The sequence below is a fragment of the Corvus kubaryi genome, unplaced genomic scaffold, assembly GCF_017639235.1.
Source record: "Corvus kubaryi isolate FWS band 111438036 unplaced genomic scaffold, C.kubaryi_AGA036_p1.0 37292, whole genome shotgun sequence".
Taxonomy (NCBI): domain Eukaryota; kingdom Metazoa; phylum Chordata; class Aves; order Passeriformes; family Corvidae; genus Corvus; species Corvus kubaryi.
The window spans coordinates 1,685,940-1,826,311 of record NW_024581091.1 but is presented as its reverse complement, the minus strand read 5'-3'; the positions used below and the strand labels follow the sequence as shown (position 1 = coordinate 1,826,311).

At 45.1% G+C, this 140,372-nt stretch overlaps 8 protein-coding genes across 16 annotated transcripts in view; 7 read left to right on the top strand and 1 right to left on the bottom strand.

The window, feature by feature from the left end:
* The window catches only part of RASSF6 (Ras association domain family member 6), a 17,381-nt gene extending 12,855 nt beyond the window's left edge, over positions 1-4,526 (bottom strand). Inside the window, exons 1-2 of one of the 4 annotated variants that reach the window (XM_042026977.1) lie at positions 4,317-4,526; positions 906-977 (exon numbers count right to left, since the gene is read on the bottom strand). The gene's annotated coding sequence lies outside the window, so the exon portion shown is untranslated. Of the gene's footprint in view, positions 1-905; positions 978-4,277 lie in introns of all 4 variants that reach the window. The other 3 variants (XM_042026978.1, XM_042026979.1, XM_042026976.1) reach the window with 3 other exon arrangements.
* Positions 4,527-28,052: 23,526 nt separating this feature from the next.
* Positions 28,053-30,706, top strand: LOC121664012 (interleukin-8-like). Its single transcript, XM_042026973.1, has 4 exons — positions 28,053-28,268; positions 28,444-28,579; positions 29,361-29,444; positions 30,042-30,706. The coding sequence occupies exons 1-4, from the start codon at positions 28,061-28,063 to the stop codon at positions 30,070-30,072; spliced, it is 459 nt and encodes a 152-aa protein (XP_041882907.1). The 5' UTR covers positions 28,053-28,060; the 3' UTR covers positions 30,073-30,706.
* Positions 30,707-33,054: 2,348 nt separating this feature from the next.
* Positions 33,055-36,029, top strand: LOC121664013 (interleukin-8-like). Its single transcript, XM_042026974.1, has 4 exons — positions 33,055-33,221; positions 33,869-34,007; positions 34,960-35,043; positions 35,644-36,029. Exons 1-4 carry the CDS (start codon positions 33,158-33,160, stop codon positions 35,717-35,719), a joined length of 363 nt encoding a protein of 120 aa, XP_041882908.1. The 5' UTR covers positions 33,055-33,157; the 3' UTR covers positions 35,720-36,029.
* A 5,634-nt stretch (positions 36,030-41,663) lies between these two features.
* LOC121664011 (interleukin-8) lies at positions 41,664-45,012 on the top strand. The gene is made up of 4 exons (XM_042026972.1): positions 41,664-41,864; positions 42,651-42,786; positions 43,546-43,629; positions 44,192-45,012. Exons 1-4 carry the CDS (start codon positions 41,804-41,806, stop codon positions 44,220-44,222), a joined length of 312 nt encoding a protein of 103 aa, XP_041882906.1. The 5' UTR covers positions 41,664-41,803; the 3' UTR covers positions 44,223-45,012.
* Positions 45,013-55,178: 10,166 nt separating this feature from the next.
* Positions 55,179-57,227, top strand: LOC121663932 (growth-regulated alpha protein-like). The gene is made up of 4 exons (XM_042026773.1): positions 55,179-55,426; positions 55,567-55,693; positions 55,771-55,854; positions 56,215-57,227. The coding sequence occupies exons 1-4, from the start codon at positions 55,372-55,374 to the stop codon at positions 56,231-56,233; spliced, it is 285 nt and encodes a 94-aa protein (XP_041882707.1). The 5' UTR covers positions 55,179-55,371; the 3' UTR covers positions 56,234-57,227.
* A 5,621-nt stretch (positions 57,228-62,848) lies between these two features.
* On the top strand, positions 62,849-111,360 carry LOC121664008 (probable bifunctional methylenetetrahydrofolate dehydrogenase/cyclohydrolase 2). 5 transcript variants are annotated; one of them, XM_042026968.1, is made up of 11 exons: positions 62,853-63,067; positions 65,035-65,219; positions 65,556-65,678; positions 70,282-70,434; positions 71,145-71,252; positions 75,010-75,102; positions 79,096-79,221; positions 90,906-90,995; positions 96,086-96,206; positions 96,913-97,065; positions 97,359-111,360. In XM_042026968.1, exons 1-11 carry the CDS (start codon positions 62,931-62,933, stop codon positions 97,411-97,413), a joined length of 1,344 nt encoding a protein of 447 aa, XP_041882902.1. In that variant the 5' UTR covers positions 62,853-62,930; the 3' UTR covers positions 97,414-111,360. The 5 variants fall into 5 exon arrangements, with proteins under 5 accessions (XP_041882900.1, XP_041882899.1, XP_041882901.1 ...); XM_042026964.1 differs by lacking the exons at positions 79,096-79,221; positions 90,906-90,995 and having other exon boundaries at positions 62,855-63,067; XM_042026966.1 differs by lacking the exons at positions 90,906-90,995; positions 96,086-96,206; positions 96,913-97,065; positions 97,359-111,360 and adding an exon at positions 79,812-84,977 and having other exon boundaries at positions 62,849-63,067.
* EREG (epiregulin) lies at positions 97,418-124,812 on the top strand. 2 transcript variants are annotated; one of them, XM_042026971.1, is made up of 5 exons: positions 97,418-97,495; positions 122,474-122,557; positions 122,704-122,827; positions 123,393-123,539; positions 124,401-124,812. In XM_042026971.1, the coding sequence occupies exons 1-5, from the start codon at positions 97,459-97,461 to the stop codon at positions 124,459-124,461; spliced, it is 453 nt and encodes a 150-aa protein (XP_041882905.1). In that variant the 5' UTR covers positions 97,418-97,458; the 3' UTR covers positions 124,462-124,812. The 2 variants fall into 2 exon arrangements, with proteins under 2 accessions (XP_041882905.1, XP_041882904.1); XM_042026970.1 differs by lacking the exon at positions 97,418-97,495 and adding an exon at positions 116,951-117,085.
* Positions 124,813-139,017: 14,205 nt separating this feature from the next.
* AREG (amphiregulin) overlaps positions 139,018-140,372 on the top strand; it is a 5,713-nt gene continuing 4,358 nt past the window's right edge. Inside the window, exons 1-2 of the mRNA XM_042026963.1 lie at positions 139,018-139,168; positions 139,565-139,741. Of these exons, the coding sequence (XP_041882897.1) occupies positions 139,126-139,168; positions 139,565-139,741 (220 nt within the window). The 5' untranslated portion in view covers positions 139,018-139,125. The remainder of the gene's footprint in view (positions 139,169-139,564; positions 139,742-140,372) is intronic.

The window sequence follows — 140,372 nt, the reverse complement described above, 5'->3', positions numbered from 1 at the left end:
ACTTGGCCTTAATACCCAAATATTTCCCACTCCTAATAAAAAAAGCTGTAAGCCACTCCCATCCAGTATATAACAGTACCTTAAATCCCAAGTACTACATCTACCAGGACTTTCTCAAGCAGTTTTAGGACTACTTCAACTCCAGGATTATGCTTGAGTTGTTAGCAGTCTGAGACAGCAGCCCATGTACTGGTCAGGATCCCTTTGTCCACTATGGATAGAGCATTACCCCGGGTCACTGGAACACACCGTGACTCAGCGAACCACCCTCATCTAGATTCCTAAAACCAGGCAAGGGAAGGAGTGTTGATGATTAGCAGTGTCCTGCAGCACCCCAAGAAAGCAGGTGGAATAGCTAAGAGAGAACAAGACTGTAATTTCAGGGACGTAGCAATACAATTCACAGATTTCCACACTGGGATTTGAGCCTATTATGCAGGCAATGAGCCAGACCCACAAGACTCCAACAGCGCACTCCTCAGCAAGCTTAATTATGTAGTCTAGGCTCTTTCCTTCACCCTCAGGTACTAGAATAAAAGGCAGACTGAGGAGAGTTAACTGAACAAGTGGCATCACACACGGCGGCGAAAAAACCCTCAAAGAATCCCATGACAAGCAGTAACATCTCCAAAGACTGCCCGGGAAGCTGATCATTCCACTTCCATTTCTTTTATTTGGGCATGAAGGCAAAGGAATTTGGCTGACAGCACTCAATGTCCATTGTCCCTTATGCCAGAGGATTGACTTGAATCTGATTTCAGACTGCATTGGACAGGGCCTGGTCAAAGATATCTGCAAAGCAGTCAGTTGTCTATAGTCCCAATGACTAGCAGCCTTCCAAAAACCAATTTAGGAAACATTCAACCTTGAACAGATCATGGCTGGGCAAAGAGTAAACATCTCACCTCTTGTGTATTGCACTACTGAGCTGCTTTTTTAGATGTCACCAATTTTCCATAATCATAGATAAACAGCTTCTAAAAAACAACATATGTGGACAAATGAGAAGTTTTGCATATAAAAACCATGATCTTCACCCGACAAAATACACAACAAGTTATTTCACAACCCCTAAACCCAGAGTGCACTACCAAAATGAGCTTTACCTGAGCAGCTGCGGTTTCTAGCAGGGCTCTCTCAGGAGCTCGCTGAAAGAAGCAGCACTCCCTTTGTCCTTTGGGCGACATCCATCAAGACAAAAACATACCTGAAAGCCAAACAAGCCCAGGGACTTCTGTACAGACATGAGTTTGTGTGTGAGGAGTACACTGCTGTACACCACTGCTGGGTTTTTGCCTCTGAAATGACTTCAGTAACCACTGGCCACACCTTGAAATCTGATTTTATGTGATTTACTTAAGACCTCTAAGTGAAGCAGCTGCCTGCGTCAGTGTAATTTCAAGCCAATTTTACAAGATGCAGAGGAGTTTATGCACTTTGGCACCTGAAAAACTGAATATACACTTCAGCTTCCTCCCACCTGTCAGGAAACAACATGTTAAGAGCAGTGGATAGCCAAGGCACCTCTATTAACTGTAGAGTGGCAACACTGGAAAGCTCCAGCACCACTTCACTGCTTGTGGCTGCACTCTTTTCTATAGAATTTGGCCTTAAATTGATTAATCTGAAAGAAAAAGCTGATCTCTGCATATGGAGAGAAGTGACCTTTACACACACAAAAAAGAGATGAACACTGTGTTTTGCTACACAGTGGATGGCTCCTAGTAAATTATTTGCCTTAAACACCTTGAACAGATTTTATATCAGCCAGGTGCCATTAAAATGCTGAAAATAAAGCTAACTGGAAGAGTAGGTGGTGATGGGGATAATTCTTCACCAACCCCTTTCTCTTTCTCTCCCTCACTGCCCCAATATCCAGGACAAAGCCTTCTCTCCTGTGGCTGGCGCAGAAGCACAGCTCTCACTACGCCTTCCTCAGTTATGTGACCTGCTCTGCTTATCAGCCTTGTACCAAACACTTCCACACCACCAGCTCACTCCAGAGATGAACCTCTTCTCCCTGGACTCTTCCCACAGGCACATCCTGGCTGCACACCTCTCACAGCCCCTATTTTTAGCCAAGCCCTAAACCTGTGGGTTGCCACCATCCAGTGACTTCCCCAGCACTATTACCTGACACAACAGATGTCAGGATATTTGCACGGCCGCTCCTTAAATCTACAAAGCTGTTAGATTTTCCATCACCTCCTGCTATCTTGCTGCTTTCCATGTCACTTCCCTGTAGTCCTTTTGAGGAAGCAAACAGAAGTGAAATGCATTTCCATTGCTCCCTTTGGTTTGAACTAACCAAACCATGCTAATTTTCCAGCTACTCCAACCATACATATGCCTGTGTCATTTATTCGAAGCCATCTCCTGACTTACTTGGTATCACACAGGTGTCTTCACCATTAAGTTAAACTGGACTAGAAGTGCAGAATTTTTTCAGATAGGTTACACCCAGAAAGTGGGATCTTGGCTGGACTAAACTGCTGGCCTGAGACTTAATCAAGTAGAAACCTAATGCCTGGAGGAAGACTGAAGCCTGAAATACGTAGTGAAAGACAGAAAGGAAAGCAAAGGGAAAGTCAGGGAGAAATGAAAACTGGGGCAGCTGCAAACTGAGCATCTCTAGATGTGCACTGCAACTACTGGAGGAGTCTAGGAAAAGCAAAGGGAAAACAGACCACTGCACATTTCAAAGCTGCAAGAGCATCAACACATCAGTGCACAGTACAAATCTCACAAAGGTAATGAGCTGTACTTGTCTGTAAGATTCATATCTTACCTGAAATGTGGGGTTTTTTTCCCAAAAAAAAAGTCCAAGTCTCAGTGCAGAGGCAGATAAGAGGACTTGCTACCTTTTACTCAGTGCAGTGATATTTAAGTCATTTGCTTAAGGGGACCGACCAGGGACAGTGGAGTGCAGGAATGACAAAGCAAAAGTTAAGAGCAAATGGCTACACGGATTTTTACACAAGGATAAAAAAAGGCAGCTGCAGAAAAGGACTGGAAGGAGAGGGGCACCCGAGATCCAGAAATGAGCCAAGCAGGAGCAGCAAGGCAGCACCTCAATTTGCGTAACAGCCTGGATGTGCTTTTGGTGCATCCGTATATTAAGACAGGGCCCGCAGAGCACAGTATGCTACAGGGAGCCCCTACCAGTGCTAGAGAAACTAAAACCAGAAACCTCCACAAAGATCTCTAAGTATTTTGACCCAGTGCTTCCCAAAGCCCTTCCAAAACCACAGGAAGTCAGGATAGGGCGAACCCCTTCCATTTCTTTTCTAGAAACCACAAGGCTGAGCTGTTAACTCAGCTATCAACTACACACACATGGAATATTTTGTACAGCACAAAGCTCTGCACCATAGGCACAACACCATATCCAGCTGAGCCATCTTCTAAACTCACAAGTGTCTGGTATTTAGCAAATATTTGGATCGTGATTGGTTTCTATAAAGATGAATTTAAGATTTGTTCAGATAGATAAACTCAGTATCAGCAGAATAATTTTACTACTCACATACTCTAGTTATGGGACTTCATGTTCCTTTCTTTGGTTTCTTTTTTAAGGTAGATGTCCCTACCACCATAGAAAAAGGTGGTAATTAAAATAAAGTATTTACTTTGAACAATTGTGTTTTCCCCGCTAAAAACAAGGGCTTTGGTTTTTTTCTTGGGCTTTCAGATTTCTTCACACTTTATTTTAAAAATTAGCTGTTCAGTACAGAGCATTAGGAGCACTACTTGAGTACAAATCACAGCATAAGCCCTCTGCTCAGGCAGGCTCGGAACGGGATTTGACAAAAACAGCAGTAAGTTGGTTTACGTGAATATGGCCCCTTAACTTTCCCAGTCACAAGGCAGATGCACACGCTCCCTCCCCTCAGGCATTGCTAGAGCGGCGCTCGCACACATTACTTTCAAACACTCTGTTACCCCATTTCAAGAGGAGTTACTTTCCGTTCGCAGCCGAGCGGCACAGGCCGTTTTTAGCCGCCGAAAAGAGCGCACAAGGTCACCGATGTCACTTCTAAATCACACCCGTACCGAATGAAGGGCACTGCGGGGTCGTGGCCGCGGGCACGAGCAGCACTACCTGTTACCCGCCCGTTTAATCACAACTGACTCACGCAAACCCTTCAGGAACTTCTAACAAGCATTTCTGAGCAAGCATTTCTCCTTCCCTCCAGCACCCAAATGACTCCAGAGGAGTGTGACTGGAGTTCCGGGTCGCTGCGAAGGACCTTGCTTCCCCCGACATCGCAGCTTACACAGCGAGCAGAACAGCTCCAGCCTTCCTTTGCACTTACCCGGGCGTGCGATCCGGGCAGGAGAAGCACAGGACGAGTTTCACATACCTTTCCCTGAGCCCTGGAAGAGGCATGGCAGCATGGCCCTGGCGGACAGCTACCTCTTCTGCTGCATGGGACCCACAGAGCTCTTAATTACTATTTTGCCTAACAAACTGGGAATGCTGGAAGCCCAGGACACTCCCCGCACCTCGGTGCACGTCGGGAATATTTACCTACCACTTTCCTTTCTCCAAGCGCTGACAGGAGCCCGCCCTTAGTCACGGTTCCACCTCCAGGAGGCTCCGGTTAACACTTTAATCACTAACTTTACAAGGGGAGGCAACCTGCCGACTCCCTGGCATCATCTGGTGACACACCGTGAAATATCCTGTGCCCAAAGCACTGTTAGGCTTTAACCTCTTTTGTTTTCTAATCCATTGGATAAAGTATGCTTTCCCTCAGATACATGCCCATCTTCAGTGTTTGGGGGAATAACTGGTACAATCCATCAGATCATGCCTCAGTGTAGATACATGGATTTAGAACATTATGACAAATTGTGACAGCACTGCTTGATCACTTAACCCCACACAGTTATTTTTGCTGAACTGTATAATACGCTTATGAATATTACTGGGCAAAAGTTGTGTCTGTAAGAGGGAAAGCATTGCCTCTTACTTTAATTGCTCAGCAGTAGCAGTAAATTGCATAAGCAGATGCTTAAGCTAGAAAAAAGAATTGAACCAAGACACACCTTCCCAGTTCCTACTGTTTGCCCATCTGTTTCCAGCTAATAATTAATTCACCAGATCAACCCCAAAGCATGAACTTATTGGGCCAGAGAGAAGAGCATGAAAAATGCCAAACCTGAATTTGCCTTCATACCCATCTTATTGCACTGATTTATATCAAATTACTTTTGCTTTATATAATTTGATGTTAGGGAGAGGCAGAACAGACCCAAATACTCAAATATTTGATTCCTGATCACATCCTATCCTCTGGTATAGGAGAATATACCAGAGGATATACTTCTCTCCAGAGATGGACACACTGCCAAACATGCCACAGTAAGCCTGGTATTTGGGATTAGAGTTTGTGTTGCATTTCCTGCCTTTGCACCTTGAAAATATTGACACAAGGATTTAATTGGCATTTACAACATTGAGAATCGCTCAAAACAGGGGGGGAGCAACATGCAAGGTTTTTTTACTCAGTTCACAATAGCATAGAAGCTCCGTGCTGGGGCTTGGAGCTTCATGCCAAGCTCAGTCTCTGGAGTTGCTCCATCTCAAGTGTGACAGTTTAGCACAAATCCACACAGCTTCCCACTTGCTGTAAAACCAGAGGTTTGGTTTTTCCTGTCCCAGCTTCAGATATTTGAGCACGCTGCCTGATGCTCTGGGATCAGAGAGCTGGAGCAGAGAGCAATAGCAGCCTGACCCCTTCAAGTCTCTAACCGAAGATAATGTCAAATACCTCTTTTTGACAAGTCTGCCACCCTGCTGGACACTCACACAGTGAGGTTGTTGGGCACCATGACGTACCCAAGTATTTTTATGACTGAAGACCACACTATTGGCTTACAATGGGGAAATGTGACATTGGCCCCTCCCTATCCCCCCAAGGATAAATCAGGCTTCATCCTGACCCCAAACTTTTCAACTTAAAAAGCAAACAAAACCAAAACCTCAAGTTTCTAGGGATGGCTTTTTTTTTTTTTAAGTTTACAACCAAGTTTTGAGAACCCAATGCTTAAAGCACTTAGATTCATGCAAAGATATCTCAGTAAGAAATTAATACAATAAAGCAGTGAAACCTCTCATTGTAATAAAAAACCATAATTCCCATTTCCAGTAAAACCAGGTGTGTTGGTCCTTACCTTGGCCTGGTCAACGTGGCTCTGGTTTGTTTCTAGTTTTCTCTCTCACCTTTGAACTGTTCCTACCAATGGACAAGTTTTGATCTCATCTGAGTCACACACAATTAACTGGTGAGTACTTGGAAAGGACTGGTCAGTACAGGCTGGGAACAGGTATGGGGAGGGGAAATAGGTCTTCAGGGCCACTGAGCAGGAACTACTTTACTGTCAACTCCAAGAAACAGAAGGCTTTGATGCCTTTCATAGAACTTAAATAATCAATGCACTGAGACAATTATTTTTTCATCTTTCATAATCAACATAGTTTGCATGCCCTGGAAATCTATGGACAAGTCACAGCTTGGTAATACTATTTCACCTCTTGAGTGAAAAGGCAATGATAATTCCTTTAGAACAGGCAGGGAATGTGATGATCCTGGAGTCTTTACAGACTGTATTACACTTCTGCTCCTTGCATGATTAATAACTAAGTAATTTTAGGTTAATAAGTAATTGGAAGTTGGAGTCGAGCTAGCCTCAAATCATTAACAAACATACTGTTAAAGATAGGAGAGAACCTCTAACGGGAAAAACAGAGATTCCTGTTCTATTTTTGTAGTAGACAATCGCAATAAGCAGGCTGCCATGGCAGCATCACACACACATGCTGCACTTCAGTGGAAGGACTTTGATAAACACAAAATATTCCATTGTTTTATAGCAAGAAGGAAAATCCCTAATCCTGTTTGCAAACACCTGTTTCTAGACAGCTCATTAACATCAAACACAGAAAATTCCTCTGTGATTTTCTGAGCCAGCTACTCTAATGCGAAAGGAGAGCCTCATCTGACAAGACCTGGATTTAACTTAAAACACAAGTGATCAATTCTTTCCTTCTGATTACAAATGCTACCAGAGGGGTGGCATGATCATAGCAACAAATGAAGAAATTAAAACCTGCATTTAGCCTGCAAAGGGCCTCCCACTCCTTAGCAAGATTATTTTCTGTCATCACACCCAGGTGCCAACAGCAATACTTGTGTGCCAGGACATGTTCTGGAGCCACAACTGATAAGCACAGAAACCCAGAAACTGGGTAAGAGATGACTAGCTCAGATAACGAAATTCGCAGTGCACACAAAGGCTCATGCACTGTCATGGGCCATAATCCCTCACACACACCATTTGGTCGGTTTGACGGCCACGAGTTTCTAAGGAACAGAAAAGAAGCGGAGCTGAAGTTGGCAGGAACACAGTTACTGAAGGCTATGGTTTTAAATATCACATCAAGAACTGGAACTTACCAAGTACCGACCTTTTGCCTCCATGGAAAGCAGCTTGCAGGTCTCACTGTTGCTGTCCTCATGGGCCAGTGCTGGATGGGCAGGCCTGACCTAAGCATCTGAAACACCTTTAGTCATGCCTCGTGGCTGTCATTGCTTATCCACACCCATGAAGTCACCCATTTAATATTACAGGACTTCATAGAGGCACACAAGGACTTTTACTGCCTGCAGCTACAAAATATCGTAGAGGGCAGGACCAGAGGGAACTGCCCTGTCCCAAAGAGCTACAGTAATACAGCTTGTCACTCCCATTAGAGCTCAGCCAGGAGTAAAATCACCACCTCATCACACCCAGCCACCTTGCACAGCACTTAGAAACTGTGACTCAGCCACACTCAAGGTTTTCAGATGTAGACTTTTCTTAAGTCCATAAAACATCATTTCCCCAAATTTTTTTCTATAAGTCATGCTATATATCTGGATTATTCTGTCTTCAAGATACAAAATCCTTGGTCTCCCATTTGACAGCCACTATCAAGACCCTCCCAATCCCCACACAACAAACAGATGCCAATGCACCAATGCCTTACAGGATCCTTTTATGCTCAGTTACTCCTCTGAAATGACCAGTTGAGGCCATGTGACTGTAGCCCCTGACTCCCTTTTCCCATTTACAATGACTTTTCTTTAATTCTTTCTTAAGGCAGTTGAGTCATCATGTGAACTGTCTCCTATTTTCTATTTCTTTAAAAAGTGTCTGTCCAGAACTCCCCTCAATTGAACAGTCACTTCCTAGAGTTCTGGGGAAGATTCAAATCTTAATCCTGAACTGAAATTGTTGCCATCATTCCTGGGAAGGCAGACTCACCTGCTACAGTTGGGACAGCCTTGCAAAATAACCTGTCATTTTTTCTGATACTTCCATTTAGGTTATGTGAGGTTTCAATTTGAAAAGTGTTACGCATCAAATCTTCTTCTCTACAGACAAGAGGACAGTTTGTCCCTGCAGCAAAACACACTGAAATAAGTTTCAGTGGTCCTTACATTTGTAACAATTAGTGCAATAAAAGAGTGATAAACAGCTCTCTCTTGTTTTAGCTCTGACCGTGGAGCAGGGAGTCAGAGGCTGGTGGGCACTGGGGAATGCTGGCAGTGGCAGTGTGCCTGAGCAGCCCACGCTCCTGCATCACAACCCCGGCCCAGTGCAGGCATTCTTCACATTGTGTGCCCTGGCTCTGCAGGGCACACAGCTCTGCATTGTGTGCTGCTGAGCACAAATCCCTCCACTGATCCATCAGACTGCCGGGAAGCTGTGAAACCAGCCACATCTGAGACCTAAAAATGTTTCTGTAGTGAATATTGGCAAGTAACAGCCCTGAAGCGTTGGAAAAATCGTTCACAGAGAGAACTATGTAATATCTGTGCATTAGAGATCTATAAAGACAGTAGAGCAATCATCTAGAAGTATCCATGGCACTTATTTATTAATTTGCTCTTGAAAGCATGAGCCCAGAGGGCACTGGGAAGGAGAAAGTGCAAAGCAGAACAGATCAGGCTGACTCACTGAGGTTCTGCCCTGAGCTGGGTGTGTTGAGAGGACCATTGTGACTCCTCTCTAAGAAAGTTCACCCTCTGACACAGACATTCCTCAACTCAGCTCAGTATTCTCACTGGAAATCATCCCACAGACACTGCAGCTGCCTGCTCTGTGTTGCCCCGGACTGCTGCTTTTCCCTTACATTATCAAATAACCCCTTGGAGCATTGTGCTGTTGAGCACATTTTACCGAGAATAGATTCATTTATACACTTACTACATCACATTCATATCCTTGTCCCAAGTGTCTGATTGCATGGATCACATTTTTCTTCTCATTCAGGTATCCAACGCCCAAACTCTTAGGGTCCTAGAGCTCAGGGTGGCATTTATATGTCTCCTCAATGGCAGAGGCAGCAGCATTTCAGTAGTGCTGGAGGAAACAATCGAGTCTCTAACTTTGAAGGGGCAAACCCTCTTTCATGCTCGGCTCACATATTTACCAAACTATGCTAGGTTTATGGGAATTAAGGGGGCTAAACTTTGATTTGATTGTTGAGGACATCTGAATGTCTTTCTGGCATAGAAGTGCTTTGGAAAAACAAGCCCAGATGAGAAGAGAGGTCTATGGAACATGGTGGGATATCAAACCACTGTCTTATTTGGACTATGAGCTCTGCCTGTGCTTGTGTAGGCAATATAAACGAGTCAATAGCTGTTTAGGAGATGCTGAAATTCTGGAAGGATTCTTCTCGGTGCAGTTGTTTGGAGGGTGTGTCTTCCAATTTGGAATTTGATCTGTCTGGAACTGTCATTCTCAGCCCCATGGGCAATTCTTTGATTCTAGCCAGTACACATGTCCTTACAAGAGAAGAATCTGAATGCATTGGTAATGCAGATTCAGCCTCTGGGACGGTGTTGTCCTAGCTTTTACAACGCACACACGAAACCACAGGCTGCTGAGTGACAGAGCCAGTCTCCAACAAGAGGATGGTCGATCAGCTAAAAAGCTGCAGAGTGTCTTTAGGATTGTTACCTGGAAGTTGTGCTCGCCCTGGTCTGTACAGAGAGCACAGGTTCTAACAGGTGCAGGAATGGAAGCAGTTTCAGGTATGAAATATTATGCCTAAGTTATTGCAGAAACATGAACTGCATTAAGCAGGCCATATCAGAAGTAGGTTCCAGGTGAGAGCAAAACCTTCTCGTAGGTAAGTACTTACATAGGTCGGGTGGAATGGACTCGGTGTGCATGACCAGGGCTAGACAGGCAGATTTTGGCTCTGGTGTTGGACTGTCTACCACAGCTGGGCGCGAGCCTCGGGCGCTGCGCCTGGGCTGCGATACCAGACGCGGACACGAGGGGGTGCTGCTCACCCGCCTGAGGCGCTGCGGCCCCCGCCGCGCCCGCGGGATGAGCCTCGGTGTTCCCGGGAGAAGGGTGTTCGCAGCGTAGATAGCGCGGACACGAGGGGGTGCTGCTCACCCGCCTGAGGCGCTGCGGCTCCCGAGCGCTCCCGCCGCGCCCGCGGGATGAGCCTCGGTGTTCCCGGGAAAAGGGTGTTCCCAGCATAAATACTGCTGCCTTACTTGTCCGTCGTACACACCTCCTCGCTCAAACATACACGGGGGAGAGCTTTGCTTCCCAGTTAGGCCACCCTAAGAAACACTGCTGTTACCTTTTACTGTGCTGCGCTTTGTGCGCACACCCGGGGCAGAACAGAGAAGGATGGACAGAGGTGCAGCTGCCCTCCACATGCTGCATGGCACATGGTGAACACCCACACCAGTGTTTCCCTGCCAAAGAGCTGCCCCTGCAGGGTCTGAGGCTGCAGGAGTGAATGTGAAACAGAAAAGGAATCCATCCTCAGGGATATTGGTACATCTTCCTCCACAAGAAATAAGAGCAGGAAAAGGGCATAAATGATTCTGTTTTGGTTACAAACTCTACAATGGTTCGATGACAGGAAAGATAACTGGTCCTGGACAATACGATGCTACAGGCTCCTGCTTGCTTGAAGTTGCAAGAAGCGCTTGCAGAGAAATCCCAATATTCCTAGAAAAGCAAAATACTATTAAAGGAAAATATCTGTCCCAAAAATGCTGGGTCCTGGAGAAAACAAGAAATGGCCGGTGTAGCCTGTTCTGTCCTAAGGGCAAGATGCTGCTTCTGCCCTTGTTGTGAACAGGAAAATATCCTTTATTTTAGCTTGCAGATTTATGAGTTCCTAGACTGCAAGGAAACAGTGTCCTCTCCCATGAAACACTGCAATCACATGAATAGGACTGGATCCTATCGACTGGATCTAAAATGTTTGAGATACTGGTATTGGGAGGCATTCCAGCATTGGATCACTGCAGGAAGTGTAGATGCTGGTTTTTATCCCGGCTGCTGTTCTCCCTCTCTGTTGGACACTGTTGGCACTGGCTGCTGAATGGCACCTGTCATTAACAACCGTAATCTTATGACCAGTTATGACCCATCAGGATAACCAGACAGTTTCTGGGTTCAGGCTGATGTGTCTGAAAGTGACGTAGCAAAGTGTTACAAGCACAAACTTCAGAACAGACTAACGATGCAGCACTTCTCTGCAAGAGAAAAGGCCCAGTTAGCCAGTCACCAGCTTGCTATTTCCTGGGTGGTTTGTGCGTGCATGCAGGGACTTGCTGCTGCAGGTTACTGCCAGTGTAGCTTCAGAAATTAATCTGTTTCTCATAAAATAAAACGCAAGTACCTCTTTGTCATCATTTCCGAAAGTCACATGGGCATCAGTTTGTTCTATTTCTGTAAAAAACAATCATCAAGAACACAATTCAAGTCCATGTTTGGACACTGTTGGGCTGGAACCCTAAAATAAATGGGAAAGCTTTAAATGTGTAGTTCAAAGCCTCTACAAGATGCAAGCATTTTATTTTAGGTGTTTTTATACATTTCTCATGCATTTCACTGACAACACTTCTGGTTGTTATCAGTGTGCCCTGCTAGTGTATTGTACCTTGTTCAAAAATAAATACCAGACCAAAATGTGTGGGAAAACAACCTCGTCATGTGTGATGTCAGGAGGAACATTTTCATTCTTTTTTTGCTATAGCAGTAAAAGCAATTTCCCAGGGAAAAAATGTGCAGTAGCTATTAATAGTAAAGAGCTGTGTTGGGGTTTTAGTTTAGTCTGTTTTTTTTTTTTTCCTGTTAAAGGAATTTTCTCCCATATGCATGTTGCTAGGGGACAAATAGCTGTACTTAAGAAAGACAAAAGGGGAGTGGGGCGGACCTGGCTACTCTTTTGTCTACACCTGGGTGTGGGGTCAGTTCGCTCTGAGCGTCCAGAGAGAGAAGCTGCAGAGAAAGGAGCTGCTGCTTCTTTCTTTTTGGCCGTTCTTTCTTCCTGCTGGAAACAACGCCGGGACCCCAAAAGCCGCTTTCCCTGCCCTGCTGGAGACCGGGCTGTGGCTGCCCTGCCCCGCTGCTGCTTTGAGCTTCCGCTACGCTGTAGCCCTGCTCGCCCTGCCTGCCTGGGCCTCCGTGGGCTTTTCCCATCTGGATACATCTCGTCTGCCACCCGGGATTTGCGTCCGTCCCTGCCGCTTCAGCCGCTGTTCCTGAGAGTCCGGGATCGGCTGCCCAGGGGTTTGTGAAGCCTTTGTTCCATCCCTTCCCGGGATCCCAGGGCACCAGAGCCGCGGGTTTCCCGAGCTCGCTCCGGAGCGCCCCCTGCAGCCGCGGGGGAACCATCGCACCTGCCCTGCTCACCGGGAGCCGCCAGCGCCCCTGCCGGCTGCGAGCGGAACTGCACCCGAGGGGAAACAGCCTGACAGCCGAGAAGGCTGGCACTGGGTTTGTGATTGCTGTTACTGCCGTAGTTGTTGTTGTTTTGTTTGACTGGTTATATACATATATATATAGAGAGTAAAGAACTGTTATTCCTATTTCCCACATCTTTGCCTAAAGGCCCTTGATTTCAGAATATAATAACTTGGAGGGAAAAGGGGTTATATCTGCCACTTCAAGGGGGGCCTCTGCCTTCCTTAGCAGACACCTGTCTTTCAAAACCGAGACAAGCTGCCTCTGTGTAACACCTCTCACTTGGGAACATGAATAAATTTAGTCTAAAACTTCCCCATTAGTGACTGAAGTATTAATATTAAAAACCTAAAGAATAGTGAAATCCACGGACAAGGATTTTTCCAAATGTTTACATGATTTTGAGTACCTGAGATTCAAATATACCTGGCTTACAAAGAGAAGATTCCCTCCAAAAATCACACCACGTCCAAGCTTGCAGGAAAACCAGGAGCATTTGCAGCCAACAACTGGACCAGGATGCACACTAGGAAATTTCTGCCACCACTGCCAAGGGACAGAAGATCAAGCCTGGAGCAAGCACATGTGGTTTAAAATTGTTCAGTGTCCCACACTGAGCAAGGAACTTCACACAGGAAAGTAGTAAAGGCCTGTTTAGACTGAGGGGTGTATTAGAGACAATTTTAAAAAATCAAGGATATGTCTCTAAAGCTCAGCTGTCATTTAAAGATGGAAGGCCAAGAGATTCAGAAAGGGGTTTTCTGTGCTGTAACTTGAAGGAAAACGTCTGTGTTTTGCTGTTCAGAAATGATTTAGATTTGAGTTTTATTTCTGTTTGGAAGATTTAGGAAAAATTCAGACATGCAGAAAAGTCACAGAAGGTATCACAAACTGAAACTTGTTTGCAGTCTGCAGCTGAAGGAAGCTGAAGGAGGAAAGTCCATTGAGTCTTTTCCTCCTTCAGTATTTCCAGCTAAATCCTTTCATGACCCCTTCAGACTCCTCTAGCAATTTACTTTCGTAGTCCTGCGGCTTCTCCAAGCATGCCTTCTTGCCCGTGGGCCCGGAAGCCCATTTAAGTTTGGGCTTTGGAATTTTTCCTGGTTTTGAACTTCGTTGGAGGAAGTGTTGGGCTCAGCCTGTGTTGGGTTCAGCCTCAGCTTCGAGTTGGCCTGGCCATGGGTGGCACTGATCAGGGGGCCTGACCTGTCACTTGGTTTTCTGGCGTGACCTTGAACTTGCCTCATTGCCCTGAACTTTCCTTGTGGTATAGGCTCTTGGTTGAACCTGGCTGTGTTCTCTGGGCCTGCCAAGATCTCCTTGCACAGGTTCTGTGGGAAGGAGCCTGGGCAGTGAGGTGCCTGCCCAGCCTGCTGCGTCAGGGTGCTTGGCTCCCAGTCCCTTAAGGAGCAGCTGGTCCTTTCTGGGCCCCAACATCCACCTGACGGTACTTGCCCACTTACTACAAACTTGAGCACTGACTCCTGGTAGTATTTCCTGGGTGCTCTCTCACTGAAGATGTAAAAAATTACGTTGCTATCAATTGAAAATAAATGTGGAAACATTTAAATATTGTGATTCATGTAAGAGCAGGGGAGGCACACGAAGATGCTTTCAAGTGGATGCTGTGAATTCAATTCTGCTGTAAGTAGCAATATTCTCAGTTGGTACCCTGCAGGAGCATCCCCTTCTTACTGGTGTCTGGTCATCTAATGCTTCATCCTGGACCTTTTGAGGTAAAATATTCCCATGGACTCTCATGATCATTAAATGATCAGATGCTTATTATATTCATCTGTTTCACATCTTCTGAAACAGAACAATTAAACCTCTGAAGCCAAAAGAATGGTGAACAATGCCCACAAGAAAGGAATGCATCACATGCCAACAGGATGTCTTGATAGTGTTTTTTACTTCAGGGATTTTGTTAATACATGTGAGGTGGGAGGAAAATTATCAGATTACAGAAGAGGAAAGTGGGGCAGGGAAATCACCTTGGTGACTTCAGTGGGGTGAATAAGACCCTTGCAATCCCCAACGATGTGTTAAGTCAAATAATGCAGAAGAGAAGAGAAATAAATCATGCAAATCCTTCATTAGAGGATTGATACCTGTGTCAGCTTCAAGCAGGAAGTTCAGCTTTCAGGTGGTATCTATAACAGGCACTACCATGAAAACAAAATGGGCTGCGTTGAAACCAGTGTGTCACTTGTGGCTGAATTTCCTGTCTCTAAGGTGTGGAGCAAAACGATAATCCACCTTAAATCCTTTTTTCTGTGATAGTTTATTTGTTTATGAAATGTGATGAGGGTGAAATATATTGCCTGAATCCTTTCCAAAGGATTATAAGGCAAATCTGTCCCAGAAATGAAGAAAGCAAGACACTATTTTTCTGAGTCACAGATTTACCCAATTTCTTTTTAAAGGTTTAAAGTGCCTGAAACATTAAAGATAAGCTTGTACCCATAATTTGAATTGTTTCACACAAAACGTACAGAATAAAGTTGATGTTTCTTTCAAATGTCTTCTAAATCCATACTTCCTAGTATGCTTGGAAACTGCCAAACCCTGATTTTGAAAGAAGGAAAACCCAGTATCACTTATATTGACTGAGGTTTGTACTACTTGTGTTTGAGAATTGTGCCAATTCCTTATTTAATCATGTAATCCATGGCAATCCTCTGCTCCTATTTTTTTTTAATGCATATATGTCTATAAATATAAATATTAAAATATTAATCATGCAGTTCTCAAGGCTTCTAACTTTTCTCCATACTGTATATTTTGGTGTTTATTTTTCTGAATCTCTAGAAATGATTCTGAAAGCCTCAGTAACTCAAGCTCATCTCCTGGGAGATAGAAAGCTTCAATCTGTGCAGCCATGTAATTGTGTAGAGGAGAAGTCAGGCACAAGGAAATAAAACTTCAATCTTCAGCAGTAATTAAGTTGCTCTGGCAGGAGCAGGAGAAGTCAGGCACAAAGAAATAAAACTTCAATCTTCAGCAGTAATTAAGTTGCTCTGGCAGGAGCTTTGAGGATGACAGTCTCATCTTTGATGAGGACTTGGCAAATCCTGGCTTAATCAGCTATCCCAGAGTCACAAACCCCTGCTCCAAAGCCAAGAGCTGCACTGAAATCTCCAGGGTTCCAGGTTAACACTTTAGGGACGTGGTTGTCTTTTTTCTGAATCTGTCCATCTTCCAAATCACGCACAGGGAATAAATGTAATTTACTTGCTGAATTTGTCTTGGGTTGTCCTTGTAATTTTCTTTTGCAAGGGACTCGCCTAAAGAAGAAAATACCTAATGGGTCCATGCTTTCACAGGTGCACTTGGAAAGCAAAATGCTGGAATTCTCTTGATTATTGCTCTCCCAGATACTCAGCAACTTCAGCTGGAATTACAAATGTGAAAATCAGGCCATTTATTCAATGGTACAACTTTAAATGTGAAAAACCAGACTGTTAACTTGCCTGTGGAAAGCTAGTATCACATTCCATACCAGGTAACACTAGCTAGACAATAGGCACATCACAAAGAGATTTCATATCCTTGGGCTGAGCCTCAGAGAAAATTCCTATATTCAAACATCCCCACGGGAATGGGAGCTTCAGATCCACATCATGATCTCAGCTTTGTGATTCAGACCTCTTCTTCACCGTACAAAAGCCAGTAGCTGGTGGTCGTGCAAGAGCCCTGGAGGGTGTGCAAAGGCTCTGGAGAGCTGTGGCTCAGCAGCAGCACAGTGTGCACAGCACTTCAGGGCTGAGTGTCCACTACCATTATTCATTTTTGCTGAGGTAGTGTGCAAAACCTTGACTGCAGGTAAAGAGCCCATTATTCCAAATACTCTTCAAAAACAAGAGAATGGGATGCCTGCTGGTGCTGGAGTCTTAGAGCCCCCTGCAAGCGCTGCACCAAGGGCTCTAAGATACTACCTGGTAAGATTTTGTAAGCGCTGCCTGGACACCTTACGTGTACACTCTTTGCCATTCCTGACTTTTCTAAGTGTGTTGCCTGCTGGGCTTATGCTGAAAAAGAGTATTTATTGCATCCACTAACTGATCCTCTTACAGTGAAAGATGCTTACTCTTGAGCCCCTAATGAGCTACACCGGGAACTTGGACTGAGCAGTGGTGAAACACTGCCTGCTCCAAGCACAGGCACTCTTCCTGAGCGCAAACACCGAAGTGCTGATTCCTGCTCCCGGGCAGGATGATGCCCTGCTCTCCTGAGAGAGGGACCACCTCAGCTCTTTCAAAATGACACTGTCCTTGCGTGCCTGCCTTCAGTGCAGAGGTGACGCCGCACACAGGACTCCCGGGATGACACCGCAATACCGGGACATTGCAACATGAGGAGGGGAGGATTTTATTGTCTTGCTGGAACTCATTACCAAGTTCCTGCCTCCAAGTACAGGAATGACATGAAAATGGCCTTTGGATGTCCCAGCAATGAATCACTTTGAAATGAGTGATGGCTGGTTCACAGGTTTGAGGATGAGGTCCTGAAAAAGAGCAAAGGTGTAATGTACTGGCCTTTTGCAATTCACCCTGGGGAACAACTGCTCCTGTGCCTCCAGCCTGCTTGTCCTCCCTCTGTACCAACACAGTCGCATGCAGCACCATGCTCTAGCTGTAATGGTCCAGCTGGGATAGAAAATGTGCCCTGGAAATCATCCCAGTATGGTCTGGCTGCTTCCTGAGCAGCACTGAGTGCTTCATACCCCTCACTGGCTGCTGCTGAGGTTCATGGATCCAGCATGTTATCAGAGGCATCCAACACTTCCTTAATTTACACCCATTGCTGTTAGCAGGAAGAGCAAACGTGACTGAACTTGTCACGAAATGAAGTGACCGATATGTTAGTAAGGCTAGTTCTGTGATAAAAATGCCATTATGCCTTGAAATTCCATTGTGTTGTATAACTTAAATTCAGGGTGCCTTCGTGCATAAAAGCTCTAGAGCAATTGTCACTAATCCTTCAGATATTTTCTGCCAGCTAATACAGTGTGTCTGATGCTTCACGCAGTGGATCACAGTAAATAATTTTCCAGGCAGTGCTGTTATGCTAATTGAGACACACAGTTTTGGGGAAGCCACTAAGATGTTTTTTATTTCTTCTCCAGTCCTGGCCTCCTCTTCCCACCTTTGCGGTGCAGCTTTTGCACCATCTCCCAGTTATTCACCACCAGTGTCATAGAGTCAGATTATAAAATGGACCCCCTCAAAACAAGAAGAATCACCCTAAAAGCAAAATGACCAGCATTGCAATGAAAGAAACCTGTCTGCAATGACAAGCACCTCAGAAATCTCAGCCCATCCTATTCCCAGGTCTCAAAATCAGTCCCAAAAGTGTTCCACCGAAAATCCGATTTGACTACATATTACGGAGAACCACTATTCCTTTCTGGGTTAATCTGTTCAAAACATAGTAAAACAGCACAACAGCTGTAAATTGGGAACTATCTTTGATTCAGAGAAGAAATAAAGACAAGCAAATAAAGGAGGACTCTGAGGAACTCACAATGGTGCAACATAACTTGCCCTAATGTTCCGCCTAAAGAATAAAATGTGATTTTTAGTGTCTTCAGAAGGCAGGCAACTATTTGTCTGAACTTCTGCCACTTGGTTTATGATTCTTACTGTCAAAAAATCACATAAGTACCCAGAAAATGTGTTTAAAAACCAAATTGCTTTGCTCTTATGCCTTCTGCTCCAGACACATGCTTTTCATCTGTAATTTCTTTTGGTAAATGATTACTATGATGTTTGGCATTTCCTTTTGGACTGGGCTGTGAAAAGGATAGGACATGCAGTGGCTTATACAGAATTACAAGCATTACTTACAGAGCACTCTGGGATGAGTTCAGGCCCTGACACACAACTTTGTAAACAGGGATCACAAAACACCCAATCCAGAAACTACATGATGAAAAATTCTACTGTGACAGAAAGCTTTGGACAGGATCTGACTGTCCATCATGGCAAGATTGTTTACACCAGAACAACAAAGAATACAGAAGCTTTTTCCATTCTGAGTATATCTTTCAGGGTTTTGAAGGTCAATAAATGGAGCATAGCTTGACAGTGGACATAAAAGACAAAAAATTTCAATGAGGTTGCACAAACACATTCCAGAACTCATTTTCTGCTTCCTGTCCAATTCTATGCCTTAAAACTGAAGCTTTATAACTTAAAGTTTATAATAAGAGAGGCTGCAAGTTCAAGTGTGATCTGTAGCTATTCCCTTTCCCACACCTCTACAATGTACTTCAGGAACTTGTGTGAAAGGTGAACAGTGACGTTCAAGTCAACAAGTGAACATCCTGCTCATCTTACAACATTAGCTGGAAGGAAATTGTTTTCAAACTGTAGTTTAGTAACCATTCTTTGGCCAAAACCACTGTCACATGACCCTCACCAAAGTGCAAACTGAATCCTTATGTACTAATAATTGTGCACCACCACTGGTATAGACCTGGTAATTATTGTTTAAGACACTGTTGCCTGAAAACTGTTTGGGTCCCAGCTGTAGGAGCTTCCTAGGCCTGCTATGCTCACCCAGACTTTTGTCACTCGGGACACTCCATGTGCAATCAAAGGTGCACTCAACACAAGAGTAAAAATAAAGCTCCTGTGCAGTAGAAGAGTTGGAGCCACTGTGTCAATGTGCTTTGAGAGTCTTACTGGATTTGGTGGAACAGAACTTGGCCAAATGCCTTAAGTAGAACAGTAAAACTAGAATACATGGGGAAAACCTTCTCAGGAGAGAATTTTTATAACCTCATCTAAGCCAAAAAGTAGATGAAGCATGAAGTCTAACCAAGAAGAAATGCTTCTAGGTGTCTTGCATTTCACATTTACTCTCTGGCAGTCTATGAGAAACTCTTCTGGAGCACATCTTACTAGCCAAGGAGTTTCTGTCCTCCAAAGCTGCCAAAATCATGGGAATTTTGCAGCAAAAATAGAAATGTCCTCTGAAGAATATGTGTGATTGACAGGATGCACCTTATGAAAGGCTGCAAGCTGGCGTGCAGTCACACATGCCGCTCCAGAAATGAAAATGATAAACCAGTGGCTGGAATCAAAGCTCATAATGACTCTCACCAGTTCCCAAGCTCTCTGGTGGTTATTACACTTTAGAGGAATGGGGAAGGGATATGGTTTTCTGTGGGTGATTAAACATTTGGCTCCATGCCCGGCTCTCATAATGGATGGTTTCCTGTTTAACTGTACTGGAATTGGATACCTCACCTGGTTGGACCCAACAAACAGGTATTGTCAGACCTTTGGGAAAAAGGTGCTGGGGAAAATCAAGCTCCCTGCTGTAGGTTTATATCCATGATCTACATTAAATATTCAGATGTTTGAGTTTGGTATCGATCACTAATGTTCTGTGTCACACAGCCGTGCAGCTATTCATGCTAAATAAAAGTGGGTCAGTTCCTGGGTTCTAATCACATTACTTCTTATAAGAGGAAGTTAGCTCTGTGCTGAAAGTAGGAGAAACAGTGACATACAAGAGTAATTTCCACATTTCATTGAATCCAAATGACAAATATTTTTTCCCAAATGAAGAAAAGGTGCCTTTAATGCAAAGAGAATCCAAGCCCAGAAAAAAGAAACGCTGAAGCCTAATACTGAAGAGAGGGTAGGGTGGGAACGGCAGAGGGAGATTAGAGCTTTTTGAAGTTCATAACACACCTTAGGAATTGCTACAGGTACAAACCCACTTGCAGTTCTAGCTGTGACTGTCCAAGCCAGCTCAGATCTTGGTTGATGGTGGTTTGGTAAACATCAGGGCCACAGACATAAATCAGTCATACAAAGAAAGGATCTATCTCTGATGAAGAAGAATGATCTGGGTAGGAAGTGATTACAAATCACTACTTTAACCTGTCTAGTCACTTTGCTTCGAAGAGTTAAAGATTAGCTTCATCATTTTCCCCCAAAGCACCAGGGTGAATTGCAAATGCACTAGAAACTTAGGGTGCAGAGGAGAGATGATTCAGTGTATAAATACGAAGAAAATTAGGCAAATATTTACACTGCTGAACAATGGTATTTTAAATTTCAAGTTCAAAATCTCAGATACTTTATGCACATATAACGCTGCTTTCCAGAAGTGCTGTAATTCTACAGGCAATATACAGGGACTTAAAACAGTATGAATTCTGTCTTCGTACCACTGGGCCTTTAAAAATGTAGGGAGCTACTTGTGAGTGCTTGGAAAAAATCCCAGGTGCAAGTTCCCAAACTCTCCCTGTCACACAAGTATTCTTGTTTGCTGTTACATACCTGTGAGGAGTGGGAGAAGGCAAACAGGTCATGCCTGAAGCATTTGTTTGACCTGCTGCTAACTCATGATCAGTGTTACAAAATTCACTGGAGTTTAAGGAAGTTCTCTATGCCAGGAGTTGCCAACAAATCAATATAATATCAATTGTTCCTTGGGGTTTTCCCTTTTGTATAGGAATGAAACAACATGAAATGAAGGAAAGAAGAGGAAAATCCAGTGACAAGAAAAATGAGACTGATTTCCCTGAAAATCATTACTTTCCAGCACAGTGCTCCCAAGTAGGGAAAGTAGATGTTGGAGGTGCTGCCTTTGCTCTTTTTTCTTGAGGACCAGGACTGGGTAGGAAGAGGTAGGACACAGGGTCTGTCCCCATCTCATCTAACCTTCTCAACCTCTGCCCAGCGTCTGTAACAGCTGCAGGAAGAAGTGCAATACCCAGATGCAACAGCGACTCAAATTCTTATTTGCACCTATTAAAAGGGAAAACTTGTCTCTTCCACAGCAAAATATTGAAAATTAACATAGCACAGAACAAGCAGACACAGATTGTTAATCTGCACAGATCAACGCCATGCACTCAGCTGGGCAAATATTCAACCTGTAAATAAACCGGCAGTACTGAGTTCCTGGGGAATAGTTACCACTCAGGTAATCTTTCTGCAGTGTCCAACCAGTGGATTCTGCTGAAGTTACCAGCACCAGCAGCAGAACCCTTAGGATGTGTTTGTACTGTTTTGACACTTGACATTTTCCCTCAGCTCAAGTGTCAGAGGTTGTTGTTTAAGGATCTAGAAACTCTGTCTTGGTTTCACGTGATGTAAGTATGCATACAGTGTGCTCAATGATGAGCAGTCCCGTGTGAAGCCAGCTTCCCTTGCCATGGAGATGGGCCCTCATGGATAAAATGCAGCTGCAGTTCCCTTCCTCTCCAAGTTCTTCTGTCTTCACCTTTTGTTCTCTCAGGTGCAGGTAAGAAGTACACATGTGAGCCCTCTGTCTCCAGTTCAGACTGATCTTTCCTCCAGACAGCTAAAGCTTTGGAAATAAAAAAAGTCTTGATGATTTACACAAGGAATTTGAGGCCAATGCACCCTCTTTGTCTCCTCACAGTTGTTGTGCTTTGCACCACCTCACCGCCTCTGAGTTCAGGACCTTGTTCTCTTTGGATCTACATCCAATGCTGAAGGGTGACTCCACTGAGTTTAATTTATTCCCAATTTACACCAGTAAGAGGGTGATTAGAATTGCAATGCCCATGGAATGTAGCATAGGGCTGTTAATTCTGCTTTGCTTAAATTCTTGAAAATACTATAGCTTTGGAAAAGCTGTCATTATTTTATCCTGGTCCCCCAAGCAGGTGAACTTAGGACACGGGCTTCTAGTTTTGGGACAGCTGAGGGGATATAGGCTGGCAAAGGGGAGGCTGGGGAGTCAGGGAGGGAACATAAGCAAGTGCTACTCCCAAGTACCTTCTCCAGTCCTTTCGCTATTCTCAACTACTCTTTCTGCTCAGTCCTGGAAATCTTGGCTTTGTCATACTAAAGAAAATATTTTTCTGAGTAACTCTTTTGTTCATGTATAGTAATAGGTTTTCAGTTACATATGATGATTAATGAAAAAAGGTATCTATCTAATAGGAAAGACAATACATGGTGATACAAGCTGCAATACTGGAAAGTCCCTGAGTAATCTTACTGCAATTAGTTTTTTTCTAAAAAATGCAACTAATGCAATTTAACTGGTCTCTTTTGTTCTTTGAAAAAGTTGCTGCATGCTGAGTAGCCTGAACGCCCTGACAGTGCTTCAGGCAGCATCCTGTCCATTTCTTCTTTTCATTTATTTATTTTTTTTCCAATACTACTTCCCTTTCTGGAGATGATTTCATTTCCTATGCAGTTACTACATACATGGGGAAAACCCAGGAATACACACAGACAGATATTTTCCATCAGGCTCAATCAGTAAATGGCTTTTGTTGTATTGTGAACCTGCCAAAGGGCACAGAAAGGAAGGACTGCAATTCTGGATTCTTTCAAACTGCTGAAAAATGTGAACCAAGTTCTGAGTCAACCAGAAATGTCCAGCTGGAAGCTCAGGGACTGCTGAAGGAAAGTTCATTATCGCCATTAGGGAATTTTAGATGTACAGCTGCAAGCGTGGAGTATTAAATGCACAGCACTAGGACCCAGAACAGCCAGCAGGATGAACACTGGGAAATCAAGCAGGCTAATAGAAAATTCAGGACAGAGAAAAAGAAGTACTAGCAATGGGTTTAGGCGTTATATAATTGTGTATTGGTGAAGCACCTGCTTGTGCAGCAGGGACATCCACATGCTATGTGCTCTCAAGACAGAACTCCAAAGTGCTTCTCCTGCCTCTAGACCAGAGATCTCATCAGCAGGGCAGGTGGAAAAAAACATTCACCAGCAGGGGTGTTGCAAGAATCATGGGCTGCACGGAAAATACCGGAATATGGATCATCATCTCCTGTGCTGTGAGGAAGTAGTGCTGTGGTACAGCAGAGATCTGCTTCTCATCTTTGTTCTTAGAAGACTGTGCAATTTTATGACTAATTAATACTCCTTTCTTAAACCACTTGCACAGTGACCTTTGTAACACCTGCCCAGTGCAGGACTGATTCGGCAAAGACCCTCCACTCCATACCCAGCACTTCTAAAAATTAACAAATACCATTTCCATTCTTGTTAATGAGGATAAATATCAAACACAAGCAGTTTCAGTAAGAGGGGAGGAGGCAGCCACACAAATTTCGGTGAGCCTCTCCTGAGAAGGAGGGCTCAGCAAAACAAGTTAGGCTTGCAAAATTGTACACTAGTGAAACAAAAGAGAATTAATATTTTTGGACAGGACTGATCAGACACTGCAGAAGCTCTTCAGAAGACAGATACTAAAAGTATCTCATGGTTGCATTTCTAATTACAGCCCTTTATTCTATATTTTTCATGTAAAAGTCATTCAGTGTGAAAGTTGGCCAACTTAAAATCTTGGGGAGTTTGTTGATATCTAATTAAGGAATAGTCAGGGGGAAAGACTTGGAGTTATGGCATTTTCAACTATAATTAATTTCTCTGTTTGGCCCTCTCAGGTCAGCCAACTTGCCTCAGAAAGGTTCACAATAGAGACCATCTCATGGCCAAAACACACATGACACTAAAGACCCTGACCGACAGGAAAAAACGGAAAGAAGTTGAGGTATTTTCCTATTGCAGATCAAAAATACGAAGAGATTTTGTATATAGGATCACAGAAGTGTAAGAAATTAAAAGGAAGAATATGCTTAATGGAAATCTAAAGTGAAACAGGGCTACCCTTTCGTGTCGAACCGAATGCTCTTTCGAAAAAACCATGGCAGGCCACATGGACTGACTCAGCTGCTCAGCAATTTTCAAATCATCTTTTACATGCTTGAATGTAAAATTCCAGGCATGAGGCAGGATTACTAAAGATTGTGGTGAACAATCATTGAGGGAAATGAGGACAGGGCACTGCAGGGGAAAGAAATTCCTCACTGCTCATGTGAGCATGTGCCGGTTTGGTCAAATTTAGAAATACATCCTCTGAGAGAAGGCAAGTCACCACCCCTCCCCCACCAGGTTTGGGAAAAATAAATTTTCCTCGAAGGAAAGTGAAAGAGATAAAAGCTATTTATTGAACACACACACGGGAAAAGGATAATAATGCTAAATAATAAAACTCCTCGCCCTGCTGAGAGAAACCTGGGAAAATTTCAGAGTCCTTCCGTAGATGTGTCTCTCCCCCTCCTTGGAGCTGGGATGGGGTGGTGGGCCCACCTCCAGGGCCAAGGCCTCGGTGGAAAGTCCTCCCAATGTATTCTGATGTTAACACCATCCAGCAGAGAGAAAAGGAAAAAACCAAAATCCCAGGAAAACAAATTTCAACTCTCCGAAGGAAAAAGAGCTGAGAAAAAAACTGCCAAAAGCTGGCTGGAAAGAAAAGCAAGCCAGGTGCTTCTCTTCCCTCTCGCTCTCCTGCCGCAGCTGGGAAAAAAGTCTCTATCTCTGTGTGTCCCTGAACAAGCTGCAAATTGTTTTGAAAAAGTTTTTCTCAGTTTCTCCTTCCCCCTCTCAGGCTCAATTTAAAGGTGTAGAGAGGTACAAAATTAATTCCTGGGCATAGGGCAGCGATATGGGATACACATCATAAAGTCACCCCAAGACAGAGCATAAGGAAATGTAAATTTCCTGGGCCCTCCAGTCAGAGAAGGGTGGGCAGGAGCACAGAGAAAATTATCTGAGAAGCTACAATGTTTTCACTTGGATACCTCAGCCTCTCTCCTGCCCTTTGTTTTCTATAGCTTAACTGATGCAGAAACCTTGATTAGTGGAATTACTGAATTTTATGCATACTGTAGCACCTCCAGATTGATCCGAACTAATCCGGCACGTACCAGTTTGCCATGTGATTTGGACAGGGACTTTTGCACCACACATCAGTGGACAGTCTGCATTCCTGTGTGTCATATAGTGCTGATAAGCACATCAGTACTCAGAAATCTTATCACTTGGTAGCTGTTAAGGCACTCTCATGCCAAGAAAATTGAAGCTTCTCAATAACTGTATTTATGACCCTTATGACAAAAAAGTGTTTATACAGCTGAAGGCGATCAGGTGTCATTTTTGACACTCATATTTAAAGCTTAGCAATGGCTCTCTTCAGTCAGAGTGTGTGTATACTAGAATTCCAGCAGCTCTTAATTCACCCACCTTGTGTCTCCAAAACAAGGTCCTTTTAAATCAATTGGAACAGCAGCTGGTCTCTCTCCAAATCACACAGTTTACAATAAAACATGTGACCTTTCCATTCAGAGTTCATTTCTTCTGACTTCCCTCTGTAACCACAGGTGAGTTTTTATCTTTGTCAACTCTTTTTTTGCAGGCCCTCTGAGCACTCCGCTCCCTACATCCTAAATTACAAGTCAAAGCATGGCCTCCAGAACACTACTCAGTTGTTCCCACTGCTCCATATCAAGATGTGTTATGCTGTAATCATTATATTGTCTCTGATAAATGTAAAACACCTAAGCCCTTGTTTTATATTTGAGTAGAAACACACAGAGCCATGAACATCTGGTCTGTCTGGACCAAGAAAGCAGAAATGACGTTTCCTTAAAACCCAACAGGCAGAAGGTTTTGCACAAAGAAAACAAAGGATAAAAGCTTCACTGCATATACAGTACAGAAAGAATAACTTTTTCTTTGAGATACTGAAAATCATTAGTGAAATTAAGAGGAATAACAGTTTCTTGGATTTATTTGGAAAAAAAAATCCACACTCCTTGAGCAATGCAATTCATCGTTCCATTTTCTCCTTGTACGCAGGCCAGAAGACATTTGCATCGATGCACTAGCTTGCATTTCTGTGAACAGCTTGCTGTGCATGGAAATAGTGTGTGAGGGGAAAATAAAAAGCCCAGCGTTAGGAATAAACAACCAGTCTGTGCTACTCTCAGACAACAGCACAGAACTTCGTAAAAAGAGATTGACCGGAGGCATGATAAAGGCCTACAGAATTACAAAGCCAGAGGAAATTGGGGATAAGGATCAATATCTACTTCTTGTTATCCTGTAAAAGAATCAGGAGGAAGCAAATGAAACCAGATTCAGACTGCCAGGGATAAGTCTCAAAGACACTTAATCTTTTCTTATGCAATCCTAGACACCTGCTGATGGCCATGGTTGAAGAGGGCAATCCTTAGACAGACCTCAGGTCTGACAAGCAAGGGCTGTAATTAAGGGTTTATCTGTTTATCTGTTAGCTCATCCAGCTATATTTGCTGCAAGCTGTAAAGTGACAGGAAAACCAGGTGCTTAATTCCATAGCTTCTGGAATAGCTGCTGTTCAGATCGTATACTCTAAGGCTATTTATGAACTACAGACACTGATAGATATGGTAACAGTAAGTGGAATTCAGCCTGGCATATGTAAATCCCTGAGACCTCCATGATCTGTCAGAGAAAAAGAACCTACATTCATTCATATTTGGTCCTATACTTTGCTCCTTTGACTTCCCCATTACCTGGCAGAGGAACAGTAATGGGAGTCCTTAATGTTTAACCCAATTAAGGCCAACTTTTATTATATTATAGTATTTGTCTTTACTGTTAAAAGAAATGGCTGAACACCTCTGACTTTGTCTGAATAATGTGTCTTCATGATTCCATCTTCAGTTTTCTTTATTTTCATCATAATCAGAAGAAATCTTCTCTTTACAGGGTCAAATTTAAATTCGCGTAAATGCATCGTTTTATTTCAGAAGCAGAATCCAACAGCAGCTTTTAGAATTTTCCTGCGCCCATATTCAAAACAGCAAATAACTAAGAAGTTTTGGCTTCAGAAGAAGCAGTCATCCTCAAAAGCCAAAATCCACCTTAGGTTAGGCAAAGCAACTCATCATATCATAATAACATATTCTGTATGTTCTCATATTCTGTATATACTACAGAGCCAGTCTGGATTCTGTTGCTTATCTCAGTGAAGCTAGATTTGAATTCATCAAAAGAATACTGTATTTGTGCTGAAGTTCTCTCAGCATCTAAAAAAGATTTTTTAAAAATGTACGTGAATATAAGGACAAGGAGAGCTAGTCTCTATATAATTTCTAGAGTTATTAGCTCCTACTTCTATCGTGTCTTAAAAAGGAAATAAATAAAATTGAAGTCCAAAGACACAGAGATGGAAAATCACAGAGCAAATGCCTTTGACCTGTGATGGAAAGTCATAAGGAGGACAAAAGAACAGCTTAAAATTATCCCAAGAAATACAGAATTACAAACTCCCTACAGACTGCACAGAGCTCACTCTACTTCATAAAGTGCTTTCTATTAATGAGAAGCAACTTTGTGGTAATGAAGGGAAAGGGGCTTACCCACTGACCTGTGACTCAGTGCACGGCAGCATCTCGCAGGTTCGGAGTTTCCAGGGGTATGACCCACCCGTGATGCCGGAGTGCCCCAGGTGGCCCAGGCAGGATATAAATGTGGCCTGTCCCAGAGCACAGGCACTTGCCACCCCGAGATCTGCCAGAGCTCACCCCACCACAGAACCAGGCCCAGGCCACACGAGGAAGACACGCTCTTGCATCATGATGGGCAAGACTGTGGCTGCTGTCCTGATCCTGCTCCTGATCTCAGCACTTGGGACACAAGGTAAAGAAACCCTTCCTAATGCTCTCCTGATTAATGGCCAGAACAAATGCTGATGAGGAGACACTGTGCTGTCTTATCAGTGCAGCAAAGGGCTCTCCCAATGCTGTCAGCAAAAACCTCTGTGTTGTTCTTCCTGTGAAAATAGTGAAACACTCCACCTTTTTTTGTTTTCCAGGTGAGGCTGTGCCACGCTCGGCCATCGAACTCCGATGCCAGTGCATAAACACCCATTCCAGGTTCATCCCTCCCAAGTTCATCCAAAACGTGAACCTCACCCCCAGCGGACCTCACTGCAAGAATGTCGAAGTCATGTAAGTGTTTTGCAAAAGCTTCCTGATTACTTAACAAGAGGGAAGCAGATTTTGCTCTTGGGATGGTGTAAGTTTTCGGTGAGCAGTATGAGCAGTGGACAGAAGCAGTTGCTCAGAAAGCAGAACAGCAGCACTCCCTGCTCCTACAGATGATGTGCTACGTGTTGCGAACTGCATGTTGTTTTGCCAATCTCTACTTTTTAAACACATGCAATACTTCGACCTAAATTTGCAGTCATCAGGCAGCAAATAACTTTCTAAAACTCTGGATTCTACTGTCTTGTGAAAATGCACGGATCCACGCTGAGCAAGTGATCAAAACATAATTTTTAAGGGCAAAAGGTCAAAAAAATGATCATATTTCTACCCAAGTCAATGAAAAAAACTACCATTAGAATACAAATCATACATTCCAGTTGTATTCCAGAACTTTTACTGTAAGTAACCAAATTCCTATGGACTGGGCAGTACAATTTCTGAATCAAGATGGAAAGATTTAACTCTTCAGTGGAAGACCGACACAAATACAAAGCCAGTTGGGGGAAAAAAAACAGTTTTGAAAAGAGGGAGAGCCCTGCAGATGGTTTAATGCATCAAACAAACAGATATGGCAAGATACAAAACCAGTTTAAAAAATCCCTTTAGGTTAGGCTACAGCCTCAGTTTATGCAGCTTAAAATGGCACGTCAGTGTATCCCTAGAATTATGTTATGAGAGAAAAGTGGCGTTGCCTTGGATTTCACTAAGTAGCTCTTTTCCCTTCCTTTCTTCCCTGTTGTAGAGCTACCCTGAGAGATGGCAGAGAAGTGTGCCTGGAGCCCACTGCTCCCTGGGTGAAGCTGATCATCAAAGCAATTCTGGACAAGTGAGTAATTTCTCCTCAAAAAGCACAGCTTATTGAAAAACCAGTATTTTAATTGGACTACCAAACATGGGCGGTGTGAAGTGCTCCAAAATTTTGTCTCCTCGGGCAGTTATTACCTTTTGTGTTCACTAATTGTGACAAACACTGTGATTGCTTTGAGCCTTAATTATAGCATTAGGTATTGAAGCCTTACCGTGCCACACATCCCTGGGAAGGTTACCTTCATCACCCCTAAGGCAGAAGCATTTTGAGAACCTGCAGCACAACTGCTCAGGAAATCCAGGCGTTAACTGAGTGGTTTTCTCTTGCTTGCAGTGGTAGAAAGCAGCCATCAGTTTTTCAAACTAATGGCATATAGATAAGTGGGGGGAAAATCAGGCTTCAGTCATCAAGTGAAGCATCAAACTATGGAAGTTCACTGCTATTAAATCCTTTTCAGAATGCCATGACGTGCCAGTGTCCCTTGGGTTGTGTCACAGCTTTTCAGGTGTTTGGGCACAGAAGCACAAAGTGGTGGATTTCAGCTGGTGCCAGCAAGTCTTACCTGTTTTATGGTTGATTTTTAATAGCCTCCTTTTCCATCTTCTTTCTTTCTAGGGCCAACACCAAACCTGAGACAGTGTCCTAAAACAAAGAAGAAAAATGTCCTAACTCTTCCAGCGAGGCAAAAATAGGGAGGACACTCACCCAGCTTCTGACAGCTCACCTCCTCCTGCCTCTTACATTCACAATTTCACAGAATTTAGAATATGTATTCCCTACTTTGTGGTTACTTGACAACAATACTTTAAGTCTTTTAAACAGGTCTCATTGTGTAGGAAAGAAACCACTGACACCTCAACAAGAAGGCAAAAAAAATGGCTTGTGAAGAACTATTGAGATGATTCTGAAATAATTTTTTCTAAACACAGCTGGAACAGTGCAGTGCATGCCCAGCAGAGCTTTCACTAAATGACTCCCTCCCTTTTTGCTAACAGTTTAGGAAAAGACCAGCAACAACTTCTCCCCCACAAAGCACGGACAGGTAGCTTCAACTGTACCTGGGTCACTGCCACTCACAGTGGGCTACTGGCTGAAGAGGGAAGTTTCCAGAATTAACATGTCAAAATTCTGGTACATCAGGTTTTGCGTCATTGTTTTCAATATATTATTTCTTGTGAACTAGTGTTGTGAAGCTATAAACATGTATTTTAATGCCATCTTTTGGCTACAAAACACCCATTTTATTTATTTATAGAATTATTTTTATTTATTTATTTATTTATTTATGTTGAAGATTGTTATACGAAAATTTTTATGTTTATGTACCTAATAAAAGCTTATTGAAATGTTTTCACTTCAGTATTGTTTGTTATTAATTTTCTTATTGGAAGAGAGAACTGAAAAAAAGAGAAAGCATTTTCTTTCAGTTTGTAGCACATAAAGGGTTTGCAGAAGGGCAAAGGTGGGTCTGAGTTGTGGGGGGGCGGGGCAGCAAATTAAAACAGCAAATTGTTGCCTCTGTAAAGTGTAGATAATTAACAATCAGAGGAATTATGAAAGTTATCTACTTTCTTCCTCTTTTCTTGTCTGACTCAGTGTTTTCAGAAGTATGGACGATAAAATTCCCAGATAGTAATGAACAAATACTGGTTAGTCACAGAACTTGCTGTGGCCATAGCACTGTGGTACTCTGACAGCACAGCAGCTGAGAGCATGGCAATGAACAAGGGTTTTCATTAACTTAAATAAACAGGGAAATCTTATAAACATAAGGAAGTCACTGAGCATCCTCCCTAATTCCTGTCAGGAGGGAGGACTACATCAGGGAAAATCCTAAGAAACAAAGATGTAATTATATGGCCTCACATCTACCTGTAGCACAGGAATTTACAGAGGAATGTTGAAATTCAAGCACCGAACACTTGAGATATGGGATAGTTGAGCAAATATTTTGATATTTGTTTAGGTTTGGTCTTTTCCAACAAGGAGCCACTCCATATTCTGCACAATCAGCTCATGTTTGCTCATGGTGCAAGACATAAAGGGAGTTTTTGGCAGTGTTTGAGCAAGTTCTTGTGCAAGAGGACGACTATTCTGACCACACTTTGCTCCCTGTCCCCATATTTGCCCCTGCCCCACCGCACAGCATTGCACAGCCTTATAGGCCTCAGAACGGGAAGGAGTCAAAGTTTCTCAAGGAGACAGGTTTTGTTCAAACTTGTCTTAGAACTTTAGGACTTCCCGTTTCCTGAGGGATTTTTGTAAGCTGCCTCTTTTCAAAGATCTAATTTGGAGATAAGGATGTTGAAAGTATCAGCCAAGAACAGGGAGAGGCTGGGAAGAATCACTTGATCTGCACAGCTACAAAAGTAGGGGTGTATCCTAAAGGACTGGCACTGGCTTTAGTGTAATACAGATACATGTAACCTTTGCTACCAGGAAAATTCCTGTCAAGTTATTGGGAGCTGAATCACAGCCAAGGAAGGGCTCTTCTCATCAGTTCTTCTGTCCAAAATGTCAGCAATGGCTGCACTTGCAGGACCTCGAGCAGGGCATCTGCACCTTCCTCCATCAGTGAGACGTGATTCCAAGGGTAGAAATGACAACATATCACATCTCTGTTCTGTGTGCTGTCATGGAATAGCTTCCTTAGCAGCACAACAAACACCCTCATGCCTCCAAAAATGTGTTTCAGTGCTCTTGGAGACTACTAAGAGGAGTACTGTGGCTCTTCTGACTCGGTGTCTACCTTCATCAGACTGGGCTGCTCTTCTTTGATGGTAGAAGTCACTTATGATGTGTTTATCTGCTATCTTAAGCACCTGTGATTATCCTAAATGCATGGGGTTAGAAAGAAAAACAAGCAATTTCCTAAGTGCTTATTTTAATCAGACCTTACTGCCAGATACTTTCTTCTTTCATATTCTGAACAGATTAAAGTTTCAGAAGAGCTTAAGTGACTTTGGTGACAATGCCTTACTGCCAGATACTTTCTTCTTTCATATTCTGAACAGATTAAAGTTTCAGAAGAGCTTAAGTGACTTTGGTGACAATGCCTCAGTCATTTTAAGCTCATCATTTCCTGCTTAAAGACTAGAGAGAGTTTTCAGTACAGAATAAAGCATCTAAATCCCTTTAGCCAAACTGAAAATGACAAAATCCTTTCAGAGACCAAGAGAAACTAGTTGTGTCTTGCCTTCATAAAACACTGGCTAAATTACTTCATTGGATTGATATCAAAATATAGAGTGTAAGATTGGGATGAAAAGTTCCTGTAATTATGCTGTGTAACCGTTTTTGCACAAGGCACTTAAGCATGATGCAAAGAGCTGAACAGAAATTCTATGTTTGCAGAGGAGGGAAAAAGTCCCTTTATTTTGGCTCAGAGGGATGCCTGGTAATGTATTGATTTCCAAGTGCAAGCTCAGCATTGTTGGTTAAAGCCAATATCCCATGAAGAAGTGCAAACAGGAAGTGATGGATAACAATAACAACTTAAAGAAATAATTGAAAATATACAGCAGCAAAAGCTAGGGAGGTTTGAAGTGCCACTGAATGGACTGCACAGAGGTTTGGATTTCTTATGCAATACTCTCCTGTGTTAGGAAACCTGCAAGTGCAGAACCCACCTCTCAGCACTCAGGCTGCCGCGAGTGCGCCTTTCAGGTATAAAATCTGGTGGGACACAGCACCAGAACAGGACCTCTGTCAAGAGGATAACGTGCACAGCAATGGATGGCAAACCTGTTGCTGTCGCTTTGGTTCTCTACTTGGTCTCAATGGCAGGGTCAGAAGGTAAGAAAATTATTTCTTAAAACTCATGTAAGCAATTAATAAGTATACATATGCAAATGCAAATGGGCTTATGCTATGTCCATGATGACTTTTTGCAAGAGAAGTGCATCCTCAGTAAATTGTCATTCAGAATTAAAAAGGATAATTTGTACCTGATAGGATGCTGTGGATGTTTCCAGAAGTAAAATATGCTTCTGTCAGCAAATGAGTTTATTCCTATGCCACAATATATGCCTGTCTCTAGATTTTAAGAAGTGTTTGAATTAAAATGGGACCTTTTTTCCTAAATATGTCCATAGACATTTTCTTTTCCAAAAGACAGTTTTGTCCTATTTGCAATTTTATTCTCAGCAGGCAGGTTGATGACAGAGCAAGAATTATCCCATTTGCAAGAAAGAATAAAGAAAATGAGCAGATAATAGTAGCAGAAGCTTAGCAATCCAAGTTCAAATTCAAATGCACCTGCACACCAACAGCTTTGAAAATGCAGCTGCTGTGTTGAGCAGATGCAGTTAATTTTATCTCAGCATCCAGCAAATCAGAGTGTCTAAGGAACAAGAATGAGGCTACAGGAGGGAATACGGTTTCCTTCAGGGGAGCAAATAGAGACTGCTCATGTACCTAGACAACTGAGTTTTGTTCCATAGGTAAGGCCCTGGAGAAGACAGATGGAAGACGCTCCCAATGCCAGTGCATAAGCACTCATTCCAAGTTCATCCCTCCCAAGACTATTCAGGATGTGAGATTAAGCCAAAGAGGACCTCACTGCAAAAATGTGGAAATCATGTGAGCACTTTTTCTAAATAACATCTTGCTTCTAACAGGAGGGCACTTCTCACCCTATTTACTTATGTACTTCGAGTGGAAGGATGTTTACCTTGCAAAGCCTCAAGGACATCAAGTATCAGGAATGAGGCCTTATATCCAAAGGAAGACGCTAATTCCCAGCCAATGTTACAAGCAGCTTCCAGAGTATTTTAAATCTCTTTCTGCTGTTATCTTACTTATGACCAACATCAGAGTGGAGAATCAGATTCCCAGAACACAGGGCACAACTAATAACTTAGACAAGGAAGACTCAATCAAAGACAAAATCTTGATCCTCTTGACATGAATTAAAACAATTTCCTCTGACTTGGCCTGCATGTGGCAAAGTTTGAAAGGCTCCAAGTTATTTCCTGTGTCAGAATTGCACATGGAGCATTTCCCTTTGTGAGGAGTGGGGAATCTGGATTACACTCCATGTGGGCACAAAATAAAAGATACGGTAAGCTTCACTTAAAACCAGTCCTGGAACTAGTCACAGGAACTGGACTAGCACAGTCAGTAAACAGAAGGGCTCTGTCAGGCTTTTATGCTTTCACTATGGTCTCTGAAGCAACTAAAGGTCATACAATCATAGCCTCTGTGGAGCACTGCATGGCATCCAGCTCCACCTCACTAGGAATTGGTAATTCAAACCGTGTTTGGTTAAAAAAAATACTTTTCAAGATAATTAAGTTCCTGAAAGATCTGCTGAAATATGGCCAGATAGAGAACTGAAACCAAACAGAAATTCATTAGGCTCATTATAAGATTACAGCATAAGCACCTGTACTGACGTCATTCATAAAAACCCCCAAACAAATAAGACAAGACCAAGCAGGTCCTTCATCTACTGGCTGAGAGAAATTTCCAGCCATTAGGAGAAGCGTGAGGTACACACCTGGCTTTCACTTCTCTGCTTCTTTCTTGGCAGAGCTACGCTGAAAGACGGCAGGGAAGTGTGCGTGGAACCCACTGCGCCCTGGGTCCGGCTCATTCTAAAAGCTCTGCTGGCCAGGTAAGCTGTTTCCTTTACTAGAACACCTGCACTTAAAAACTCATTTTAGAAGGCTACTTAAATTCTTGGCATGCAAATGTTCACCCTCTTCAGGCATTAGTAATTCTTTCCATCAGTTCTCGCTAAAGCGAGATTTCTACATGCCTGGAGAGTGAAATAGTTTCCTTTGATACCTTCCTGGTGTGTTAAACCACCCAAAAGGCTATGGCTATGATGCCCCTACACCTCTGCTGAGAGACAGCACATTCTGTGTGTCTGACACTTCCAAAAATCAAGGTCTCAAAAACTCACTTCCTCTTTCTGGGTATAATTCAGACATGCAGCTGGCATTTTCAAGAGCTTTCACTGCTGTAGACTGGGACAGTCAAATCCCTACTTTGCACACAGGCAGACGGAAGTCCTTTTTATTGGAGCAGTTCATGCAGGAGCAAAGACAAAAAAAAAATTTTTTTGTCTTTGCACAAATGTCAGTTGGTTGGTACAGTAAAAATAATTCATTAACGATTCGTGAGCACTTACTACTCTCCCTGTAGCTTGTATTAATAGTAACTGTTTCTTTAATGAATTTCTGAATTCACTTTATACTTAATCTAATTACAGGGCGAGGGACAATGTTGAGTCACCAGTCAAAGAAAAGTCCAGGAAAAATAAACCTTGGATTTCTGCAAGCATATGAAATGAGAGAAAACATTGCTGCTGAGAATGCCATCATTTCTGCTGAGAATGCCCCCTCTGCTACATTACTACAGCTGATTATTTTTCTTTCCCTGAGATGGTTGCTGATTCATTTTATTTCCTTTGCTGTCTCTCGCTCTAAACTTCTGTGTGTGATACATCACGGAGTTCAAGCTTAATCGAAGTGTTTTAGTGCTGTAAGGATGAGAATAAACAAGATGAAATTAGATACCCCTTAATGGCCTTACTTAAAGCAGAAACAGAATGGATGCGATTAGCAAACACATGAATAAACACATAATAAGGAAGCATCTGTGTAGCTTTGAAGGAAGTTGTCTCTCACACACTTGTTGCAGTTGTTTGAAGGTGACAAGACGACAATGGATGTGGCAGGTGTCGTAGGTAGAGTCAAATCGTCTTTCTGAAATCCTTTCACAGCCCTCACTAAACATTGGAAATAGTGAGGCTAAGAAACATGCCTTGGAAATGGATAATTAACAGGTGAATACATAGAGACGAAGGGCAGAATGAAAAGATCAACTTTTACTGATAAAGGGATGTCACCTATGGATTCTTACACCACCTTGTGTAGTGTCCTGTCTGGTTTCGCAGTCCCACAAGGGGTTTGGGAACAATGTTTGCCATGAGTTGAAGAACTCTGATGACGCTAAATGATGATGTGAAAACAAGGCTCATCTATAAAGAACTGCAGAAAGACCTTAGGAGATTCACTGATTAAGCAACAAACTACCAGGTGAAATTCCCTGTAGGAAGTAGCCTAAGTGATTGACATAGTCAAAAATTAACAAAGCTCCTATAAAAGTAAGTTATTCTAGGCTGACCATCAGTACATAGGAGAGATGCTAGGTGTACGATGCTAGATGTATGATCGGAATATCAGATCAGGGAATGAAGTGTGTTTATAAGTGACTTTAGCTAAATGGTATTTGGCTGGGTGTAAAGAAGATGCAGGCAAGCACAGGCTGATACCTAAACTGCCTCCTGTCTCATCAACAGTTCTAAGTCACTGCCAGCCTCGGGGTAAAGACTGGGAGCTCATGGCTTTCATAAGGGAGCAGCTAAAAATAGAGATGCTACATCACCTGTGTTACTTCTATTTGTTGTGCTGCAGTTTCCATTCACAGATAGGAAGATGAAGGCAGAGAGACACATATATACATATATACTAAAAGAAGTTTAGAAGTAATATTTCTGAAGAAAAGACATTATTTATTTCAATATAACAGAAAATACTTGCTCAATTTTTTCTCTCATGTTAGGTCACAGATTAGTCCGAGTTGGAAGGGACCCAGAAGAATCATTGAGTCCAACTCTTAAGTGAAAGGCCATTATGGGGATTGAACCTGTGACCTTGGTGTTATTAGCACCGTGTTCTACCTGACACCCTAATAGATCACATTTTTCATTTTACAAAAGGATTTTACAGCTTACATTTTTGTTCTGTGTTGTTTCTCCTGGGTCCAAGGGAATGCTTATATGACTAAACATTAATGTTAATGTGTCAATTCCCGTAGATTTATTGTTGATTTCTTTCTACAGTTGAAAAGATGTTTTGTCTTAGTGATTTGCTTCCCACTTTATGGCTGGCCATATGAATCTAATTTCTGAGGTAGAAAGCACTGAAGTGCAGATTCTAGCAGCAATCATCAGACTAGACATACATGGTGAGAGTGGTGGAGAACTCAAAAATGCTCTAAGTGCCCTGTGGGCTTCAATCTTGTTTGGGTTCTGAGGTTTGACCCCCAGCAGTCACCTCACCAAACCAGCTCTGGACTCAGATCTGAATCCATGAGCTGACTGAACACATCCACTGTTCCTTCCTGCTGCTGCACCACCAGGTTTTGGTGAGCAGTAAGATTTGACCTGTCCAGCAGCTTGAAATCCATTGGGTCATCAAGTTTACATATTACAGCTTTTATGCCAAACAGATCTCACTTATAAGAGTCAGAGATGAAGGTGTGACGTGTTATGGCCACTGACTGCTTCTAATTTAATCAAAAGTTCCTGGCACAAACTTCTTAAAAATTACTATGTGTTTCCTCCTGCCATTTCCAGGTCTTATTTGCATAGTGAGAAAATGCTTCCGGCCGAGCTGATGAGAGGCAAATGCAAGTAAGCAATAAATGAAGCCTTATAGGGCAGGTAAAGCCCAGGTGCTGGTGCCCAAAAATTCTCTAGGTGGACTTAGTATCTCTTCTGTTCCAACCAGGTAGACAAATTTTATTTGTAGTATGTATATTTGTTAATATCTTCTAGTATTTTATGTTAACACTACAAGTAATAGTAATGTATCCTTTTCTAATATTACTAGATACCTTGTATTAATATTTTCAATACATTTTCATATTGAGTTGGAGCAAATGAAACATTTCATTTAATCCACAACAAATTTTTAAGTGAAAGCTACAATACAGAATTGACTTTTTTTCAAACAGAACTGAAATACATATCAAAAGTAAACATGTAGTAACATACTACTGTTTTTGTAAATACATTATAAAATACACAATAAAATACATTATGAATACATAATAAATACATTAAAAGGCAAATCAACTTGAAAGCTGTACTGCTACTTTGTGATTCCAGAGGTATCCAGGAAAGTCCAGCACTTGCCGTGATCTGACTAAGGCTACATAACCGTCTATATTTAAACACTGAAGTTTGAAAAACCCCACGAGCTGACCTAAGCCTTTCTCCTTCCCTTGCTGTCACTTCCTCCTACAGCAATTCTCAAACCTAGCAGATATTTTGCTTTTTACGCATATCTTCCCCAAGCTCTGCCTCATTGCAGACTTCCACAAGTGTTTGCTCAACACTGGGCACAGCTTCCGAGCAGCGGAAGCAACTATTTCACAGCTTCTGTATTTGTCCCTTCAGCTCCCTGCAGCTCAAGTAGAACGGCAGGTGAATGCCAAGACCTTTGTGGGAAAAAGGAGGTGGTTTCAGAAGACAGAGTCAGATTTTCCCTGGGAACAAGACTAGCTGGAGCAGAGGACACACAGGAGGTAGAAGTTGACAAACAGGCTGAACCCTCATTACAGCAAAAGCTTTACTTCCTGGGCGTCTGAGTCTTGTGTGCACAACTTCTCAAGGGAGAGGCTGGAATTTGTCTAAAACAAGACAGATGCTTAATTTGCTCAGAGTAATTTTATCAGCCCAGGAGCTGGACCATTCCTCTGGAACTGGAGCAACTCAAACCTGTAATGGACTGAAGCTCAGCTTCAGTACACCTGAATCCCCCTTACTGAGACCCTTGTGCAGGGGCATCCGTTGCTACATACAAAGACTAACGGATCCCAATCGAGATGCTAAAAGATGCCCTTTTGACTTTTGTGCTCATTAGACAAGGTGATGAGTCATGACAAATCACTAGTTTTCATCCTGCAACACGGAGAACACAAGCTATATCCTGCCTTAGAACACAGGCACGGGAGGTATTTGCTTCCTTTTCAGCAGTCTTTCAGTAATCAGACTGTTGTGCAAGTGTTTTGTGCACTGCCAGCGTGGTTTTAACAGGGTTTAGCATGGAAGGCTCTGCTCACGGCAGTATCAGCTCACTCAGCAACGCGATCCTTCAAAAGAAGCAGCAATTCCATTTGCACAAGTCATCTCTGGGATGGCTGGGAGGAAAACAAGCTGCCAGAATCCCATAATGGATTTGCAGTTCCCACGACAAAGCCTGGATGAGATCCTGGGCAAAGTGTCGAAGGGATGTAAGGAGAACTTGGACAAAACACGGCATTCCCAGAAACGCAGCTTAGGAGTGTCTGGCCTTTGGGCTTGATCTCATGCCTCGACCTTTTCACTCCTCAGTTGTCTCTCTTACTGCCCCTTCACACAGTCCCAATGAAACTGTAGCATCAGCAAAAAGGTGGAGGGAGACGAGATGCTCCAGCTCTCAGAAAACATAGTGGATTTATATTCCATTACAAACATCCTGCTCTTTTAGACAGACACTCACCCTTAGTTCAGGGCCAGGGCTAATCATAGGTGGAGCAGACTCCTTGCTTCACTTCTGCCCTGGGGATTTCTGCAGATCTGTTACTGCCACACGCAGGAAATAGCTGAGCCTGCTGGTCAGGAGCACAAGCGCTCACTGATTTCACTTGGGGATTTGAAGGGGAATTCTCTTTTTTTTCCCTCAGATATTAATAACATTTCAGCACACACCAAAATTATATAATAAGGGTGCAAATAGTAACTAAGAAAAGTAGGATCTCTAATCAAATGTTGATTAACCTCAGTGCTTAACATATGTGGAGATGCAGAGAGAAATCAAAAGAAAAACATCAGGAAAACCTCCTTCCAAATAGACTGGTTAAAAATCCAACATCTGCAATCTGACGCCAGTGAAACCACACATTAATATAACACAACATATACATCATAATACAACATAAACAATAAAACATAATCTTAAGTTCCTGGCAAAACCCTTTCCTGTTTCATACCTTCAGAGAACTAAATGTATTTTTCACTGAAGTTCTCTAAGAGACACAGCTAAGGAGCAGCACCATCAAGAGTCAGAATCGGTATCTTTTGTCAACTCAGTACTCAGTAAGAGGTAGGACAGACAAAGCTGCTGGATCTTTTCCTGGGACAGCTCACATAGTGATGGGAAACAAATGAATTTTTATCACAAATACCTTTTATCAAGTTAATGACAAGTGGTACACAGGAAACTACAATAAACTATGGGCAAACTATTCAGTTCTTACTGTAAATAAATTACAATGCTTTACACATGTTAAAGATGATTGAGTTTTTATGAAGTCTCCAGATTCGGGGAGAAGTACCTCTATCAACCCACAGATCCCAAAACCACAAAGCTTTGAATTTGAAGATGATAAGCAGCAAAAGTCATCACGTCAAAAGGATGATGTTTTTACTACACTGAAACAGAAGGCTTTCTCCTAATCACACACATTCCAGCTGGCTTTAGAAATACAATTAATTAATTAAATGTAAAAGTGAATTAATTAATTTAAGCAGAAGTTCAGCATTTGAGCCCATCTTCCCTTGGAATTGTCTCTCTTGCAAGGTATCACGCCCAGCCACAGCAAATAAACGCTCAGCATTCATGCAACAAGTTTCTCTAACAGAAAAGTCTGTACAGTGCCATAACTCGCACTGTTGTGTCCCTTTGCTAAGACAGGGTTACTGTCACTGAAAAAGATTTCAGAAAAGACTTATTAAAAATGCCTGGACCTACCAAGGAAACAAAATCAGTTGTGTTCAGCAGGTCATGCTGTTTAGTTTACATATAAAGCTTCCTCTGTTTATCATTCATTAACAGGTGTAACATGAAAAGTACAGGCATGATTTTCAGATCCATTTAGAATTCAGTATCTGCTTCCTACAGAAAGCTCTGAATACTGCAGTCTCAATCCCTTACTAAACACAAAGAATTAGTGATGACTTCACTTTGTATCATGCCCCTTGAATAGAGGAAAAAAAAAAAACTAAAATGAAAACCCTTTACATCAAAATAGTGCTGAGGTAAAATCCTGACGCAGTAAAAAGCTTCTCAGTAATTTCAGCACTGCCTGAATTCTACTCTGGTGGCTTATATCAGGTAAGCAAAAGTCACCGTAAGTGGGAATAAGAAATTCGGTATCTCAAGTGTAGACCTGGCATGTCTGCAAAGAACAGTTAAACCCTGAAGAAAATAATAAAAAGTGATAACATAAATGTAACTGAAACTATCCTAAAGTTGTATTATTAAATAAGGATATGCTTTAGAAAAAGCACAAAATTTACAAGTCTACCAAAATAATTGGAATGTGTGACTATCACAGACATATTTTAAAAAGTTATTACATTGTATCATTATCCTCAGTCATCTAGGAAGAAGTTTCACAACAGTCATGTGACTCATTTTTACTGCATTTGGGAAATTCCTCTAACGCAATCTCCGTGCCAGCAAAGTAGAGAGACTGGGCACAAAAGAGTATATAAGCAGGAATCAACAATCCTCACACAGAGCAGGGATCAACAATCCTCTGGGACTGAAGCTCACAGAACTAGACCTAACAACCCAGAGAAAAACTCCTGTCCAACCATGAACGGCAAACTCGTGGCTGTCCTGGCTCTTTTCCTGATCTCAGCAGCTCTGTCTGAAGGTAAGTAAAGCTTCCCAAAATCCTCTTGGCTGTAGTTTTGCCCGGTCATCAACTGAGATGCTTGTCCATGCAGAGTAGCTTTCTATGTGTCTCACTTAGTTAGTCTCTTTTGACAGATTTTCAGCACCACTCTTCAGTCAGAAATCTACCATGTAGACCTTGAACTGAAGAGTTACTGACATCTTGTGGGAAATGTTTGAAATATGCAGCTTGGATTTGCTTTGTTCGTGTTTCATTTGAAGTGTATGTGGCTATAGACAGATACTTCTGTGGCCAGAGACTGATTTTTGTTCTCAAGTGTTCTAATGTTTCTCTCCCTTCCCACACAAAGAACAGTTTATCATTTCATATTTTTTGCTTCATGACCATGCTGCCTCAAGCAAGTAATGCTCAGTTGGAAAGGGAGAGCAAACAATATGAACACAGAAACATGGACAAACCTCCAATTAAGAACAAATCTAGGGCTCTGTGTTCTGCAGAATGGCCAAGTTTTTTTGATCCAGATACTAAAACAATGCAATTAACCATACAGTGCAGTCACTACAAGTAACCATAAAATATGTGGGTTCATTTTTAAAAGATTTGTTGATTTAGTTTCCAACGTACTTGGGCATCAGCTCCCCTGAAACCTAAGTAACCCTCCCTATAATGTGAGGATTTAGGCAGCTTGGACGAATGCAATGTTTTAACTGAGGATGTTGTTGCAATAGAGCAGCTGTGCTTTATGTCCAATATATTGACCATAAGACCACTTGTCAAACACCGATCTGCCTTTTCTGTTCACAGGTAAGACCCTGGCAAGGATGGGAACTGAGCTCCGGTGCCAGTGCATAGCCACTCATTCCAAGTTCATTCCCCCGAAATCCATTCAAGATGTGAAGCTGACACAGAGCGGCCCCCACTGCAAGAATGTTGAAGTCATGTAAGTAGCTCTGCAAGAGGCTACTTCCTCTTTCGCTGCTCTGCTGCCACTGCTGCGGGGCTTTTAGGCTCCACAAGTACCACAGTCAGCATGCTGACCTCACACAGCTAGACTTGGTTCTTATTTTGCCAGGAATGGTTTTAAGTGAAACACCATGTTTTTCACCATCTTAATGACCTTACATATTTTCGAACCGATCGTTGTTTATCTGTCATGGGACATATTAAATATTTCTAGTAGTAGAATGTGAATTTCATGGACTTGTCAGTTCTTAATACACAAGGTAATGGTGTAGGTTCAATACTGCATTTATTAGGCAGGCAGTCTCAAGGAGAAAAATTAAGTTCCAGCAAGCAGATTTAGGGAAAGGATGAACCAACCTAAGCTGGTCTGAATAGCACAAGAGCACTAAAATGTTAAAATCCTTATTCTGCTCAAACACCTTTTCACCAGTGAAGGTTTCAATCATTGTGTAAGAAAGCTTTACTAATGTAAACAAATCCAAACCAAGTATTCATATGTGCTGGGAAAGATTTTTGGGAATGTGTGACTGCTTTGAGAGCAGACACAGAGATTCACACGATTCTGGATGGTTCTGGTCTCCTCAGCTGTGTAACACATACAGCAAAACAGCCAAATCTAACCTAGATAGTTGGGATGAATTTATACTGTCTGGTCTAAAAATGCAAGGTTACATTCTGTGAGTAAAACAAATCCAAGTAGTAGTTTCCTGACTTTTCTTTATTCCCTGTTTTGCAGAGCAACTCTGAAGGATGGCAGAGAGGTGTGCTTGGAGCCCACCGCTCCCTGGGTACAGCTGATTGTAAAGGCAATCTTGGCCAAGTAAGTCCCATTCACACTCTATCTGGGCAGCTGAATGGCAAACCTCCCAGAAAAAGCCAGTTCGTAGGATTCCATAGTGATAGCTCCCATTCTTTCTTAATCAGATTCAAAGAACAGGGAAGCTTCCTGCTCAATTTTAGAATCAGTTTTTCTGACTGTGCTGCAGGGTCCTCACTCAAGCTGATATGTCAGTACTAAACCTCTGAGTACCAGCAACTCCGTTTGCAGGGAGAGAAACAGAGCAGTGTTTGTCTCCCTTTGAAAAATAAGCCTTTAAAAAAGTAGTCTTCCCCTTACTTAGTTGCTGTTTTTGAGTTAATGAGGATCTTGCTGTGAGTAACTGCAGAAGCTCATGCTCCAGAGGTTTCCCAGCTGGACACCAGACATGCACACACTGGGATTTCAGTAGTTGCTTTCAAAACATCTTTATTCTCCCTGTGCTTCAAGATAGCACAAAGAATTGGAAAGAGACCCCTCATCCTAAGCTGTTTGTGCAATGCTAAGCAGTGATAACTGTCTTGAATCATCCTTTAAATTATCCTCTTCCCTCACTTCTTAACAGGGCTCAACAAAATTCTGACTCTCCTCTCTAAGAAACACCAGGACAGAAAAAAATCTGGGAGCTGCTTCTGCTCCTCTGTCAAGGGAAATATTGGGAAAAGCATCATTCAAGCAGTGGACCATCTTCCACATCCTGCATCAGCATTATGATGTTATTTATGGATGGTTTTATTTATTTATCTATTTATTTAATTGTGTGTATTTAAGGAAGTCTTTCGCAATGGTCAGTGTTGTCCATGGGACACGCTGGCCATGACACTGAAGGAAAAGTGGCTTGCTGGAGGAGATTGAGAACCCTTGGCAGCCACTTTAGCCAAACACATGCAGTGAGGTGCAATGCACCTGCAGGACCGTTTATTTACACTAAGCCTGATAATTTTGCTACTTCACCAGCAAACTGATGAATCCTCCTGCTCCCCTGGAGTGCACCAGTATGTTGTGTCAACAACAGCTTCCTGAACCCTGTCAGCCTGTGGCCAGACTATGAGCTGTAATGTCTAACTTGAAAAACCTAACCTACAGAATGTGTAAGACTGTATTTGGTATTTATGTATTGTGATTTCCATGGTATTTATAAATGTATTTATTTGTTGAGTAGTTTCTATGTAAGAGAGAAAACAACTATAATTTATTTAATTTCTACCGGATTTTTCATTCCTGCTATTCATTTCTGAAGAAATATTCACAATCTCATTATTCTGTGCTTGATTGTATATCTAATTAGCTACTCCATCAGCTAATGGAAAAAACTGCGTTTTACATACACAGAGATCGATTGTGAGAGCGTAGCTGTTCCTATCAATTTATTATTAAAAGTTTTATGTAAAAAATCCATTTGTTATCTGTTTGATCTTTTAACTTTTCATTTGTTTTATTTGGAAACTCTGGTTGATTTTCGCCAGCCTGATTTCTGGAACCGAAATGAAAATTTTTAAGCCCATGCTGCCATAACTCCCCCTGTTACGGTAACCTGGCACTCCTGACTACAGTAACAGACTCTTAGGGTGGGGTAAATGGCTCACTCTCCTCTCATCAGGCTGTTCCAAACCCATGGGGAATGGTGGGCTGTAGGACAAGGCTCCTTCTGTAACTACCTCGCAGATAAAAGTTTTGCCCCCATGCTTAAACACTGCTAGTGTCCACACCAGCCCCACCGTTGTAAATCTTTACTAGAAAAAAGCCAGCATTTAATCATCAAAATGGGAATTTGTGGCCTTTACTTTGGGTACCCAAATAGCAAGCACTTGTCGTGGTGTAACAACTGCTTCCTGTTCTGATGCCTGAAATGCAGTGTGCTGAACACATGATGCCTGCCGCTCGCAAAAATCTTCCAAAAGGAAACAGGGAATAAGAGAGAAAGGGCATAAGTTTAAAGCCTATTGCTTTTAACTAGAGTATAACTGTTTATCTGAGGGATGCACACTTTTATCTACAATCTAGATAGTAATAAAACAGCTGAAGGATTTTTGCTGGGTAATTGCGTGATCATAAAATAAGACAGCTGTCTCTGGCTTGCTTCTCCTTGAAGACCCTTGTCAGTAAGATTGATGGTGCCTCTCCTTTACCATTGTTATTTTGGCATCAGTTTGAGGAGTTCTGCCACTTCAACTCTAAACAGTGTGCCCTGTGGCCTTCCAGCTATCTGGCCATGCAGAAGCCATGGGGGAAAACTGCACCCTTTGGAAGCATGCAGACTGTGCAGTCAGTGTCTGTGTGTGTCTGTACACGTGCACATCTGTGTAGCACAGCAGGCAGCTGGCCAGGGGGTGATTAAGGGTCAGGACATCTGCACCACAGTGAAAGGATGGACCCTGGGATTTCACTGCAGCTAACTACGTGCTCTTGTCCATCTCCTCCTTTTTCCCAATCTCATGAAAGTTTCTGTTCCCCTTGACCACTTCATTTAGCATCTAAACTGTCCTTCTACAAGACTGTCGGAAGACCACTCCCCTTTACAGCTGCCATGTGCGTTCATCACTTTCATTTCACTACCCTCCACATAATGAAATGCAACAGAGGTGTTTACATGTCCTTTCTGTCCTCCACTATTCTCTTGGCCCCTTACTTCGCCTTCCTTTCAAGCCACTTTTATTTCCTTCTTTCACCAGCAGGTTCCTTTGCGGGGCAGGAGAAGTGGCAACTACCAACTGACCAAGCAATGACCTCCTGTCATTCCTTATCTTCAAACTCCACTTCTCTTGCCTGGTTGCTGGAGTTCTGCTCTCGTATGGAGAACTGCACTTTGTCTCCTCGAGTTCCCAGGGTTACTGTCCTTGTAATAATGAAAGTATATTTTTCTCTAATGTATAAACACTGTTAACTATAGAGGAAGTCATTGAAAGAAATACTGGAAAGTCCCTGAAAAAGTACTTCTAACTCTCCCTTAGAAGAACAGAGAATGCAAACATGAGTTTCTCGGCCTCAACTTCTCTGTCTGTGCTGAATATTGGTTAACATGCACATAATATTGGCTAATATAAACATCCTGTTTTTGTGTTAGGTGAAAAATGCATGATCCATGCTTTACTTGCTTTTGTTTACGGACTGCTTCTTATTCTAAAATGATTGCATTTCTTACGTTCCTATCACATAACATGGGAAAATCCCATTTTCCCCAGGAAAATTACACATAGGACTGACTTTATATTGCAGTTTTTTTTCAAGCATTTATTCTCGTTAATAACAAGGTATCATGAGCAAATCTACAGGAAAGGGATCCTTTGAAAATTATGCGAACTTCCATGGAAACTTTGGGGTCAGCAAATAGGCATTTTGATTCTGTGTGTGCAAGTGAAACAAGAATTTTGCCACCTATAAAAATAAGCCTGAGATCTCTGTTGTTGAAAACTGTCATGAAAATTGACTTTTATATTACCTGCAGTTAAATTGCTTCTAATAACAACCACTGGTGTCAGTCAGTGCAAAGACTACCTCACAATTCCTGTGGAATTCTGGAGAGGGAGATTCTGTGGAACGATCTGGAAGGTTACAGGTATAACCAGGCTCACTGATACTGTTTCCTCTGCCCTTTCATGAAACAGTGTGACATCTCTGCAACCTTCTGCAGACATGTTTCAACACAGCTATGCTGAATAACTTTGCATCATTAACAAATATAATTTATTTTAACAAGCATCAACCTCTGACAGGTCCGATTACCTTATTCCATCAAAGTTCAAATTCACGAGGAGCGGGATCAGCATGTTTTTGAAAGAAACGGCTTGCACTAGGTTTCTCAGATCCCATCTCCACAGACTCAGCCAAGCACTCTAGCAGAAATGTGAGGTAAGACTGCACCACCAAAAGCGCACATTGGCAACTCCAGTATCAGTCTGTCAGTTTCTCCTATTTCTTACTAGAAGACAGGTAAACTGGGGAAAATCTAATCTTTTTATCTTTTGCAGAAAACTTTTTCATATGTAGACACCTTATAAAAATCTGTGGAAATAAGTGGTCATTAGGCAAGTGTTTGTTTCGAGAGCACATTTGGACCCAGTTAATCAACTTCCCTCCAGATGAGCCTTTAGCTCTTGAGAAGGAGAGTTAAGCAGCTTTTCTGTCTCAGCTAAATAAAAACCACCAGAATTCAAAAAAAATTTTTACGCACTGAAGTAACATTCACACTGCACTCCGAAGATTCATGATTTATAGCTTTTTCCTTGAAATATTTTTCCAGAAAGAATAAAGCTTCATAGCCCATAAGAGAAGCAAATGAACAGAAAAAAAATCACCCTCGTAGCCTGATTCTTTTATTAAAGACATATATTACATATTTGCACAGAAATTAGGACACTTCAAAAATACTGGCGAAACTTCTTTTCCTCTTCTGTTTTCAAGGCCACACTTTTGACAAGTTGGCAAGCAGGCAGCAGAATCAGAATTCAACTCTTGTGCTAAAGCCAAAATGTCAATAAAATTGCAAAAGCTTGAAATACCATTTCTGTGTGAACTGTGTCTAAAGCATCAGCGGCAAATTTCATGAACAGTGAGACAGGACATGTAAATGAGAGTATGGATTCCATGGGCTTTTTTTACTTGATGCAGAACTTCTTGAAGGAATAAGAATGTGTGAGAATGAGCCACTGTGTGGGGGCAAAGCACAGGCACAGAAGAAACAATTGCAGCGCAGTTAAAAGGCAAGGTTTCTAACTGAGAGCCGGTAGCTATTCACAGCCACTCAGGAGAGCACAGCCACCTGCTATAGTGGCAGATAATTAATCATCTGCAACAGAGAAGTGACTTCTGTTTTCCCCTTTGGCCAGGCTTTTGCAAAAGTAAAAAGTAAAGGAGAAGTAAGATATACTAAGCCCAAAAAAAGGACCAAAGGGCAGAACTTGAAACACCACCTGCCATCCATCGCTTCTGACAAAAAGTAGGAGCTTGTCCATGCAGGTGTCAGACCTTTGTGTGAAAGGCACTTAGTAACGCAATACAAACAGTGAAGAGCAAGTGACTTGTCAAAAAACCTGGCTCTTTGAAAGCTTTGTGTTTGACTTACCAATAACCAATAAAGGAGTGCACAGCCACCCAGCTGGTTCTTTGCTGAGCCAGACATTGCCAGCAGCAGACCAGTATTGGAGCCAATAAAAGTACGTTTGCTGACTTACTGCATCCCTGTAGTCAAAACTCTATCAGTTCCTCATTTTCTGCTTTCTTCTCTGTTCGGTACTTCACCTCTGACAGCAAAGCCCATCATTCTGTGAAAGAGAAGCAATTTACGTAAGCACTGCTCACCATGAACACAATTTCAATAAAAAGAGCCAAGGAAAACAGCCTTTGTTGTAGCTGGTCCACATTCAACACTGAAGCTTCACCCACTCCTTGTTTACACCAAGGAAAACCCAAGTGTTTTTTGCATACACAAATCTTTCACCAAAGTCATCAGGAGACTCGACTGAGGAAGAAACATGGGAAAGAGCTGTCAATCTACCTGCACACACCCGACCTATTGCCAGGCCAAATGCTACGGAGTCATTTCCGTGTTGAAAAATTCTCACAATGCTATTCCTGCTTGAAGAAAAGGATGAAGGAGAGCATGCAATGTCTTCTGATACCAAAATGACTATTTAAAAAAAGACTAAGAAGAAAATGAGTGAAAAGTACCCTGTATAGTTTGTTTGAAATGGTGTGTGTACCAGGAATACAAGCCAGGGCCATCTGCTGATGGATCAATACTCCCTTAGAAAAATGAGGATTTGAACAAGCTGTAAAACTTCTTAAGAAAGCAATGATTTTGTGAAATTCAAGTATCTATTCAAATGCTAATGGAAAATTTCATCTAAATTAAACCAATCTTAGCTCACAGCAAAACAGTATTTGGAGTGAAGTGAAATTATTCTTTTCAGTCAGTGTCCCGACTAATTTGATTCTATAGGGATTTTTACTGTTTAGAAGAAAGCTGAAGGTAAAAACGATGATTTTCAATTAAATCAAATGTTGCTTTTCTTCAGTAGCCTATTTCCTAGAGAATGCCTCTAGCTTGCTTACTCTCTTCCCACCTCAGTTTACTCCTGACATCAGCATTCACTAGCAATTTTAGTTTTTTAGTTTTTAAGAAATAAAAAATGTTTTTCTCATGTTTGCTGCCATAACTTTTAGCACAATGTGTTGGCATAGTCCTGTACCTTGTGCGATTTGAAGTCATGCTCTCCAGAAATTAAAAAAAAAAAGAAAAAAAAAGAAATAAATACAAGATAATGGGAAAGATAACCATTGACAGTAACCTCAGTGGTGATCACATTTAGCAAAAATGTTACCAGTGTGTTTCCTCCAAGCACTTCCTTCTCTAAACACCTCCCTGTAACAAGCTGAAAGGATACCTGTCCCTCTTGCTGCTTTGTAGGCTATTTTGGATAATTCATTAACAATTAAGCAAATTCATCATTATTATTTTTCCTTCCTTTCAACAAATAGCAGCCATTTTTTGTTGCCAGGAACAAAGCATTTCATTTTACTACAGAGTCCAAGTATGCCGAAGACTGAACCTGCACATGGCACTCAAAGGGCTGTAAGAAAGTGTTCCCTGACATGGCAGCGTCAGTGTCTCCTAGGGTGTAAGTCACGTATGACTTCTTCATTTTTTCTTCATTGCAACACAACCAAAGAATGTAACAGACAGGATTAAAATCTGGGTATCATGAGAGAAGACTTCAAAGATTTTGTGAAGATTCCAATCAGTGTTCCCATCTTCTTGTGGTCAGATGTCTCGTGTCACTGTTTTCCCAACTGATGTCATCACATTAGCCAAAAGACCACAGCTATCCAAAACATACCCCCAAAAATTATTCAGCTCCACTGAGTCGGAAAATTGGAATTGCCTTAAGCCACACTGGGGGAATGTTGATTTTGGGGCCTTGGGCTGTTTTTTTATTGGGTGAATAGTTCATTTTTTAACAGACTCATATTTTCTTTACTTCCGACTATTTGCAGATGGAAGAAATTTCTATGTATTTATTTCCAAACAGCTCATTTCCAAGTTGAGTGAAATCTTTGTTATCAGGCTAAACATATAAGGATGGGAGGACTTCGTTTGCACAGCTTCTTTGAGGGGTCCTTGTGGGAAGTAAAGACTTCACCATAGTTAACAATGTCCTGACAGGGGACCTGTATTTTACTGCACATGAGCTGTTCAGCTTGAACTGAAAATATGGGTTTACGTTTTCAAACTGAAAAAACCCCCATGTTTTTAAAATCAATCTCTTGGTCATGCTCCCTGGGGAGACCCAGGTATTTCTATCCACCACTGGTAGCATATCAGTGATTCTATTTCACTTCTCCCATGCTTGGATAATACCACGGGAACAACACTTAGCTGTTAGAGGATATGCCATATCGTATCTGTGTGAGGCACTCCTAAGGCTTAAGTCCTGCTGCCAGATGTTAGAGCCAGAGTTCAGTATAGTTATACCTGAATTCATGTGCAAACCACACAACCAAGAGGTACCCCAGCAAGCACAAAACCTGTCTGCAGGACATAAGAGCCCACAGCAAGTGATCCGCTCCGTCTGCTGAATAAAGGGATGCTCCTGAAGATTACAGAGATCCAAGGGCAAAAGCCTGCAGGCAGTTCATAAGATGAAGAGCATTTTCTGCTGCTGGGAAGGCCAAGAGGAGCTCTTTCTGCCTTTCAGAAGCTGTGATGACCACAAAGGCTTGTCAACGGAACAACTATGTGGGGGTGGAAAGCATCACACTGTTGTAATCTTTGTCCAGGATCATGCCTGCCACGAAAAAGCTTGGAGATTCTTCCCCCTCAGCAGAGGTAAGAACAAATTGCTTGAACAATTGGGTCCCAAACTCAAAATAAAGCCCCTCCTGCCCTTTTATGTTATGTGTAAAATACCAGAACTAGTGAGTCCACCACCAGCCAGTCAATTTTTTGGGAATTGTATGTCCAAGAGTCCCACTAAGTTAGGTGACAGTGAAACTGTAGTCCCTGCAGTCCCCTCAGTGACATCAGAAAAGGTAAGCTGGCACTTGAAACTGAAAAATGGAGAAATTATTGCCAAACACACTGATTTCAGAGCCAACCCATTCTTTCTGCCAAGGTAATGCTTCACTAATACAAACATATTCCTTTTAGCTATCACCAGTGCGTGTTCACCCTCTGATTCTCAGCAGTGGGCACAGGTAAAGAACCTCTAACTCTGTGGAAGGGAAACAGAAAGACCTAAAGGCTCCTGAATGTTAAAGTTAGGTGAAGATGCAGGCAGGCCGGCAGGAAAATACTGAGCATATAGATCATGATTTTAAATGTGAATCTTCACATCTCAAAAGGTATTACAGAAATAAGCATACAACAATGTGTGACATGTGCCGTGATGCAGCTGGCAAGACAGTGTTGGGATTCTCCATGACACAAGTTGAACAGGACACTTCTATCTCTTTTGTCTTCCGGTATTATTTTCAAGGGCATGTGGACTGGAAGAAGTTCAACACTTGAGAAACACACAGGGAAATTGAAGGAAACAAAACATCTGATAGATATAAAACATACTTTGCACAAAACTGTAGCTTGAAATTTGGTTACTGCCTCCAGCAAATGTTTGTACTTCATGACAGAGCTGGATCCACAGGAGGAATCATAGGTGTTAGGGAATAGCACCCCATCATAGCCAGGAAATACTGTGAAACACACTGGTATAGGTAAAAAAGGTAACATAATGAAGATGAGAGGATATCAGCAGTATATACCCTCTGACTTTAGATAGTACTAGGTAGCAGTGACTCGACATTTTACAGATCAGAATATAAATCACTCGTAATCAAAACCCTGGGGAAACACGACTGCTCCTTCAGAGATTGGCCATGTTAAATGCCTTAGATTAGCATCTAGGCCACGATAAAAGTTGACCTTACACTTTTACCTGGGACACATCCTCCAAAGTAATTCATGCGCAGTTAGAAGTCCTCACTTGTTGAAGTGAGACATCTCTTGTTTAATTGTCTTTTAGCTTTCCTGGGCCTGTTGCCAGTGACTGGCTCCCACTATAGATGCCAAGCCAAATAAATACCTGCTGTGGAAAGGCACACAGCCAAAGTCTGCAACAAAGCAGCCGAATCACTTCCTGCACGTAATGAATTAAGGCCTGGATAACGTGAAGGCGATTGAGCTGTGTGGTTTATTGTCTTTAAGTACCTACTCGGGGCCTGCCTGAGCTGGGACTGCTTTCTGTGCCCCAGTAACCCCGAGACCCATGCTAGGGACACGTGAGGGGTTTCACAAAATCACAGAATCCTGGAGTATCTTCACACAGTCGCTTCTGCTAAAGAGCACAGGCAAGGTGGGTGGCTTGAATGGGACCTTCAGTGAGGCAAATACAAACACTGGGGTGAGTTCTGTACCAGCTACACTGACACCACCACTCACAATATCTAATTTAAACTTAATTCAAGATGATCTTCAAGGTCCCCTTCCAACCCAAACCATTCCATGATTCTATCAGTACCAGCTGCACTCAGTGCATGGCAAACTTATCTATAATGAAAGAGATAGGGCAGCAGGCAGGCAAGAACTCAGCTTTCTGAAGTGATGCTGTCTGTTCCCTATCTTTTCCGTACTTGCTAAAGGAATTGTGCCAAAGGTGGTGAAGGGAGACAGGGCAAAGGGTGTAATTCAAGAGAGTTCCTTCACAGCTCAGCTTTGCTGCTGCTGTCATCTGGATGGAAGAGACCCTACTCACATTCCCACGGAAAGGAGCTAGAAGCAATCTGAAGTCTGCAGGTACAAAGCCTTGCTCAGGCAGATGGTCTTGCATGTTGAAATAGTCCCAGAGACACCCATTTCCCTTGTTCCAGGCCTGTTTGTGCAAGTACTGACTCAGAGGACCAGGCTCTGTACCATCTGCTGCATCACAGCATGTCCACAACCTCTCTGACTGCTGCTCTTCTTGGCACATGGCTCTGAGGGAGAGCTGGCCGCAGACTTTCACACATCGCTGCTCCATGTCTAAAAACAGTCTCACACTCCAGACCCCAGGAGACTTCTGGAATTTCCTCAGCGGTAACCACTGTGGAATGAGTCTGGTGGGCCAGTTCTCGTGAGCAGTCATGCAGGCATAAAGCCAAGCGCCGTCGCGTAAACTGTCCTTACTCATGTGTGCTGTCCAAGAACAACATATAACCTGACTGTGCATGAGTGACAATAAGTGATCTGCTCCCCACATCCATTCAGAGCTGCATTTCCCAATGATCGTTGCAATGACCTGAAGCAGATTATCTGTGCATCATCCTACCTGCTTATTGCCTCAGTTTGCTACAGCTGGGCAAATCCTTCTTTCATGCAAAGAACGTGGCACTTCCTTGCGACAACCACATGGGGAACTCGCCGTCCAAGGCCTGTGTGGCTATAACCTGGAGGGAACAGTGATTCCACCTCCATGATCTCAAGGGATCCCAGGGAAGGTTTCTAATTAGTGTCTGCCCCTAAGCTGACCGTCTTACTCTTAAGACCAAGCTAAAATCCAACCGCTTCCAAGGATGTCATTACCACGCTGCATCTGAAAAGGGGTCCAAATTAGTCATTAGATATTTCCTGATAACGTGGGGCAATCACCATTTGCTTGTGAAATACAATCTTCCCGCAGGGCTGATCTCCTGAGGCACTAAGCCAGCAGCTGTATGAACCAGCTGAGCTGTAGATGACAGGGGCCAAGAATGACAGTCTTAGTATCTCACCAGCTTGCTATCTACTTAATCCCTTGCTAGGACCGCTTTACGTGCTTTATCTTATCTGTTTTGGGTCCTGACGTGGTTTTGTTTTCAGACACTACAGCTAATCTAAGGCATTCAGACAGATGGGGCAAGACACATGGCAGCCTGACCCTGGAACAATTCGATTTGCTGAACCCCACTCATGTTCACAAACATCTGTGGAAGAAAACAGATCGGCTACAAAAAAAACCCCCAAAAAACAAGACAAAGTGCAAAATCATATTTCTTTCTAAAACGCATTACAAAAGAAAGTGTGTTGCCCATAACTGAACTAAAGCTATGAGTAAATAAAACTCAGAAAACCTGCATCTCATTTTCATTAAAAGCTCACAGAAAACTGCTATTTTGGTTCTTTATAACTGAACTTCGCAAAATGCCTTGACAGGAATGAAGAAAAAGAGTGACCTATGTGTGCAGAGGAGTGGAACCGGAAGGTTTTCAGTAGCGGAGTGTAGGTAAGGAAACCTGAGGGTCTCCTAGTTGCAGGAAAAGAAGATTTGTGGTTTTCAAAAGCCAGGCGAAGAAAGGGCTGCTCAGGGGAGTAGCGCCCACTGAATAAGAGTGCGTGGTTGCACAGGGTTAGGCAGCAAGGCAAGCTCCAGAGCCCAAATTCTCCTTTGGCTCAGCACCCTGCACCCTGCAAGCTAAGGGAGAACCCCCACAAAAAACCCTCAGCTCCTTTCAGAGAATGGGGTCCCAGCAGACCCTGGGCGATTCTCGGGACGGTGCAGTGCCACGCTTCCCTCCCTCCCAGACCTGAAGGAGCCGCTGTGCCGGGAGCAGCCGCTCTTCTCTCTTTGCCCTGCAGCTTCAGTGCCACACCCGCCGGTGGAAAGGGGCCAACGGGGCACTGTCCCCCGGCTCCACTCCGGGAAATTCCCCGGCAGCTCCCGGCAGGGAATAAAAGCACGGGAGAGAAAGGGGGCCGCCTCGCCGGCTCTCGCACTCTCTCCGCCGCCAGCACCAGCCATGAACCCGCACCTTCGCCTCGTCGTCCTCCTGGCCGCCGCCGCTCTATGCCAGGGTAAGCGGCCGAGCCGGGGTTGCCCATCCATCCGCGGCCGGGCCTCGGCAGGGGTGCGCGGGGGCCCGGGGCTCGGCGGGGGCCGGGGGGTGTCGGGGGACTCCGGAGCCGAGGCTCAGAAGGCTCCTCCCGCCTGCCAGGAGCGCCGCCAGCCGGGGAGCTGCGCTGCCGCTGCGTGCGGACCGTGTCCGAGGTGATCCCGCCGCGGCGCCTGGCCCGCCTGGAGTTCCTCGTGGAGGGGCCCCACTGCGCCGTGCCCGAGGTCATGTAAGTGCCCGGCCCAGGCCCCGATCCCTGCCCGCCACCCCGGCCACGGCTTCATCCCCTCCCTGTCTCGCCCGCAGAGCCACGACGAAGCAGGGACTGATGGTCTGCCTGAACCCCACCGCACCCTGGGTCAAGCTGCTGGTCACCAGGATACTCCGCAGGTACCTGCAGGGCCAGCTGCTGCCAGCGCTTGGGGCTAAATCCAGCTTTTGGAGTGGCTTAAAACCAAGAATAATGAGCCATATTCTGCTATTGATTCTTGTAGGGAAATCTGGTTAGTTACACCAAAAATGCGTCCAGAAAGTGGCTTCTTTGCTGGGGAGGAGACAACCCAGCAGGTTGTCAGGGAGAGTATCCACAGCAAATGCCTGATTAATTGCAAATCTAGCCACAGTACAGTCCACCATCACCACCAGGCATCTTTTCTGCACCTCCTATGGGATTTGTTATCTGGGGTATGCAAGAAAACTTACAGAAAAACTTCCTGGCTGGCTTTACAATTTGAATTCTGCCTATTGCAGTTCACCCAACAAGCTCTGAGGGAAGGAACATCTCGGAATGACGTGACCTGTTTGCCACAAGATACCAGGAGACAGATGCTGTGAGAAGAAAATAGCTCAACTCTCTAGTTTTGATGAGTTTGTAGATAAGATGTTCTGTGTTTCACTTCCTTTCCTCATATTTGTTATTGCCTAATACTATGTATGGATTTATTGACTGAGATAAAGTGATTGAATCCATTTGGTCAGACAGCATACTCTTTGCTGGACACCTCTCAGCAACATTCTTACAGTTTGCTCCACCTTTGTGCAAGCTCCTTCCTACCAGATACTATTTGCTAATGAGTTCTTATAAAACAGCATTAATGTCTGAAAACAAGATGGGCCCATTGTGGAGCTAGTTTTGCAAATATCTGCAGAGAGTGTGACAGGAGAGGTTTGAATGGATCATGCTGATGATCAGGGGTTATCCTTCTGTCAGGAATAACAAGGGTCCTGCCTGGCACTTAACACTTCAGTGCCCGTTCAGGATTACATGGGTATAAAACCTGGTTCAACCAAGAATGTTTTGCTGAATCTCTTTTTCCTACTCCAACTCACCAGCCTGTAATGCAGAATGCCTTGGATCCTTTTGCACAAGATACCGTCCAAAGAAATCACAAATGTTGCCCCTGAAGCCTTGCCCCTATTCAATACTTAGTAGAGTTTAATAATTTCTATGAAATTATGGGGGTTCGTGCCGTGACTGGTTTGGTTTTTAACCAGATGATGTTGGGGTTGGTTAGTTGGTTTGTTTCTAAATGAGTTTACATTAAAGTATTTGGTATTTATGCACAAGATCTAAAGGAACAGTAAATGTTCTGAAGTGACTTAGATATTTTATGTCTACTTGTATGACATACTGTCATAGCTCATCAAGAATAACTAATTTTCATTATTCTGCTTTGGAAAATTGTATGTAAAGAGGTAGATTTCTCGTGATAATGTAATGAAATAAATGATACAATAAAAGAGTTTTCCTGTTGGAAAATATACTTGGGTTTTTTGTGACTTCCGTGTCAAACGGACCCGTGTAACTGTGTCAGTTGGGCTAGTGGGATGCAGGGAAGCAGTGACCTCTGTGTGCCCAGGGATTCCTGGATACACCTGCAGATCAGTTCTCTCTGAAATGTCAGGGGAACTTTGTACCAAGCAAATGTATTTCTATATTCAGAGGCACATTACTTAAACCCTCTGGTCGGAGCTGCTGATGTGAGGGGAGATTAACCCCAGGATGGATGTACTGAACACCCCTGCAATCTGCAGGAATTTCTACTCTGGTTTAATTTGAAGTGGGCTGTGTTTAAAGTCAGACACATTTTCGTGGGTGGGAAAGAGTAACAGTGTTTGCTATGGTAAGAAACAGTAAAAGTTTGCAATAGTAAATTTGTTTCCAGGAAAAAAATTGTTCGGGTCCCAGGCGTAACAAGGATCCCTGACACTTCTAAAAGCCAAGAATCCCCATGTGTGGATTCTTCAGCGCACATTTCTAGTGCAAACAATCTCTTCCATCACTAGGTACATGGTACTTGTTCAGTGACACACAAATCAATTGCTGTTTGCACATGAAATCCAACAAAACCTTATCTGAAGGCACAACCACGTCCTGGCTTTGCTGACATGGGTGAGTCACGAGTGTTCTCCTGTGGCACCTGAGGAAAGCTGGCTCATCCCCAGAACATGGGACAGACAAATGAAGGTATATGGAAACCTGTCTCCTTTACACACCCATGGTTAGAGAGCATGAAATGTTCTTCCCTTTCCTTGTCACCATTTTTTCCTGACATTTAGAGGTGACCTGAAACTGTTGCTCCCTCTCCAGAACCTTTAGAAAAGTCCTGCCTGCACTGGCCACCTCTCAACAAACTCCAGTGTGTCTGCACACATAATGGCTTTCCCCCTGGGAATGGTGTCTGTCTCAAATGACCACATTGCCCTGTTGCACCATGTCTCAGGAACAGCACGGATTTTCCAGAGAGAGCTACGTCCAGCTTCACTTTATCAGAGCAGGAGATATTTGCAAAATCTCAAGGCAGATTTTTCACTTTCCCTGCCTAGTACACACCAAAGACTGTGACTAAAAGACTGACAAATAACCAGATTCCTTCAAACGCTGAAAAGTTTAACTTACATGCAGGAATAGATGCCTCTTTTATATGCTATCTTTGAAAACCATGGCTTATTAAAACTTCTACAGTTCTTCCCTTCTGTTCTATGTCATATGTTTTTCTTCAGATGCAAGTTAATTTACTAAAACAGCAATGGAAATATCTTGTGCAACTCTGGATTTTTGCCTCCCACCCCGTTTCCAGCAGGAAAGTACATTGCCCAACAAAAAATGCTAGTAAAACAGGACACATCAAAAGCCTCTCAGGTTTTTGAAGTCCTCATGGGACTCAGGAATTGCTATCATTTGTTCTTTGAAATTCTCAAGATATTAAGTGTGAAGAAAGTTAATCTTCACTGTACCCTAAGAGATTCAGATAAGTGCCTGTAGGTAAGTCAAATGTACACAGTCACAGTAAGCCTATCATTGCAACTTAAAACTACATTTAACACTTGCAACTGTTTCGGGTTTTTTCATGAAACCAGAAAGAGAGTTTGGTTTCCATGTAAAGCTCCAGCTTTGAATAAATGTCATATTTTGTGCTATATTGTAATGACCTTGATGAACTGAAGATTATATATACATTTATAAAATACTTTGAGGAATGACTAGGAAATTGCTTTGTTCTCCATAGCTGCAGACCATGGAAGCAAAATGCTTTCATGGAGAAAGTAAACATGATTACTCTGCAAGGGAACTCAAAATTGATGACAGACACCATCTAAATAACATGTCAGTCGTTTGTAAAGACCTCTCTAAGAAGATAGGAAGAGTCCTTGAAAAATATATTCCATTTAACATTAAAATAGAAGAACACCTATTTCTGCAAAAACCCAGCCAAGCACCTTGCTCCATGGATCTGAGCTCACCATCCTCTGCCACACAGAAAGAGTACACTCAGAAGCTATCACCCTCCAAGATAGCAACAATTGTTATAGAGTTTGGGGAGGTTTTGCTGCTACTATTTGATTAAAGTAGCTGAACACTTTGCAAGTGAAGGCGCTATCCTTAAAGGGGTTTCCAAAGTCAGGATAAATAAAAAGCAGGTTCTTATGCCGTCTGCAGAAACGGCTTGGCACAGAAAAGAAATAGCACACAGGTTTTCTTAAATAAAGCTCCCCTACCGACTGTGGAGATTTACCTTAAGGATGAGCTTCTCCCGCCCTCAGCGCCGCCCGTCCCTCAGCACCGCCCTTCCCTCAGCATCTCCCGCCCTCAGCATCTCCCGTCCCCCGCGCACCCGGTCCCGCTACTTGCTACTTGCCCCGGCTCTTCCCCTCGTCGCTTGGTTGCGCCGCCGCTTCCACCTGTGGACACCGACCGACATGGCTGCTGCCACCACAGGGTTTTGCTCCTCCTTCTGCTGTTCCCGGGCTGGGCGCCGCTGAGGCGAACCCTCACCCTCCCGACGCCCCGGGCCGGCTGCAGCGCCAGCAGCGCCCCTCGCAGAGCCGCCAGGTACGCGGCGCCGATCGGGGAGTTTTCCTCCTCGCTCCTTCCTCATCATCCTTCTCATCCTGCTCGTCCCCCTCACGCTGCGGCGGGAAGCGCGCGGCGGGCAAAAAGGGCGCGAAACGCCTGAGGGGACGGTGGGCTCGGCTCCCCCGCCATCGCCCTTCGGGGCGGACCCACACCCCCGGGATGGCGGGCATGGCTTTCCCCAGGTTGTTCAGCCCTTTACAGCCACTCGCTTCCACCCTAAATGCCATTCCACTGCTCGCTCTGAACGAAATACTCGCGCAGCCCACAGAATGCAAACCTGGGCAGCAGCCATCGGTCCCTGCCTGACAGAAAAAACACGCAAGTCAGCAAGGGAAAGGTAGAGCATTTCAAACCTCTGCTGGGCACAAACTTTCTGCTGTTTAAAAGAACAAACCCAAACAGATATGAAGAGTCAGGAACTCTGCAGCAGTGGGACATTACTGCTGCAGTGTGTCTAATTCCCCACAAAGAATGTGGTGACATTGTGAAGCTATAGAGGGGAATACCAACTGTAACACATACATGACTCTTTTGGGGTCTATATAATTTTCAAGATGCTTTGGGAAAACACACACACTTTCAATAAAGAAAATGCCATGATCTTAGAGAGGCTTCTATAGACAACATCAGCAATAGAACATCTTTGCTGATCTTTTAACATGAAAAGTACATTGAAAATTGTGACCTGACATTATATAATTTCTGGGGTTTCTTTACTCATATGACTGACCTGGAGTGAAGTTACTTTCTGGGATTGTCTAAAAATGAGTGTTATCCCAAATATTCAAGTCATCTAGTCAGTAGATCTATCAAAACCAAAGCCAGCTGAAGAACGGTTTGGAAAGCGACAAGAGGATGGACGTAACAGGTATGAGGATTGCTGGGAAATTCAGTGTGGATTTGCTTTGTTTTAAATTCATAAAAACATCTTTTGCTGAATTCAGTAGCAGTGCTAGTTGTATCTGCATACCCAAGTGAAATTAACACCAAATGCTGGGTTTGTTTTTGATGATTTGTTATCAGAAAAAAAGGAATTTTAATTTGTGATGTTCTTTTTGTCTTTTTTCTTTTTTTTTTTTTCCTCCTGTAATAGAATAAGATTTAATGTAAGATCCACAGGAAGATTCCCTTATCAGACAGAATTTGTAATGTGTGGTTAGACTACACACTAGAATTCTTGGCAACATTTGTAATTCTTAATGATTCTTTTAGAATAACCCAAAAGACAAGGTAAACCCAATTAAGATACGTCAATCAAGCTTAAGAGAAGCTTCCTGAGGCTGAAAATGCATTTTCTCTGCTGTTGTGCTCCTGGCAGGGAGCTCAAGCACCAACTAGACACCTCATTGTCACTCCTCTCTATTACAAATTGAGCTGATCTGAGCTGCACTGGGAAATGGCAAAGTCTGAGCAGAATCTGCTTAAATTTAGAGCACATTTTATATTCCTTGCAATTCACATGGACTGCCTGGTTCGTTTGACTAACGATGAAAACCAGTGAAAAAGTCAAAATAGCACACACGCAAATATATTACAGAATTTGGAGACTGTCACTATATAGAAAGAGTTGTTACTATTTCTAGTAGGAATAGTTATTGTCTACCACTTACTTTGTAGTACATAAACTGCTGTTTCAGCTAAATCAGACCTAAATTATTTCCTTGTTTCTCCGTGAAAACATGCATTTAAATGATCCAGTAATATTTGTGAAAGGCATTATAAATGTTTATCACTATTTTTACGGGTATTTATTTTATTTCATTTCTAAAATTAATACCAGAACCTTTGTTTCACATTCGATCCTCCACCAAATACTGACAAAATGTTTCTCGCCGTCCCCTCAGGCGTTTCGCGCCCTTTTTGCCCGCCGCGCGCTTCCCGCCACAGCGTGAGGGGGACGAGCAGGATGAGAAGGATGATGAGGAAGGAGCGAGGAGGAAAACTCCCCGATCGGCGCCGCGTACCTGGCGGCTCTGCGAGGGGCGCTGCTGGCGCTGCAGCCGGCCCGGGGCGTCGGGAGGGTGAGGGTTCGCCTCAGCGGCGCCCAGCCCGGGAACAGCAGAAGGAGGAGCAAAACCCTGTGGTGGCAGCAGCCATGTCGGTCGGTGTCCACAGGTGGAAGCGGCGGCGCAATCAAGCGACGAGGGGAAGAGCCGGGGCAAGTAGCGGGACCGGGTGCGCGGGGGACGGGAGATGCTGAGGGCGGGAGATGCTGAGGGAAGGGCGGTGCTGAGGGACGGGCGGACAATGGGGTGTTTTTATGTTACGGTATAATTTGATAAGAATATTATTTTAGAAAGGACAAGCCATTAAAACCCGGCACGCACACTGTCTGTGGAAGCACCTGAGCCACATTCCTTTTGGAAACACCTAACTCAACAAAAACTTTGCCAGGACCATAGCAGAACATGGAGCCTCACTAAGCTGACACATCTTTCCAAAGCTTTTCCCAACTTTATAAGGGAATTTGCCCACTGTCAGGAGGCTGTGAGGGTGCTGTTATTGTTTTGGCATGTTTTTTATATGCTATTTCAGATCTCGGCTTGTTTTCTTCTTCCACTCTGCACAGACGAATTTTTTACTATAAAATCTGCCATTGAACGTGACAGAAGGCACCATTATGCAAGTTGCAAGTAATTCCATTAGACTTTCCCCTCAGAACACACGAGGGTGCAGGGAAAAACTATGAGGGACATCGATTCTTGTCTGTGGAGCTCTGCGTCTGCCCACTCCCAATTGCGAGGGGAACAGCAGCTCACGGGAGCCAAAGGCTGCAGCCGAAGCCCGGGTTTGGGGGTATCGTCTGCGTGGCTCCAGCTGTTCCGTGAGGCTCGACGTCCCTGTCACGTCGACCGGCGGCTCCGCCCGTGCCTCAGCGACTCCCGTCCCTCAGGTCCGCCCGTCCTCACGATCTCCGGCCCTTAGCACCGCCCTGCCCAGAGCGCCGCGCGTCGCTCAGCATCTCCCGCCCCCAGGACGGCCCTTCCATCAGCTCCGCTCGTCCCTGAGCTCCGCCCGCCCCGCCGCGATCCCGCTGCCGGCAGTGGCCCCGCCTCCTCCCTTCGTCGCTTGGTTGCGGCGGCGCTTGCGTCCGTGGGGACCGACCGAAATGGCGGCGGCCGCTACAGCCTTGTTCTCTTCTGCCTCCTTCTCCCCTGCCGCGCTGCTGCGCCCGGGCTGGGCCCCCCTGAGGCGGTGGCGAGCCCTCACTCGCAGCACCAGCAGCTCCCCTCGTAGCGCGGCCAGGTACGCGGCGCCGATCGGGTCTTCTTCCTCTTCATTCTCCTCCTTCCTCCTTCTCATCCTCATCCTCGTACCCCTCATGGCGCGGCGGGTCCAAAGGGCGCGAAACGCCTGAGGGATCAGCGGGCTCGGGTCCCCCGCGATCGCCCTTCGGGGTGGATGCCCTCGGATCCCCGCTGCGTTCCGCGGTTCTTCCCGGGAAAATGGGGAAGAACCAGCGGGAGGGCGGGCGGCGAGTGGGCGGTGGCCCTGGCCTTGGTGATCCATCGGGGATTTAAGCAGTGCCCCTGAAACTGAAGTAGCCCTTGAGATGTGACCTTCCTGCCCACTCCCAGAGGGGAATCTGTGAGTACACATTTGCTTGCTCTTGGTAACTTAAAGAGCTTGTCAGTGGATTTATACAGAATTACTGTATATATTCATCATTTGGTGGCAAAGAGGGCATGCTTTGGTGCAGTGGGGATCAGTGTGCCGACAGCAGTCATCCCCTGTGTTTAATTTATTGCACTGCCTGCACAGAGATTCTGGTGTTGGTTTTGCAGCACTGCAGCTCTGAGCTCTTGCCTGGGTGTGCATGGGAGGGTGTCTCTGAGCTCCTGCTTGTCAGCCTTTTCATTTATACATAATTGCCTTAAGTCCTGGCTGAAAGTTGACTGAAGAGATTCAGTGGATCAGCAGTGCCTATGGTGACAGCACTGTCTTTGTGATTTCAAGAAAGAAAAGATAAGTGAGCTGAACAGGATGAAATAAGCATCTGACACCTTGGTTGTTCTGTGTATCAAGAATTTATTCTGCCAGTTTTGGGAGAAATAGCGGTATTTCTTGATCAGTGCATATCCTACTTCTGTTCTGTGCTGCTAGTAACTGTTCTTTCCAGTTCTGCGAAACATACATGTTCCTGCACTAAAAATTTCCAGAGGTGTTCATGTGGTATATATGGGACATGTAAGGTCCTGTTGTGATGCTCGATATGATCTCAGGCTTTTAGTGCACAAATGGATCTAAAGTAGCAGCTCAGATCTTTGTTTCTGTCATGTCCTGCAAGTCACTGAATTCATAAACAAGAAGAATTCAGGACGTGAATTTTTTTGTTGTAAATCCACTCTGGGTTCCGAGTAAGAGCATCCATGGGTGGGTGGGATAACAGTGGGACAGGGTGGTGCAGTAGCACATATTAAGTCTGTCATTTAACTTGATCATGAAATCTGTCACAAATCTGTCATCAAACCTGTCATTGACCAACACCTGGTCAAGATTTTAATGTATATAAAATTTAAAATAATAATAATTCACATCTTAGTTTCAGTGTCTTGAATAGCCTGCTGCAGCATAAGCTTTCTGTACAGGCGATGCTGTATTTGTTCATGCAGTTCTTGTATGATCTTTCCATCAAAGGACTTAAACAATTTAGATTCGAAACCTAAGAAGCATCAACATATTTCAGTATTTACTATTTTTGTATTTTACAGATGTGAGAAATGCTATTTACCATCTTCCTTCCCAGCAGCTATGAAATATGAGAAATATTCATACCACTGAGGCTTGGACAAAAGAATAGTGTAAATAATCCCATGTCAAATCCATTTTTAAGGAAGTTTGGGGAGGGAAGTAGGTAGATGTTCCTTAAGCCAGTAAAACCTAAGGGCATAAGAATGTTCTCATGTTTTATTCCAAAATGCAGGAGTTCATGTAAGCTTACGTGGCTGGCTATGTGTGTTGGGAAGGTGAGTTGTGGCTGGTGAGCTCCTCTTCCATGTGCACTGATGGCACGTCCCTGCTCTTCAGTAAGAGAGTGGGGAAACACTTCCCATGTAGATTTGTAGTGTGTTAATGTTTTTCAAATAACATTTTAAGTGCTAGCAAATGAATCAAAACATTTGGCAGTGTTTAAAATGGTAGATCACACACTTAAATGTGTCTTCTTGGCGAAATTTTAGACCTAAATAATGTGTATCTTTTTGTCTTTATAGTGACGAAGCAACCGTTATCTCAGGGACAAAGCTTGCTCACCAGGTTTTGAAAGAAGTTCGAAGGGATGTAGAATCATGGATATCCGCTGGGAACCAGAGGCCTCACCTCACTGTCATATTAGTAGGAGACAATCCAGCCAGTCACATCTATGTCAGGAACAAGATAAAAGCAGCTGCAGCTGTGGGTATGTCATATAAGTGATCCTTTGGGACGTGCATGATGCTCTTGTTTAAAAAGAAAAAAATAAAGCAGGAGGAATCCCCTTAGTGTCTTAAATAAATTTTGCACTAATTTCTTCCATGTATTTTCTGATGGACCTAAAGAAAAGAAGTTGCATGGATATATGAAGAAGGTAGTTTTAATGTGATTTGAATGGGAGCCATAAGTTTCATTTTGTGTCTTAAAATGTTGCTAGGAAATGCTTGTTAAGCATCAGACAGATTTTTTGGACTAAATGACTAAGCTGCACATCGCTCAATTTCCTTATTCTGACATGTCTTCTGTTGCTTGTTTTTATCAGGCATCTCTAGTGAGATCATACTGAGGCCTAAAGACATTTCACAGGAAGAGCTCTTGGATATGACGGCAAAACTCAACAAGGATTCAAGAGTTAGTGGTTTATTAGTTCAGCTACCTCTCCCAGGTAGGTGACAGCTTTGTCCCACTCCTCATATACAGTCCGTGTAAGAGGAAAGAGTTTAATAGTTCTGGACTGCACGTGTACCTTAGGGACATAAACTCTTGAAAGAGGACATGCATAATGAAGGTTTACTTGAGATGTCAATTGTTTTGTTGAACCTGCAGTTCATTTTAAAGATAAAAAGAAACCCCGAGAATAATTTCGTATGTTAATCTTGCCTGTTTTAATGATCCGTCAGAATGGTGTTTCAGGGCATTTCACATAATTTATCCAGTTGAATTACCTTTATTTTTTTAGCATGTTGCACTGGTTTGCCTTGAGTTACATACTTTCATCCCCTGTATCATGCAAAATTATGCTATGTAGGAGATGATGCTATAGACTTTCTCATAGTGATTCCAGGTTTTGCCTTAAACTTTTATTTATGTTTTCTGTTCTGGCCCTAATGTTCCAGGTGAGTTTTGTGTGAAGGTCCTAAAAGCCTTGACTAAGTTCTTGGGTTTTTTATTTCCCTTCTCGTAATTTGTTGTAAAATCTCACTGAGGTATCACTGGGGAGTAGCTGGCAAAGTGGTATTTTTGCAGTGATAAAACTTGCAAAGAAAAAAAATGAAACTGAAACTCTTTTGTATCTATAAAACAGCAAAACTGGGGCAGGTGCTGAGAGTTATGGAGGAAAAAATGTTTTGGTTGTGTTTGTAATGAACAGCAGTGTTCGTGATGAGGAGGGTTTGCCCTTGGTGCTAAATGAAAGCTGCCTGAAATGGGCCATGCACTGAAATAAGTTTGTCACAAGGTGGAAGTATAACGCAAGTAAGGAGCCACATCTTGGCCATCAAGGCAGGAGCTGATGGAATGTGGTCTGTTTCCTTTGAACAAACAGCTCTACCAATAACAGAGATTAGCAGCAGCAGGTACTGTAGTTAACAAAAGTTTCATTGCAGCAATGAGAACTGCAAAAGATGGAGCAGTGACAGCCTAGGGATGGAAATCATCCTGTCTGAAGCCTGAAGCAAAGGAAGCAGGCTTGTACAGTGGACTTGCAGTCCAGTGCTGCGTTCCCCAGAAACGGGAGGTCTCATGTGTCACTTGTCTTACTGGTGTGGGTGCTCAGGGAAATGGTTGGGTACCACTTGCAGAAATGCGTTTGTTGTTTTTGAGGACGATATCAGGTCAGTACAGTCTGCTCTTGAGCTGTCTGCTTTCATCAGTGCACAGTTCAGAACTTCCTTTAGTCTTGAAATGTAGTGAATTTAAACCTGGTCAGCATGAGAAAGGCAAAAAAGCCTGAAGATAGTTCTAGCTGTGTCAATTGAAACGTCTGATGCTTCTACACTGAAATGCTGAAGCCCTAAAATAATTGGTTGGAGATTCCTCTCAAGAGCTGTGACACATCTGTCACGATAACTACGTGAAGACTAATTAGCCTCCATCCAGCCTATCAGACAGGCCTGGCTGTTGCTTGCCTTAGGAAAAGCCTTAGAATAATTTAATCCATGGCAGAACTTTGTCAATATTGCAGTGTCTGTATAGTAAAGTTAAATGTGCAATTTGTCATGAACTGGAGATGTTTAGGAGGTTCTTTCCATAACAGATGTCAAATATAACTCAGATAACTGATTTTTTTTTTTTTTTTCCTCAAAGGAACTTAATAAACTAAAGGACCAAAGGCTAAGTTAGCTCATTTTCCAAATTTTTTTTTTGTTTGCCTTGTAATGGAAAGAGACAAAGCCAAGAAGTTATGAAAACTTTATCAGTGGAGGCTGCTTATTCCAGAATTGAGGTTGTTGTGTGGGGTTTGGGGTTTTTTGCAGTAAACCACACAAGGTGTGGCTTTTGATCAACACTGGGTTAAAAATGGAATCAGAAATAGCTTTGTTGTGTTGCACTTTTGTAAGCCAGGGCAACTTAACTTTGAGGATTGTCATCTTTGTCTGAGGGGAACTTCTTTTCTGTGCACTTTTTGAGTGCATTACTTGTGATGGTTTTCTGGAGACTTTCCTGTATCTTAGTTTGAATTGCCTGGGAGATGGCCATGAAATGTTAATTTATTTGAGACAGAAGATGAAAATCCATACAGTATTTTTTCAAATCCCTTTTGTGCTATGTTTTTATTTTCGTCAGTCTTCCCTTTTGAAAACCAGCCTTTATTTTTCATGTGCCAGCACCAGAGGCAGATGTTGTTTGTTGTGTAAATAGGAGTTTCTGTGTGTCCAAGCTGGAGCTGCTTGGCAAGTGATGCCCAGTGTAGTCCTGCAAGTTTAGCTAACACGGGAGAGGGGGATTGCAGAGAGGAACTTGGCCTGGAGAGTGGCTTGGAATGACAGCAAGGAAATTTGTATGGGTATCAGTTGATGTTTTATGAGACTGACAATAAGATAATTAAGGAATTGTTTTGTTCCTCTGAAAATAAAGAAGGCATGTGGAAGCAAACCAGGAAAATGCATTTCTTGAGGCAAACAGACTCTGCTCATTAACAGTGACTGTCTCCACAGTTTGAGTTGGGTTGATTGGTTTGTTGGTCTGGGGGTGGCTTGACCAGGACAGTGTTTTGAAAGCATCTCTGAAGGAGAAGGAAGGTGTCCACATCCTCTTCTCAGGCCCACAGCTCACTTGTCCCCAGCTGTGCAGCTGCATTTCTTCCGAGTACTGTAAACTCTGTTCTGAAATTCTGCAAATCACTTTTGAGTGTGGAAAATATCCATGTAAAGCATGATTTTTTTTTCCTTTTACATAATTAATTCTATTATCTGTGTGTTTCTGGGAAGCTAAAGACAGACAGTGAGGAGGAGATATTTTTCAGAGCAGTTCTGCTCATCCCAGGCACAAGGGAAAGTATGGCTGCCAAGTTTGTGTTCGAAGAACAACTGACTTGCCTAAGGGTAACAAGTTCTCTTTTGCAAAAGCCATTTAATAGGTTACTCCAAATTTCTTTCTTGGTTTTTTTTTAATCCCCAAGTTGACATAAAAACAAGGTTGCTTTCAGTCTCTGTGAGGCAAGTTTCAGTTCTAAGAGACTCTTTCATCAATGTACTTAATACCTTAATTTCCACAGTCTTTTCTCATTAGGATTCAGAAGGAAATTTCCTCCCGTAAAAGAATGGAGAATTAAATTGTAAATCATAGCAGCCTGGTTTAACTCTAGGGGATTTTTAATCAGAAATCTTTTAACAGGAGATTACCATGGTTTAAGTTCTATAATGTGCATATCTTTTAATTATCCAGCTCCTTTTTATGCAATAGCACAAAAACTTACTAAATTAAAGCATCCTGTTTATGTCTCTAAAATATTTTTACTGCCAACATCTGAATTTCCTTATTGACACTCATTTTCCTTTATTTGTTTTTTTGACACCTCCTGTAGTGCTCTCTGACTTGGACACTGGGATATCTTGCCACACAGTTGCAGGATTCTGTTCAGGTTGTGGCTAGAATGGATGATGCAAAAGATGCAAAAAGCAGTCACTCTGAGATGAAAATTGTAAAGCCCCAGCCCACTTGTCAGGTTTAGGGGAAGGAAGTTTGATTCACTCTTATTGGTGCATGCAGAAACAACCAAATTCTCAGGAGGTTCAATAACAAACTGGTCATTAACCCACAGACAGTCAGTGGCTTTCTCCCCGTTCACCCTCTCTGGGGGTCAGCTTGACTTTCTCCCGGAGAAAACCTTTCAACAGGTCTGGGGTACCACAGGCCATGGGTCAGTCACTGCCATTTTGGGGCAGGCTGTGGGTTGGTCCCAGCCATTTTGGGTGTCTCAGCAGGCCGTGGGTCAGTATGGGATGTGGAGCTGTTCCTGTGGAGTGTTGTTATGTGTTCCGGGTTTATGCCTGGATTTGTAACTCTGCAGAGAGAGGTCTGGCAAATACACATTTTCTCTTAATCACTGCTGATGTTTAAGCAGTGTAAGCTTAATCCCATATCATTAGTGCATTTGAAAAATATTCACTATGAGTACTAAATTACGTGCAGGCCAATGCCATTTAAGGCATATTTAGTGTTTTGAGATCACCGATATCAAACAGTTTTGTGTATTCTCAGTTTTCTAATGAAGTAGGATGTGTTTTGGTCCTACTGATTAACAGTTGACTAAAACCAATGGTATTATTGGAAAAGGAAAGCTAGACCTGCAAAGTTATTTCAGCTTGAGATTTCCATGTATTTGTTTAAAACTTAGGTCATGTATCCTTTGCGGGCTTAGAAATCAGAATAATACATATAGCTGTTCTCCTGTGGTTTGTTGGGGTTCTTGAGCCACTTCATATTTAAGACTTCCAGAATGCAGAAGTGACTCTGAAGTGACTTGCTTAAACATTCTTCTTATAGTTACTGTCCTCATTCTCAGCTGAGTACTGGGCTCTCATATTTTGACAGAATCTGTTGTATTAACACTGTGACAAATGCCGTAACCTCATTTTCAGTAAACTGCTGGAAAACGTGAAATTGTAACTGCTCCCTTTAGGGGGAGTGTAGTTTGTTCAATCAAGAACAGTAATTAATTACCCTGGCTAGATCCGGGCCATGTGTTTGTCTTTGTAATGACTCTGGTGGTGTTGATGGCACCTGACACATGAAGCGGCTGTAGTTGAGAGCTGTGTGTCTCCTAGATCACATAGATGAACGGACAGTCTGTAACGCCATCGCCCCTGAGAAGGATGTGGATGGATTCCATATCATGAATATTGGACGTCTGTGTCTTGATCAGCCTTCCATAATCCCTGCCACCGCTGCTGCTGTCTGGGAAATCATAAAACGGACAGGTAGGAGACTCCAGCTGTTCCGAAACTCTTTTTATCCTGGGAGACGAACAAAGGATTAACTCAGGTGTGAGCTAAAAGGTCTAGGTTATCAAAATGCATTGGGCTGACTGACGAACAAACAGAGTATTAATATGAATTATAAGGAGTTGCCACATAGATGGGGATCTTGTGCCATTAATTAAGTGTAGACAATAGTACTTGGTGGAACACTTGAGTAACTGTGAATTTTATAGTTTTGCAGGGAATTTTCTGTGCTGTTGTTGACATGATTATTTGTCAAATAGAAGATTTGAATGCGTAAGTTCTTGTGGAGAAGGGGGAGGAAACAAGAACAAAAAATGGGAGCACTTAATTCAGTATTAGAAGGGGAAAAATGCATATGGGTTGTATAGTTGTCATTTTTTATTTAGAATGTACATGTTCTTATTGGTAGACCTAAGTGCTTACCTTTGTGGCTGGAACAGGGAAATTAAGTCCTTGCTAAGGGTGATTCAGATAACCCAAATGAGTTGTCAATTTTCTTTCTCCAAGGTGAAAGCTGAAAGTTGTTTTGTGGGTTCATCCCTCAAATTCAGCCTTGTGGGTTTTCAAGTCATGTTGATGTCAGCAGTCCACAACAACAAATGATTCTGTCTTGGGGACTGAGAAGAAGGGTTTAGATGCATCAAAATAGTAGAATATAATTTTTTATTCTTTTTTTTCCCCACAAGGAATACAAACATTTGGGAAAAATGTTCTTGTAGCTGGAAGATCTAAGAATGTTGGAATGCCTATTTCAATGCTTTTACATACTGATGGAGAGCATGAAAGGCCTGGAGGTAAGTCCAGGAATGTTGTCCCAGTGTTTCCATTTGTGAAGTCCTGAAAATAAAGCTGACTAGAGGACTCAGATTAAAGAGAAAGCTTTCCACTCTTGTCAATACTTGCCACCAGAGCAAGAAAATAAATTTGCTATTTCCTGACTTATTCTCAGGAGAGCAGTTTCTGGACTTGACTCTTCCTGGTATTAAGCCATCATTTCCTCCTCCATTTGAAACAGCTACTATTTCAACACAGTCAGCACTGATCTTTGAAGGTAATACTGACAGCGAGGCCTTGAAGAGCTGCAGAGGCTCCCGTGATGTTTATACAGTGTAGCTGTCTATATGCCTTATCCTCATGCTTGTTCCATATTGATTTAATTTGTCGTGCGCACATGAGCACACACATCCACATCTATATACAAATACACACGTATACATTTATGTATGAATAAAAAAAAAAAGGTATGATGTGACCCTTGTGTTCTGCTATGGCAGTGAGGTGTTGCTTATGAAAATACCCAAATGACCACCCAAGGAACTTTTCAGTGTGAGCTCTGTGATTACATGTTAGCCTGGGGGATATTTCTGCAGCGCAGTTTATATCCCCCTGGAAATGGGGTGGTGTGGTGGAAATATTTTTAAGTAATTCTAATTACAGAAGCCTACATGTGCTGATGTAATTGCGCTGCAGAAATGAAAACAAATATAATGTAGATAGAATGCTGCCCTTTTGCAACTTCATTTTGATGTTAGAAACTGCCATGATGGTGTGCACAAATGAGGTAAACATGGACATTTAATCCCAGGCCTATTTAATTGGAGCCAGTGAAATCTGTTATTAATATAATAAAACACTAAAAGCTTTATACTAATCATAGAGTTGGTTTTTCCATTCAGCCTCTGTGGGAAAGTTGCTATTTGGAACTTCTCTCAGTGCTTGAATTGTAATTACCATTGGTGCATAGTTCTGGTCTCATCCTCATTCCCACGAAAATTAGTAGCATTTTTGCTATTTGCTGCAAATATTGGGTGACATTTATTCCTGGCAGTGCAGCTGATGTTTGAAGTAGGCTTGGTACAACACAAAGTCATGTTACAAACTACTTACACATTTCCCAGCTGGAAATGAGGAGACCTAGTGACCTGTGATGCTTTCAGCAGCTTGTTGCAAAACCCACAGCAGCTGCTTGGACGGTTTTTAGCAGTAACTAAATACTGTTTGCAGCTTCCAGCTTTTGAGTTGATTGGATCCACGGCTCAGTTTTGTTGTCTTGTGTCCTGGATTTTCTTTGACTGTCTGGTAGTGCAGCTTGTTTTGGGGGCCCAGTCCATGAGTTTTTTGTGGTGCTTCGTGGTCTGCCAGTGTTCTGGTTCCTGCCATAGCAGATGACTTCCCTGTTTGCTGGCATTGCCAGTGGTTCTAAGTATGTCACATATTTGATGTAGGGACAGAAGAACGTTCAGATAGTCCCTTACTGACACTGGAGTCTAGATACAGAAGGAGTTAACTCATCAAAGTTATCTTTGCCTAATCTGAAGAAATGGATTTATTTCTTAGGTAGTTTTGTAGTTTTCCAGTCTGCTAAGTGTTGGTACCCAGTATAAAGCAACTGGCAATGAGAAAACAAAGGAACATGGGTACTTCTCTGATAATGAGCTGGCATTAACTGTATATGCATGCGCTGTGTACATGATGATAAATACTAGTGTATTTGGGATGATCTGGTGGAGTTTTCCTCCCTGGCTCACAGATGGGGCTCTCCTTGAAGATCTGGTTCATCTTCTGCACTTGGGTTTAATTTCTGCTTCTGCTGTGAGCAGCAAGAGACCGGCCTGGATGGCATGTGGAAAGGAAGGCAGGCCAGGCCATGGTTTCAGCTTTTTTTTTTTTTTTTAACTCAGGTGGATAGGGACCAGAGAAGACCTACAGTGAAATGCTGAAAATGAACTTTCTCAGGTCATCAGTTAAGAAAGAGTTTTTTCAGCAATTGGGCTGATTTGGTTAAATACTTGATTAAATATTGAGAAATTATGCAAGGGCTGTGTGTCTGTGGTACTGTTTTTTATTTCTTTTTTGTTGAAGGTTTTGGTTGGTTTTTAAAATAGATTATGAACAGAAATTAAAAGTTGGGGACTGTCTTAATTTGTGATTTTTTAATGTAGATACACTCGTGTCCTGCAGGTGGCAATATCTGATCAGATGGAAAATCTGTGTGAACCCCTTCCATAATAAATAATGTTCTGTGCAGGTCAAGAGACTATCTCTGTTTTATAAGCTAGGGAATTGATTTGGGAGTACGATGTGAAATCTTAATTGTTAAATATATTCCTCTTCTTTCAGCAGAAGTAGCAGTGTAAAAATAGTTGTTTATTTTCTGTTTGGGCATGATCACAAATAAATGGAAAACCTCCCCTTTCTGAGGTGTCTGTAAGCTTCTGGACTGCTATTCTCAAGGTAGGGGCTTTTTTTTTTTTTCTTTTCCCCTTTTTTTCTCCTTTCCTTTTTGATAGTGAAAGCAATTACTTGGTTTCAGGAGCTGACTACAGACACATTCCTCACTAAAATCTTAGTGGCAAATTAGCACCTGTTTTATTACTCGGAGATAACTTTATAACTTTGGATTTTATCCACTGGTTTTTCTCAACCTTTCTGCTGAGTAATGATTGTGATTTTGGGCAAGACATACTTCTTTTACTTAAAGCAGGTGTCAGAAAACTCCTATTTTTTTCAAGCCTGTACTTTTTCTATTTTCGTTATCTGCAAATGTCTTGATCTGCTTGTCTTTGGGGAGATCATGTGCACTGTAGAGGAAGAGGGGTAAAAGGTGAGGGGAAAAAGCAGAGAAGTCAGAGCACAGGAAGATTGAAGATGAGATGACTGAGAGAGTTAGTGAGATAAGAGGCACAGATTAGATCAGTCAGACACATTCCAAAGGAAGCAGATGTGATGGTGATGTCTGAGAAGGCAAAAGGTTTTAGTTTAATGGCAAATAACGTGGCCTAGGTGTCTGTGATGAGTGGAAGGCAGAGATGGGGGTATATAACACCTGAACACTGTGCAGTACAAATAATTGCAGAGACGGTTGGGAAGGGTCTTCTTTGAGAGCTGTTATCTTTGCTGCTTGCTTGGGCAGTCCTTCAGGGAGCACCAGGCCTGCTGTTGGATGCAGTAGGAGACTTCAGATCCTCTCCCCATGACCGTTCATGTCATGGTCTCTCCTCAGTATCTCCATCAAACAGCACAAGGGTTATTCATCTCTTACTGGGAGGGTTTATTCGTAGCTCTTGCCAAGAAATGTGGGTGTCCGCAGGAGCAGCCCCAGGTGTTTTGAGTTTGCCCAGAAGGATGTGTGTTTCTTGTGCTTCTGCTGGTGATCGTGTATTGAAGCTTTGGTCTGTGGCAAACAGCTGAGTCTTGTGGCACCCTCTACAAACTGGGCGTGATAAAGCAGACACTGAATTCCATGCTGGGTTTGCTTTCTGGAGTTCCACTGAATGTAACAAAGCCGTGGAAGGGCTAATTCAGTCCACAGTATATAAATGAATTCATCCTGGGAGAATTTGTAAGAACAAATGTTTTTTTAATATGTGTGAGCAGCAAGTGTTGTGAGTGTTCTGCCTATGCTGATTTAAACATCACATCCCAAGACAAATCTGATCATATGTACTGTTGTTAATGTACCAAAGTAAGTAATTTGCACCTGAAAGTAAATGCTGTACTTTTTATAGCACTGTACATCTGACAATTAATTGATATTCTCTTCCGTTTCAGGTGATGCTACAGTGACGATTACTCACAGATACACCCCAAAAGAGCAGCTCAAGATCCATACGCAGCTTGCTGATATAGTAATAGTTGCTGCAGGTAACTGTTGTTAATACTCCAATTGCAGCATTTCAAACCTAAAAAGAGGACTTTGCAGTCTGTGTCCATGGCACTGGCTGTTTCACGTTTCACTGAATAACCCGTGCTTGTGCTTGCTGAGGGTGTTGCAGTAGGTAGGATTTCTCATTGTAGGAAGGGCAAGTGATTTGGCTCTTTGTTCTTGCCCTTCACATTTGCAGACTCATAAACTGTTTCTCGTCACATGCGACACCTTTCCCTTAGGGAGACTTCAGAGTGAACTCAAGATTGGGAACCAGTCAGTGCATAGTTTATACAGGTATAATTATGTAAATTAAAACATTCTCTGTGCCATGCAAAAATTGTGAGTCATTTAAATTTTGACAGGAAGGTTACTTTAAATCAGCTGGAGGCTGCATTCATAAAACCATGGTATCATTCCCCTGCTGTTAGAATTAAGGCCAACCTTGCCAAATTAACTGGAGGTTTTGGTAACCCATGTTACTAATGGCTGGCATTTTTTTTCTTTTACAATTATCATGTCAAGAGAGAGAGAATGGTAATTGCCTAGAGGAAGGGGACTGAAAGATCAGTGTCTGTACTCTTAAAGCAATATAAAGTGAAATACTTTGTTCAACTAATCGGTCCCAAAGAAAGAAGCAGAACTCTGCTTCTAGGCAACCTCTGTTATTTGTTTACAGGTATTACAAGTAGAAATACAAATTAATTTTAAAAAATCGAACAACCCAACTTACTATAACCTTCGTAAAATCCTGGGTCCCACTGCAGCTCAGGGATATCATTGTCTTGTACCATTTTGGAGGACTACGAGAGGATGGTGTCTGTCCTCTTTTCTGCTCCCTTTCCCCCTCTTCCTCATCCTCAAGACCCAATTCCTTACGTATTTTCCAGATGAAGACAGATAGGTACCTGTCTAAAGCTTGTCACTTCCTGTTGAGTTGAAATGCCCTTTCCTTCAGGGTTTAACTTCACTGCCTCTTTCCTATGGCAGGCCAGGACCAAGAAACAACTTATTTGTCCCACATCTAATTGTTCAACTGTGGACCTGAGCAGAATTCACCACTGTGAATAAAAGATAACAATGGTGTGCTAACTGGAAATGAGCCAGTAACTTTTCATCCAAGTTCACTGCTTCCAATTTAATCATCGCTTCTGATTTTTGTGCTGAGCATGGTTTGTAATTTTTTATGCTTGGAGTTAAACGGTCCAGTAGCAATTCAGCCATGTTTACCTTTCACATTTTTTTGCTTGTGTCATTTGTAACAGGAGTGTGATACAACACTCATTACACAACTTGAGATATACTTGGAATGATGAGAAAACCTCGGGCTGGATTGTGCAAACAGCACACAGTCCTGCCCCAGTGGGTGCTCTGGGGAAGGTTGTGCTTTAGATAGGTGGAATCACTCCAAGCTTCCTTTTGTTACATGAGAGCTGTGCACACTCCCCGGAAATGGGTGACCTGTTCAGTGGGTGTTGCAAAAAAGGTAACTTGTACCCTTGCCAGGTTGGAACAGCTGCTGTTACAGGCCACTGCAGAAGATGTGCAAATGGAAAAGAGCTGTTTTGTGTGTCCCTGCATGGAAGACCAATATTCCTTTTGCTGTGTAGTACTTTTACAAGAGCCGTCTGCATCCTGACTCCTGACTGGTGACTTGTTGCAGTGAGTCTGTTCTGATGTGGAAAAGCACCACCTCTGAGTGCTTTTCTGTTCACTTGCATTCATGGTTTTGGTAATACTTCAAATCAGGTGCTTCTCTTCTCTGTTACTCCTGCTTGTGAGAAGATCCGTCTCTGTGTGCTGTCTCTCATTTGCCCCCAGGTTTGGGGCACTAGTTTTCCTGCTTACTTGGACTGTAACTATCCATGCAGTTTATTCCTTCCTTCTCATTCGTTCCCAACTCCTTGCATCTTAAGTTCCAACTATGCTGCTCTTGTCCAGCCTACCCCTCCCTAAAATCCCTTTCAATACCACACAGCTGTTGGATTTCTAGCCGAAGCGTCGTGTTTCCTGTTACACACACCTGACACTTTGTATCCCACCACAGCACTTCCCATCCTGGCCTGCTATCCCTGCCTATACAGACTTCCCCTGGAGTCTGTTCTTTTTGCCATTGGCCCAGCCCCATGGCAGAAGTGTAAGTGCAGCTTTACCAGTGATGCTTCTAGAGCCACTACAGGACAGGCAAGGCGGAGATGGAAGCAGCAGGACTCTTGAGCCAGTCAGCCTGCAGCTCCTGCTCTCTGGACTTTCCAGTCTGCCAAGAGAAAGACTCATCTGCCTGCTAGGTTTGGAGAGGGGGTAAAGACAAAAAATAATGACTGTGCCAAACGCCAGATGAACTTCTGCTTGGACTACTTGCGTTGTCCCTCGGGACATGATCTGTGGTCGTCTTGTCTAGGAAGTGCTGGTTAATCAGACCCTTTATTCAGGTGGTGTTTGGTTAGCTTTCTTAGAAATTGGCTGTTTCCATGCACCTAAAATCGGATTTGGTAGGGCCTTGTTTTTCCTTTGTTTAAAATGTGATTCATCATTTTCTACAAAAATTACCAATGAAAGGTTTTCCCATATTCTTCAGTCAGTGTGTTTTAGGAAAAGCTGCTCTAATGTTTATCCCTTCCTACTGGGTATGCAAAGTAGGCTTAAGTAAATAGATATGCTCGTTTGGTTTGGGGGTTAGTTCATTTGTTGCTGTTAAGTATTTGGCTTATTATCAAACCATTTTACAAAGGGTGTAACTGTGCAGCTTCCGTTAATATGCTTCCAGCCCTATCACACACAGATCATTTACCCCCATAAGGCTGAGGCATTATCCAATTACCAGCCAGGTTGCCATGGATTACATCAGAGGGGGATGAAAGAGATGCAGTCAGATGTTATCAAATGAGCTAGGAAAGAGTTTGAGATCTTGGCTTGCTCAACATGAGAAGCAGAGTTTCAAGCGGGTGTCTTATGGGGGAGTGAGAAATGGAGAGCAGAGAGTGTTCCTGTATTGCCTGTATCCCAATGACCAAGTGGCTGTGCTCCAGCACTGCACATGGGGCCAGAGCCTTTTATGCCAGCGCTTCCCTCCAATAAAACTGCAGCTGCAAACCATATGGATTTGGTTTCTTTTCCTTTTTGCCTTCTCCTCACCTGAGAGAAAACTGCTTTGATGGGGAGAGGGGAGTTCAGACTCTCTTTTTGGAGATACTCTAACATTCTTCTCAGAACAAAGAACTGATGGAATTGCTCAAGAAGCAAGGTGAATTGTAATTTTTAGGTTGGAAATTCCTGTTACTGAAAGTTGGAAGTTGCACAATAGGGAAGAAATTCCTGACAGGAGGCATGCAGCCATGGATACATTTCATTATCTAGACTTTATAGTGACCTTTTCGATTTTCTGGGTCCTGACTGAAGCACATATTCATGACGAATATCAAGATGCTTCATATTTAAATGTGCTGAAGAAATACAGTGCATATGAAGAAGCTGAGGTGGCTTGTTGTGGCTGTTTTAGCTGGAGTTTCATAATAGCAGAAAACTCCTGTCCCAGGACACTACAGAGATGGCCACACAAGGTGTGCAGTGCCTGGCCTGGGCCTCTCTGGTCAAGTGCAGAGGTCCCCCAAATGGTTCTAAATAGCAAGAAATGGTGTTTTTTCCTCTGTGGAAGGTCAGTATTGTGTGCTGGGATTATCATGACAGTTAAAATTGCTTATTGGTTGAGTGTCTTTCTTGTGCCAAAACCATGGCACAACTTCTGGTGGGATGTTCTTTGTGGTTTTGTTGGGTTTTTTTCTCTTTTCTGTAGTAGTAGTAGTAGTTACAAACTGGATGCAATTGAGGAATAGTTGTTTTCAGTGTGGGGTGTATCAAGAAATATTCAAGTGAAAGAATTCTGCTCTATTTTGTGCATGCATAGCTGTGCATGCGCAGCCCTTGATATCATTCAAAACTTATAACCTAAGACTACCTGGCCAGGGTAATTAAATATGTGTTGATGATTCCAGGTATCCCAAAGTTGATTACAACTGATATGGTCAAAGAAGGTGCAGCTGTGATTGACGTAGGCATCAACCATATCCATGATCCTCTTACAGGAAAAACCAAATTAGTTGGGGATGTGGACTTTGAAGGTCAGTGAAACACTCTTTATACAAACCTGTTGGATAAATATGTTGAAGCTTGTAGGATTCACTCCTGGTAAATTTTTGGACTAGGCGGTGTCTCAAATAAGACAGTATTTTCAGGAATTTTTTATAATTTATTTACTTACATAAGAACACAAAACCTATCTGCTCTTGAGAAATGGTATGCTAGAGGAGAGGAAGTGTTACTTTTAATTACAGGTACCAGCAACCTGTAAGAGATAAAGATGACCTCTTATGGCAGTATGGTGCAGAAGGTGCTTGTGTCCAGTTTCTTTAGTCCTTTGAGTTCGTGAAATGTTTCACAAGTAATCCATGAAAACAATTTCTGCACTTTCTCAAGTATATGTTCTCCCGCTGTTCGTAGCAATTATTATTAAGCCACAACTTCTCAAAGCCTCCTTTTGCACTCTTCCTTTACACTTGTCTGTGAAAATGTTAACTTGGCTTTAGAAATATCCTTTATGCTAAAGTTTAATGTGGGTTCATCTGAAACTGCTTAACATCTTGGTCCGGGCAAGCCTAGCAGATAAAAATTGTTGTTACATATTGATCTTTTTATGTTTAATGTGTTGCAGAGCAAGTTCACAATGTAACCTGATTAAATATCTCTACTCTGGAGGAGCTCCAGACTGGAATAGCAGGATTGTTGCATTTATTGGCAGAGTTGAGTGTGGGAAGCTTAGACAGCATTTACCCACATTATTAATGGTTCTCAACAGTTCCTTATTTTGATAAGTATGAAAATCACCCACAGGTTTTTTTCACAGTTATTAACATCTTGGCTGGCATAATGTCTCAAAGCTTAATTATATTCAGAATGTTTTTAGCCAGCTGTATTTGTAATTACATCACTCCCTTATTTCCCTGCTGCTTTTACTCATCGTGCCTGTTACCTGTCTGTTAAAGCCTGTGAAATTACCTGCATGAGTGTAGCTGAGCGACTGACTGTCTTGGAATGCGTTTGGAAATGTGCAACTGAATGTGTGCAACAGAGCTCCAGGAAAATAAATTTTCTGGAAGACAACTTGAAAAATTTTTCTTTTCTTATTCTGCCTGTGGTGTCACAAATAAAAGGTTCTATTTTCTGTTTTCAGAGCTGAACTAAAGTACAGAGAATTTTCAGATGTTTGGTTTGCTTTAGCAGGTATGGGAGCACAAAAGCTGTAACTTTGAGAAACGTGAACCTGCATCCTTCTTGTTTGTTTCTCTTCAGACACGGGACCTTGTGCCTGCAATAAAGGTGTAGATTCAGTGGCAATGCCGTGATTCAGAGTTTCAGCAATGCGCTGTATCTGTCTCGTCATGTCTGCTGTGGGTTGTTCTAGAGATTTTACCTGGGGGGAGGGAAGATCCAAAAAAGAGGGAGGAACTTCAGCTTGGATTATGCCACTACAGTTGCAAGTAGCATTTTACTGTGCATTGCCAAAGGGAAATTGTTGTTGGTTCATTGGTATCGGTGAAAGTTTCACTAACTCTTTAACAACAACAAAAAACATCCCAGTGTGTACAGTTCTGAACACTAACAAGTAAACCACCCTTGGCAAGTATTTGATTTGGCAGTTAGGAAATGGAACAAGCCAGCATTATTTGTGTAGCAAATAATTTTATCCTTTTCCCCTGTTTCACTTGGCTGAATCTATATTTAAGCCTAAGTGAAAATGGTTTTTGCAGGTGGAGGCCAGGCACATAAATTTCTGGCATGACAGGTGGCACCTGTGTAACATCACGTAGCCCACCAGTGTCTATTGTCTCTTTATCTATCTCTTTAGGAGAAAAATGTGGCTGTGGGGAGAGCAGAGGTATAACTGGGCTATCAGAATCTCAATTTCATTTACAAAAATGGATGGAAATGGCTTCCTTCACCAGGTATCTGGCTGAAAAGTTCCTGTAGTGGAAATCAAGTTTATTAGATGGGTGGAAGCTGTTTTGATTCAGTTGCTTATCTTGGCAGTACTTGGATCCCATCTTCTAATCTCTGCAGGGTAGGTGAGACAGTAAAGGTTATTTTTATCTCTTTAACAACAAAAGGATGCATTTTAATTCTTCTTTTTCATGTCTTCCATTGTTAAATTCAGTGTACACATTTGTGAAAATAATGGAATGCCTTTAAACAGTATTTGTGATTTCCCACATCCCCACATATCCTCTTTATTTTGGTGCTCCAAACTGTGTCCACATCAAAAAACAGTAGTTTTTTGGTCGAGAACAGTTTACTGTGCAATTCCAAGATATCTAAAAAAACAAGACAGGAGAACACTGTGCCTGTGAAGGTCAGGTGCAAAGCACTGACATACCCAGCCTGATACTGCAGGGATATTTTAAACTGCATGTGCAGCTCTCCATGTAAAACCACCCCAGCACACGGAGGGTACCTGTTTATGTTAAGAATTTTCCAAAATCTGTGGTCCAGGGAGGGGCTGTTCTGGCTTCTGGGAGACTCAGGAGGAAGAGTGAAGTGCCGGGGAGGAGGAGAAGAAGCAGTGGCATCCCTGTGTGATCCCCAGCGCCATTTTAGCTGCTTTTGGGCAGCAAGTTTCAGTGACTGAAAGGGAGATCTGTTTCCATGAACAGTGTAGTGCATGTGTGGGTGTACTTGGCACTGTTTTATAGGCTTTTGTTGCCACAGCTATAATGCCGAGGGAGGAGGAGGGCTACAAGGACCAGGAACATAAAATAAAACAACAACTTACCCAGAACATTTAGCTGAAACAGCTGTTTTGGGTGGAGCATTGTTTCCAGGAGTGACTGGTAGAGCAGGGTAGTAACATGTCAATGTAGTAGCTCACCTGTGCAAGTGGAACTGGAAATGCCTATGAACCCGAAGTTGCTTGTATTTCTTTACAATTCCTTCTGTATTTTTGACAAACAGCAGTGCGGATTGTTGAGTCTTCATTAGATGCCTATGTAGAAAAGAAATCCTTTGTGTAAGATCTTTGTTAGGTGATGTAGTTGTGGTATCAGTGGAGGGCTTTACACATGAGAACTGTTCTTTTGGACTTGGCAGTGTGAAAGAGATTCTGGAAAATGGGTGCCACCATGAGCAGGGAGGGATTCCTGATGTGGTCCAAGGTGATGGGCCTATATGATGCATTTTCTCTGAATGAGATTGACCACTATAATCTTCAAATCCAATCAATTAATGGAAGTGGTGGCTCTTCATCTTTACCTTAGCAGCAGTGTGCAGGAAGCCTGAGCTCTGTGACAGCAGCTGCTTCTGATGGTGTTTGCTGCCACTCCGCGTTCATTGCAATACCTGCCTGGCTATAGGCTGCTCCTCACTAATTGAATCCTTTCCAAATTAGCTCCCTATGCAGCTTTCCCAAACAGTGGTCATGAAAACAGAACGTGGATGTTCCAGGTTCTTTTGCTATAGCTTTAGTGAGTTCGTTTCTCAGTTGATTTTGAAGATGTGGCATTCATTTTGCCATGAAGAGGAGCCCAGTCTGTGTAATCATGCCACCATATTGCTGCCCTGCAGACATTAGGGGAACCATTGCCTGTTGTTGTGCTCCAGGAGTGCAAGGAATGAATCAGAAGGCTGGCATTAGGCTGTGATAGAAGCCAGAAGGCCAGGCTGGCTGCTGGCTAACTGGTGTCAGTGAGCTGCTGCATGGCCCAGTCGAGGTTCTCCTGCACAGCAGAGGGTGTTGTTCAGGGGCCTCAGTAAGTAATCTTTGATATCTTGCCTTTCTGCTGCCTCCATGCAGATTATCCCAGGGCTACGGCAGCATCCCGTTCACCCGTCTGCGCTAATTAGCTGAGTGCAGAGAAGCTGTCGTGTGTCATTTCGTGTTGGGTTTCTCTGCTCAGGATGCCTTTGTTGCTCGGCTTTTAGAGGGAATATGCACTGTTAGAATTACAGCACTAGGCCGTAATTCCTTGGTTTTCCTTTGTATTGCAGTTAAAAATAGCTGCAGTAAGAGAAACAGGGATAGCAAAAAGAAGGAACTCTGAGAAATGGGGTAGATGCTTGCTGGTTGGTATCTCACTGTGCATAGCGAGAAGAATCCCAGAATGTGTGGAGCAGAACATGGAGTATCTAGTGTGACTGCTGAGCACATGATTTCACACTTGGGCAGTGCTGCAGGGATGCAGGGATCTGGTGTAGCTTTACAGGGAGTCGTAAAGCCGTGTGGAAACAGTGCTTAGGCAGAAATTACTCTGCATCACTTAATGCAGATGCACAAGACCCAGAACTGCCTTCAGGTTGAGACTTGCCATTGGTTTGTGTGATTAACCCTATTAGGTGTCTGATGTCCTCAGCTTTAAAGGAACCTAGGAATGAAGGGCTGTTTCCAAAGCAGTGGATCCTGTTTTTCAAGGAAACAATCTACATTTCATTTCTTCTGAAGAATCAAAGGAAGATTTCAAGGTTCTACAGAAGCTGCAAAATAGCAGCTCCTCCCCGACAGGCATCTAATTTGCATTTTCCAGATTGTCAGGAGAAGGCCTGGGAGACCAGCACCCATCTGGAGAAAGCAGGAGTAAAGCTGTGGTCAAAGTTACTTTATTCCTGAGAAGCAGAAGCAGGACCTGACGGAACTGACAGCACAACACCTCACCTGCCTACATGAGATCAGTCACACATTTGTGTCCTGTCTGGGAACTGTGCTTTGGCCTATTTCCCTTGACGAAGAAAGGAAAATCTATTGGTGTTTTTGAGGCCAAGCTATCTTCCCACTTCGGTCACTGGCATTCATCTTGGAAAATTGCACTCACCATATCCGTATTTACTCTTACCAATGGAAACTTATCAGATGGTAGTTTCCCCAGCACAGACACCTGTTGTGTGTTCAAAAATCTGGATCAGCTTTTGTGCATAAGCTATCTGGGTGCTATCTGACACAAAACTTTGCTTCTGCCACACCTATCCACAGGGATTTCCATAATGGTTGAATATGGGTAGAGGAATTCCCCAATAACTTGGGAAAATAGTGCACTGTGTGCTTCCTGCTGAGTAGGGTTGCTAACACCACAGGCAATGCATGTTGTACCTGATACTCATTGGAAGACTTTCTTGAGGAAAGGTATGGTCTGGTTGTGGGTTGTCCTCTTTGTAGGTAAGGTAGGAGTAGTTTGAGTAACACCACAAAAAGAGGTACATAACATTGCCATGGAAACAAACATATTTCAATTTAAAGTGACTACAGTATTTTCTGTGTTAATGGCTGTGTTTTCTTCAGATGTGGATATGTTTCAATCATTATGACATTAATCTGAGAATTCATAGTAACTGTATTAAGTGTAAGCACCAATCTAAAATGGTAGGTACTTCAAAATAGTATGACTGTTAAATAGGCTAATTATTTGTGTTTGAGAACATTAAGAGTAACTGTCATATGACATCTTAATTAATTTGTTATATTTTACATGTGAAGAAAAACCGCATTGTAGCTTGATTTCCTTTCCATATATTTTAACAGTATATCTGGTGGTGCCAGTCAGCAGAGTAATTAAAACTCTCCTGGTTGTAATTACCATCTTTCCTCAATGAGGGTTGATCTTCTGTTCTTCAGTTCAGTGAGATATTCACCACTAGCTTTGCCAATGCTATTGTCAGGTCCCTGCCATGGGGGGTTTCAGACAGCATTTCATTAATTTCACTTACCCCCCCCCCCACTCTTCAAATCTAATAAATATTATTTCCCAAAAACCCCAATATCCAATTTTTCAAATTCTTTTGTAATATTCCTATTTTTTAGACCTTATTCTTGACAGTTAAGCACCACATAGGTTCAAGAGATTCAAGATGAATACACTCAAAGCAGTAGCAAGTGATCCTGTTTGTTCCAAAGCCAAGTGCCTAGTTTTCCATCCCTTAATCTCTTCTCATAGCCAGGCAGAGCCTGCTCTGTAGTGACTTCAGTGGAATTGAATGTGTTTGTGTCAGTTATGCTTGCTCAGTTGTCTCCTGTGTGTGCGCCTTTGAAAAAACAATGCTTTTGAAAGTGGGGTGTGATTTACCAAGAAGTTATTACTGAGCAAGCCAAAAAAAACCCCAAACTAACAAATGTCTCACAGTGGCACCTGAAAAAACCCCAACTCTCAGTATTAACAAGGTTAGTAAAATGCCAATTGGTCAGACCATTATTAGCAAATAACTTGCTGCAGTTTGTCCTGTGGTGAGTTCCTACAAAGTTGAACAGAATTCCTTTGCAAACGACCTGCAATTCCAGTTGATGGCATTTTGCACAGTAGATAAGAATATCAAGTCTGGCTTTATTGCTACATTATATTAATTCCTCATACAAACAGGTTAACTTAAATGCACTCAAGGTGTACACTGAATTTGAATCGTCTGACAAGGCTCGTGGTTGGAGCTAATTCATCAGTAAGATTTTCCTTTGTTATACTTTGGAAAGACCTGCACCTTTGCATCCTGGTTTAATCTACGTGCTCTAGTAACACTGATTAAAAAAATAAGAAATCTTTTCTGGAGGAACTGAGTTTTTATAGCTGAAATTGCAATGGGAATTTTACCACTAGAATTGTATTTTTCCTTGAAGACAACTCTCGTCTTTGTTGTCTATATTGTGAAACAGAAAAACAAGTCAAACAAAAATGTACTCTCTCCCTCTCCAGTTATAATTTTCTTCCTGTGATCCCAGGATGTCTTTTTAGGATGTAGGGGACAGAGGCTGACTAGGTGATGTTGCTGCTGCTGGTGTGCTGCCATGGATGGCAATAATTCCAGCAGCCTCCTGCTCTGCATGCTGCTCCTCAGGAACACAGAGTTAGGGGGTCGCCTCCTTACCTACAGAATGGCATCCCCAGCTTCCATAGCTCTCCTGGATATTGCGGGTGCAGTGTCCCAGCTGGCAGGTGGGGGTGATGCACATCCATGCTGCTCTCCTGAGCTCATCCTGACCTCATGTCACCCAGATGTTCCTGGGACAGTTGGTCAGCCAGGTCACATGGGCAAAAATTGCCCCTTACCAAAAGAATTTGTTGGGATTAACCTTCCGTCTGTCCAAGCACAGGCTGTGTGAGTGCCTGTGCTGCCGTGGGGAAAGGGCAGTGTGCTGCAGGTAGATCAGCTGGAGCAGGTTGTGAAACCCTGGCCCAGAACTAGCCCTGGGTAATACATTCAGATTAGGAGAAGTACCTCGCAGCCCTGGTCCTGGCCATGTTCCATCCCTGCTGTGGCTGCAGGAACGCTTCTGCCTTGGCTTGTCCGTTCCTGCCCAGTCACAGCCCTTTGTGTATATGTGGGCAGTGGAGGGGCAAAAAGATTTGGAAACATTCTTAGTCAATGCCTTTTTCTCTTTTCTCTTAGAAGTGAAGAAGAAGGCTGGCTTTATCACTCCAGTGCCGGGAGGGGTAGGACCTATGACTGTTGCAATGCTTCTGAAGAACACGCTCCTGGTCACTAAAAAGCTCATTTACTAGAGCAAATGGGTTACCTTGGAAGAAGAATCTGAGTTGTTCTATCTATTGATACACAAAACATTTATTTTTTACTACGAATATATTTATTTCTACATTGTATTTATTTTTTCATGTCAAGTACGTTAAATCTGATGGTTTATAAAATGTTCAAATACTTCGTGTTACCTCCTACTGACTTACTGTGAGCAAAATCGACTTGGAGAATGCAGCCTCCACAGGTTGGTGGTGGTGGTCAATTACGTGTTTGAGAATAAAGAATGAAGCATAAATTACAACTGTAATTGTAAAAAAAAAAAAAACTGGGGCAATTATCAAGATCTTGTAAACACTTGGGACCTGTTCAAGCAATATAAAAACTAAGACATGCTAGATATCTTTTAAATACGTGGTTTGGGTTCGGAGGTCACTAAGCACTCTGGATGTAGTTCAGAGTCCTTAGGTATTTTTTTGAACACTTAGAGCCAGCAGTGGCCAGGCAATAATGTTGGCATGAATGCAAATGTTCAGTAAATGTTTTAAAATATCAAATAAGCTTGAACACTGGTGAAATTCTGACCTTACACATCTGCAAGAGGTAAGCATGAATACATAGCTGGAATTGAGGCTGGGATTATTTTTTTTTTCCGTGTCTGGACAAATTGTTTTGGTGCATAATACCCCCATCTTGCAAAAACTCCTCAAACCTGAGCCGTTCATCAGGCTGAATTTGACTTAAATTGAATGGAATGGAATTAAATTGAACGGAATTGAGTGGAAAGTAGTTAAAATTACTATGTACATACAATATGTATAGTGGGGCAGGAGGTGAAGAGGAGGAGAAAACCAAAACTTTATCCCTGATGAAATATTTGTGTTGGAACTTTAACCCATTTAATGATTCTCTTATTTTTTGAAATTGCATGAAGAAGGCTTTTTTTAGTTCATGTTGTAAGCCTTGGCTTCAATGGCCACTGTATTTTGCTGGTTAGAGAAGAGCATATAGGATAAGATCAGTGTGTTTCTATTCCCAAAAGTCTGGTTCCTGGATGGATCTAGAACAATCCTATGCAATGTAAAAGTTGTAGTGGAGTTACTGCTGAGATGCCAGTTCAGCTGAGTGTGTGCAGTGTTGATATTCCCACTAAAGGCAGCCCGAGACAGTTTGGACTTCTATCTTCATGTTTTTGTCTCGGCTGGGATTACTGATTTCTTTTCATTAGGAGCCTTAGGTGTTTGCTAGTGGGCTATAGATAACTTGAAAGGGGAAGGAAAAGGATTGTGGCTACGTTCTATTGCCTTTAAAGGGGAAAATGCACTTACTGTGATAAAGGAGTCAAGGCGGAGCATCATTTCCGTGCTGACTGTTCTTGTGATGGACTTTCTGAGAGTTTGCTTTAGTGCAGTGTTTGCAGGAGTTTGACAGGACTATTACTAAATATATAACACCAATGGTGCAGACACTTGCTTGTCTTTTTAAATGTAAGTGGTAATACAAATTTAAGTGGTAATATAAGTGGTAGAAGGATCAAGGCACCTATGGAGACTGTACTTGGACTGATCAACCCGTGACTGAAAGATGGAATAAAACTTGTTCACTGTTACCTTGGTCTTGCTGAAGAGTGTTGGTGTGGTTTGGGGATGGCTGTGTTCTCCCTTCGTTTATTGTGTGTTCAGAGTGCAGCGCAGTGAATGAGAGACCCTGCAGGTTCAGTCATTGCTGTGACCATCTGTTTGCATTGCTGTTTGTTTTCTTTGATTTAACTCTGATCATCTCTGTGTTTTTTGGCAGAATAACCATTCATGGCACTGTGCTTGTGTCCCTTGAGCGAGCCTGCATGTGTCATGCCCTACAAGCAGGTCACTGTGCATCGCAAGCCTTTCCCCTTTATCCTGTGGTAGCTGGGTTAGCATTACAGCACAGCCAGTGAGGCCTGGACTTGGCTCCACAGCATGCTGTCTGTGGAGCTACTACAGCCATCTGTGAGAGTGCTCTCTGCCAGAAGAACATCCAGAAGAAGCATCCAGAGGGAAGGGCCCATTAGCCAACCCAAAAAGCACGCCGGTGTGCCCGACCTGGTCAAGGTTTGTCCAAGGACAAATGCCCTGTGGCAGACAGAACACAGCCTTGCCCACTGCAGCCTTGTCCCAGGCCTACCGCACCTACTGTGTTGCCTCATGCCAAAGCCTCTTCTCGGATTCAGGCCAGATTAAATTCTTATTGTGCAGCTGGGTGTTGAAAGCAAGGCTCGTGAACCTCATCCCTGCTTGGGACTGATAGCAGAGGTTATCCAGGTAGGCATAAACACTCCTGTCTGTCCGGGGAGTGTGCAAGCTGCACTCAATCAGTGTGCAGGCATGCAGTAATTCAGGATAGCAAAGGAAGGGAAAAGCCTCCTGGAATGCAGTCCATGAGCAGGAAAACGCATAATTAAAATAATGCATAACTAGCTTGTGTTTTTCCCTTAACATGTGAAGTGGTTAGGTGTAATCCAGCAGATCACTGAGGAAAGCGCAGTGGAGAGGGAGAACTTGAGCCAACCAGAATTACTAGGGTATTTATTAGAGGACTTTTGGTTTTAAAATATAAAAATTGTGAAATGTTTTTGTTGCTTAGAGCTCACAGTTGAGGAAGTGAGAGTTGTTGCTGAGGTGAAGCGTGGAGCTCTCCTTTGGTCAGTCAGGTTGTTGCTGTCTTTGTGTGTTATTGAACCGGGCTTTTCCAATTACCTGCTCTAGTCTGGGCACATCAGTACCCTTCAGAGAGACCAGTCCTACTTGTTCCAAGCTGCGTATGACCAAGGAAGCTGGACGGCAGTTGGGGCTGTGGAGAGTGGTTTAGTACAAGATGTGTATTTGACAGGTCGGTTCTAGAGACCTGTAAACACTTGATGTAAAAAGTATCACTGTTCTCATTTTGCATAGTCACTTCTCGGAGAGGCAGAGATGGGCTTTTCTGGTAGAAATGAAGGGATCTACTGCTATAGGAGGCAACAGTTTACCTGCTCTTTTAGTCTGTGTTTCTTCAGTGCTTGTGCCTGGCCAGCTCTGGACTTGCGCCCCGCAGCTCCAGACGGGAATCTCAGGCCTTAAGCAGGCTGGTGGGCTGACTTGCTTCCAGGGCTGTGCACAGCCAGGCTGAATGGAGAGTGATTAGCACAACCCTCAGGCTTGCAGGGCCTAGGATCAAAGGCCTCCCTCTGGGAGTCACTGATGGAGAACATCATCCAATATCTTTGTGTCTGATCGCTTCCTAATCTCAGCACTAGTTGTTCTCGAAGTTCCTCTTCTGGATGGCAGGGACTGAGGGACAAGGAGGACCAGGGGGAGGAGCATTAGCAGAGCAGGTCTCTGCTCTCTGAACTCCAGCGTAGCATCCTGAGGGTGAATTTCACACCATTTTTTGTTTTGCTCGCCTTTGTTTTGCTGGTTTTTTGTTCTTCTACTCTGTCAGATTCTGGGTCTCGCTCTAAAACTGTACCTTTGCCTGCACTTTTATGCCCACAGGTAATAGGAAACCAGGGTTTCAAAAGAAAACCTGATGCCATTGCGAGATAATAGCAGTTTCCTAAATAAATGTGTGGTTGCCCCGGGGGTTAGGTTGTTACCAGATGTACCTTTTCTTGATTGGTGAGAACAGGAGATGACGCTTCCTGGCGTATAAGTGCAAGAGAAAACACAGGAGCACAGATAAGCAGAGCAAGCAAGCCACCTGGAAAGAAGACTGGAGAAGGTGTTAAGGCAGCTGCCTGCCATGGCATTTGGAATGCTAATCTATATTTTGCTGAAAGGTAGGTTTGGAAGAGGCTTTTCCATGTTGTGAGGTCCAAGGCTTTGTTAAACAGTGTTTTTCTCCTTCCAAAATAGGTGGTGGGGTGGGAAGCTTGCAGAGACATTGCGAAGCAGAACTACTTCAGCAGTTTGAAACCTGGATGAAATTTTAACTGATAGGGTATAATTTAGACTCTTTGAAAATAAGGTGCTTAAACTGGTAAATAGCTGTAAGGTCGTAGTATATTACATGCATCTGTGTCATAAATTGTGCAAGATAATAGAATAGAAAACAGGATGGATTTGTATTTTGGAAATTTGCAAGCCATCCTTTGTGGTCCCACAATCATAATTATGCTGTGTCAAAAGGAAGTTTGAGGCAAGAGTGTTTTAAATGAATTGTTATTATATTGCTGCCTTCTCTGGGGGTTGTTTGAAGTGCATCTTGTATGAAGTGCTTTCTGGGTGAAATGAACCTTGAATAGATATACTGAGCTTTTCTGTTCCAGTAAGCATCTATTTGCATTACACAGCAATGGGGGCACTGAGTGAAGAGTCAGCTATTACTGCTTCATCCCTCAGCACTGACTTATGGAATAATTGGACAAAAAACAACACTGAAGGTATTGCTTTTTTGTTCTGTTTGTCTCTGTTAATCTGTCAATTAGGAAAAAAAACCCAACCAACAAACCAAAAATTCCACCAAAATCTGTGATGTTACCTGTTGTGGTGCTCTATCCCTTGGACACTGTTGGATTTGTGAGTTTTATTTGTGAGATGAGCTGATTTCTTCATGGAGCCTCTGAGTAAGAGCTGCCACCCAGCTGGGGCAGGCTCAGCAATGAGCAGCTGAAGGATCATTTAACCCAAGTTCGGTAAAAGAAGACATTTTAAGGCTGATGATCTGGGTTTCCGATGGCAATTTCTGTTGCTTTTATCTGGTGTTTGGTTTCTGTCTGTCCTCAGCGTGCACCTTAACGTGCAGAAGTGAGAATGAACAGGCACAACTTTGAGCGATGCCTCTCGTGACTTGTTACTCAGTAGTTCTTTTCTTTGTTGCAGTTTTGCTTTTGGCTGTCTGAGCTTTCACAGCCCTCCTCAGCGTGCTGGCTCTCTCCCTTCTTCCTTTGTCTTTTCTGATTGAAATGTGAACTCAGGCTCTTTTACCTGCCAACATCTGAGAGCAGAGCTGTGTTTATCCTGCCAGCTGCGTTCTTGATGTTACTTGAGGTGCTGGTGATGTCATTGCTTTGGGAGAGCTGTGCGATCTGGGAATGAGGTTTTGGCAAGTCAGTAAAGGAGGAGAGGAATCTAACTGCGATACTTATTAATGTCTCTGTACTTTAAAAGGCATATAAACATGCATACAAATCATCTTCTGTTAGTTCTAAGTCATCACAGGATGTCTTCCAAGCTTTTTTTAGTAGATCCATAAGCTTTTTATTTTTTTCTCACAACAAGTCCAGCTGTTTTATTTTCATTTCTGATCTCTCATAGTGGTACAGTGTTATATATGCGTTCATCCGTACACCTACTATATGTGTGGGTTCCATATATATATACACATAAAATATGTATACACACTCGTATGCATGTGAAGTCAGTGAGGTGTTGATTTTTGACCGCAGTACTTTGGCTTATCAGCGCAGCACTGTGGTCTGGTTTACTCTGTCTGTGACACGATTCTTGCAGAGCCGCGTACAGCAAACAGGAGGATAATGAAGTGGAAATATGTTGTGGCTCCTTAAGTGCCCTGTTTGTGTTGTTTCTAGAAAGCAGGAGCGATGGGTCATGTTTCAACAAAGAAGAGGCTTATTTACAGGGTCATAGCCGTGTCTACAGTAGTCTGTGTACCTTTGTGGCAGCTGGAGCTGTGGTAGTCAACTGGACACCAGCCTTTTCCTTTGAGAGAGTTCCACTCAAAGGTAGAATCAAATTCACAAACATTCAAGCACACATTTACACAGGGAGTTAAAAGTATATTTTGGTGGACCTCTTAAAAAGCCACTGAAAAGTTAAAAAACAGTGTTTCCAGAGAGAAGATTGAAAAGAAAGGCTTAAAAAGACACCAGAGAAACTGACTAAATCTCTCCAGCTTCCTGGTAGCTCCTATTCCTGTGCACTGTAAGTTCATAGTAAGATTGTGTTACTGCCAGGGTTCAGTAATACTGGATTCTAAGAACGTGAATTCCTGGTTCAGTATCACTGGAGGAACTGGCAGTTTCTTGTGGATTCAAGTCCTTTGGGGACTGAGGTGCAGTTTGTGCAAAACCATTAATTTCTGCTCAGTCCCTTTGCCTGCTATTTACAAGGTCTGGTCCTATTTCCTTCTGCTACGTCACATGGGCTTTACTTGTCACCAGTGCTGAGGCCAGGGAATTTTAGGCTCAGTGATTAGCTGAGAGGACGAAGGGTCATGGAGATGAGCTAGGAGCTGGCACAGCATGGACAAATAACTTTTGGTGGTGTTTGGGCTGATGGAGAGCCTTGGTAGCAAAATGGGCAGCCAGGAGTAGGGAAGGTCTTGGTTGCACTGGGGAAAAAATGGGATCTCTTCATTGCCATCCGCTGGTTCTGTGCAGCCTGTAAAGGAGGCCCTGAACCTGGGACTGAGCCCTTCCCTGCCTCCCCTTTCCGACTGCCGACTGCCTTTCCTCCCTAACGCACCATACTTGAGGACTGAGCTGTCATGGTCTTACTGACTGACTCCTTTTGTTGCCAGTCTGTCAGTTTTGGCAAGCCCAGGCTTCCAAGTACCTGTACCCTTGATTTCATGTCAGATCTTGTCAGGTGTATCTGTTTGAATGACTCAGTTGCAGGCAGCTGTCGAGTGCTTACATGGCATGTTTCTCTCTCCTCACGTGACATGAAAGGGCACATGGACCTGTTTATTCAACAGCTTGTTTAGTATCTAGGCGGACAGTATGATAGGAATTAACATAATCCTCTGGGGCAGGCTAGGAAATCACCGTTTTTGTTTTCAAGACTCATTCTTTCAGGGATAATTTGTATTTTTGCAATGTCAAAATAATTAGCACATGGAATTTTTGTGTGTAGACTTAATATCTGATCTTACCCACAATGGACCAAGCTGTTCCTCCTGACAGCGACGAAGGAATGTGTTGGTTTGTCTCAAGTGCTTTCTAGGCAGGCTGCTGCTCCAGGCTGATCTGGGTTTCTAATGACAGCAGCACTCAGGGAAGAGGTTCCTGTACCTGCACAAAGCCAGGTTCCTGCAGATGTGGGTAGGTGGAAGTCTGCCACCTCTCGGCAGCGCTGGCGTGAGTGAGGAGAGATTTCGGGATGTAGAAATCCATCTGGTAGAAGTTGGGGTAGAGGTGGGATTTTGTGCCTCTTGGATGTGAATTTGTACCTTCCTCATGTTTATTTTCTTTATTCCCCCCGTGGAAGAGATAGGAATGAAAAACTTCACCTGTGCTATAGACACCTTCTCAGGGCCTAGCAGAAGAGGGGTGCTCTAGGCAGTGGAAAATGCTGGCTAAAGGCTCCCATTGAAGGGTTATTTTTAGTGATTTTCTAGTGCACTTTGTGCTGAAATGGTTATTAAAAACAGTTGGTGCCCAAGTGTTTGAGGAGAGTCCTGTGAAAAGTGTGGATGTGCCATTGTCTATTTTCTGAAACTCTTCTCTGCAGAGCTTAGGTAGCTGTTCTGCAGGTACTTTAGACCTAACCAGAATGGGCTTTTGCAGGTTCCCTGCATCCTGGATCTCCTTGGCACGCTGAGCCCTGCAGCTGCGCTGACCACATGCTTTTCTTCTTGCTTTCCTCATCAGAGAGAGGCGTACAGTGCTCCTGTGCAGACAGTAGGGTCATCCATCTCTTGTCCCAAAATGTGCCTTGTCTTCATGAAAACTGCCCTTTCTTAACTTCTTCCAGAAGTCTGTCCCTCTAAGGCCTGGTCCTTTGCTGGCTGTGCTCTTAGACAACAAGCCTGTCTCCAGAGGTTGTCAGCAGAATTCCCAGAGCCAGCCAGAAAAGAGCCAGAGCTGGATACCAGAGCTCGTGTTTAGCCAGCACCAGCTTTCTCCTTTGCATTGTGTTTCTAGGCTCCACAGTGTGAAGGAAAACTTGTGGCAAACTTTTTTTCCTTGGAAGGGTGGATAAGATGCCCTTTTCTCAGCCATTAGAAGTTCATTCTAAAGCAGGAAATGCTTCTCCCACCTCTGTAGCTTTTCCTGAGGAAGTGCAGTAAGCCAACATGTAATTTTTCAAGCAGACCTGAGTTGTCACTTGTTCTCCCTAAGTCTCTTGTTAAGGTGGAAGTCTGTCAGGTTACAGATTACTCTGTCAGGTTTGAGAGAGTACCATTCTCCAAGTAGTCATGCTTGATCTGAGTGTCAGTTACAGCATCGTGCCTTTTGGGTGTCCAAACCACATCATTCACAGCTGAAGCTGAGAGTTGCTCTAGCTGGAGCAGCTGTTTGCCATTGCTTGTCATCTCTGATAAACCTTCATAGAGGAGGAAGAAAAAATCCAAAAACACTTAGAAGAGCACACAGAGGAGATTCCTGCCATTAAATGGCTCAGACTGGAATTTGATTGGGAATTTAGGGGGTGTGTGCTGTTACTCCTGAAAAGTGTGTGGTGGGATCAAGGGGCCTTGAGCCTTCTGTCCGTGACAATGGTTCCATCAGTCTGCTATCTCCAGACTTTGATTCAGCACTTAGTCGGAAAGGAAGGGTTCTGCTTGGTGTACCTTTGTTGAGTCACCTTTGCTGAGCAGACCTTGTCACCTTGCTGCAAGATGTTATTTTTCTTGTGGTCATAACTGAAAGCTGTGTTGACATGCACTCTTTAGGAAATCACCTTCAGCTGTCACTGAGGCAGTCCCCTGAAATAGTAAGTCATTGCTTGGACACCCCACCCCACCAGTGATTCCTGTAACTGGGTAGAGAGACCAGTTGGAACAGATGTTTGCACTGATGGTGAAGCTTTGGAGCTTTCTCTTCACCTGCTGCACCCCTGTTCCCATGACTTCTTTATTCTCATTTTAGCCACCATGGCTGGGAATAAGGTAGCATTTTCTGCACAAGAGGTGTGCTTGCTGACCCAGATGCATAGAATTTTGCACAAGTTCAGAAGCTTGGTAGCCATGGACCATTGCTTTTACACAGCAAGATCATCCAGGCAGTCTTGGCAGCTTACAACTGTCATGGGACACTCAGCTAACATTAAACAGTGGAAAAAGGAGGGGAGGGAGCAGTCCCACCATTCATCCTCAGTCATGGCTGCAGAGCTGGCAGGCAGGAGCACTAGAAATGCAGTGGATTGTCTTGGGATCAGGAAAAGAAAACAATAATTAACGATTAAATTGAATTCCGACTGAGAAGGATACTGAGAATAATGCGGTGCTCTCCTTGTGTCCTAAACCCCTGCTGTTCCTGGGACAGTTTTGCTGATTGGATTGCAGGTTAGATAGTGCTGATGTTACCCTGTGTGAATCTCCCATAGTCATTTTTGTACACATTCCTCAAGAGCAAGTGATTTATTTACAGTTTGTGCTTCCTCAGAGCTGTGCTGGACTGTGTCAGAAGCTCGCTCTGTTTAGCACTGACTGAATCAGCTCACAAGACACCACACAGTAAATCCACATACTGAGTGCTGCACACAATGTCTGTTCTGCTCCAGGTGTGAAGATATGTTCAAACAACGTTTTGTCCTAAACATAACATGACTTTATTCTGTTTCACAGTAGACTACACAGAGCAGCCAAAGCTCTTGAAGCTGATGCAGAGCTGCCTTGAGGAACACCACAGCTATTGTATCAACGGGCTCTGCGCCTTCCACAGTGAACTGAGGAAGCCCATATGCAAGTAAGGAATTCTTCAAAAATAATACTGGCATTGATTCTTTATGTGCTGCATGTGCAGGTTCACAGTGCCAGTCAGGTATTTGCAGGGTTAAAGTTTGGCACAGACCTTAGTGCTGTGGTGCCTCTGGACTGCTAACAAGGCTGTAGTACTGTGCTAGCATAAAACTACAGAAGGGAGAGGGGAAATTAACAGCTTTGCAGGTCACTGTCATGGTGCTGTCTCAAATCACAGCTGGTGCTGGAGTAAGTAGTAGAGGAATCAATAGATGTTCACAGTGGGTACTAAGAAGGAGACAGGATCTTCCAACATATCGCTACAACTCCCTTATTCCACAGCTACACACCAATCAGGACCATGGTGTCCTTACAATTCTCTAGGATGCATACTGGGCAGCCTTGGCCTTTGGAGACATGACAGCAGCTAAAGATCAGCAGAGCACGGTGCTCTGGGTCCACACCCTGTACGATGAGGGGATGTTTAGACTGCGTTGCTGCTGTGACTGTAGTACTTGAGCTAGCTTTAAACTAGATAAACTGGGGCAACTGGTAGTCTTGGTGGAGGGAAGAGGTTCTGAGTGAGCACCAGGTTTAGCCCCTCCTTCTTTCGACTTCTTGTGATTTGTTTAAAACTGATGAAAATGCGTGTTTGAAATAGAAAGCAAAACAAGTTCTGAATAATTTTTGCATGATGTGTGTTTATTTTGTAGGTGCCTTGCAGGTTATAATGGAGAGAGGTGTGAACATTTAACACTAAATTCATATGCCCATAATTCTTACGAGCGCTACATTGCTGTGGGAATTGGTGTAGGAATACTGACCAGTGGAATACTTGCCATCATCTACTGCTATGTAAGAAAGAGGTACGGGAAATCTGGAACCTTCTGATTACATTGGTCTGAATTTCAGTGGGCAGAGTTTTGAGGGCACTGGGATTGTGTTTTTGCCTGCTACACATCTGTGGTGTGATGTTAAAGGAACTAACACTCTATACCTGTGATTTCTGATCTACCAGTGGGGCCTGTGGTGCAACCGTCTGAAGCATGGGGTTCCTTTGGGCTGCCTATGTGAGTTAGGGCATTCGATTTTGGTTCTGTGCAGGCTGCTGCGCTTTCGGATTTGGCTGATAACAATCACGTGATGATGTCCATTTTAGATGCAGGAAACTGAAATCACCCTACAAAGTGTGCGTGGGCGAGACAGCGTTGTGAAGCCCTGGTGCTGGGACACTCACCAGTTTGCCTGCAAAGGAGGGGATGTTCTGCTGGGAAGGCCCCCTGCACCATCGGACAGGTACCCCGGCCTCGCTGAGGAGACGAACTCGAGGGAGCAGCAAAGGAGTGCTCAGAGGGAACTCCCGCAGGACTGACAGGCTCTGTGTGTTGTTGAAGAAAGACTTCCTCTCTTGGGTGAGGGTGACTCATGCTCAGGTCCAAGCAGCTGAGGCCACTGGCAGGCCTCTCGGCGCTCTCTTGTGCCCGGTGTTTGCCGTGGGGAGGACTGGTTGGTTTTAGCTGTTTTCAGTCATTTCAAGCACTCGTACAGTGTTCTGCTTTGGTCTTTTGTGTGTTTTGTTTGGTTTTGTTTTCTTCTTTTTCCTCCTCTGGAGGAAAAGCACCACCTCCCTCACAGTGGAGCTGTATTCTGGACATCATGCACTGCCCAGAAACCATTTGGGTTCTGATTTTGGTGTATGCTGGCTGTGTGTGTGGATAAACAGCCCTCTCCCAACCCAGCAGTTACCTTCAGTGTGCTGGGCCAAGTGTGGGCTTCTGGTGCCATAAAGGACAAAAAAATGCTTTGGACTAAGGAAAATGGCTGGTTCTCAAAACTTTCCTTAAACTTAGGAATATAGAGAGTAGGCAATTCCTGGAAAATTAGACCATGACACCTCTGGGCATGGCATGTTCTTATTGTTTTCATGAGCAAAGCAACCAGATGCCTTTCTCAAAATGGATTATGGAGTGTGCTCGTGACAAAGAACTCTCCTCTTCCCAAACATCCTATGGCAGCTCCTCAGTTCCATGGAATTCCAGGCAGAGTATTGCCTTGCTGCACTCTGATTTCTGCACAAGACTTGAATTGCTAGAGAAGTTGGAATTTTGTTATGAAACTTCAGTACAGCTTTTCTCAGGAAACAGACTTCCTCTATTCCATTCTCGTATTATGGGCACGATGTGACCACTCAAATAAGAAAGAAATTATCTTAGGGATTCAGTTCCACCCTGGACTAACAGATTCCATATAGGATGCTTGGTTCTCTTCATCTTATCTACAAAGAATTGGGAAGGTACAAAGACTTGATTCAAGGAAAAAGGAAGAAAATTGGTTCTGAAGATGGTGGCACTAACTGGGACTTCTCACTGACAGCTGGAGTGTTCGCCAGTGCTGATGTGACTGGAGATGGCTCTCAAAGATTTTCATTTCAGCTGTTGCACATTGTAGACTCATCTGCTGTGCTCAGCCACCTACCAGAGAAAGGCAGTTGGTACTTTGAGATCTTGTGGGGTAATATCGGCTCCTAAATTCAGGTGCCCTGCTGAAAGCTCAGTTTCTTTGTTGTGAGTTGATTTTCACAACAAGGACGCATGTTGTTTGTTGAAAAAACTGTGTATTTGTGAGACTGCGGTGACAATGCTGAAATGTGTATGAAAGGTGGGGTTCGAAAGGGTAAAGGTGCGTGTGGCACTTGAATGGTCTGAAGTTCAGGGGGCTTCTCATGTTGGGGTCCTGGTCAGTAGCTGAGCCATCTTGGCTCTGTGATACCAGTAAATAAAACAGCACGTCACACACTGCTTGGAATCCCATGTAACAGAGGGAGAAGCAGCATGTGCATACACAAAAAGGATTGCTGGTGAGGAGATGGATGGACACCAGTCCTCTCCTCTGCACATTGACACCAGCGTTTTCCAGCTCTCAGCCTTTTTGTCTTCTTCATCTCCAGTCAAATCTTCAAATCTTTGCACTGTTTGCTCCTTTTCATTCTTCTGACCTTTTCTTAGGTGCCACAGATAACTTGTGCTCTTCACAGTCTTCAGGTCAGCTTTCAGTAGTGGCCCTAACATCTTGTGTGTCACACGTATGTGGTGAGAAGGCAATAGATGTGAATTACAGTCTGCACATCCTCACAAACAAAAAACACCGTTCACCCCTCTCACATGGAAATTGAAAACGTGCATGTTATCAGGAAAACAAGGTGAGAGATCTTTCTCATTGGTCTCAGAGAAAATTTTAGAGCTGAATATCCAAAGGATGAAAAGCCTTAGAGTTTTTATCACATGAGTGAATCTCCCTCTCACCAGTGAGTTGTCTCTTCCTGCATGCACACTGCCAGTGTTGGGTTCACTTCCCAAGGACCAGCCCTTCTCCATTGCAGAGGCTGTGTCTTGGAGCAGGCACACACCCTACACAACTGGCTCAGGGGGTACGTGCACTTGTCACAGAAGTTCTGAGGGCAGGAGTTAGAACAACTGGACTTCACCCTGCCCAGAGAAAACTGTTGGAGAGAGATGCATTCGTACTGATGTTTGTTATACCCTTTGTGTACCAGTGGCCAGGATATGCAAGTGCCTCTTCAGGAGTATTTACTCATTGCAGTGAGCCATTTTGTACCTACAGCAACATACACTGACTTCATTTTTTCAATGTTTGGTTAAACAGAAGCGAAAAGGAAGGTTTACTTACAGGCCACAGTTTCGCAGGAGACTGCATAGTGAATATGGTTTTCTAGTTGGCTTTCTGGCCCAAGGCGGCTTTGGAAGTGAGAGTTTGCTAATATTTTTCTGCTAGTAGAAGAAAAGCTGGAGAGTGAAACATCAGATGAGCCTGTGCCATGCAAAATGAGACTGTGTGTCAGGGCAGAATGAGAATAAAATGGAAAGATGAAGATGGGAAGGAAGGCAGGAAGGAAGGAAAGGAAGGAAAAGGAGATGTTTGCTTTATTGTAGTTTCCATTTTCCAAGTGGCGTCAAGGCTTCCAGCATTGGGTTCCTCGCCACCTGGGTGGTGTGTGCCCGTCCTGCAGAAGCACAGCCTCAGAGGCGGCCCCAGCTGTGTGCGAGGCATCGCTGTATGACTGACTCACGGTGCAGTTTGGCTGAGGGAGTCTGCATGGCCTCTAATCGCTTCGTGGAGTCAGCCCTGCTGAGCCCTGCCTTGATAAGTGACAGATGCTGCCAGCCTGGAATGGTGTGTTGCTGCTTACAGTGCTGAATTTCCTGCAGAACTGGCCCGTCAGAGGATCAGGATCATCTTTCCTGGCTCATTTATCAGGCTCAGACTCTTTCTGTAGTGGCATAATTAAGCTTCTCCTTCCCATTTCAGCTGCACGTGCCAAAACCTGTCATTTCAAGAGGAGGCCCTGTGTTTGTGTGACTTCTAGGCAGGCCTGCCTCAGCTGTGAGTGGCAGCAGCTCAGCAGGGCCAAGGCAGAGACATCAAAGACCAGGATCTGCCTTTATGAAGGACAGAGCACTTGCCCTGTGCGTGATCCTGGCTGGTGGAACCACAGTGGCTTTTCCTGCCAGCACATCTCTCAAACTGAGTTGCCCTTAAGACACTCAGCCCTGAACCTCCTTCACTGGCATCTGCAGCCGCTGTGCAGGTGTGCTGGGCTTCCACTGGAACACCTTCCCTGAATTCAACTCCCATTTTCTGCTCAGGTGTGTGGGTGGCCTGCAGTTTCCCTGATCCCAGCAAGGTCTGTTTCAAACAGTGAGATGCAAGCCTGGGAAAAAGATGGCTTTAAATACACTGCCTTTGGTTTGGGAGGGAAGTGTAAGGAGCTGGATTGATGCTCTAAGTGCGCAGTGTCCCTGTCCTGCCTGCCTGCCCAGGCACACTGGTGGCTGGCAGGCAGGTAGGAGACAATTTTTCCTTGGAGATTTTCTCTTATGCCTAGTAAGCCAGAGTATATTTGGATAATGACACGTCAGGGTTTCTTCTCCATCCCACTTACAGTAAAAGTACAAATCTGATTCGTGCTGCTGCAGCCAGCACATGGCTACCTAAGTACAGCCTTGTGTACTAAGAACTAGCTGTGAAGCTGGTTACTTGCTAGTGACTCTCAACTTCATGCAAAAAAAAACCCAACCCAAAACCCCCCAAAAAACCCACCACAACCCGCGCCCCAAAAAAAACCAAAGCGAAAAATCAAACCCGAAAAATCATATTCCTCTCGGCAAAATTTTATCGATTTGTAATTCTTTACACCCTTTATATGTTTTTTTTAATTTCTGGTCTATGAAATACACTGTAGGTGGCAAAGCATCCCACAAGTAAAAGGCTAATTTGGCAAAATAATTGATTTAATAATTAAGTTCAGAATATCTCCTGTCACCTCTGAAGCTCACAATTCTTAATGGATTGCCTTTAGACCATCCCAAGGAAACAAGGCTTTGAGAATAATGTGCTGTGGAGAACTGAAACAAGGAAGGATTAAAGTCACATGAAGGACAGGCATCAAACTTCAAATCTTTTTAAAAAGTAGATCATTCTTCTGTGAGTTCTTTTAAGACATGGTGCTTGGGTAGATCAATAGCACAATAAGTGTTGAGAGAGGGAAAAGACGGATCAGACTTTTAAAAATGCAAGTTTGATGACAAATAGCAAGTTTCTTTTTGAATATTCATTTCAGTTCTCTCGTGTGATGTAAATGCAGATTTTCTGTTTGTGTTTTAACTTTTACAGCTATTCAGAAAAGTATCATGTCAAAGTGTCAGTGTTTGAAACCAGACCATTTACACGATGCAGATAAATAATCTGAAGGCTGGATTCAGTCAGCTCTGGCCTTGTCATAGGCAGGGTCTTCACAGCCCTGCTCATTTCAGTGAATGCTGGCGCAGAACCCAGCGCTGGCTGCTCTGCAGTCTGTGTGTCACAGAGGTCCAGCGTTGCTTACTCTTACCCATCCTGAGCCTTGCTCAGAACAGGGAAACGCCTGTAGAGGTCCGTATTGTACTGCAAATCCAGGAAACCACTTGGGACTCCTCCTTTACGACCCAGTTAACAAACAAACAAACAAAAAGTGCAGGTACTCATTAAAAGCTCAGTGTAAGTAGTCATTAATTGTCATGACAGCAATAAAATCTTGTACTATGACTAGACTTGGGGCTGCTCCTACTCTCGCTGAGCTGAGTGGGAGCGAGAGCAGGTTCTGTGAGCAGCAGATCTTGGTGAGCTGAAGGAGGTGTGCACGAGAGGGAACTGTTCACTGGGCTGGTTTGGGAGCACTGGTACTCCAGGCCCTTTTGGCTCTTGGCTGTACTGGTGGGAAGAGCTCACTCTGTGTGGCTGCTGGGGTTGGGAGCTGGGACACAGGCTGGTTTTGGTTCAGAGCAAGGTTTGACTTGGTATGAAGCCCATGGCCTGTGGGCAAGCAAACCTCTAAATGAGAGATTGCTCGAGTCAAATTAAAATTCTAATTTCATTTTTCATAAGTATAAACGTAAAAATAGTCTCTGAGACACAGTTTCACAGACAAATTAGGGTTAAAACTGCTGTAAATGCTTATTCTCTGGAGCAGTTTGGGATGAGCTGAACTTGGTAGTTGAGGCATGTCCTGAATAGCCATTCTGGGGGAATTTCCATTTGATGGTTTGGGGGTTTTGCCCTGTTCTGGAATTGGGGCCGCCTGTGAATGGTCACCTGCCTTAGCTCTGGGCTCAGTTTTTTAATTCATAAAAAGGTCAGAGGTATCCAAAGGTGAGGTTTCGATTCCATGTCTGAGTCACTTAAATGCTAATTTTTAATCAAAACTTCTTGTTGAATTTATCTGGTGAATATTGGCAAGGAAGTCTCCTAGTATAGATTCTCTAGTGGCATTTCTTTTTAACGGGATTTTGTCCTTTAATAAGCAAAAACACAGTTTGCTGCATTTTGAATACCTGATATTCAAATGCCAGATGTGTTTCCTGGCCAGGACTGACCAAAATGCATCATGACAGCATTGTCCTTGCCTGATGGGAGCCAGGTTGATGGAGGCAGCTTCCTAGGTGGGGTATGTCTGTGAGCCCAGAGCTGAGTGTCCCCATCTGCTGCCTCAGGCCTGAATTGCTCTTGGAAGCCCAGTTTTTGAAACACTGTTGCTGTGTGCCAGTTCATCTGCTATCACCTTCAGCTTCCCAGGCCAAGGGGAGCATTACAATCCGGTTACAGGAGTGTGAGAGCATGGGCCCCGTCACTCCAAACCTGCTATGTTCTTTGCCTTTTTTTTTTTAATTGTTCAGGGTTTTTATTTTTTGTTTGGGGGGCACGGGGAATGCAAGAACCCTTCCTTTCTCCTCCTTGTCCAAGGCTGTTGTGCAGAGAGGCCTGTCCACAGCTCCCTCTGGCAAGTAGCACAGCCAGGCTTGAGACACGAGAGGACAGGGCCCAGCTTTGCAAGAACGTCTGAGTAACTCGGGCAAAGCTAATTTGTTTGACATCATTTCTGTACGTAAGGCTAAGTCTGTTTGTGTCCCATTGTTCTGGCAAATCCCACGATGGACGGCATTTTATTGACTTCTGCCGGCTGTTCAACAGAGCGCAGCAGCGGATTTGGCCATGAGCACTGTTCCAGGAAGCTGCTTTAATAGATGCCAATGCCGAAATCAAAGGCTGTGGGGCAACAGCTGGGCCTCGCAGGGAACTGTGGCAGCTTCACCACGGGGAGGACCCAAGTGCTTCCCTTGAGTGCATCCCTGATCTGCCAGCCGGGCAGGCCAGCAGCCACCTCTGGGCGAGGGAAGCAGGGCGGGATGAGTCAGTGACATGGAGTGGGAGGGGGACCTTGAGTTACAGGCCGTGCCAGAACATGCAAGATTTGTCTGAGAGTTTTGTGCTTTTCCCCTTTTCAAGGCTATGGCATTGCATGTTCATGGACGTTTCTTGGAGGGATGCTCTTCAGGAAGGGAAACTCAAGGAGAGCCCCCAGGTGGCCTTGTCTGTGTTTGGGATTTTTGGAAACGCAGCATCTCAGGTGCTGAGTTTTTGGGTACAAGTCTTTGTGGTTCTGACGCGGTACTTCGGTAGCTTAATCTGCCTTGTGTCTCAGGATGGATGAGTCCTGCAGTGCCTGCTACTGCTGTAGCAGTGCCCTTTCAGGCCATCCAGGTTTGCTGGAGTGAACCGATGCACTGAAACACAGGCAGGACTCCCAAGGAGCTGAAAGAGAGGAAATTCTCTTGCCCTTTCCCCTTGCCTTGTTAATGCTTCTCTTGACTTCTTTGGTGGCATGTTCACGATGTCTCTTGTGCAAATAGATATGAAAGTTCTCCCTCAGGCATTTCTCAGCCATCTCCTGAATTCCTTTCTCCATCACTAACGATGTTTTCCATCAAGATTACAGCAGGAAAAAAATGTTCTCTATGGGCTAGGTGCTCCCCTGTGCGTGAAAAGTGTGTTCAGGAGCCAAGAAACACTAGGAGTTTCTTCCTGATTGTTCCCAAGAAGAATGGGGAGTGACGCAGGCAAAGGGCATGACCTTATACCAACACACACACTCCAAGGCCTGCACAGAAATGTCCGTGACCTCAGCATGACAATGAGGGATTTGGGGGTGGTCTGGCCCAGTTGGGTGTCCCCTCACATTCCTCCCTGACCTTTTCCTTCTGGCCCAGAGGGGTTCCTTTCAGCCTCATCCTTCCTGGCCTACCCAAGACAGCTGTCTCCCCTTCCCACTAGGAGCAGGTGCTCTTGTGTAATTTGGGTGCCACATTCAAACTGCAGCCTGAAAGGACTTTAAAGGGGTGTTTAAGATGATGCCAAGTAAAGGTTAGTTTGATTGCTTTTTAAACCATTAAGGATTTGTGAAATGTACTGGTGGAATGATTCCACTAAAGGCTTTTCAAGACAATTAATCATAAAGTTGGGCTCTGATTTTCCCAACCAGCTCTGGCCTAACTCCAAGCCCTGCTGCAGGCTGTAGTAAAACATTTGTTGTCTTCAGTGGATACAGACTCAGGCTACTTGCACTGCCTTCAGTCCATGGATATATAGGCATTTATGGCTTTTGAGTGCAGTGGGATTCTTAAAAATTCCTATTTTTTTGTGGTGGTTTCTTGAATGAGAAGTACCATGATACATAAGAAGAGCAAGGTGAGAGATACAAGCCAACATGTCACTCGAGAACAGCAACTCAGAGATTTAAGTGTGCTTTGAATGCTACTCGAAGGTTAAAAACCCTGAGTGGAGAAGGAAACTCAGGGGCACTTGGCCCAGTGTGTGTGTGTGTGTGTGGGCACAATTTGGGTAAAGCCTGTTGAAATCCTGGGCTGCCACAGGGTTCCTGGGGACTGTGCATTGTCCATAATTTCAGTGAATTGAAGTGACACTGCTTCTCTCCCCCAGTACAAATAGGTCTATGTATGTGCATTGAAAGAAAACATGGCACAGATGGGAGACAAATTCCCTTTGTCTTTCAAACATTGGAATACATTTAAGACTGTGCATTGCTTCATTATTTTCACATCCTTCCTTCAGCACTTAAGCTGTGTGCTAAATTCCTATTATGCCAAATGACATTTTCTGTGATCAGTGTCCAGGTGACATGGAAAAACATGGTCAAATATTGACAGAGGTGCCCTGTATGTGTCTGATAGAAAATCGCTGACTTTAATGTGCATACCATACCTTGTGCTGATGAGGAGCCAAGACTCTGCCCTAGATATCAGGTGGTTTGGTAATGTTGAACAGCAAGTTTGTCTTTATTTCTCATAAAAATAATCTTTGTTGACTGAGAGCTTGGGTTCACGCAGATCAGTACATGTGCAGAAAGCCCTGCAGAAAACATTCCATTATTCATTGCAGAATTCGGGGAAACCCAAACCCCAGCAATGTGGGGAGAGTCGGACCCCCTGTGCCCCTCACTGTGTCTCTCCTGAGGCCCATGCAGGGTTTGGAGTGGGGGGCTATGCCCTGGCGTAGGGGCAGGTCTGTATGCGAAAGGTGCAGATCAGGCCCTGCACAATCTTCTTATTCTGCACCAGAGATTTAGTACAGTCCTTTCCACAAGCAAATTACCCCAGGGTCTATGGTCTTGTGCAGAATGCAAAAATGATAACTGATAGTAATTACAATTAATATAAATAAGACAAAATTACAGTTCCATATGATTTAATACAAGTCACTGCCAAAGAAGTCGAAGTAAAAGGTTTCCACATATCACGTGGAGTGAGATGGTACAAAAGCAGCTTCATGTGCTTCAGGTGGCCTGTTAGTTCAGAGGCTTGAGCTTTAACATGGTTCTTGTCTCTTTGTAAAGCAACAAGCTACCTGGGTGCCAGGCAGGAGCTAAAAGCTTATTTAGCCTGTGCTAAGGGTGAGCAAGCAGCAGAGGGAAATAGCACAGATTGTTGGGCTGAGACCACCGTGCACAGGGTCTGACATGTCCCAAGGGAACCAGGCCCAAGGGACGGAGTGGTCATGGCATGGGAATATAATGACCTGATGGCTTTCCACTCTTAAATCTCTCTCCGTGGTCACCTTTAAATTTCCCTTCTCCCGCAGTATGGATCAGGGCTGTAGCATCAGGAGGTAGCAGTGCTGCTCTGGCTCAGCATCCACAGAGGAAGTGATCCATGAGAAGGGCAGGAGTGCAGCACAGGGACAAAGGTATGAGTCCCTGCCTCTGCACACATTCGGTAAGTTGCAGGCCCTGTGCTTGCCTCCCTGCTGCCATCAGACAAATTCCCAAATAGCTACAAGGATGCCACAGGGATGAAAGTGTTACAGACTTTGAAGGTAGGTCAGAGTTGCTGGGGTATGGTAAACCAATGCCTAGTCCCTAAGTAACAGTTTGTAGCATAAGTAGCGTCTGTAGATAGAAAACCAGTCTTGCTCCCAGCGTGAACTCTGGGGAAAGCAGGCAATGTTTCAGCAGCCAGCTGAAATTATCCGGAGATTCCCCTGGCCTGTCATGCTGCCGAGAAAGTGGAGCCTTCTCTGCCTCTGCTTTTGCTTTTGCTCCTCGCCTCCTTCAGCCCTGCCATTCATAAACAACTGGGGGGAGTTTCGGGTGTTACTAATTTTAATAAAGTGGTTTTAAGAATGTTTTGCCTCTCACAGAGCTTTCATAACATATAGTAATAGAGGCTTTTGGCAGGACCAGTAAAGCAAATTGCTCCCACCCTCCCTTAGCATGCGGTAAGCTGTGTGTTCCCCAGCAGCCACGTGACTGAAAGTCTGAACACAGCGCAGCACCTGGGAAGCTGGGAATGCCCGTGTGAAACACGCAGGCTCCGTGTCCAGCACAGAAACACCAGCCTCTGCTCTCCCACACTCACTGGGCCCGTGATCTCTGCCAACTCGTGGAGTTCTCTGGAGCTGCTTATTTTGGAGATGATGAGGAATGTTCTGTCACTGGGGATGCACATCCTTGCACCATGGTTTACTCTAAGCCTTAATTTTCTTTGCTTTTGAGGGCTTGCATCAGATTTTTAGGCACTATTGAACAGAGACATTTGTGTTTATCTGCCTACCTGGTAAGGGAAAGGTAAGCAATTTTTATGCTTCAAATGTCTCTCATATCTCCCCAAGGGCATTTAGTTATCTCATTCCTTGGCTGTAGGTACAGTTGTAGTGGGTGTAAGTTACAGCTTCCTCCTACTGTATCTGCAAAGCAATCTGGAGCCCAGCTGAGTTCATAGCGCAGTATGCAGTGATCTATCTTAGAACAAGTAGGGTCGGGATTTCACACTGCTGCCTTTTTGCCCTTGTTTTAAATTAAACAAGTTCCTGATGATTTGCTTTACAGCGAACACCTGTTTCAGGTGCGGCTGTCGCTGTTCGGGTGGTGCTAATGATGGGTTAGAGGGCTGTAACACAGGCCTGACATTTCCTAGGGATGACACCAGAGCAGTCTGTGCCCCTCACAGGAGCAGAGGAGAAAAAAATGGTGTCCTGTCTCGGAAGGTTTTGGGAACACCACTGAGGTTATGCTGGGAATCAGACTGAAATGACACTTGTTCCAGTTTTTTCTTGCTTGTGACATAGCATATGAGTCTTGTCCTTTTAACCAAAGTCTGGGGGAAGTAGCTGAATGCTTTGCTGACATCTGACCTGATGCTACCATGATTGTAGCCTGGTGTTACAGTTCTTCAAGGCACTTGTGTTTGGAGCTAAGGATGTCCTGTCAGACTACCTGGCATCAGCACGCTCCCAGTAGTGGGTTATTCACATGTGAATGAGCAGTGACACAACTTGGTGCTTCTACTTCTACATCAAGAGTTCTTAGTGTTGCTCTTCTGCTTGCTTCCAAGCTGGAGCTTCCCTCTGCACGAAGGCAACTCCTCCATCCCCCAGAGCTGGCTACCCAGTTAGTCAAATACAAGCCAGCCAGGATAGGTGTGCCTTGCTTTTAATACAGCTTTTAGCTGAGAGGGAACTTTGAGCATCTCTCTAGCTCTGCTGGGAGGTTTTGTCCTGAGATGCACTGCCAAAACATAAGAGCTTGGCTTTATGACTTCTTTTTGAAAGCTATCTTTAGATTTACCGTGGAAAACTTGCAGATTATGGACAGGTATCTAATTATTGACCATCAAAACACCCTATTTTGCAACACTGAAGAAATTCACAAGAAAATTTAGATTTTTCTCTGTATGTCACTGTCTTCATTCGGCTGGAATGGATCGTTTATATGAAAGAGAAAAAAGACCCTGCCTCTCAGTAATATGTAGCAACAAGCATTCATATCAGTGTAAATCCCTTACCTTCTCTGCCTGAGTGAAAACTACACAGCATAAGCCTCTGGGAAATAATGCCAACAATAATGTATCATTCCTTTCATTTATAGTTCCCTGGCAAATGCTCTCCAAATGCGCCAACTCTACAAACAATTTGTACAAGCCATGAAGTAGAAGTCTTGGTATGTACCATGAGAGGCAGTGCATGGTCAGTACGGGTTGTGCAACATTACCAGTGAAGTAGGAGAGAGAGACGGACTTGCTGCAGATGGGCATGTATCAAACTGGTGAAGTGCAGCTGAGGGGCTTCTGACAGGATATTTACAAATTACTGATATCCTGTTTATGGGAACCGTGTAAACAATCGAAGGCCGTTGCCCAAAGGCTACAGTGTTACTCAGATCTGCGTAAAAGACAGTTCCGACACGTGCAGTGCAGTTGGCAGCTCTGATGGTGTGACATGGCAATCAAAGCTGCTCCGCTGTACTTAAATGCGCACAGCGATGCACAGCGCATTGCATAAGGTGCGTGAGACACTGGGAAAACGCTTGCAGAGAGACCTCTGGTTTAGTTTAGTTAACCTGTGCGCCCTTTAAAGTGGCTGGTTTGGAAAGATGGGTAATTAGCTTTGTATACTGTAGCTCTTCCTGGAAATCTCTCTCCTGGTTCTCAAAGGGGAATGTTACTGGAACAAACCAGGGGGAAGGGTTGAGGAGGCAGGATGGAGACAGAAGAGCAGAGCTGTGTTCTGCACAGGCTCTCAGGTCTGGCATGTTTCACCTGAGACAGGCCGTCTCCTGTGCTGGCTTAATGGGCTTCTGGCTGATGTCAGGCTGCTTGTGTGCTGGGTTTGGGCAGGGTAGCTTAATCTGGGTGTGGAGCTGGAACGTGAGTGTGTGATGCTTGAGGGGGTGACCTCGGCTGTAGGCACGCTGCAAGTCAAGGGCCAAAAGTGTCTCATCCTGAGCATCTGATGTGCAGCTTCACAAAAAAGGAGTTCTCAAGGATATCTGTTGAAAATCCTATAGAGGAACTGTTGTTGTTCAGAAGTTTAGCGAGGTTCAGAGACCGAACTTGTGTTTGGCAGCCTTGGCTAATTCATCCTTGTTCCCTAGCCCTTAATTTCCTGTACGAAGGACAAAGACCCTGGCTGCAGGAGGATCAATCAAGAACTGCCAGCCATAGCTTAGTGCTGTTGTTAATTTAATAGCATCGCTGATCTAATTGAACCCAGCCCTGGCCTTTGTCCTGTCCCACTTGATTTACACGCATGTGTTCCCAGTGTCATAAAGGAAATCTCCTGCCTCTCTTAAATAACACTAAGCTGCAGGAACAAGGACGAGAGGGTGGATATGTAGATACCACACAGAGGAGTTTTCCATGGAAGTGTTACAGTCAGCCGACTGGCTGCTGCCACCTCCCCTCCAGGACATCCAGTTGCAGATTCCTGTCCTGTCCCATCTCCTATTTGCACCTCAAACCACCAGCACGGTGGTACCCACGGATGGAGAGATGGGACAAGTTCCCTGGGGCCTGGGCCTTCACCTCCTCTTGGCCCTTGGGCGTACCCACGGCTCCTTACCGAGAGAGCAGAGAAATATGCAGGCACTGAACACCTTTTATTTTGCTTTTTAGTGTGGGAGGAATCCAGGCTTCACTCTGGAGATGGGTTGGGGTACAGCCAGCTCTGACCAGAGAACTGGAGTCTGTCTCCTTTCCTGATAGCTGACAGCAGCCTGACCTGCATAAATGGGAGGAAAAATCAGCATTGCAGGCAGGTGGTTGCCACCCATGCAGGAGCTCTCCCTGCCCTTCTCAGCCCCACAGAGGCCTACAGTCCTTCTCTGTGGCTTCCAGCCAGTACCCAGTCTGTGGCTTAGCTGGCTAATCCATTTCTTCCATGTGTGACCTGGGAACGGTGTCCACGGAGACTTGGATACCTGAGGTGATATTCAGACCACTGGTGGGAGGAGAAGGTGACTAGAAGATGATTTCTCATAGTCTTGGTCATTCCCAAACCAAACCCCAGAGGTTTCCACATACCATGTGACTCATGGGCTCTCAAGAGTTGGTGGTACTGAATTCACGGGAGATCAAAGAATATGGAGTTTTATAGCAGGCTGGGCCCAGTCAGGGAAAACACCGAATGGAAATGTGTTGTTGGGTGTTGCAACCCCAAAATATTCCTGACCAGCTTCTTTCCCTTCTACCTGTAGACAGAGAGCATGATATCCAGCCTGGCTCCCAGCTGATGTGAGCTGGAGGGAGTGCCATGGATTATTTTTGCTGGAGTTGTAGGAGAGCTTCATTGGGGACCACAGTGTCCTAGTTTGAAATAAGATTGCAGCAAAGAATTGGGCACCTGTGTTTATAGACTCCCTAGGGCAGCCTGTCTCATCACCTCTGCATGACAACAGCCAGCACAATAAAGGCCTGATCCTCGCAGCCTTTTTTTTTTTTTTTGTCACTTCAGTAATAGTAATGATTAACAGTAATTATCAGAACAGTAGTGGGAGTGTCCCATAATGCTAGTGGATGGGGGAATTCCACTAAGCACATCTGCTCCAATGCTTAGTGCTGGTTACCAGGCCAAACAAATATACTGGGGACCCGTGGCTCTTTCCTAGATTTGGTTTCTGGAACATGTTCTGGCTAAGCTGGTTTCAGGTGAATTGCTGTTTACTCCATCATCCCTAATGACACATTCCTCCTGCCCAGGGTGCCCCAGCTCCCTGTGTGCATGGCTGGTGTGCAGGTGACAGTCACTGCTGTGTCGCAGCCAAAACGTGGAGTCTGCGGATGGCTGAAGTCCCGGTGGTGGAGCAGGGCCTGGAGCACAGGGCGAGTCACAGCTCAGTGCTGCTTTGGATTCAGCAGGCCAAGCACAGGCAGGGAAACAGCCCTCTAGTCAGCCTTTCCTCTGCTCCTACATGCTTGAGATATAAGAGCAAAATATTTATCAAGGGCCAAAATACACTTGCCAAACGGATTGAAGCCAATGTAGCCAAGGCCTGTGATGGCCAAGATTCCCAGATGGAGCAGTGAAGAGTCAGGGGCTCTGCTGATGGTGTGTATGCAGCACATATTGCTCAGGCTTTAGTGCAGGCCTTAAAGGCTGGCCCCGTGCTTCAGCAGGTCTGTGCTTCTCACTGACAGTGTCTTCCTCTTGTCTTCCCTATGCTGGCACCAGCTGTCCCGATGGGAGGGGGAGGTACAGGAGAGGGATGGAAGGTCGTGGTGGAGAGCCCACAGCCAGGAGGGACTGCTGTGCAGAAAACCTGAGAGCAGCTGGTGAGTCACACTGGTCCCCACCGCAGTGGGTTTGCTGTCATTTCATTGTCCTGAGGTGGATGTCACTCTCTGGGCAGAGCCATCGAGCGGGTGGGCTGTAGGGTTGTCCACCAGGAACGTGCTGCCATGTAGAAATTTCAGTTCTATTGGCTCCTGATCCGGGGCCTAAATGATGCACCCATGCATGCACATGGTGACTTGTCAGAGAAGGCAATTTTCGTCTTTGCATATGTTCTGTCTCTCAGTGGTTCATCCTTGTCCCTGAAGAATGAGAAATTCTCTGGAAGAGATTAATTTATAAACTCAAAAGAAGTGCTGATGGACAGAACAGGACACAGGACTGATGGGTATGGGGCTGGTGTTCTCCCAGCTTGCTTGCGACCTACTACATGCTGTGGGGAAATCCCCTTTGCTTCAAGCTTTATCCTTCTATTATTCTGTTCTATGTAATTACTCTAAACAGTTCACCCAAAGCAAGAAGAAATAATTAATAGATACAGGGGCAGTGATATGGGGAGGACTTGGCTTGATAGCACTCTCAGCAAGGGCACAGGTTTGTCTAGCACCAAGTAAAGGGAGAAGCCATGGAAAGACTCCACAAATGAGAGAAGCTTCAACCCCTCGGAGGCTAAGAAATCACTCAGCATGGAGCACCGGGCTGTAATTAGGAAAGGGAAATCACCCAGCTGAGCATTAAGAAGTTCTTGCTGCCCGTGAGATGTGTTGAGCCATTCAGGATTTGCCCAGGGGAGAGTAATGGAAAAGTCATACAAGCCAGGAGAACGAAGTTTTAAAACTGCCCTTTAGGGAGGAGTGCAGCACGAACTGGGAGACCTGTCTCCCTTTTCAATGCTATCTTCTGAGATGGATGAGAAGTAGCTGCTTGGGGGTTTTTTCTTTCTTTTTTAAATGGCTGGTTAATGCTGACCCAAGAAGTTGGCAAAGAAATCAGTGAATTTGGGTAATTGTTCTTTATTTTAATAGCAAAACATCTGTGTTGTCCAGTAACTTTGACCTCATGCTGTGTTTACAGGAAGAGGCATAGGCCACTTTCAGCCCTGGGTGCAGAATTTGAACTCTTATAGTTTATAGGAGAGACTGGTTGTTTAAGAACACTTGACCTAATTCATCCCTCACATTCATGGCAAATTTGACCTTTAAATGGAGTAATTTGGCTCAAGGTTTTTTCTGTACTCCATTTCCTCCAGACGGTTGTGTCTACGTATTCCAGTTAAAAATACATTCCCTTCTTAGGGCATTTGTGTTCCCATCAGTCCCAAGACTAATTTATGATTTACCATTTATGATTTTCATAAAATCATGGAATCATTTAGGTTGGAAAGGCCCTCTAAGATCATTTAGTCCAACCATTCCCCCAGCACTGCGAAGCCCACCTCTGAACTGTGACCCCAACACCACACCTACGTGCCTTTTATATCCCTTCAGGAACTTAATATTAATCTTGTGTAGTTCAAATGAACATGCCATCAAGAGTGAGGTGCATTCCAACTGACATCTGACCTTCTGAGACTATTTCTTGACCATCTCTCATGCTGTGCCATAAAAGCTTGCTGTATGTAAGTCTGCTTACACACATACTGACGTGCACTCATGCTGTTTGAAAAGTGATGGATGATTTTCCCAAGAATTTATGAAATTGCTGCTTTTTGTTACTTTGCGCGTGCACGTAACAGTGGTGAGTGCATCAGTGCAAGACTAGGAATGATTTTCCTTCCATTTCAAAAGTACTTTCTAACAAGAAAAGATGTTGATTTTGCGAATTGGTGTTGTTTTCAACAGATGAAAGCAATGCAGATCCATCCCCACAGCAGCAACGCATAAAACCAGGTGCAAGTCCTACAGAAGGCAGCTAAAGTAAGTGCTACAGACACTTGCCATGTATGGTTTTAGTTTTGTAAAAACATATAGATAAAGTGGCAGTTTGTTGCTGTGAACACGTGTATTCTTCTACAGCAAATCTCCTCATTTTCTCCATGAGGAAAATAGACACCACAGAAAAATATACATTTAAGCTGTGTTTTTTCCTCTTTAACTCAAAAGGGGCATGTTGTTCATAGAAAGTGCTGTGTGTCATCAGTGATGGATACGCTGACAGACAAGGCTCAGTCTGTAGCCTTGCAATTAGCACTGCTGTGAATCTGCTGCTCTGTCCCAAAAGGAGAGATGAATGCTTGAGACATTGGAAGGGGCTAAAGCAAGGAGTTGAGCTGAACCTCTGTACTTTGTAAAGAGAGGATTTCTTTAAAGGTGGTTATTAAGGCGTTGCAAGGTAATAAAGCAAGCGTTTTGCGCAAGTTCTTAAGGCATTTCCTCATGTTCTCGTTACACTTCGTAAAGAAAAAAATCCTGACACGTCAAAGCATTCAGGGGGCTACTCACTGGTCGGGTGCCAAGGGGCACAAATCCACGGGTGCCTTGCCCTGGGCGTGCCGGTTCACCCCGGCTGAAATCGAGGCCAGCAGCAGAGATGTACCCATGATGCTCTGTTGCCCAACCAGTGCTGCCTCTCGCATTGCACAGACTTGTCGCTCTCACCGGGCCCTGTGGGATGCAATGAGCCTGCCTTACAATGACCCCATTGATGCAGCAAGGCCTCTTGGAAAACTGGCTCTTAAGGTGTGTGCCAGCCTTATCCCAAGAGACATCCTCCACGTGGAGGAGGGGATGGTGAAAGCCACATGCAGGGATGCCGGATGAGAAATCAGGTACTGTGAAACAAAGCACATTACAGTAAGATGAAACAAAGATGTGTCCATGATACTTGTTTTCCACATATTCAGATCTGAAAGAGGAAATTCCAATGAATTGCTCCAAATGTGTCAGCGTTACTTGGTATCTGGGTACCTGCACAAGACTATAATTAAATGTTGCCTTTCAGAGGATAAATCATGCAGGAATTTAAGGGTAAAATTAATTATAAAGTGGAAGTTCTTCGGCGATGCTGCTTTTTAAGGCATCTGTAAGCCCACACACAGAAACACGTTGCTAATCATTGCCATTCCATCCTTTACTCATTATGATCCCTGAAAGAGCAGACAATAAAATCCTTAATAAGGGGGATCAGCACAAATTAAAGAAGAAACAAAAACAGTCATGTGACAGCAAAAAAGATACAATCTGCATGACATGACTAATGCTAGAGGGGAAAAAAAGGGGGCTTAGAGAAAGATTCCAGTTACATCATGCCCCTCTTGGTGTGGAGGGCATCCTTCTAAATGCTACTTTCACACAGAGATTTACTACATTTACCTTGCCAACTCTCATACCATTTAGGTAATTAATAAGTGGTGCTGACACACAATTCTGTAGCAACATGCTGCCTTTTTTCACTTCATCATCTCCATGCCACTGTCAACCTAAGCAAATGCTCCCAAAATAAGGAGGAGTATGATTTTTAAGTACCAGATCTATTGCAGCCCCACGAATGAATGTCTTTATTACTTAGAACTGCATTCTGAACACGGAGTTGTCGTATAGGGTATTCTGCAGTATCTTCTACAGTTATCTCTCTTGTATCAATAACTGTTTATAAAATGGAGAAACTAGGGGCGCTTGAGTCATCAGCTGTTACAGTGCAGTTCAGTGTCAATACTCAGGTTCCTTTTGCTGTGAGATAGGCTTATCAGGGGCACAATAAACTGGGTATCGATGTGCCTTTATGGGAGCCATAAGGCAGGGGAAGATGATTTTTCCTTTAAAAGGAAAAGAAGTAACCACCGTTGCAGAGCGGCTTGTTAAGATGAAACACGCTTCATATTTCAGGCAAATGTGTGCAGTAGGGATTTGCTGGGTGGGATCCCTCAGTCATCTGATGGTGGGATGTAAGTGCCGAATGAGGTCTTGCCTAATATAGCGACAGAGTGCATGGGCTTCAACAGGATGCTTGAAAGGAATTTTTTTAAATGTAGCTGTAACTGGTTGGCTGCTCTTTCAAGGATCTTATAACTGAAAGATCTGTTGCTTCCAGGAACTGCCTGTGCTACTGGGCCGTGATGGGGCCAAGGGCTGGAGGGGAACATGGCATATGCACCCCCTGAGCTCAAGACCATTGCGGCCAGCCCAGGTGCTGGGAGAGGTGCTGGCATTCCTGGTGCCTGTGCTGTAACTTAATTGACCATTTCTGCCCCTAGCGCCGGGGCTCCCTGGCAGCTGCACGTGTGTGCTAAGGGTCACTTTGGAAATGCTAGGAGATGAGAGATTAGGCCAGCAAGTTTCCATTTGCCCACCCTGGGGTGTTTTCCAAGCCTTGGTTTAGGCACAGATGGTGTTCATGGCAATGCAATGGTCCAATGGTCCTTTGTGTGCCAGCAGAGCCTGCCTGGGCAGCAGCTGGCTGAAGGGCCCCGTGCCATTGCACATCGCATGGATGCTTTGAGGGCAAGCAAAGGCAGTGGTCCCGAGGCTGTGCCGTAGGCATCCACAGCCCCGGGAAGTCCCGGGCGTCAGTGCCTGGGCCAGACTGCTCAGAGGGCACGGGCAATTTTACGGCCCCAGGTACTATTTTCAGTGATACTTGCTGGAATGAAGGACACCTAATGTACCCGGGCACCAGCCAACGGCCGGAGGGGCCAGAGCTGCCCCCATCTCCCGGCGAAGAGCCGGGACAGCCGGGCCGGGGTGCTGTCCCTGCCCGCCGTCGGGACATCGCCCGCGGGCAGAGCCGGGGGCGGCGGGGCAGGAAGCGCGGAGGCCGAGCCGCGCCGCTGCCCCAAGCCGGGCGGGCCGAGTGTCACCGCGGCGGGCCCCGCCTCTCCGCGGGCACATAAAAGTGCGGCCGGCCGGCCGGCCGACTCCACGCCTCTCCGCCGCTCCTGCCTCCGCCGCCTCCCTTCCTGCCGCCTCCTCTCTCCCCGGGGACCGAGGGCGATGGACGCCGGCTGCCTGCGGGTCCGCAGCCTGCTGCTCTTCCTCGGTAAGCGGCGACGTCCCCGTTCCCGCGGGCTGGGGCTGGGAGGGCGTCGGGCGCTGGGTCCTGGGGCAGGGGGATTCTTTGGCTGCTGAGAAATCTGTGTCAAAGCATAAAGTTCGGGTTGCCTTCAGATGAAGCAGATGTGTTTCTCTCCGAGATGAAGTCCGAGGCGGTGACAGGTGTACCCGGGTGGATTGTATGTGCTGAGGAGTGGAGCACACACCACACTCTGTTGTTACGGGAGGTTTTGTTGTTTGTGTGATGCCCAGGTGTGTCCCGTGACTGAGTGAAGGTGAACATTCTTTCCCTTCTCGCCGCCTCTGCTCCTAGCCCAGTCTGTTCTCTTTCACCTTGACCTGTCCTGTTCATAGCCCGGTCCTGCTGCTTTCGCCCAGGCCATGCTCTGGGTGAGCTCAGTGGGTGAATCCTCACGGCAGCAGAGACTTCCTTATGATAAAAAACAGGTTGTGGCCTCGTTCTGCTTGACACTTCTCCACCTCCTCGCTGGGAGCTTGTTACTCTATTGCATGACATAAGCTACCTGAAAGCCCCAAGAGAACACGTGTATCCTTAGAGCATCAAGAGTCCTGGGGCCTGGGCGTGCTGTTGATGTAAGAACTGATCCTTGTCACACACCTCCATGGGGCGCTGGCAGTGACAGGTGGTGACTGCTGAGAGCTGGCCCTGTTAGGCAACTTGAGCTGTGTGGGCAGCAAAGTTCTGAGACCTGGCACACTCGCAGCTTGCTTTAATGACAAAGCATGTTCTCACACTCATGATGTTGGACTCGAGGTCGTAGTTGACGGAGAAACTTGGTTCCCAAGACTTCTCTTTTGGGACAGATGTTTTCCTCGCCTGCCAAGCCCACTGCAGCATGAGTTTGCGTATTTCATCTTAGCCAGGTATTTCCATAGCAGCTAATGGATCAGCTGCTGCACAGCATCTCACTTGTCAGGACAGCAGGCTAAACATCTTGTAGTCTGTGAGTCAGCCATGCTTTGCACAAAACTGACACTGGAAGGAACTGGTATGTCTTCATGGATCTGTATGTGAATTTCTTTGTTTCCGGGGCAGGCACAGCATCTAATAGTAAGGGATGGATTAGTCATAGCTAGGTGGCATCGTAACAAGTGCTGTGAGCACTTTATTGCCTTCCCCTCCCAGGGCAGGAGTGTAAGCAGAACTTGGTGCTTCTGGGAAGACTGTTTGTTACTGGTATTATGCCAGACTGGAAGAGGTTCCCTGCTGAATGGCTGAAGCCTTACTGAAGTGACAGTCCTTGCCAGATTCATATCTTGGCTATCGTGGGCTTGGAGACTGTGCAGCAGAAAGGCAATGGTGGGAGAGAGATGTCACTCGCTCCTGAGGAGACACAGTGCTGTGCCAGCCATGTGTGGATGTGGTAGTGATGGGGACAAGCCCAGGCCCTGCCTTTTCTGGGAGTTGCTGCAGGAGCCTTGGCACCGATCTCCTTGTGCTCACTGTAATGCCCACTCAGCGGGGAAGGCAGGCGTTGGACTTCCAGACTCACCAGACAGTTCCAAGAGCTGGTGACCTTATGTTTTCCTGTGTCAAATTCTCCTGGCTTGTCAGAAAATTGGCTCAGCATAAAGATACCTGTGTCTGACAATGGGGAAAGTGTTAGCGGCTGATGTGTCTGGCTGGAAGTAATAATGGATTTGTGCTTCTGTGGCATAGGGACTTCAGCTGCCACGCAAGTGGTGGAAGGGAGTGTGGCTGAGGCACAGGGGCAGCATGTGAGTAAGATCACTGGTGTGTAGGTCTCCAGAGGGGTGGAAGCAGTACTGGGATGACTGGGTGCGCATAATGCACAATTATCTGCATTATCTCTGCTTAAGGGTAAGTCGTGGCACAATGCTGAAGATGATCGTGTGGGCCTGTAGCAATTTTGGAGCACCAGTCTTCCCATGACAGACTGGCGTTTCCAGGGCTGCCTTAGAGCTGCCGTGACCTGATCCTGGACATCCGTAACTGTGAGTCTGCAGTTCCAGAATTAAACGATGGTCGTAGGGATGCTCACAAAGGCTGACTTCCATGTTACCTACTTAGTTTACCCAAAGGAGGCCTTAGACAGTCGAGACATGCCCTGGATGTCCAAAGGTGATAGGGATGCACCTTGATCTGTCTTTGCAGTTAGAATGGGCTGAGATCCTTCAGGTGCATGTCACCTGGGCACCTCTGCTTTGGAAGTGCAATCCATGGGAAGGGTGTAGGTGCTACTGCTGTGGCAGAGAGACCACAGAGATGCCAAGTGGGAGGTGGCATCATTCAGGTGAATTAGTACAGGACTGGCAATCTCGGTGCCAGACAAAGCCAACTCAAATAATAGTTGAGCTCTCAGAAACTTGACGGTTCCTCTAGTGTAAATCCTCCACAGTGTAGTCCTCAGTTTAATGTGTCTCACATGTGCATCCTTCATCCTTAGCAGTCAGCCTGCCATTGGAAACTACAGCTGGCTCTCAGTGGGCAAACTGATAATTAGCCCTTGTGAGTCGTCTATGATGGAGGCTGCAGGAAGCCAAGGCAGCTGGTCGCTGTCCCTCATTTTTCATTTCATTCCTCTTGGAAGGACAAGTAAGCAGCAGCCTTATTCCTGTTCCAGTAAATGCTGTCAGTGTTAACCTTGCAGGATCTGTAACCCACGAAGCCAGATGGGATTATGTGTTCATGCAGTGGCGTAGGAATACAACGTATAACACTCACATTCCTGCAAGACACACATGAAAATCCACCACCTCATTACTGTTATCTTGTACCGTGTGTTTGCTTAATGAACTGCAAAGGAATAACAATATAACCTCTCCCAGGTGCTGTGTTTGGTATACATCATCTGATAAATATCCCGGGAAAGGCTCTCTTTTGCCAATGCTGTGTGCGGATCCCTTCTCCTCCCAATGATGTCAGAGGGCAAATATGTGCATGGGGGAAAGGGCAAAATAGACCAGTGCAGAGCAGGAAGAACTTTGCCCAAAAGCAGCAAATACTGCTGGGTGTCAGCAAATATCTGCTCCTGCACTCCAGCCTTTCCGGTCCTGAGTGCCTGCAATCAGGTGGAGGAGGCACTGGTGCATGGCTGGGATTGGGAAAGCCCTTGGGCAGTGCTGGAGGAGGAGGTTATTTTTAATTTGTCCCTCATAGATGTCTGAGTTGTGGCCTTTGACTGGAAGGCTATGTTTCCTTCTGGAGCCAAGAGGAGAGCTGACCTGCCTCTTCCGTGGATGTGGGTTGGAGTTTTCTCAAATGCGAAAACCGGGTTCTGCTAACTCTCGGACTGGGAACTTCAGCTTAAAAAGCAGCTGCTCAGGTTATGCTCAGGTCAAGGAAGTGTGCAAACTGTGACAGAAATGTGTAGGCTACACGAGATCCTCAGCTGGCTTAATCCATCTGCTTAACAAGTGGGTATCGTGGATGCCTCTGGTGTGTTTAGCCTTGACTTTTGTTGATTTCTGTCCTTACTTCTTTCTGTGACATGATGTATCCTTAGTGGGACACTGCTGTCCTGTGCCACAGTTCCTCCATGCCAAGGGAGCAGCTTAGTCCGTAGAGCACTCCTGAAATGTCCCCCTAGTTCCTAGGAAGAAGAACTGATTTGGTAGATCTTTTTCCAGCATCTTTTGGGACCCCAGGTCCCTGGGCTGCCACTGTCTGACAGCTGATGGCCTCTTCTTTCAAACACTTGAACTTTCTGTTTTAGCAACTCAGACTGGCCTTACAGAAGTGTCAAACTGCTCCTGCTGAGGAAATCTACAGTGAGCACAGTGCTGCTTAAAAAAATCCCACCCTGAAAGTAAACTTGCATGTCCTGCCCCATTGGAGGGAAAGGCAGGTCCTGCTGAGTCATACTGGCAGGCACAGGAGTCTCCAGCTGGTGCAGGTGCCGGCATCATGGATCTGTTACTGTCGCTCTGGCTCTGGGGGACCTGGGCTTTGTTCTTTCTTCTAGAGCTTGGTGGAAATCTGGCTTATTAGCTTTGCAAGGAATGCAGTATAGAGGGAGGTAAGAAGGAGGAATGATGTTTTTAAAAATGCAAACACGGGAAAAAGCCCTGTCCGTCTTAGATATTCCTGCCGGTTTTGTGTGTAGCTGGAGTGAAGGATAAAGGAAGCCTGCTAATCACCCAGAAATAGATAAGCTGCTGGAAATCCATAAATTACCACTCCTAGATTTAACCCTGAGATGCAATGAAACTTTCTAATAACTGGAGTTGAATTAGAGTGATCAGGAAATTATGGAGGCACACTCCCTCCATTAGCTGTGCATGACCCGACAAGTTAATAGAGGCAAACAGCCCAAAGACACAAATTACAGACTTCCGTGGAATGGGGCTGATGACTAAGCAGTTCATGAGCAGGTTAATTTGTGACCCTAGCAGGAGTGTTATCCAGGTGGATTTTGTGGCCAGCCGGGGCAGACATTCACTGTTCCTCATGGGCTAGCCATGAAGCTACAGGTACCTTTGCTGGCTTTCAAATCCTGTTTGGAAATGTTCATTTAACTAGTGGAATACCTGAAAGCTGTGCCTGTTTCCTGCTAAGTAACAGTGGCCCAGGGTCCATAAAGTGGTCAGTAACCTCTCCAAGCCCGTGGGCAAATGAGAAGGGTTTGGTATCTCATGTTAGCAGCTTTGCAAGCGGGCTTTTAACCAAAGAACTGCCAAAAGAGTGGGTGTCAGTGCAGGAACTGTCCAGCCCTTCAGCTCTCTTCAGCAGGGAGAGGGCTGAGGAAGCTCTTTGCTGGTAAAGAGCAGCTTTTGTGTTAAGACTACCTCGAGCAGTTTGTGGTCTCTGAAGACGATGATGGGGTGCTGAGCCTGGCTCAGCACTGACCTGGTGTGCTGAGTCACCAGCTGCACTGACTTGCAGATTCCTAGGAAATTCTCTTCCTGTGGGGCTGTCGTGAGTCAAGGATATCTTGATTTTGATCAGCAAAAGGACTCCTCCTGTGATGAATGCTGGATTGTCATGCCTAATTGTGGGAGCCTAGCTATTTTCCTTGCACAGGTGCCATGCCAGACCAGTCAGAAACTTAACATAATCATCAAATGGCCTAATTCCTGCCTCTCCCCCGTAATCTCTCCAAGCCTGTTCCTGCCCAGTTTCACTCAGAGTATGGGCAAGAGGTGGTCACAGACAGCAGGTTTCTGTTGAATCTCTGTTCTGCATTGTAAATTTGTATTTCAGAGATGTTTCTTTGGGCTGCTGTATATAATGTAGGCAGCACGTCACTCAGACCTATATTTTTTCAGCTTTCAACTTTGGGCCTTTCCTACCATGATGAGAAGCTTCTGTTCTTGTATTAATGAGTACAGCAGCTTAAATACTTAACTCAAAATGCATCTAGTTTTGACTATTGTTTTTATTCTCTTACAGGTTACTTATTGCAAGCAGTCCTGGGCACAACAGTGATCCCATTGTGTGGGCCTGGTGAAATGGAGAACTGCACAACGGCGCTCAGTAAGTACTGCACAGCTCATTGTAAATAACAGACCTTTGGTTCCCATCTTCCTTGGGCTGGCAGCCTCACTGAGGTGCCCTTGGGAATCATTTTTCTCTGAGCAACATTGCCCACATCCTGAGGTGCTAATGAAATATCCTTGCAGTCCAGACAGAGAACAGCCCACGTGTGGCCCAAGTCGGGATAACGAGATGCAAGCCTGAGATGAAGGACTACTGCTTCCATGGGCAGTGTGTGTACATCGTGGACTTGGATGAGCACTATTGCAGGTATGGATGGGCCCCACTCATCCTGCAGATCTCCCTGGGGTGGGCTTTGAGGTGAACTTTGATCTGGCTGCCATTGACACTTAGCTGAAACACCATTCCAGCCAAGTATTAAATACTCACAAGAGCTTGAAGAGGAGCACTGCGTCTTATAATGTTCAGCTGCATTTAAGGAAGTGTTAAGCACGTGTGCTGCCTCCAGTGATCTCTGTGAGAGTCTCAGACACCTGAAATTAGTGACCAAGCCAACTTAGACTTGGGACATTCATTCTGATGTGCTTCCCTGTCCGTCTGTATTTATAGTAGTATGAGATCCAGAACTCAGGCACAGCACCAAGGTCTCTCCTTTGATCCAACCTACCAAATAAAGACCCTCTAGTCATTTTTAAGGGTATTGTTTGTTCACCTGAGCAATTTGCAACCATCTTTAGGACCGCGTGGGCTTGAGTTACATCAGCTTAAGTGTCTTGTCCCTGAGGAAACAGCAGGCCACTAGCATAGCATGCTCTTGGGCTGCTGAGGTGTAACCCCGCTGCCCTGTCTCTGATTGTGCCTCCCTCACCCTCAGGTGTGACGTGGGCTTCTCTGGAGTGCGGTGCGTGCACTCAGAGCTCGTCCGGCAGCCCCTCAGCAAGGAGTACGTGGCACTGACCGTCATCGTGGTCCTGCTCTTCCTTGCCGCCATCTCTCTCGCCAGCTACTACATCTGCAGAAGGTGAGACTCGTGTTCCCGGTGGCTCGGGAGGCTGAGCCAGCTGGAGGTGTCAGGCATCCTCTGAGCATCCCCAGGTAGCGTGGAACACCCACTCACCAGACAGTTCGATACACAGATCTGCTCACCTGTGCTTGAAGGGTTCAGGACAGGCAGTGAGCTGACAGCGTGGCATGGCCCAGGCTGCAGGGCAGGCAGCAGCACTCCCAGGTGCCTATTCACCCTGATACAGGGGCTCTCTAGGTTGGTTCATGTCTGGCTTAGAGGGTGTGTTAAGAGAGCAGACAAGGAATAGGAAAATTCTAGTCCTTTAATTGGTAATGCCATTGCCCCGGGCACCAGGGACTGGAGAGCAGCTGGATTACTACTAGCTGATTTGTTGATCTGGTATGTTATTGCGGTGAGTGTGATATCATGAGCATTGCCTTATCAACTTTACCATGGGGGACAGCACTCTTCTCCATGAACAGACCCAAAGCAGCAAGAATCATTCTCCAGCCTAAAATCTAATGGTAAGCATCTGTCAGAGAGCTGAGGAGGTGGAATAACTCCAGAGGGAGAGCTCAGCTTCCCAGATCTGGTAGGTAGCTAGATGGTAACCAGCAGGATTTCTCAAAGACAAACCTAGTACCGGCAGGAAGACTTCAATGCAGATGTGGAATTTTCAGTGAAGAGTTGAGAAAGGAGACTGCATTCAAGTGATGTCAGACCTGAAAATGAGCACAGACAGAGCCCAGCTGCTAGAGATTTAAAACAGATGTGAGGAGCTAATACAGCCTTTTTTCCTTCCTTCCTTCCCCACTCCCCATCACTCCCCAAAAGCAAGTGGCTTTCCAGAACTCACATTTCTCTCTTCTACTCCAGGTACCAAAACAAGAGGAGACAAACAAATGCCAGTGAATACAAGGAAGTTGGTGCCTTATAGGAGAAACAGTGGCTTCCTGCAGTGTTCTGTTCATCTGGATGGACTCAGTGGCTTCCCACCTATTTAAATGTTATTTTTATTAATAATATTTACAATATTTATAACCTTTTAAAAATTTCAATTGTTAGGTGATTCAGTAAACATAGGTCAAGCATTTTATTTTCAGTGTTTTATTTTTTTATTAAATAATATTTCCTAAAGGGAACCCTACCTAAGTGGTTCGCTGGGATAGAGATATATTTTTATAAAAACTCGTCTTCTTGCTCTGAAGAGAAGAATTTTATATTTATTCTTGTGAATATACTCAAAGCAATTGTACTCCTTGAAATAAAAGTTCTAGACAAAGTCAAACTGTCTGCTGATTTAAGAGAGTGGTGGTGAATGGAGTTACCTCCAGCTGGCAGCCTGTGCCTAGGGGATGTTACTCAGGACTCAGTACTGGGACCAGTCCTGTTTCATATCTTTGTTGACAAATCCTCACAAAAGGAAAGACGTTGAGAGCCTGGGGCATATCCAGAGAAGGGAGGTGGGGCAGGGTCTGGAGCACAAGTCTGATGAAGAGCAGCTGAGCGAGCTGGGGGTTTCAGTGTGGAGAAAAGAAGGATCCGGAGGGAACCTTCTGGCTCTGCACAACTCCCTGACAGGAGGGGGCAGCAGAGGCAGGGGGAGTTGGGGGATCTGCTCACAGGGAACAGGGACTAAAGAAAATGGCCTCAAGCTCTGCCGGGGAGGTTTAGATGGGATATTGGGGAAAATTTCTTCACTCTAAGAGCTGTCCAGCCCTGGCACAGGCTGTCCAGGACAGTGGTGGAGGCCTCATGCCTGGAGAGGTTTAACAGACGTGTAGATGTGGCACTTGGGGAGATGGCTTATTGATGGGCTCGGCTGTGCTGGATTAATGCTTGGACTCTATGATCTTAGAGTGAAACCCAGTGTGGCTTGACTGAGCAGTGTCTTTGAAGCCTCAGCAGTTATTTTTGGAGAGAGAAACCGCAGTATCATTAATAAAGTGTATCAATGCACCTGAGTTCCAATGCATAATTTCAACTGGCACAACTGGAGGAAGTCCTAGAGCACAGCTCCTAGTGCAGCATATCCCACATGTACTGCATGACAGCAGCATGGATCTTGGCTCATTCATACCCTCAGGAAGGTTGTGCTGGTTATGTTTTGGATTTCAGCAGGGAGGCAGAAGCACAAGTCGATGGGTCTCTGCAGCTGAACACACTAACACGTGGCAGCTTGGGGTGTGAGTGTAGCTACAGCAGGACAGCTGCTTCAGAACCAGCACGAGTCCTCCCCATAGAGTTTCTGCCACAATATCCATTGCACAGCTTGGAGCAGGGCAAGGAAAGTTTTTGAGTTTGGGCATAAAGTAGATATTTTGTTGGCCTAAAATAATGATAAAATAGCCTGCTGAGTTTAGCTGCACCCCAAGCATTGGCTCCCTGTGAGCAGGAAGGATTCTTGCAGCATCTGAATCATCCCTGCTAATCCCATCCCTTCTCACACTTTCAGATGATGTGAGAAAAAGCCCAACCTGTATGTCGTTCCTGGTCATTGCCAGACATCCCGGTGGGCTGCGTTGGGCTGCCCTGTTGGGTGTTCATGGGTGTGAGACCAGTGATCCCTTGGCTTGTGCAACAGTGGGTTACCTGTAGGGCTTATGCTCTTCGTGCCGGGTCTATGCAGGTAGCCTGTGGCTACCTTCTGCCACCTTCTGAGGTAACCTAAGTGCTCATCATTGGCAGTGCTACAGGTCTGTCTTCACCCAGCCCTCAGTGCAGGTCAGTCAGTGGTTAAGGTGAGTTTGGTTGGTGCAAAGTTTTTCCTGCTCTGCCTGGACCCTCGGGTCTCCCTTCAGCATTGAACCAGAAGGGGATTGTTGGTCATTCCCAGTTAACTGGGTTAACTCTGTGTCACAGGGCCCTTATCAGCTGCTCTTCAGCTTTTCACTTCCTCTCTTCTTCTCCTGTAATCCAGTTGTGACACAGAAACCTGTTCTGCTGAGTAAGTGGTGACAGCTAATGGCAACCCCAGCCACAGCCTCGTTGTTACACAGCCTTTCCCAGTGGGAAGATCCAGCAAAAATCGATTCTTGAAGCCTCCTTCCATTCTTGCTGTGACACAGTTAGGATATGTGGTGACACATCTTTTTTCCCCTCAGGCTTCCCTGCCTGTCTGTGAACTACTCTGGCCCGTCCCTGTTATCCTCCAGAAGCTTTTCCTGGACTCACAGAGAGACTGAGCCCAGAGGCCTGGCCCCCACACACTGACCTTTTTGCTCCTCTGCTCCACTTGGCAGAAGAATCCCAAAAGGGGACCTGAGCAGCCCCTGGAGCTGCGGATGCATCTTTCTGGTGCAGCACTCAGGTCCGCGTGCCCCTTGCTGCTCTTGCAGAAGGTTACAACTGCAGTAACAGCAGCAGCCTGGGGCTTATCGTGCCTTACACTTTGGGTCAGAAACATCCATCAGGAATGTTCCACTTCCGGGCCTGTGCAGGATTTGTTCGGAGTTTTTTATGTGTCTCCACTTTTAGCTGACTCTCTTGATCTGGCTTGGGCTTTCTCCACCTATCCTGTTCCTCATCTGACACCCAGCCCACAGCAGCCCTTCCAGCACCTGTGTTTTTCTCACTCCTGCACATGATTGAGAAACTGCAGAGCTTAGGGCCACATACCAGCCTGCCACCTCAACAGCTTGTGCCGGCTGGACGTAGATTGCCAGTCCAGCAACCACACAGCCAGGTCCTGGGGACACACCCCAAATAATTTGTCTCTGAGAGTGAACCTCCCTCATTCCTTCCATGGTTTCTGCTGGCACCACCTCTGTCCCTCTGGTGCAGTTCTTCCTCACCTGCACCACCCACTGTCAGAGTCACCTTTGGCTGCGGTGAGAGCAGCCGTGGTGTGTCTCCCAGGTGGCCCTGCCAAAGCCTTCCTGACACAATGGCTTTGCCTCCTGCATGAATGTTACAGGCTCCTGCCAGGGCAGTTCTTCCCTGCCCATGACAAACTGCTTCACAGCAGAGGGCGGGTTGGGGGGGTGGGGGGCAGGGACTAGAGGCTGGTGCTGGAGAAACCCACCTGATGACCTGGTCATCATACAAGTAGGTGACAGGTGGCCATCAACCTGTCCTCAGGGCCACTGGCATGTCACTGTGCAGGGTTTCTGCCTGGGACACTGTGCTGGCAGCTCTCTGGAGGACTGAGCAGCCACAGCTCCCATAACCGCAGGGGTGCTCCGTTTGACATCTCCCTATCCTTTTCAAACCTATCCCATCCCAGATCTGCCCTCTTGGTAACTCTGCCCTGGGGTTCTTGCCCACAAGTCTTTATATTTTATCGAAAACCCATTGCAGCCTCTTGGGATTCAGGCAAAGGCCAGCAGATGCTTGTTTTCAGGCCTGAGGCTGTCTGGCCTAGAAAGCAACAGCAACAACTCCTTTCTGGTGTCTTGTGGAAGGATGGTGCTCGTGTGAAGGCTCACTGTAAACTCTCCAAAATGCTCTGGCTTTGTGCAGACATCACTGCTGTTAATGTTTCCCCATGTCACTATATGGCTGTCTTGTGGAAGGATGGTGCTCGTGTGAAGGCTCACTGTAAACTCTCCAAAATGCTCTGGCTTTGTGCAGACATCACTGCTGTTAATGTTTCCCCATGTCACTATATGGCTGACTTGTTTTAAGACGGCATTAGAAGAAAAACCTCTCACAGCAACTTAAGCCATCCATCACCTCAACACTTCTTGAGGGACAAACATTTTCAGTGTCTGTGGCATGTCCAGGTACCAAAGCTGGAACTGCCACTTGCACAGTGTCTGTGGCTGCCGCAGGGTTCAAAGCAACCCCCCTTTAGTGCACTCTGCAGCTGCAGCCCACAGGACAGCTGCCATGGCAGTGCAGTCATCTCCAGAGCTGACCTTCCTGTCTCCACAGGCCTGCTGCCTTCGCGTGCCTCCTTGTCTTGGGCAATTTTGGGAGCTGCGTGTCCCCCTCAGCGGGTTTCCTCAGAGTGCGTCAGCCACTGAGCTCAGGAAACCTCGGTGACTGTCCTGCTTACATCACAGAGGCGGAGGACATTTGGACAACTGGTCCTTGTCCCTGCTGAGGCAAGCCTGGGATTGCACAGTGTATCTGGCACCTCATCCCAGGGCTGCTCGTGAGAAGGGCAGGGATAGAGCTCAGGGAGGAGAGAGAGGAGCTTAAGTGGGCTGGAAAGACTCATAGGTCATGTACTCATCACATATCTGACCTGGGTCAGTAGCAGTCATCCTTTGTGTCTATGCTGAAGAAAGGATGGGTGGGTGGACCAATGAACAGATGGAAGGAGGGAAGAAAGGGTGAATGGAAGGTGTTTCATCAGTAAATGTGGAAGTTTAGTCTTGCACAAATAGACATCATTATTTTAATAAAGCTGGTGCCAAACCTAAATTACCCCAACACTCCCATGATATAATTCCATCCTATATGATTAAAAGATTTCCCAGAAAACTTGGAGACTAAGACAACTGATCAAAAAATACTGAGAAATGTCTGTGCCCTACCCTGATGGATGCCAATCTGATCCTTTTGACCCAGTCACCAGAGAGCATCAGCCTCTTGATAGGAAAATCCAGTTGGAATTTAGGAGATGAGATACAGCAGTGAACAGGCACCAGCCACAATTTGGAATCACCGTTTGTCCGTGGACATTTGTTCCCAGTGGTCCTGTGACAGTGGCTCTTTCTAGTCCAGTTTGTTGCGCGGGTTGTGGATGCCCTTCATTATAACGGGAAGCTGAGGAAGTTGGAAAAGCCACACAAAGAGGAAGAGAAGCCAGTTCTGCTGCCTCTCCCAGAGCTGCTGTCATTTGTGCGGTACAGGCAGGGAAATGGAGGTTAGTTTCAGGAGAGAAAACTGGCTGATGGGAGTGGATATCCATCTGGATACACACAGCAACAGGGGGATAAGCCTTCAGGTCACTGCTGAGAGGGGGATGATGGAAACTTGACTGAGGAGTTGTAATAAGGGGACAGAAAATCAGAGAATAGAGTTTCAATGAAGGCAAGAAAGGATAGTGAGGGGTTTGACTGCAAAAAGTATACCAAAGTGAAGTCTAGAGGAAACAGGACTCAGTACCTCACAAAATCAGGGCACCTGCAACCTCCCAAACATGTGGAGCTCACTCGGGGTCAGCTCACCCAGCCCAGGTGAAAGCTCACCAGGAGGAGAGGAGCATTTAAAGGGGGAAGGGCAAATATCAGAAATCAGACTGGTAATCGGACGCAGGATTGTTTCTTCTCCCAGCATATTCACCTATTTCTTTAGCTTTCCTTTCTGCTGTGATAACTGAGTTGGGGTATTTCATTTCAGCTGCTTCATCACTGGTCAAAGCTTGCTGGTTTTTTTCTAACTCACCCAGGTTGTTTTGTTCCAATTAATTCGTATCAAGCAGAGGAGAAAAAGTCTGCCCATCAGCTGGTATACCTGGCAGGTTCGGCGTCCCTTGACATTCCTAGCGCCGCTTTCGTTCCCATCTAGTGGCCACCTGGAAGATTACACTCCCAGATCCCCAGGTCCTGGCGGGAGTGTCATCCCACGCTAGCAGGCGTGCGGCTCGGGCATCGGGACGGAGGAAAGTGGGAGCACAGCCTCCCTGCCTTGTTTACGGCAGGGCATGGGGAATTAGCTGGGAGATTTGCTGTGGAAAAGCAGCCTTTTATGCTCATCCTAAAAAAGACAGAACATTCTGAGCTTAGGAATACTGATACTTTTGTGTGCATCCAAAAAGAAGTGGAAATTATGGCTCTCAGCATTTTCTTAATGCAAAATTTGGAGCACTGCCACCCCCAACATGGATAAAACAATCATATTTTTGGCATAATGCCCCGTTTTGGATTAGAAATGGAAGCTGGAAAGCCGGACTTCCCAAAGGGGCAGAAGCATGGCCTTAGTCAGTCCTCATCTGAAATGCAGAGCTTCTCTGGAAGGTTCTCACCTGTCCTTGGAGCGATTAATCACTAATGCAAGACTTAGTTCCCTGATATTTACAGCAAAGTTTTCCTTTCTTTGCAAACCAAAGTGAACATCAGCTGTCAGAGCTGTGCAGCCACCGAGAGTATTTTGTCAGCATCATCCCTCACCTCTGCAGGTACCCTGAGCTCAGCCTGCCTTTGGCGGAGGCTGGAAGCCATGCCAGGCTCTGTGACAGATTTTATGCACCTCACAGCCGCCCTTCCTGCAAATGCAAGAGTCACCGTGCCCTCCCAGGGTTTTGGCAATGACCTCGGCCCTGACGCACTGAGCCCACTGATGGACACCCGGGATCTCTGACTGCTGCGGCGGTGATCTGGCAGTCGTGGGTGGCAAGGAAATGCAGCCTGTGTCTCTCCTGGCATGGGATGCAGACCCGTGTCAGAGAAGGCTGTCCCATGGCCTCCCCTCTCTGCTGCTGAAGTTATGCTTTACCTGTCTGTCTCCCTTGCAGGTTTCTGCCCATGGTACAGCATGGAGCCCCCGTTTCCAGCAGCAGCATTCAGGGGCTGAGGAGAGGCTGCCTTTGCACCCCACTTGCTGCACCAAAGGTCTGGGATGGCTGGGTGAGGGCCGGCCGGTCCGGCAGTGCCACGGAGCACAGCACCGGCGAGGTGGGTACGTGGCATCCGGCAGCCACAGCTGACAGGCACAGTCCAGTCGGGCTGAAAAACCTCAGAGAGCCAGGGACTGCGTTCGGGGGAAGGGCCGCAGGGACGAGAGCAACCACCCCCAGGGCTACGGGCACAGGCATGGTGGCTCGGTCCCTGAGGGCACACACTGGGGGGATATGGACCCTGTGTTCAGCAGTGGGGCTGGGACAGAGCCAGGTGAAAATCCCTTTTGTGGAGGCATTTTAAGTTTGAGCACAAGGCCACTTGTTGCAGGCCAAGAGGGCACCGAGCAACCTCAGCTCTCCTCCTCTCAGCTTCTTCCAAAACAAAGTGTTTTGGAAGCTACTTCCTCTGTGGCTTTATGTGTAGCGCCTAACACCTGCAAAATGAAGAATTTGGCATTCACAGGGGTCAGGATACTTGAAATGTGATTCTTGAATTTTCACTGTATGGCCAGTTCAGAATTTTCATACAGTCTTACGCATTTTTTTCAGCTCAGTTCCTTTTAAGTGTTTTTTTATTTTATTTGCCACCACTCTACTAATGGGAGTGAAAGATGGCTGCAATGCTTAGTGGCCTATTTCGCGTGTGTTAAGATAAAATGTCTTTAAATCCTAAAATAATTTAACTGTAGTCAAACACCATTGAATTTTCTCCCTCTTTTTACACAGAAACATGTTAGTCCCAGGCAACTTGAGCTCTCAGCCCTGCACTTGCCACCTCCAGGTTTCTCCCGCCCTGTTGAAGCAGACCTCTGCTCCTGCTGAAACGTCCTGGGTGAAGCCTACAAGGAGAGGAACCATGCAGACACTGGTGCACTGGGGATGTTGAGAGACATTTTAGGTGTGCTGGGACCTCTTGTCAGCAAAGCACAGCTTTGGGAGTGTAATATCTGAGTGCACCTCAAAGCAGAGACTGGGCTTTGCTCCAGAGGGGTGGCATGTGCCTCCCTGCAGTCGGGCTTGGGCAGACCCAAACATGCCAGGATGACATCGTGGCGTGCCAGTGTACACTGGGTCCTGTCCAAGGCCTTCAGGAATAGGGTTTTTCCTACATGAAGGCAAACCTACCTACAGGAGGAAATGAGCCTGTGCCTGGGGAACCTCCTTCGAAGCATGAGCGTGCAGTCTTCATGCAAATGAGCCCTTACTCATGCGGTGTCTCAGCAGCCCTGTCCTGGGAACCTGCTGGCCCCACGCTGCCGGGACACACCTGACACACAGGCAAGGGGGGCACCAGGTGAAACATGGGGAAGGGAGGGCACCAGCTGACACGAGGGGAAGGGGGGACACCAGGTGCTCTACCTGCCCAGGCTCCGCTGACAGATGGAAGCAGCTCACAAAGCTTTCACTGACTCTGGCTTCAGCACGCTGCCATGAATGCTCCAGCTACCAGGACTGACTGATTCCAGCGGCACCTTTCTAATTTGCCAAATTTCATGCCCCTTTGCTGGCACCCCGGCGCAGTTCAAGGCAGCCAGCGTCACGAGGGCACAGCGCCGGTAGCCAAAAGCAGGCAGCACCAGCAAACAATGGGATTTCCAAGGGAGCATAACAAACATGCCTGTGAAATGGAGTGTTCTCCTGAGCTTCTTTGCTTGCTCATGGCCTGTGAAAAAAATCAAAATCCAGAGTGATGTACGTAATCACTGTTGTGCGTAGGAAGCTTTGCCTGGGCTTTGTTCTAGGGAAAAAACTTAACAATGGCAAAGGTGAGAGAAAAGGAGTTGCTAATTGCTGTAGGCTTCTCCTGTGATTCATTTTTTCTTCACATACCAAATGACTTCGAATAGGTAAAGAAAATTCACCACCTGATGCACCGATGGGAAGGCACTAGGAAGATCTCAAAGCAAAAAAGCTAAGACTTAAGCTGCACTTCCAGGGGACAATTGACAATTCCCCAACAATCCTCACATGTCCTTTATTTCTCTGCTACTCGGGACACAACTGGAAATAATGTGCAAGGTAGGGGGGAAATATCACAGTCTCTGTCACATGCTCCCAGTCCTCATGTGAAGCTGCATTCCCCCAAGCCGGGCAGTGCTGTACAATTTGCTCACAGGGTCTCTGCTGTCAAATGAGCTGTAATAGACATCTCCCAGGTGACATCACACCCCAGCCCCCAAGGTGGGGAAAGGGATATAACAAACTAAGTCAGAATCCCTATTGCAGCTTCCATCACCACCACCATGCTTTAGGACAGCCAGATTTCCATGGCCAAGACCCTTAAAAGTAACCCCCGATTGTTGCCACTCCATCTATGCCACCATATAGTAGCATTTTGTTTTGGGGAGGCTTTTATTAATTTGAAGATTTCTGCTCTGGCTTCTTCAGCTCAGTCTCTAAGACACTAGAGCAAAAACTCCTCTATTTTCCCAAGTATAGACATCATTTTTCCACCAGCCATCCTGCCCACATAACTGTACCTGGTCTCCAAATCAGTGCATCCTGGGATTGAGCTGGGTGGTCTCCAAACTCAATCAGCAGTACTCCCACAGCTTCTGCTACCTTGAGCACGCTTCACATTCTAACATTTTTTTTCTCTTCTCTTTAGAATGAGGACTTTTTGAGCACTTGCAGAATGATCCAGTAGCTCCATACACCTTTGGGAGGTGATGAGCTGAGTGCTCTCCTCTGCCAGGCACTGCTCTGAGCTGCGATACTGGAGACATTAGAGAGATGATCTGATGATTTTGCTCATGTAACAGTGGTATGGTAAGCTGAATATGTAAAATAATGTGCACTGCAGGTAAAGCATTGTCATTCTGAAGGTAAAGGGCTACAGTAATGTTGCCAGGTAAATGAGTGTCAGTCAGGCTTTGGCTACAACAGCTGAGCCTTTGTGTCCTTAGAGATTCCCGTCTAAAGCACCTTCCCCTTTCCGTCCAGTGGGGTCAGCAGGGTGGGTTTGCACTGGGGAACCATTGAGGAGCCTGGCTTGGGGTGCACGTGGGGAGAGCCACGAGCCTGCCCTCTTCAGAGAGTCCTGGGAGAAGTTCCTGCAAATTGCCCCAGGAAAATGGAAGAAAGGGCAGCAATTTTCAGTGCTCTGCAGCACGGCAGGATGCAGTATTTTAGAGAAGGTTGTTGGCTGAGGGACAGTTCCCCATTCTAGTGTAAATCCAGTATTGCTTCACCCAGGTCCTGGCTTCAGGCCCTTAAAATTATTGCTGGGGTCAGAATGTGCCCCTGAGCATTTGCAGATCGAGCCATTGCACAAAAATGAGCGGCTGAGTGCTGGAGTATGTGCTTGGTCAAAGGAGAGATGTTCAGTGCATGCTGTGTAAAACAGAGCAGTTGGAGCCCAGGACAGTGTGCTAACAGCAGGCAACTTCCCAAAAATCTTCCTAACAGGTGGCAGGATAGCTGTCCTGGGCAGGCTTGCAGGACGTTACCCATCCCTGAAGCAAAACCAAGCCCTGGCATGTCCTGCTGAACTCTGCCTAGTGCCAGTGAGAGGCAGTGACTGGAGCCACGACATAGCACAGGGTATTTTGCAAATGATCAGGCTGCGTTCCCCATTGCCCGCCATTCAGGAAAGCCTGTGGAAAGCAAGTGGAAAACCCCACTGCTGGGATTTCGTAGCATCACACTCCTTAGCACTGCTGCATGTTTCATCATATTGAGCAGGGATGCTCGGCATCCCTGGAGTTGATGTTGTCTGAGAAAGTACCCCTTAGATTTTCAAGAGGGACTGTCTTTTCATTTGTATTGGTATAAGTGAGAGAAAATTCCACAAAATCTTGTCATCACAGGGCCAGCAGATTGTGTTCTTTTTGGTTTGCCTCCTTAGACATGCTCCAAAAGACATGCTCAATAGCGGAGTGACTGAAAACACAGAGCACTGGGCAGACTTTCCTGGGGGAACAGAACATTAATTATTCCCTTTCTGGACAAGTTTTGGTCATGTGATCCCTGCTTCAGTTAAGTCTCCAGGATAGGACTGGAACACAGGGAGAATATCAGCATCTTAGGAAAAGGGTTCTTTGCTGAGGGCTTTCTCGGCAGGGAGGCACAGCCGCCTCAACGCCTGCATGTCTCAGAGGCCAACAAACCCTACCAATATCAAGAAAGGCAATATCCAGGTCTTTTCCTTCCTTCCTCCCCAACACCCTGGCTACACACTTGCAGCAGTCTTGATTTACATCAGCAGGAACCAGAGTCACACATGCCTCACTTCAAAGCTCCCTCCCTGCCTGTGAGTGAGCTGCTGATAGCAGCAGATAGTGGTGTCTGCAGCTCACAAGTGAAGTGAAAGTCTGGTGAGCTGCCCAGACAGACACCACTCCGGTTTGAGTCATTACTCTTTTCCACCTGTTCTCAGCTGGATGGATGAGAAAGGATAACTCATGTTCAAACACCAGGTCAGCTGTGCCCGCCCTTGCAAAATAAACATTTGATGTCAGTGAAGAAAATTAATGGGATGGTATTTCTGATACTTCCTTTCCCTTCACGCATTTCTCGGGGGGTTTATCAAAAGTAAAGAGAGTGAATAATAAGATCTCAGTAGGCACTCAGACTCTCCTGGAAGAAACAATGTCCAAGTGTGCTCCGCCAAGGCCCGGCAGCTGTCAGCGTGAGTGGCACTTCTCCTCCACAAGTCCATGCCTATGCTCCAGATCATCATGGCATGGCTGGGAAGAGATGAATGCATGCTGGCCACCCCCTATTCCACAAAGGACAGCCATCAGAGGGGCAAAGAGATGTCACCAGTGTCACCTGCGCTGGGTGCTGCCACGTGCTGTCTGAGCACAGGTTGTGCTGAAGGTTTTCAAAATGATGGTTGAGGCCCAGGGAGGACTAGCCGGGCTCCTGAACAAACCCATCTTGTCTCATTTCACTGCCAGCCTATGAAGAACCAGGTTTGGCTCAGGGCAGGTGCCAAGAGAAGGCTCTGGCTGTGCCCAAGCATGCAGCCCCCTGCACAGGTTCCCTGCTCATCTCTAAGCTGCACCCATTTGGGCTCGCCAGCCTTTGGGGCACCTCCCTGTTCCCTGGGACCAGCTTCATGGAACAGCCAGAGCAAGGGCTCGCCGAGTAGCAGCTCCAGCCGGGGTGTCCTGCCAGAAAACCCCAGGTGCTGCCGGGAGCGAGCGGTGGCTCAGTAGGTGGCACTCTGCATCCACAGGGAACCAGCACCTTCCCAAAGGTGAGCCCTGCCCTTGAAGCCCCAGCAACCTGCCCGCAGGCCTCGCTGCAGTGGGGCAGCCCAGGGGGGTGAGCCTTGCAGCCCCCCTCAAGGCTTCTCCTCCTTGCACCACACCTGGGGACATCCTCTGGAACATCATCCTGGAGACAGAGTCCAAATGTCCTTCCAGCCCTGGAGGAGGGCAACGGCCAGGTTTAATGCCTTTTCCTTCACAGCACAAAGAAGAGCTGGGGTTTGTGGGAAATCCCACCCAGAATGTCCTGAAACATGTGGCCTCTGGAGAGTGTTCTCTCCAAGAAACAGCCAAGCAGGGCTTGGCCAGGATGCTGCCATTTGGGAAGAACTCCCCTGATGTCCCACCAGAACCTCTCTGTGCATAACTGGGTACCCATCACCATCTTGCTGCACATTCTGGACTCGGAGGAGTTGTGTTGGTCGATGCCAAGCTGCCCCTTCTTCTTCAAGGTCACAGGAGTAGCAGGAGGAAGTTGATGAAGTGACAAATTCAAAGCATGCCAAGCCAAAATCCTCGCTGCTGGCAGTCAGGGAGATGGAGCTATCAGCTGGAGACTGGAGAAGAGAGGGAACACGGTGAGTCAGCCACTGGATATGCCGTGTTTGGTCTCTAAACAGTGCAGGTAACACGGGCAATTGCACTTGGGGCATTCAACCTTTCCCCCGCTGAGCCTCTTCCAGTTGCTCAGCAGTTTGCCAAGCGCAGCAAATGGTGCTGGAATGTTCAGTGCTCAGTATATTCCTCAAACTGGACTTAAAAAAATTAAAATGTTTCCAGTTAATCTCTGATAAAAAAAAAAAAGAGAAATATTTCATTTTAACAGCTGAAAAATAGAAAATTCATGAGGGAAGCTGTGGTGCCTGTCTGAGCAAGCCAGCCTTGAGCACAGCAGGAGGGAGGAAGAGAGGGACAGAGGGAGGATTCCTGGCTGACAAACCTCACTTTGGCCATTCTCAAACCACCAACCCCATGTTTCAGCTGAAGAGACCCCAAGCCCCAAAGCCTCTGCCTTTGGAAAAATTCCCCTCACATGCAAATACCTCTGTGAACTGCAGGCCCTGAGACTGACGGAGGTCTTGCGGGAAGGGTAAGTCCCAGTCTGAGGGGGAAAGGAGGAGCCCTGTGAAGCCTCTGGCTGTCCCCCAAACAGCCCAGGAGCTGCTTGTTGACTGCCTGCGGAGCTCTCTGACTGGGGGTTGCAGTGATGAGCAGGATTTGCCTTTTCTCTGCTGTACCTCTGAGGACAGGCAACAAAGGGGAAACACAACATAAACCCCAGCAGTAAAGCTATCAGCTCATGCCAGACACTTTCAATTGCACCATGCACAAAAGGCCTCTCAAAGGTTTGCTGGAGCTGTCTGTGTCAGGTTAACATCTGAGTGATTCAGCATCTTCTTTTCCAGACTTCTTGGGCATTGCCTCTTGGGATTGGCATGACCTGGCAAGGACACACCGGGAGCCACATACCGTGTGTGCCTGTGGAAGAAGGGAGAAGGTTCAGTGACTGAATGAGTTGGATCCCTGCCACATCGAGCAAAGGCTCAGTCAGCTTCCTGAGCTGTGAGTAACATTCTGTCCTCTCTCAGTTAGAAGGTCCAGATCCACCTTTCACAACGCAGCATTGCCACCCACTGCCCTCCTACCCTGCTGTACCGTGGGACCGGAGCAAGGGGGTACCAGTCCCTTCATCCTTGACCCCCTGGGCTTCTCTGGGTTCCCATGCTAGACCAGCACATTACAACCTGCTGTCCCAGCTTTTCTTCCCTCAAAACAACAGTTTCCTCTACAACTACCTGAAAGGAGGTTGTAGTGATGTGGAGCACCCGGTCGCTTCTGCGTGCAGTGAGAGTACTAGAGGAAATGGCCTTAAGATCAGACAAGGGAGATTCAGATTAGATATTAGAAAAATGTTTTCACTGTTTGGGTGCTCAGGCACTGGAATAGGTTGCCCAGAGAGGTGGTGGACTCGGCATCCCTGGAGGTGTTCAAGAAGCATCTGGATCTGGCGCTGGGTGATGGGGTTTAGTGGTTTAGGGGTTACAGTTGGGTTGATGGTTGGACTTGGTGATCTTACAGGTCTCTTCCACCCTTGGTGATTCTGTGATGCTACAGCAGGTCTGCTTCCTGCTTCTTCACACAACAGCCCGGAGAGGTGGCCTTCGGGAGGTGCCCTCCGGGGAGCTCTGCCGGGGCAGCTGAGAGTCGCAGTGCCCCCGAGGAGCACATTTGTCCCTGCTCGGTGGGTGCCACGGCTTACTCAGCCCTTACTCATGCGCCGCTCAGAGAGACGCAACCACCGAGGCGAGGGGGGGGAGGGGGGAGTGTGCTGACGGCCGGGTTTATCGCTGGAAAACATTCCTCGGGGAGACGCATGGAGAGCAAGGAGCAAGGAGCCAGCCGACAGACAGGTGTGCCTGCAATAACCCGGCGCGTCCCCGACGCCGTGACCCGCGCGGCATCCAGGCTGCCCAGGGAAGCCGTGGGTGCCCGATCCCTGGAGGCGTTCAAAGCCAGGATGGACGGGGCTTGGAGCAACCCGGTCTAGTAGAAGGTGTCCTTGCCCACGGCACGGGGTGTAATGAGGTGGTATTCAAAGTCCCTTCCAGCAAAAAAAGTTGTGAGATTCCGTGATTCTGTGATTCTGGGTCTCTGTCATTCTAGGATTCCAGGATTCTACGATTCCGCCCCGCTCCGCCCCATCCCGCTGACGCCGCTCCACGTCCGCGCCCCCAGCTCCAGCCGCCCATAAAGTGGGCGGCGGCGGCAGGCGGTTCCTCATGGAGCGCTGCGCGCCGCCGGCACCTGTTGTGATACGGCGACTCCTTGCCCCGTTCCCTCAGTGTCTCTGTCGCCCCCCGCCCCAGGACGGACGATGCGGGCCGCGGTGCTGATGGCCGCGCTGGCCGTGCTGGCAGGTGCGTGCGGGAACGGGGCGGGGGAGCCCGGGACTCGGGGGAGCCCGGGACTCGGGGGAGCCCGGGACTCGGGGGAGCTCGGGACTCGGGGGAGCCCGGGACTCGGGGGAGCCCGGGACTCGGGGGAGCTCGGGACTCGGGGGAGCTCCGGACTCGGGGGAGCCCGGGACTCGGGGGAGCTCCGGACTCGGGGGAGCTCGGGACTCGGGGGAGCCCGCGCTCGCGCCGGAGGGGAGCTCGCGGCTCGCCCCTCGGGGGGCGCGCGCCTGAGGGCAGCCCGCGCGCGGCGACGGCCGTTGGCGGGAAAGCGCTGAGGCGAGTGAGGGACCCCGCGGCGCCGCGCTCGGTGGCGGCACCTCTGCCCCCTGCTCACGGCGCCCTTTCGCCCCCTCACAGCCAACTGTGCGGCCGCCGGGTCCTCGCCCAACGCGACGGAGCCGCAGCGGCACGGGGAGCGGGAGCCCGGGAGCCGCGAGGGAGAGCCCGTGCCGGGTCCTGACTACGAGGAGGATGAGGAGGAGTACGAGGAGGCGCCGCCCGTCCACCAGTACATCGTGGACGACTTGATCCGAGGTGAGTCGGCGGCGCTGGGGCTGGGATCTCGCAACTTGCGAGCCCCAACTTACGCCTTTTCTCTCTCGTAATCGCTGCTATGCTTAGCTGGTGGAGTACGGAGCGAAAACATGCTTGTGCTTGAAGCTGCTGCTTTAGAAATAGCTGTCAGGGGTGGAAACCTAGCGTGAATGTGCCCAGGGCGTGTGGAGGCTGCAGGTTAGCTGGTAGCTTGCTGTGTGTGGCTTTATCTCCTGATAAACCGGACAGGAGGGCTGTGGTCAGGTAGCGACCACCTGCTTAGTGTAGAAGCATCAGTAGAGTTTATAGGTGCTGTTTGGCCCTAAAGGTTTGTTTTACATCACGTTGTTTGTCTTGCTCCAAGAATTTTCTGGGTATTTTCCGATGGTGGCTTTTTTGGGTTGGAGTCCACTGAAATTCCCTGGGAAAGCAGACACTTAAATCCCTTAAGTGGCCGCAGGAAAGTTTGTTAAGCATCGTTAGGGCAATGCTTCACTGTCAATAGCTGTTGTGTGTATTTATTGTAATTTGCCCACTTGCTGAGCTGTGAGGAGATCTGAGCAGTCCGCCTGACTGTGGGAACGGGAGTATTTTGTTGGTTTGGGGCTAAGTGCAGTTGCAGTACAAGCCA

Excerpts from the sequence above, each read along its gene's own strand:
- LOC121664012 (XM_042026973.1), top strand. The coding sequence starts at position 28,061 with ATGCCGGAGTGCCCCAGGTGGCCCAGGCAGGATATAAATGTGGCCTGT. Across the intron at positions 28,269-28,443 it reads CTCAGCACTTGGGACACAAG|GTGAGGCTGTGCCACGCTCG; the intron begins GTAAAGAAACCC and ends TTTGTTTTCCAG. Across the intron at positions 28,580-29,360 it reads TGCAAGAATGTCGAAGTCAT|AGCTACCCTGAGAGATGGCA; the intron begins GTAAGTGTTTTG and ends TCCCTGTTGTAG.
- LOC121664013 (XM_042026974.1), top strand. The coding sequence starts at position 33,158 with ATGGATGGCAAACCTGTTGCTGTCGCTTTGGTTCTCTACTTGGTCTCA. Across the intron at positions 34,008-34,959 it reads TGCAAAAATGTGGAAATCAT|AGCTACGCTGAAAGACGGCA; the intron begins GTGAGCACTTTT and ends CTTTCTTGGCAG. Across the intron at positions 35,044-35,643 it reads CTAAAAGCTCTGCTGGCCAG|GGCGAGGGACAATGTTGAGT; the intron begins GTAAGCTGTTTC and ends ATCTAATTACAG.
- LOC121664011 (XM_042026972.1), top strand. The coding sequence starts at position 41,804 with ATGAACGGCAAACTCGTGGCTGTCCTGGCTCTTTTCCTGATCTCAGCA. Across the intron at positions 41,865-42,650 it reads CTCAGCAGCTCTGTCTGAAG|GTAAGACCCTGGCAAGGATG; the intron begins GTAAGTAAAGCT and ends TTCTGTTCACAG. Across the intron at positions 42,787-43,545 it reads TGCAAGAATGTTGAAGTCAT|AGCAACTCTGAAGGATGGCA; the intron begins GTAAGTAGCTCT and ends CCTGTTTTGCAG.
- LOC121663932 (XM_042026773.1), top strand. The coding sequence starts at position 55,372 with ATGAACCCGCACCTTCGCCTCGTCGTCCTCCTGGCCGCCGCCGCTCTA. Across the intron at positions 55,427-55,566 it reads CGCCGCCGCTCTATGCCAGG|GAGCGCCGCCAGCCGGGGAG; the intron begins GTAAGCGGCCGA and ends CCCGCCTGCCAG. Across the intron at positions 55,694-55,770 it reads TGCGCCGTGCCCGAGGTCAT|AGCCACGACGAAGCAGGGAC; the intron begins GTAAGTGCCCGG and ends TCTCGCCCGCAG.
- LOC121664008 (XM_042026968.1), top strand. The coding sequence starts at position 62,931 with ATGGCGGCGGCCGCTACAGCCTTGTTCTCTTCTGCCTCCTTCTCCCCT. Across the intron at positions 65,220-65,555 it reads AAAAGCAGCTGCAGCTGTGG|GCATCTCTAGTGAGATCATA; the intron begins GTATGTCATATA and ends TGTTTTTATCAG. Across the intron at positions 90,996-96,085 it reads GACAAAAAACAACACTGAAG|TAGACTACACAGAGCAGCCA; the intron begins GTATTGCTTTTT and ends TCTGTTTCACAG.
- EREG (XM_042026970.1), top strand. The coding sequence starts at position 117,040 with ATGGACGCCGGCTGCCTGCGGGTCCGCAGCCTGCTGCTCTTCCTCG. Across the intron at positions 122,558-122,703 it reads GAACTGCACAACGGCGCTCA|TCCAGACAGAGAACAGCCCA; the intron begins GTAAGTACTGCA and ends ATATCCTTGCAG. Across the intron at positions 122,828-123,392 it reads TTGGATGAGCACTATTGCAG|GTGTGACGTGGGCTTCTCTG; the intron begins GTATGGATGGGC and ends CCTCACCCTCAG.